Below are 144,179 nucleotides of genomic sequence, written 5' to 3'. Positions count from 1 at the left end.
AGCCCCCTTGCAGTCAGAGGAGTCTTACTTTGCAAGACAGCAGGATTTCAAAGATTATGGCTTATGTAAAGTCTTCACTTACTTTCATAAAAATGCAGCTAGCTGCATACCCATTTGCATAATGATATTATTTGCATACTGAACCCTGCAAAACCTTAAATCCACTATTGCTAATTGATGAAATTCAGTTAACTCTATTTTATACTGTAGTAGACATTGAACTATATTGAATCTTGATAACTATAGTTTGGGCTCCAAATATATATTTACATTTCCCTTATGTTCTCTTTATGATTCAGTAAACTGGGTTAGATTTGAAATAATGGAATATTTTTTCACGTCAGAAAATTTGTACTGGTATTTTCTATTATATGAATGCTGCTAGTGTATATTTTTATTGCAGTTAGTTCAGTATTGAAGTTTAGTTTGGGAAATAGGCATATTTATGTTTCCCAGTATTTTCTCAGTTAATATTTTGTGGGAGAAGTCTAACAGAGCCATAAATTGACAATCTTTTATGGCTTAGGATGCTAGGTTTTTAGGGGGTACTATTAAATCTTTGAAAAAACAATAGAAATAACAATAACATTTAACTTGTAATGTTAAAGGGCCACAGACAGTGCTTAATTTATGCCAGGGCTTGCCAGGGCTGAATCATGGCCCCTCTAGGTTTGGCAGTTCATAGCCCTGGCACTTCTGGGCTTGCTGCATCAGTTATGAATGTAAAAAAATTGCTTGAGCCCCGGCACCTCTTTCATTATAAATTAAGCACTGGCCACAGAGGCAAAACTAGCAAATTATTAACTCTTTTACTTCATTTCCTCTGGAATTCCTTTGATAGATAGGATATTACCTGAGTGTTAACAATGAGATGGTGTACTTCCCAAGCTATTCACTGTTATTATACCATGTCTGGCATCATTATGTTTTCGTGAGACATAGCAGCTTTTGCCAAATTGTGATTTATCTGATCAAAGGATTCAAAGAAAAGACTCATCCTTACACACACAGAGCAAATTTATGTCTGCACTGAGTTGCGCTCTCAGATCTTGTTCTAATTCATAGCGGGAGGAGAAGGAAGGTAAAGCGGGCTCTGAAGAGAAACTATCAACTGGGATCGAGAACAGGAAGAAGAGTGAGCCAACATGGTCCAAATGCACCCTTCCTTTCTTTTTTCTATGGACAACCCAATGCATTTGCTCTCAGTACCTACTGCAACCAACTCTCTCCTATCCACTTCTCCATCCAATCTTCCTGCAACTCCCCTCTTTAAATAAAAGCTAAACAACATTGCACTGTATTTTTTAACCTTGGATCACAGCAAGGGAGAATATAATAACCCTAAACTCAGACATGTCAGTGCTACCTCAGAACTGAATTTTCATCTCTGTTAGAGGTTTTGGGAAATGATTTGCTAACACTTTTGTTTCTGTTGTTTAGTATTAAGTAGCACTTATCAACTCCTTCAAAAGAAGCAATAGCATGATACAATTTGGCAGCACCTATAAATGTATTGGACCAGTGCTCCCTATAGTTCATATCTCTGTCTCCAAGAGTGCTCATTACCACATACTTCCGAGGAAGGTGCAAGAAACTCCATAGTGGACAATTGTCAACTAACCTTTTCAGAGAGAGAAAGCTTCTTTCTGAGGCTATGTCTAGACTGTTGGCGGCAAATTCGCCGCTGTCAGATCAATTTATCCGGATCGATTGAGCGGAAGTGGAGACCTGCTCAATCAACCCAGAAATTGATGCTATTAATCCACCTCCACCAGGTGGAGTAACGCTGCATCGATAGGAGTGCGTTTCCCATCGGCGCAGTGAACTGAAGACACTGCGGTAAGTAGGAGTTAGGAAGTCGACAGGAGATATGCAAGCTACTGTAAGTAGCTTGTGTATCTTCTGTCGATTGCCGCCAAATTTGGTGGCAAGTGTAGACATAGGCTAATCCTTGTCAGGTAGTGATTATTTTATGCCCCAAAAATTTGAATTTATATCCTTTATACATTTTTTATCCTTACTAATCAGTTTGGGTTCTCTTTATCTATATATGTCTAATCCTTTTTGAATCCTACTAAGCATGTGGGCCAAGATCCTCAAAATTATTTAGGCACCTAACTCTCTTTGAAGATCTGGGCCCAGATATCCATAATGTCTCATGTCAATGAGTTCTATAGGTTAATTATGCATTGTGTAAAAAGTATTTCCCTTCATCAATTTAAAATGTATTGCTGTTCAAGTCTTAACACATCAGATTCCATTCCTGGGCTAGGCTAGGACAGACCTGCCACTTTTCTGAGACTATTTTAAGCTTTCATTTCTTATGATGATTCCATATGTTATTAAATGGAATCATTGTTTAACAGAACAGAAGAGTGAAAATGAAATATAGGTTCTGTTCCTGCTTCTGCAACAGACCATGTGCTGTATGCATTGAGCAAATCACTAAAGTCATTTTTATAATGGAGAAATTTACTACAATAACAACAACAAATCTCCACTGGCTCTAACATGAATTCAGCTGAATTAGTGGAAGTGATAGCGGGATTCCACAGCTGGATGCCCATTTTTACCAAAGCTTCAGTTAGCATTAGCTTTCAACGGGCTTAACTAAAATGGTGGTGAAAAGATGTCTTGGTGCAGGAGCCTTGTCTATAGTAGGGTTTCACTACTGCTAATATGACTTCAGTTAAAACAAAAGGATTATTTTTTAAGTTTTCCCTGTGTAGACATAGCCTTATATTCTCTGTGCCTCAGTTTTCTCATCTGTAAAAAGAGGCAAAATACTTATGGACTTTACTAGTGTGTTGCTATTCACAGATTTCTGTAAAGTTGTTTAAGATCCTTTGATGAAAGGTATTTAGCATTCATATATATATTTTCAAGTGGAATGTTATGTGTTTTAATGGTATTTTGAATATCTGAAGGTGTCTCTCACTTGCAAAGCAACTTTTGAAATCTTGATCTACAAAATATTACTGTGACCTTTTTGTTATTGCAGTAGGAGAGGATACTGATGAAAAATTAATTACACTACTAAGCCCCACTTCAGCACTGAGAACCACATGGCTACATGGACCCAGATCCCAGCCTGGAGCTGCTCCAAATTCTGGTTCGTATGTGCTTTCCATTACAAGATTTGCAGTTTTGTTTGCTTGTGCTTATGTTTTTGCCATCTACCTGAAATGGGAGTTAAAAATTAAGGTTTGTACAATATATTAAACCAATAAAATAAGTAAGAAAAAAGTATTTCAGGTGTTTGGGCTCTAGATTTAAGGTCTATATCTTATCTAGCTATCTTACCTGTCTGTGACTCCATCATGAGTACTTCCCAATATAGAAAATAATAACAATCTTATTCTTCTTCCTTCCCAGCCTGGAAGAGAAATAGTTTGATTAGCTGCATTTTATATTATGTGAGTATGCATCTGAAGACCTTAATGAAGGAAGATAAAGTCAAATAAGTGAGCATTGCTCTTAGTTTTAAATTTGGTAAGTCCTGGGCCCATTCTATCTTTTGCATGAATGACTTGTATAGTCTGGGTCCAGCTCCTGTGAAATTTTTGTATCCTGTGTGTGACACTGTCTGAAATATGACTCATCATGTGGGGAAGGGGCGGTGCCAGGAGGGAGGAGTGGCCGCCATGGTGCCGCGCTGCTTGGGGTCAGGCCTGGTGCCAGAGTGGCTCCTGGCCAGCCGCTGAGTGTGTCAGGTGGGAGGGAGGGAGAAAGGCCAGGTCACCCTGGGCACTGGGGGCTGCTGCGCTCTGCACTTCCATGGCCGAGCCTCACTGGAGGCTCCATGGCCAGCCCCTCAGCACCACAGAAATATTGGTGGAGCCAGGCCCACCATCCTCATTGTTGGTGGAGCACGGGCACCTCGGGCCCATATAACTCACTGCCTATGTTGATAACCAGTGTAGGGAATCAGGAGCACTATTTGTGACTGGTTGGTGAATCTAACCTCAGTGTTAGCCACCAGTTTTGGGAGAATCTGCTCTCCTTTTCGCTGCCTGTCCTGCCCTTGGCATTTTCAGGTGGACTACCCTAGGCACATATGGGTCACACCTTGCTCACGTGCCTCCCTTTGTTGACTAATGGGTTCCATGGTTCCAGTGGAATGTAGCGGTCACAGGCAGTTATAGTCACATGGGAAGAGGCTGTCTCTTAAGATGCTAGATTGAATCTAACAGCTGAATATTAGAACAGAGACTTAGAACTAGATTCTATATTCAATGGTGTGCTAGTGCAGAGAAAAGCGTATTGGGGAATGTGCTCCCAGTGGTCTTATGCAGCCAGGCAGCTGCATTTTGTACTAAGGCATTTGATTCCTTTTCTAGATAGTAGTTGAGATAATCAAGCCTGGCAGCCATCAGTGCATGGAGCAATGTGGCCAAGTCTGAGTGTGATAAAATGAAGCAGGATTTTGTGGCCAGCTGTAGCGGGGCATTGGTATTTTTTTTTGCTGACGTGGCTAGTTGAGCAACAAATAACACTGAAGAGTCCAAAAGGACTGCAAGGGTGTGGTGGACTGCAAGGGTGTGCTGGACTGATTTAACAACCTGAGGGAAGATGTCACAGGGGGAATAATGTAACTTGTAGGGAAAAAACAACAGATTTTAGGAGTTGTGCAGTTTTGTTGGGCAGTGCTGTGAGGCTACATGCATTGTTGCAGAGACCACAATCAGGGAATACACCAGTCCAAGGTGTAGAAACAGGTTGCTGTCAAGATGTTAGCTGCACCATCATTTTTCCAGCAGCAGTGACTTTGCTCACTTCTATTTACAATGAAATATGTTTTTTAATGAACTTTCATATTTCTGATTATGCCTGAGACTCAACCTACAAACAAATCACGTCACCTGAGCTGTGTTTTTAAATAGATGTTTAAAAAAAACACTTAATTATTTTTTATTCTGATTAATGCATCAAGAAATGTATTCTTAATAGTTTCAATTTAACCACATTCATTACATACTATGTGGCATGTAATAGTCTGATTGTTTCTGAGGTCTATATAGGTAGCAAAATATGAGAGATTATTTTGACAAAATAGTTCTGTTAGCGATTAATTTTTGCTTAGCCAAATGTCTTTGGAACTGTATGGCCTTTTATTCTGTTTCTGTGTTTGCAAGCTAATTGATCTAGTTCAGACTGCAGATTGTGGTGCCAATTATAGACATTTGACAGGATTAAGGACTATAGGATTACATGTAGTCAATAGATGAGAATGTATAATTAAGAGGTGCCTTGGTACTTTCTGCTCAGTATTCTGCTTCTCCTTGTAACATCCACTTGGATTCTGTTCTAATTCATTAATATCAGTGAATGATACTATTTAGTTAGGGTTTCCAGGATCAGGGCCATGTACTTGTCCTCTTAAAACCCAGTATCTCTTCCTCTGAGGCCAGCCTTTTTGTAACCCTGGCACTCCTTTGAAGTCTATTGCCTAGCAAATAAGTGTCTCCCACCTTGCAGGATTTCAACAATCTGTAGATTAGAAAATCTTGAGAATGTTACCCAAGTAGAGCCTAAAGACTCAGAAACCACAGGGCAAAAAGAACGAACCCTTTCAGCCCCATTTTTCTTTTTTTAATTTAATAAATTTAAAGTCTGTCTTGATCCTCGGTAGGCTTGGCTCACAATGTGTGTGGGTTGGCAGCACATCTTTGGCATGGGTCTCCCTGAGAGTCCAAGGGGCTTTGACTTTTTAGTCAGTAAGGGTACGTCTACACTGCAATTTAAGCCTAGACTCAGCTTCAAGCTTGAAAACAGAGCCCCCTTCTGTCTATACACAGGGTATGTCTATACTGCAGTGTAAGCCCAGAGTTAGTAGAACTCAAGTCTGCAGACCCTGGTTTGTTAACCTAGGGCTTGAGCAACTATGCTGATTTGTAACCCCAGGTTAAGAATTGTTGAAGCCTGGATCCCAACCTGGGGCTCCAGCGTCTACACTGCACTATGAGAGCCTGAGTCCAACAACCCATATCTCAGACTTCCTAGTGCTCTCCCAAAATGTGGCCACTCTAGCCCTTTGTTCATGGTGCAGTGTGGGAAAACTTGACTGTCCAGACCAGGAGTGATTGCTCTCATAGCGAAGCAGTGTAAAAAGCACCCCAGATTGGACAATGAGGGGACACAGCTGTTCAATAGTCCAGACTGTACCTGGGGAATGTCACATGATCAGCTGGGATAGTGCCTTGGTGGCCTCATAATCCAGTATGTTACTGATGGGAGCCAACAGTGGGCACTGAGTGGGGACAATGAAGTCACTTGGTTGCTGAAACAGGACCCAGAGCAAGCTTTGAAGCAGAAGCAGAAGCACATTCTGGATCCATACTCAGAGGAACTATTTAATTTCCTGCAAGAGGAACAGCTTGCTGTGGAGCCTGCAGCAGACACAAAAAGGACAGAAGCTGCCTCTGAACCCTGTAAGTTTCTGGCTCCATTTTAAGATTTATTAATACAGTAACAGGAGGGATTTCTGCTCTATGAACCAATGCAAACATTATGAGAAACCACAGCTAGCAGTATGTATCCCCCAATGGTGAATTGTATGCCAGCGCCTTGGCGTCTCCCCTCTCCTTCTCCATGTGAAGCTCAAAATGGTGACCAGGAAAAGCAAACAGTAAAGAACACTTTGCAAATGTATATTTACTGGCAAGGCACATATTTTTGCTAGGGCCATTCCTGTTTCTTAAAAATAATAACCTTGCATTGCCATACCTGTAAGTATGCTGCTCAAACCCACTCAAAAGTCTACTGAGCTGCCTCGAAACAGTGAACCATGTGGGGGTGAGGAGGTAGAAATGTGTTCCATTTGCAAATCTAGTCCAATTCAGTTAGAGGTAGTCTGTGCAGTCCATAGGGCACAAAATCATTTGTGCCAAATATGACTGGGGTTTGAAATTTTGTCCAGAAATATGCTGGGGGAAAGAGGAAGGCTGTGGATTTCTGCATGTTTGCATGCACCATAACAGGGAAAGCCTTGTGGAAGCTAACGCAGCATCCTGTTGATTCTCATGAATTCTGACCCAATCCTGGGTGCTAATAGCTGCAAGCTTCCCTGAAGCAGGAACTCGAGATAGGTAGTCACTTTTTGGGGAAGGGCATATTTTCCATGGCCACATCTGTCGCTCACCAGCCTGCTCTATTCATAGCTGTGCTGTTCAGATGCAATATATTTGAATACTTCATTTTTATAAACTGCAGGTTTCCCACCAGCAGCTTGAAATAACATCTCCGTTTTCCAAGCAGGCACCACAAGAACTGTTATGTCCTCCAAAATGTGGAAGGCCTGAAATGACAGAAAAAGCTTTTGTAGCCTGGCCACTAATGTCAGTCCCCATTTCTCCTACCCCAAACCCAAGTAGTTCTACAATTTTCTAAAATAATAATAATAATAAAAAAAAAACAGCTTTGCATTTTTAACTTACTGTTGCTTCTTTTGCTGTGATTAACTAGGCTGTGTCCAGATGACTTCTGTGGTTTGAACCATCCCAGTCACAATATATTGAACTTCAGTTTGTAAAAGTATCACTTTGTGTCCTTGAAATTCCACAATTCTATGCTCCTGCACTGAGCTATTTGAGATGACAACCCTCTGTCTCTTGTCCTGTTCCAGGCCCCTTGACTTCTACTGGCTGCAGCACCTCCACAGCTTGCCCACACTGTAGCAGAAGCCTGGGCCAACATACCCTCATGGACCATCACAAGAAGAAGCATTTCCTTGATGAACTTATGGTTGAAGTTCTGGAGAGGGCTGTGACGGAGTGCCACAGGAACGATGCTCTGGAATTGCTCAGGGCTTTAGTGGAGTGGGTCTCCCCTCAGGGCCCCTCACACCAGTGCTGTCGCTTCCTGAATCTGGCCTTGGAGCGTTCAGCACCACGGTTCCACCAGGAGTTCCTGCAGTGAGTCCCCCTGGATGGGACATCTGGGGAGGTCTTGCATGGCCCCTTTGGGGTCATGCACCCCATCTTGTAATCAGAAGCGATTCACAGCGGGCATGGACATCAGAAGGGTTTATTAGTCCTCTGGAACACAGTGTGGAATAGACTTTGTTGGCAGTAGGGATGTAAAAATTAGTTCAATTTAAAATCCGTTTAAACATTCTAAAAATAGAACAGTTAAAAGCTGGGGGGAGGAGCGAATGTGCTGGGCAGCTCGCCTCCCCCCCGATCACTCGCTGAGCCCAGCTGTGGCTTGCCCCCTCTCCCCCACGCTGGGCTCCACGTCGCTTGCGGGTATCCAAGCCCAGCTGCGGCTCACCTCCGCTGGGAGCCAGGAGCTGAGCCCAACTGTGGCTCGCCTTCCCCCCTACCCCGCGCTGGGCTCCCCACCTCTTGCTGGAAGCAAAGCCCAGCTGTGGCTCCCCTCCTGCGCTGGACTCCTCACCACTTGCTGGAAGCAAAGTCCAGCTGTGGCTCCCCTCCTGTGTTGGGCTCCGCATCTCCCCCGCTCACCGGGAGCGAAGCCCAGCTGTGGCTAACCCCCGTGCTGGGCTTTGTGCTTCCCCACCAGAGAGAGCTGTCCAGCTGCTGCTCTCCTTCTCCCCCCAGTTTAAACGGTAACCAGTTGTTTAAAACATTTAAACAGCTGATTACGGTTTAAACATTTAACCTTTTGCATCCCTAGTTGGCAGATGAATCAGAAAGTTACAGCAACAACCATCTGGGGAAGTTCCAGAGCCCCATTCTTGGGCTCTGCTCTTGGGGATCCCCCATAGGGGACTGTCCCTTACCCCCGCCAGCCTCAGACACACACCCCTAACCCCTCCCATCTTTTGTCTCTTTCCCGGGCAAGGTGGTCACCTCTCCTTGTTTCTGCCTGCTGCAGCCTGTTGCAGCCGGTTGGCCCAAGGGAAGAGAAGTCCTGGCCATTGTTTGTGTATGTGTAGCTAGAAGAAGGTCCACCTGCCCTCTAGTGGTCTCTGCAATGATTGCACACCCCGATCCCATAATTGAAATACATGATTAACACAAAGGGGAAACTGAGGCACATGCACAGTATTCCAAGAAAACATTAAGAATATCTCCACTTCATCACAAGGGCCAACAAGCAGATCCAGTTCCAAAGACAGAGGGACTTATGGTGACAGGCAGGAGGAAAGGTGAGAGGCAGGCTGGCTGCACAGCTTGACAGCAGGGTTTCAGTGTGGGAGAGGGCGCTTGCTTCGCAGTTCCTGGGAAGGGAACAGTGGCTATGGAAGGAGGACAGAGATCAGCAGAAAGAACTGTTTGTGCGGCTCCTATCACTAATGACTCCAGGGGAGCGGGTCCTGCTGCATCGCCCACGCCAGGACCTGAGTCCCTGTATGCTACCCTGTGCTGCGGTCCAGAAGCAGCTTGGAAGACTCATTGGCTAGACAGCCCATCGTGGTCCCATGAGTAGCTGGGCAGGGCAACCCTGCCCCATGCAGCCCTCCATATTGACTCCTTCCTTTGTGGGTGCCTCCACCCCACCTCTCCCAGTGCCAAGGGTGTGGGAAAGAAGAAAGAGTGGCCAGGGGACATGCCAGGGTAGGGGGTTTCTGTCTTATACATGGTTTCACTGTTTGCACTTGTTCATGGATTTTGTTTTTATTTTTTCTTTTCTGTAAGGTTCTGTGACTGGTGTTTTGGGGTAGTAATGGAAGCTGGCCTGCCTGGGAATGAATGAATGTTGTACTTTTCTAATACATGGTTATAAATACAGTTTATTCCATCGAGAAAGGGTATTGCTATCACTGCTTCACATCATACAATGTGTATTCAAAATAATAAATGCAAACGTATGATCAGGACAATTAGGAATTAGTATGCAAAGATTATCCCTCAATAGTTATCTATAGCAATTTATACTTCAATCACTTCCTTATGTGAATCCATATTGTGAATAAACCTCACCCTCCTTTGGTAAGTGGTCATGTCATTCATAAATACACTGCATAGCACTAAACTCCCAACCCGTGCAAGCACTGAAACTCCCACAATCAGTGAGCCCCCACCTCTTCACAAGCACATTCATACAGGTACTATTCCCCCTTTCCATCAGGCCACACAAGTCCATAATGTGGGAGCACAAAGTATCCCTGACTTCTGTTGCCCAGCTGCATCCAGCTCCGGCTGTGGTAGGTGCACTTTCTGGCTGAGGGCACTGATTCAGTAGCTCCTTGCTGTCATAGCTCTATTTAGGGGGAAACGGCTCACCTCTGACTTCACAAAGGTTGTGAAGAGCACAGTAATGCAGACAGCATTGATGACACTGGCATTCAAACAGGTCTGTGAACATCTCCAATGGGATTTAAATCTGCCAGAAGCAAATTCAACAACCATTCTACATCTGCTGAGAGTATAATTAAACTGTCTTTCACCATGGCCTCTTAGATCAGGGTAAGGTTTCATAAGCCAGGGCAAAAGGCAGTATGTGAGGTCCCCCAGAATAACAGTCAGGACAATAACACCATTTATGACAATGTCATTTGTTGGGAATAGTATCCCAGTCTGTCCATGCATATAGTGAAAAACCCTGGCATCATGATCCTTCCCAACGCAGCCAATGTTGATGTTCAGAAATCAATCTCTGTGCTTCATGAGGGCTTGCATAAAAATGGAGCAGTACCGTTTGCAGTTTATGAATGCATGTGCTCCTTCAGGAGGGCAAACTATGGGCATGAGTCCCATCAGTGGCCCCAGCACTCAAAGCCAGCAATTACTTCAGAAGTATCTTTTATGCCGACTACTTTCAGGTAAACAACATGCCTGATTGCCTCAGAAACCTCTGCCACCACTTTCCCCCATAGTTGACTTCCCAACCCCAAACTGGTTGACAACAAAGCTGTAGCAGTCTGGGGTACCCAGCTTCCAGACAGTTCTAGCAACACACCACTGTACCAGCAAGGGGGCCTCCTGCAGGGGTCTTTACACTGGAGGGTGAAGGCAAGTTGCTCACAAAGCTCCAGAAATGTGGCTTTCTTCACGAGAAAGTTCTGGACACACTGTTAGTCATTCCAGGTCTGCATGATGATGTGATCCCACCAATCTGTGCTTGTGGACCTGCACCAGTCTACATAGGGGGCATCAGTGGCTATACCAGATATCATAAACAGCATAAGCCAGTGCTAGTTTGCCATGCCTAGGGGACAGGGTCTTCTCCTCTTGATCCATTGTAAGCTCTGTCAGTTGCCTTCAAAGGGTCAGAAAATACCCCGAAACGTCCACCAGCACATCTCAGGTGCCTCCTCCAAGTTGCTGGCTTCCGTATCAAGGAACGCACTGACCAATATGACTGCATGGCAGACGGCATTGGCAGCCATTCAAACTTCCCATCACGTGCAAGGTGAACAGTCAGGTTCTACCACAATGCATCACAGTCAAAGGGTTAGAGCAGTCACATTTCAGGAGGTCACTAGGGAGTCTGGGCTATGGCTGGTTTGACTCAAGTCTGGGTGCTGTAGTGTGGACGCCAGGCATGGGCACCGGAAGGACAACAAGAGGGGGGGAGGGCAAGTTCCCAATTGCCCGACTCTCCTGGAGCCCCAACCAAGCCCCACAGGCCCAGCCTACCAGATCTCCTGCCCCTCCCATCAGTTTCCCCTTCCCTGAGCCCCTGCTGCTCCCCTATTCTCCCTGCTGACCAGCCCTCAGACAGGCATGGGTCCTTCCTGCTTCCCACACCTGGCAGGTCCCTGGCACCAAGACAGGCGAGCGAGAGGTGAGGGCTCAGGTGCCCGCACGTGGCTCAGTGCAGAACGGGACCTGGACCAGGCCAGGTCATGGCACGCTCCCTCCCAGCCGGGTTTTAAAGGGAGGGGGTAATGGCCTTTGTAAATGGGGGCGGGGGGGGGTAGGAGTCAAGACCCAAGTGGCAGAGGAATTAATATTTAACTATCCCACAGAGAACCCACGTTTCTTGTGTTAAAACGTGGGGGAGGTGCCATGGCTCCTGGTCCAGCAGAGCCCCAGCTTGGAACATGCTTAATGGGGGTGGCCAACCAGTGTAGATGCTCCTGCGCCGGTTTCCCTAACACGGCTCAGCGGGCTCAAGCCCCACTGGCCCTGGCAGAGCCCAGGGGCTCCACCGGGCGCGCCTCCGCCTTTCTGCCGGGCAGCGCGGGGTGAGAGCCGCGCGCGCCGTGACCACAACGTCACCCCGCGGCCGAGCAGCAGCCGCCAGGCAGCGGGGGAGGGGGCGGAGCTGTGCCTGGCCCCGCCCCGCGCACCTGGCTCGTCCCGGCTCAGCCGCCCGGGCCGGGGCCTTGGGGGGGGAGGGCGCTCTCAGCGCATGCGCCTTCTGCGGAGTCCCGCCCCGCGCCAGCCACTCGCTCTGCTCCGCGCTGCTCGCTGTGGGGAAGCAGCCGCCGCCGCCGCGCGGCCGAGCCTCCCGTGGCGCCTGCGAACGGCCTGGCGGGGCTCGGGCTCGGCAGGTAAGAGGCGGGGCGGGGCGGGGCGGGAACGGAACCGCCCCCCAGCTCCCCGCCGGCATCTACAGCCCGCCCCCGCCTAGAGCCCCCCGGCACCCACCCAGCGTCCCCCACCCAGCCCCTCCCTCCCGCCCCTGCCGGATTCCCACCGCCCCCTGCATGCCGCACGGTCAGGGGGGACCAGGCCCCCTGACCCCCCCCCCAGGACCTACCATCCCTTCAGCCCCTGGCACCCCCCGGCCCCTGCATTGCCCCCCTCCCAGACACCCAGCGCCCATTTCCCCTTAGCCCCCTGCCTCCCCCAAACACCCAGCAAGGGTCAGCTCTCTCCAGGCACTGGTCACCCGCAACCCCTGGCACGACCCCCTTAGCGGACCCATAACCCTGGCTCCTGTCCAGAGTCTCTAGATTAGCCCTCCCCCCTCCAGAATGCCTCTGCAGAGCTTTGTCCATATCTCCGCTTCCCCCCCTCCCCCCCGATATTTTTTACCCCTTCTACAGAGCTTGCAGAGTCCCACTGCTCCTGTCCCAGCCGCCGGAGCCTTCTGCAGCCCCCATTAGCCTGGCCATAGCACCCTGTGCCCAGCAACAGCACTAGCACTGAAGTCTTGTACCTGTATAGATCCCCCTTACTGACCACCCCCGAGGAACTCCGGCACCTATCCAGAGTCCCTGCATACAGAGAGAACTAAGAGATTTGTATGGGTGCCCATGACTTCTCCTTAGCAGCATACATGTAACTGGGCCAAGCCTCTTTTCTGAGACCCTCTTAGGCTCATATATCTCATCTCTTCCCTGGGACCCAAACAGACCCTCTCCCCTTTTCTTCTTCCCAGCCAACCATTTGCAGACTCAGCACTCACATGACACTAGCAACAACAGTGATCTCTTTCTTCCCATGAAGACTGCTTCTATGCAGAAAACTACAATTCATACAAACACCTTTTCCACTTTCTTCAGTTGGAAAGATTTATTTATGGCTCTGCTGTGCCGTCCAATATTCAGCAAAATTTCCTACTGGAAATCTGTGGGGAATGCTCCTTAAATACCAATGGCATGATATATATAGCCCATTGGTCAGATCTTGCAATGAAATTGTGTGTGTGTGTGGATGTGTGGGGTGGAGAAAGGGGAGGGGAGAGGAGAGAGAACTATTCTCTACAGAAACATATTCTTTATTTATTTGAATCCTTCTTTGGTTTCCTTTGGGTCTTTGCTGTGAAGTTAGTTGATGAGTAAAGATAAATTGTCAACCGGAAATCCAGTTAAAAAAATACAACAAAAGTAGTTTCAGGTACCACCCCCGAAACTATGTCTGTTACGCACCTGTTGTAAAGATTCAAACAAACCGGGAAGACTCAAGCTGCTACAGAAAGAAATGTCAAATGCACAAAGTAAATAATCTGAAAAATGAATGCTTCTCTCTAATGTTAAAGTAATCATGATACATTTAACATCAAACCAAAGCAGTTTTTTTAAATCAATGGTGCTCCTTTAAATTCTTGCATATTGTTTGACATTCCAGCAGAACAACAAAATCAAGAAATTGGGGAAAATGAGTGAAATTAGGGGCTTGATTTTTGTTGTTTTAAAGGGCGATGTAGGGAGGAGATGTGCATATAGTAGTAATTATGCGGAAATTCTCAAGCATTAAGTTCCTTCACTACAGCTGGCATTAAAGCCAATGCGGAAAGAGGTTCGCAGTTATAAAAAGTGGGAGGGAAAAGGCTTGACTATGCCCTGAGTGAAAATCAGGCTTGTTAATGTTCAATTTGATACTGAAACTTTGTCCTTTAAATTTTGGTCTAAAGTGGCTCCTGGCCTGAAGTGGAAATCTTAAGGTATTTACAAAGTGCTCATCTGCTTTCTTGATATTTTCATTGTGTGTTGTGATAAAGGTTTAGAGTTGTTTATAAAATGTTTTTCTTTGCAGAAGAGAATAGCTGCATTTGATGTAGAGGTTAATACCATGTCACTGTAAATTCCCAACACTGTTAAATAGTGAGGATTTCAGTTAATTGCATTATGAAATTGAGGTTAAGTTGGAGCAAGAACAGCAAGACATGGATTTTATTTATAATTTTTGTGCAGCTGACCACTTGCAATCAAATATTACAATAAACCTTTCTAAACATTTTTCTGTGACTGTTGCAGTTTCATAAGAATTATGGCAGACATTTGTTGGCAAACAAGCACCCCAAGAGGCAAAATCCTGCACAATTCTGTAAATAAAATATGCAACTACAAGATATTTTACTCAGTTTCAAAGCATTTACATCTTGTTTCATTGCAGTTGGCACATTTATTTGTTCACTTACCTTTGCTTTATATTGTTTGATTTGTTTACTCACAGGAATGTGTCTCTTTACAGTCTTAAGTATGGTGGCCTAAATGGCTAAAATGACTCTAAAATTTGCAGTAATTATGAAATTAATAATCAGCCTCTCTTTAGAAGCAGAAGTAAGTTTTGTGGGGTTTTTAAATTTTATTTAGAAGCTTGTATTGACAGATATACTCTGCTCATTTATATCCATATTCTTTGACAAAGGGGGAGATTGGGAATATTGGGAAAAAATGAAGCTTGATTAAGCATTAATATCTTGTTAATACTATGTTGCATTTTAGTACATGAAACATACTGAAATGTAAGTATTCTGAGTGTGGCAACATCATGCCTTTCATGTTTTTGTCTCATTTAGTATGGTTACGCTTCCATTGCACTAGGTTACTGTTACCTTGTGAGCAAAAAAAGTTTAAATAATTTACTATTGTCAATATGCTTTTAATAAATAATGTGCACACACCTTGCAGCTGACACTATAATACCCAGCGCTCTTAAATGTTGTTAAAATATATTTAAAAGGAGAAAAATTTGCAGTAGAACAGTCAGAATTGTCCTTTTCAGTAAGAGGACCTATCTTTGCATACATGCAGAAGAAAGATAATTGGGAATCTTGCAGCCTATATTCATTTTATTTAAAATTCAGTTTCAGTGATTTTTAAAAGTCCAGTGAATTACTTCTTGTGTTGTCCTGCTGCAGAATTAGGTGGACCACAGGCTAAATCTGGACCATCAGATGCTCTTGAATGGACCCCAAAATCTCTTTATTTACTTTTATCATTGTTGTTGGTTTTTTTATTATTTTCTCTGGAGTCTGGACCTTGACTATACCTTGATCAAGACATTTGGACCTTGACAAAAAATAGATTACCCCTGTCCTAATGTTTATCACATGTATTTTCTTTTTAGCTTTTATATTTTTAGTTTTTTTTTCAAATTGCATGCTACAATAACATTCAAAAGTATGACATTTAAAACTAACTCCATCACAATTTCAGTAAAACCCTTACTGAATAACTCCAATCATATTGTTGTAGTTCATATGTTAATCTTGTTTTCCATAAAAACAAGAACTAGGAACAAGGAGAGAGAAATCTTTCATTAAAATGTCTCTCTGCAAACAAAATATCAAAACATTGCAATCATGCACTTTGGTTTTGTTGTTGGTTACAACGCTTCTGCTGTTAAGGTGAAAATGAAGGGACCCCTTCTGTGGAAGTCCATGGCAAAAATTCCACTTATTTCAATAACAGTGGCATCACATTTAAAATCTAGAAAGTAGTATGAAGTTAAGAGAAATAGTATATTTGGATATCTGTCACATTACTTAAAATAGATGAGCATTCACAGTAAAAATGCAGTCAGTTTAGAGAAGGAATCTTAAATCTTGGGCAGCTATATGTTAACTGAAAATAAACAAAAAAATCCATTTGTAATAAAATTTCAGTTGATTATATTGAACAAAGTATTGGCTTCCATTCTAACAAAAAGTACAATAACCGCCACACTTTAATTAATGTGACAAGTAATATTTTTATGTTTCAGAAAAGCTTCATAAGCATATAGGTGTCTGACAATGTCCTAGAATCTTGAATGTTACTTGTAACTAAAGTAGATACAACTCTTGCATATTCAAATAGGATTTTTCAAGTTGTCTTTTTCATGTCTTCTTTCTTTTTTTACTAAAAGAATTCCATTAATAAGCTTTGTAAATTCTTTTATTTTAACCAAAATCTTGTTTTGAAGGGTAAAATACACCCAGAATGTTTCTTCAAAACAATGTGAAATATTAAGTGTTCAGATGCATGATATACAAAAATTGAACATGATTATACATGCACTATGTGATACTGGTAACTATCAGAAGAAATGGCATTACTGCCCCCAAATTGAAAGTAAATTTTTTTCACTAGTCCTCTGAATAGTGTAATTTTTTCTAAAAGCTTCTGAGTGACATTTCATTGGCTACTGTTATAAATCATTCTCAAAGTAAAAATGAAGTATTTTGAAGTTGGAACACAGTTTTTCAAATCTCCCTCTCTTTCCTCACACCTTACCTTCCCAAAATCATTTCTGGGAAATATTTTGCTACTTATTTTAGGAAAAGTGTTGTGAGAGACTGAGTATTAAGGTAGCCTCTTCAAAAATTTATTGAACTGCTTTGTCTCCAGAGTATGTAGTAGCCAGGATGTTTTAATATTACAAACAGTTGGGAGATAAAATGTCACAGTAAGTGATCTGGAAAAGTCTGACTTTTTCCTAATCTATTGTGTCGTGGTATTTAAATAAAGATTTAAAATATAGCTGCAAATCTTTTTAATTCCAGCAGCAGGAAAGTATAAATATAATCTCATTATTATATTATGGAGTGGCAGTAGCTAACAAATTGCATAGGGAGACTAAAGTAATGGGAACAGAGAACTGTAATTTGGGATAAAGAGGGTTGATTATAGAGAGGTAAGAAAGCAGTGATCCAATTTGTGCTGGGACTTCTTCTATTGAATAATTCTTAACCATTTAAAAAATCTGAAGAACTTCCCATGCAGAATTTTAAACTAGATTTGTACAGAGAGCAAGTATCAGTTCTTTTGTAGGTATTAAAAAAGACATAATTAGAAAACCAGTAAATTCAGTGCTAAGTTTAAACTTAGAACCCAAGCATTTAACATATAATTAATATCACTTTCACAATCTTATTCTCTACCTCATAGTGACACCTTGAGCATTTAAAAAACAACAAAACAAGCAGACCTTGTCCGCATGAGAATTGCACCAGTTTAACTTATATCCACTTTTAAACAGACTTAAACTGTTGCAAACCCCTGTGTGGACATTATTACTTCAGTTAAGCCAAAGAAGAGAGTGCCTGGTTTAAACTGAAATGAGAATGTCCACAGGGAGGTTTGCACCAGTTTAACTAAACCTGTATAGGTTTTTCAACTAATTAAAACACCTATATAAATTAAATTGGTGCAACTTTCTTGTGTAGACAAGGCCTGAGATGTTATATTGACCTATGTTATGGACAGTCAGTGAACACAAAATCTTGAAGACCTTAATTGTATAGTACTTGCGCTTAATTAGGCCACCTTTATGACTTTCACAGTCTACAGAAAAGACAAATTCTTGATTAGCCCAGTAGAATACTGAAGACAGTCATTCTCCAGTCTTTCTTTGTGATAGAGACAAAAAGCATATTCAATTACTGATTGTGTAAAATACTGTTTCAAGCTTTACTTGTTTAGTTTACTGAAAAGAGCATGCCTGTCTACTGTAGGGCTAATTTCAGTCATGTTGAAAACTAGTTTTAGTGCAGGATCCTCTGGCAGAAATAAGTTCTACAAATTAGCTCTTTGAGACGTTATTACTTATGTGAAAGAAGAACCGTGTGGCAATAATTGTACAGTGCTTTTAAACATACACATTGGTTTGTTTTTGAAAATGCTAACTAGAGTTGACTTTCCCTCATCAAAAAGCATATGGAAATGGTAATATTTTCTTCTTTACTATATTTCTTTCAATGAAATAGGTAACAGCACAGTGTATGGTTTTTGCTGTTCTGTGGGTGCGCCTGAGTGTTGCAGCTGAAAGCTGGAATTTTTGATACATGGAATGAAGAGTGAGAATCGTGACTGTAGGGTCTTTAGGCAAGCTGTTAGTCAGACAGATCACTTCTGACTGGCTGCAAGGACTTGTGATGACAAAATTCTGAGGGATCAGGGCAAAGCTCCAAAGTCAGTGCTCGAAATTTTAAAATAAAATGACTTTTTTTTGTTCCAATTGACGATATGGCATGATTAAACAATTGCTTTGTGTGGGGCCATCCATGTTTTGGACACTTGCTGTTTTGACTCAGTCTAGCAGTTGAGCTGCTTCTAATTCACATTGTTTATATAAAATATAAGTAAGTTAAACATGCTGGCTTGTTTTGACCATTTTTGCCATTGAGATTATTCACAGCTTTAGGATAAGCTGTTAGAAAACATTTAGCAGTTTATTAAACTGCCCTTCCTTGTCGTACTGATATCTAACATTAACATAGGAGTGTAACAGTGCAAAGTAAGAAAAATCCTTATAGGAACTGGTCATATTCCAGAGTTCTAAATTTGTGTGGGAATAGCATTGGGGAAAAAGAAATTAATAGGCACAGAAGTCTGACCATTTCTATCTCTTATATTTGCTTATTAGGTGAAAGAATATGAGGTAAGCTATTTCTAAAACTGAGACAGTGTGGCTGAGTGGATGAGATTTGGGCTTTATTTCAGTCTGTGTCAAGAGTGATCTATGCAGCCTCTTATGGTATGTCTACAACTGCAACATAAGCCCAGGATTAGTGGATTCGAGTCAGCTGACCCAGGTTAGCGAATCCTGGGCTAGAGTGTGTACACTGTTTCTTAACCTTATATAAAGACTTTTTAAATCCATGCTTGAACCTTGGGCTCTGGCATCCAGACTACAGTGCACAGACCCAGGTTGAAGTAACCATATCCCAGAATCCTTTGCACCCCCCCCCCCCCCCCTGAAATGTGGCCACTCTAGTCCTAGAACCATGATGTGGTGTAGGAAAGCTTTACTCTCAACTCTGCATTTTACAGAAAGTTTGAACAGCTCATCAGCACAGCCTGCTGAACAGTCATTTTGGTCTGTGCATTCCCAGCTACTACGGCCAGCAACATGGAGGGGAGGTACCTTTTGACGAACTTTTTTTGCTTGTGCTTTCACTCCTGTGTCAGGAAACTGGCAGAGCATCTGGGAGGCACAGGTGGACATTTCAGCGGTGTTTTTTGTCCTACCAAAGGTACCTGATGGATTTCCTGATGGAGCTGCAGTAGGAGGGAAGGAGGCAGAGGAGGAGGACTCCCCTGGCATCAGAGACTCTCACTGGCACATGCTGCTTAGTATAATTGACATAACTGGTGATGCCCCCTATGTAGATTGGTGTTTCTGGCATAGGGCCATAAGCACTGACTGGTGGGACCAAATTGTCATGCAGACCTGGGATGATCATCAGTGGGTCCAGAACTTTCTCATGAAGAAAGCTACATGTCTGGAGCTTTGTGAGCAGCTTGCCCCCACCCGCCAGTGTAAAGAGTCATAGCTGAGGTCACCCTTGCTATTCCAGAGGTGTGTTGCTATAATTGTCTGGAAGTTGGTTACTCCAGACAGTTACAGGTCCGTTGCCAACCAGTTTGGGGTTGGAAAGTCAACTCTGGGTAAAGTGGTGGCAGAGATAACTGAAGCAATCAGGCATGTAGTTTACCACAAGATAGCTGGCGTAAAAGATATTCCGAAGGTAATTGCTGACTTTGAGAGAATGGGGTTTCGAAACTGTGCTGCGGCCATTGATGGGACTCGTGCCCATAGTTTGTCCTCCTCAAGGAGCATGTGAGCATGTAAACTGCAAAGGGTACTACTCTATTGCTATGCAGGCACTAGTGGACCACAGAGGCAGATTTATGAATGTCAATTTAGGCTGGACAGGAAAAGTTAACAATGCCAGAGTTCTTCACTGCTTGTGATTCTATATTCATGGATGGGCTGGGACACTATTCCCATCAAATGACATTGACATAAATGGTATTACTGTTCCCACTGGTGTTCTGTATTCACTAGTTCCCATGTACCACCTTTTGTTTTGACTTTATGAAACCATCCCCAGATTTCAGAGGCCCTGCCCCACCCCGGTCCCCAAAGGTTTAATTACACTATCAAGTGTAGAATGGTTGTTGAATGTGCTTTGGCAGATTGAAATCAAGTTGAAGGTGTCTACAAACCCAATTGAATGCCAGTGTCATCAATGCTGTCCGCATTACTGTGGCTTACTGTGCTCTTCACAAACTTTGTGAAGCCAAAGGTGAGTTGTTTCCCCCTGAATTAATATGACAGTGAGGGAATGCTGGATCAGTACCCTCAGCCAGAAAATGCAGCTACTGCTGAGGGACCTGGCTGTATCCAGGAAGCAGAAGTCAGGGATGCTTTGTGTTCTCACAATATGGACTTGCTTGGCCCAATGGAAGAGGAGGAATAGTACCTGTATGAATGTGCTTGTAGGGGAAAACTGGCTCATTTATTTTGGGGGGGGGAAGGGGGAGGAGGGAGGGCGGGCACTGGTTGGAAGGATGTTTAGCTTGATTGCTATGTGGTGTAAGTCTGAATGACGTGATGAACAATGAATTTGGTTCTGGGGGGGAGACAATAGCTGTACAGCTGAAATTTATTGAAATGTGAATTGCTGAAGCTAGCTACATAAAGGAGTACCATTTGCTTACTAATGCTTAAGTGCTCCTGAACATGTTTTTAGTTTTATTATCTCAAATCTTGATTCCATGATGTGATGCAGTGATAGTAATATACTTTCTTGACAACTTAACATGCTTTATTTGTAACAATGTGTTAAAAACAGTAAACCACTCACACAGTGGTGAGCAGGTCAGCTGCCATTGCAAAATCTCTGTCTCTCTCTCACATTTACACACACACACCACACCACACCCCACACACACAAAAGGGCATAGTGAATACTAGACAAAGGTCCCCTACCGCTAATCTCTCCTGGTCCCACATTCTCCTTTCCGTTCTTTACTTATTTTTCCCTCATTTGGTGGCAAAGGGCTGGTGGGAGGGGTGGAGGCTTTCACTGAAGAAGGAAAGCTGCATGGTGTTTAGTTGCCCTGCCCAACTGCTCATGAGTGCTGAATGCATGGGCTGCTCCGACATGGAGTTGTCTAAGCAGCTGCTGGATTGAGGGCATGTTGCAGGGTGATCATGCCATGGTTTGTGGGAGGCAACAGAAGCTGGTGCTCTTGCAGCCATTATTGGCAGGAGTTGCTGAAGCAGTTCTCCCTGTTGAGCTCTCTCTTTTTCCCTTAGCCGCTGTTTCTATTTCAGGAATTGCTTTGCAAGTGCCAACTCCCTCATTGAAACGCTGTCCTTCACCTGGGTGGTGAGCCTCAGCCTCTCCACCTGCCTGTCAGCATGCCATTGTTCCAGTCTTTTGTCCCCCTTCTTCCAGTACTGGACCTGATGGTCTGTGCTCTCAAAAGCATTGACCATAACTTCATCACAGAAATGCTTCCTCTTGGAACAGTCTGTGACGTTACATTGGGCCAGGCATGGAGGTTCTGAAGAACAACAAGCAATATAGGTTGAGGGTCCTGAAATAGGACAAGAAACTGTAAGTAGCTCAGTGGAGCAGGACAGAATTAATTATTGTGGAATCTCCAGGACATAAAATGTAACGGTTCTAAAGTGAACCAACACATATTGTGAAAGGGATGCTTCGGGCCTCACTCAGGACACAGCCTTGTTAATTGCAGTTACTCAAGTGTAGATACAATGGTAATTTTAAAATGATAATCTTTATTCTGTTTCATAAACATTTCATAACTAATTACCACATGGAGGATGCGGCGGGAGTGTATCAAGCCTGTGCTGCAAAAGGCTTTTTCTCTCATTTCAGACCTTTCATATTTTGGAAGACATAACTGTTCTTATGGTGCCCTATTGGCAGAGGGAGATGTTATTCCAAGCTGCTAGAGGGAAACCTGCAGTGTATACAGCTGAAGTATTGAAATAAAAAGTGACCAAATAGCACATTTGTGAGTGGAGAGGACTAGTCAGCTATATGGGGGCCCTGAAAAGTACATACTTTGTGACTCTCTGGAGTTCCCGCTTCAGGAAAAGTTTGCAGCTAATCAGCAGCCAGGATTGGCTCAGAACCCATGAGGGAATTAACATGATGCTGTGTTAGCTCATGCATGGCTTTTCCTGTTGTTGCTGCACACAGACATGCTGAAATCTGCAACTTTGCTCCACCCCGCACCCAGCACAGTTCTGTGAAAACACTGACACCACACTCGTACTTTGGAGAAATGATTTTGTGATCTGCAGACTGTGTGGATTACCTCTAACTGAAATGGATTAGATTTGGAAATAGAATACTGTTTCCCTAACACAGGTGCTCAGTTCGCTGATTACAAGTGGCTGCATAGACCCAGGAGGAGTGCTTGCAGAGCGGCAAATTTCTAGATAATGAAAGGAAAACACGAATGACCCTAGCAAACCTCTGTGATTGAACAGTTAAAATAACCGTTACAAGTGTTTATGAATGTTTGAAATTCCAAGTCACCATTCTGAACTCCACGTGGTGGGAGGGGGGCAGAGGGAAGGAGGACATCTAGGTGCTGTGATACAACCTGCCATTAGTGGCCAACTGCTGGTAGCCAGAGCCTTACCATTTTTGCTTGGTTTCTTACAGCAAAAATCCCTCCCATTGCTGTAACAATAAACTTTTAATTTGAGTCATACCCTTACCGGGCTCTGGGGCGGTTCTGTCTCCGCTGGGTTTGCTGCAGGCTTGGCAGTGGGCTGTTTCTCTGAGGTGGAGTGGGAGGAGGGGATCAAACAGCTCTTTCAAGTAGGAACTGAGAATTTGCTGTTGATCCTGCTCCACAGCCTGCTCAGGGACTGGTTTCGTTAAAAGAGTCACTGTATGCTCCTGACTGTGGGCCTGCCGCTAGCTTCCACCACTCCCAGTGCTGGATTCAGGGGCCAGCCGGGCAGCATCCTGGCTGAGCAAGTCATCATGAAACATGGTTTGCTCCCTGCTGGGCGCAGGGCCCAGGACCCCAGTCAAAGTAGTCATAAAATGGGCGTGTTGTCGGTGAGTTACCTGAGGTGTGGTTCTTGTCCTTGGTCTTATGATACTCACTCTTCAGCCTCTTAATATACTCCCTACGGTGATCATCTGTCCAGAAGATCTGCTGAGCTGGCAGCTTTTTAGCTATCTCCTGGTTTGTGTGGTAGCGGTTCCTTCAAATTAAAGTTTTTCATACTTGATGAAGTGGGAGTCACAGAGTAAGGGGATTCATGTGCAGAGGAACTGGCAGGATTGTTGCTCCCATTTTGCTTCCTAGGCCAGGTTCTTCGGCACTTGTCTGCCAGGTGAGAGGCATTCTCCCAGCTATTGCTGGGCAGGCAAAATGTAAGTCATTCAAGCAATCATCCTCCCTTTCAGTCATACAGAAGACTTTGCCTCCCTGATTTTCCTGCTTATTAAAGAAATTGGGTTGCAAAGGAAAAGTGAGGAGGCAGAGAGTGAGAATGTGATTGTGGAAAGTTTAGATTTGTTTATTTGGGGAAGGGGGAACAGAGCTATGAAATGGTGGGTAGGAGGAATTGAATTGACTTATGAGGGTGGGAGGCAGTAGCTTTGGGCATGATGATGTGGGCATTTTTCAACTGGTCAGTAAACGCTTTTGTGTAGACATTGGTGCAGTTTTTCAGTCCCTATATGTTTGAGTTTTTTAAACTTTAAAAAAAAAAACACTTTAAGTCTAGTAATTGCAGTAGAGAAGCTGAAAACATACTGTTGAAGTTTAACCTTGAAGAAATGGTCTGTACTTTGGTCAGTCTGCTCCTCCCCCCATCTTTTCATTTGTTAATTCAACAGGCTTTAGTCTTAAAGCACATTATTGGAATATTTGATAGTTAAGCACAGGGATAGAAAAAATAAGATTCTCTTGCCAAAGAAATTGCTTAAATGGGAACTTAAATTTAAGATGCTCATGTTTGTGTTATAGTAGAGAAGCTGTAGATTTAGAGCTTACTCTGCTCACAAAAGAAACACTATGCAAGTGGAGTGGATACTACTGTTGTAGGTAGTTCTAAATAACACATTTCTGCATAAAACATAGGGATACAAAGAGGTCCCTTTTAAACCACACAAAGTCCTTAGTGTACGTTGTGTCTGGGGTTTCCTGCCAAAGCTTTCTGTAGAGTAGCAAGGGCATACTTACCACAGAGAATTCATTGTGTTCAGGTACAGGAACATTTTATTTTATTTTATTTTATTTATTTGTTTATTTTGGAAAACTTACCTGGCAATGTATTTAAATAGCTAGTAACATTAGGAAATAATTATTGATGTACATGTATCCAGCATGAATACAGTACTGAAGGTAGAAAATAGTTTATTTTGAATGAAGTTTTAGGTTTTTCTGTGGCATGTGATACTCCCCTTTTTTAAGCCCTATTTTTATTAAATGGACCAAAAAGTGATGTGGTAACTAAATTACTTCAAACACAAATTGCTGATTTTCACCCTGGACAATGTCCCTATATTGCAATAGGTATTTTAAAAAATTCATGAACTGGCACAAATGTAACAGTAAGCATATCACATGATCTCTTGAGTGTTGTAAACCTCATTCCTCTGTACCTCCTCTTTTGCACCACCCTTTGTCATCACTTGTGGTGCTGTGTCTTTTAAATTGTAAGCTCAGGGCAGATTTTTGTCTGTAAAATGCCATACATGTCTGTTGTTTAAATGCGTTAATTCTTTTCCATGGTACTATGCAGCTACCATGAAGAGACTTACTTTATATTTATTTTGCATTTATTTATACTTATAAACCAGGGAAAAACCAGTTTGCATTGCCACCACTTTCAGAGCTGATCACTTAAGTACTTGGTACATAGTTTTCCCCCCAAGTCTCCAAATTACCTGAAATGTATAACCCTGACTTTTACAAAGGTTTTGGATGCCCAGTGAAATTTCTGTAAAATTGGGATTTACCAGGGTGTAAATGGCACATAGTCTCCCTGACTTTTTTATATTGAAAAAGAGATTGTGTTAGAACCTTTTAAATTGAAAATAGTGAATTTACACCTTGCGTTGAGTGTGAAGAAAATGCAGAGATTTATGCATGGCAGTTTTATTAGCATTTAACTACTTCATAGTATTACAATTTTGTATGTCTTTGGTTTGATACGATACACTAAAGATACAAATTTAAGGGCTATTTGTCTGAGTAGTCCCACTGACTATTTTTGCCACTTGAGTGAGCTGTTGCAGGGACAGGACTATAGTTTACCAAATCATGGAACTTAGTTTGATGGACTTATACTGATTGGAAAAACTTCAAATACTGGAATGTGGGCTTTCTTATGTGCCTTTCCAGGACTCTCTTTTATTATGATCAAAAGTAGAGTACTGGTCTAGGATAGAAGAGAGTTTTTACCTAAAACTTCCATTTTTCTCCTGTAACTTCTGTTCTCTTCTCCATTAAACACAACCATGTAACTTTACAAGACACTGGTAATCTAGTGCAAGCTGGCTGTGTTGTAGAAAATAGAACACACATTCATCACAATACACTCAGTTTCCATTAATCTGGTAAGCAGACATCTAAAACTTACTCCTAAACTTTTTGCTTCATCAGCTACGCTGTCTAGTGTTTGAGTAGAATGGATTGCTAGTATTTTAAGTTAATAATGTAATATATATAAATGTATTCTTTACTAATCATTCTAATAATTTGCTTATTTAATTCAGGGTTTCATATGATGAAGCTTTTATTATGGCCAGTGACCCATTGGAAGGCTTTCATGAAGTGAACCTAGCTTCACCCACTACACCAGATCTTCTTGGAGTGTCTGAGCCAGGGACTCAGGCACCAACTACCTCACCTAGTGTAATCTACCGGCCACATCCTTCTGCTGTGTGCTCCACACCTATTCAACCCAATGCATTAAATGTTTCTGACCTTCCCACACAACCTGTTTATTCATCTCCAAGGCACCTAAATTGTGGGGAAACATCAGGCATCAGGTAGGTTGTTGATAATGACTAACATCCGATTTATTTAAATGCAAATCTTGTTCATTTATTTAAACAATTTACATAGCATGTCTTTAGTAAAACATTATGAATATCTTTAACATCCTGTGTTAAATTATGCTTATAGTGGCACATTTAACAGCCAGACTGACATTTCTAGAAGACTTATTCCTCTTAATGTGTCTTTTTATTTAAATAAAAAATGTAATTTTCTTTCCAGCATCAATGTTACAGACACGGTCCCTTGTTCTACCTCTGTGCCCCAGAGTGGGTCATCCAAACACAATAATTCCAGAAAGGAGAGCAATAATGCAGAGAGAGAGTTTTTGCAAGGTGCTATACTAACGGATGTTTCTGAAGGGAATGAAGATATTTTTGGGCTGAGTACAGACAGTCTGTCTCACTTACGGAGTCCATCTGTATTGGAAGTAAGAGAGAAAGGCTATGAGAGATTGAAAGAAGAACTTGCAAAAGCTCAGAGGGTAAGATTTGTTTTATTGTATTCTCTAATGATCTGTGCTTGCAGACTGGAGCGAGATTTGTACTGTCATGGTCCTATAGATGGGTCAGAAGGTAAACAGCTTGGGCTTTCCCATGTTTTGTAGGATTATCACTACATCATTATTTTATGTAACTTGATCCTGGATATGTGCGGTGATAATGACTCAAACCTCCTCTGGCAGAGTTTACCAGTATTGATTCTTGTTGTGAAAATCTTCTTCTGTAATGTCGAAGTTCAAACATTTTCTTTTCTTAAACTTAGACCATTCCTCCCTTCTGAGAATAAGAATAATTTCCTTCTGCTCTAGTGTTACCTTGTAGGTATTTATAGACATTAATGATGTACCTCTTGAGGCTTCTCTCTCCTACACTACATAACTATAGCACGTGCCTTAGAGAATAGAGATATTTTAGAAAATGGGTGATCACATATTACAATAATGTATCATAGGAATGCATGTATATGAAAGAAGAAATCAACATCAATGGCAGTCTTCATAGTACCATTATGCCAGACTTCTAATAGAATGTGGTCTTTTGTCAGATAGGATAGCCTTATTGTTACAGTATGTGACTAGGAACCAGGACATCTGGTTTCCTTGTTCTTGCTGCAAATTGACATGTCAAGCCAGAGCAAGTCCCTTAAACTGCTTCCATTTCTTATCTGTAATATGGAAATGTGCAGAGGTAAATTTGTAATATTTGTAAAGCGCTTTGCCTTCTTTGGATGGAAAATGTGCTACATAAATGCAAAGCATTATTTATTGTGTTAATAAATAATAGATGTGCTGTCTTTTCCCTCTCTATACATATGACTCCCCATTTATTTGTATTTAACCTCATCTTGCCACATATTTGGATCAGTCTTCCTGTATGCTTTTCCCTCTCAGTGTTGGATGTTGTCATCAAATCTGTCATGATTGAATTTACCCTTTCATTATGATAGTTAATGTACATTTTAAATATGGTTTCTCTCATTGTTCCTGATACTGACATTTTGCCACTAAATAGTCATTCTTAGCCAACTTTTTATTCTTTGCTATGGTGTTTTATTTTATTGGAATTAGGCAAACAAAACAAAACCAAACAAACGTGTGGTTAAGTTTTGGGAGGAAGTCAATCGCTATCACAAACAAATTCTTATATCATTGTAGTTTTCTAAGTTTAAAGTTTTGCTTTACAGAAAAATCCCAAACACTTGAAAGCACACAGATGCGTAGTTAGGGTTATCTAAACAACTTCATTGTAGCCCTGGCATTATCACCATGAGAACAACCAGAAAAATCTAAGATAACCGTATTGAGTAAATTTGAAAGTGGGGTCTTAGAACAGGAAACTTACATCAACCTTAAATACCTAATGGGGTGCAATATTCATGTATATGTTTGAATATGCCTTCTCTCTCATCTTTCTGAGAACTTTGTCCAGCATGTATCAGAGGGAACAGGGCATGTACAACACTGACAGTGTTTCTGGACATAAAAAATTGGTCATACTAATGATTTGGATGGTGGTGGAAAACCCACTTCTTCCCTCCTAGAGGCCAGATATTTTGCTCACTTCTCAAGATGCCTGGCACCATCAGCAGGGTTGCAAAAAGAAATTATCCTGGAATTTCTGGGGTGTTTGAGTGACAGGTATGCATACTTTGCTTCAGTCTAAATGAGCCATCACATCCAGAGCCACACCTATTTTAAGATTGGGAGAAAATGTCTGAATTGTCCCCCTGCAAACTTAATTTTGTCTGAACTCTGTGAACCTCCTTTTGAACTTATTCCAACTGTTTCCATTTTTTCTTTCTAATCCTTAATCTCAGGGCCATGCGCAAGAGGGGAAGGGGGGCGGGTACACAGAATTCCTCCAGGGCCACAGCAGGGTAAGCGAGTTCCTCCTTCCCCTGGCTGGGGCATGAGATGGCAGTTCCTCCGGCTGCAGTGTGGGAGGGAAGTGGAGGTAGTTCCTCCAGTCCCAAGGGGCACAAAAAGTGCCCTTCAAAAGCGGCCAAATTTTTATTCCTGTGCATGCCCATTTAATCTTATTCCTAGTGACTATCTCCTGATAAGAGTGTTGGATTGGTAGGAAAGTTGATTTAAAGTTCCCTAGTTATTCATTGGAATCAGGCTGTAATCTTACTTTAGATTTAAATGTCTCTGGCACCCATTTAGTGCTGCGACTGTGCATTCCATAAATTAAAAATACATATACAAATAACACAGCATACAAAGGACTACCCATCCCACCATGACAGCTAAACAGTCACCAGCAAGTATAATAAGAATGATATAAACCCAATCCCTCAAACCCACCCTTTCCCAAAAACCTGGTTAAAATAAAATAAAATAAATAACAACTTTGCTTTTTTACATTGGTCCACCTAAGCCTGGATTGGATAACATTCTGGATATGCTGCAATCTTGTATTGAGAAATCTTTAGTTGACTCAGCTTCAGTACAAGTTGATGAGACTATCAGGGACACTGGGTCAATGAGTAGAGGCAAACTTTCACCTCAACATACATGGGTCTTTCTCATGGGCTGTTCAAGATTGTAGTTCATCAGCTGCCTTCCTTCATTAAAGAAAATACCAAGAAACTCAGGTGATGGTCACCCTAGCATGGTTATCTCCAGACTCAGTTCACTGACTCAGTACATTTGTACCTAAAGACATGAGTGGAAAAGATCTTATGCGCTTACATCACTTTATCTGCCAGGCTCAGATTGTGGTGGTTGTGAAAGTGGCTAAGAAAAGTAAACCAGCCATACTTAGGTGACATCCAGATGAATAGTGACCATGTCTTGATGTACAGCATTCTGTGTCCTTCAGGGGAGTTCCTTTTGTTTGTTCTGTATCTTAAGTAATTGACATCTTTGATGTCTTTTGTTGGGAGCTGATCTGGAATATCTGATTATGTTGTGGCATTTCAAGGAAAACCAGACTTCCCATAAACATATGAGTGCTGAGAGCAAGCCTCTTAGTCCTTAAGCAATTAAAGGTGAAGTATAGATCCTGGCAGACGCTACCAAGCTGGCATACTTTATCAGTTGTATATGATATGTGGTATTATATTAACACTTTGTTCATAAGGATCAAGTCAGATAATAAAAGCACCATCATTGCTATCTATCTGCACAGGGAGAGTATTTTTTTACTTTTGTTTTTGCATGCAAGTAAACAATTTGGGTGAAATAATTAGTAGTATTTTGTGAAGTAGTAATTTTGTGAGTTTTCAGGTTTAAAATAGTTGATTTTCTCCAATTAGCTTAACTTTTTTTTAAAAAAAATAGCCTTGTGGGGAGTGCCACTAAACCAGCTGTCTCAGCTTGTGTTTTTTATTTCTCATTGCTCACAGCTGAGTATAACTAAGTCTTCTGTAATAGGTTTAGAAATAGGACACAGCCTTAAGCATCCATCTAGTTATCTTTGCTTTTAAAGCAAGTCAACCCAAAATATTTAACTTGTTTGACAGGGTAATATATAGTATACTGTGTACCTCCTAAATATCAGCCTGGAAACTTGCCCAACAGGATTTAAGATTTGACATGTCTAGCCAAACTGCCAAGAGCAATAGGCTATGTATGGTGTCCTTCACTTTTTTTTTATGGTTCAGTAACATAGCCAAACCTGAATTCCTGCTTGGACAATTTTATTGTTTAAATAAGTTTACACCAATGGTGGTGGTTGGCACCCTACACTGTCTCTTAGAAAGGCAGTCTTTCCAATCACAAGCTAAAACAGTTTAAAAAAAAAATTTGTTTAAAAAAAAAAAAAATCATGTATCCAAACCACAGTATTTTATCTTCTAGTTCTGTAACTTTAAACTAAAGGTTTAAAAGTGCACCAACCCAGTTTTACCTTTCAATGTGATTTTAGGATAATGCTTGACCTAATAGTATTTAACTTCCTTTTGAGGCTTACTGAAGTGTGTAATGTTTCCTTTACAAACATGAAGTTGAAAACTAAGTACTGATATGTTCTCTCTCCATTGTAGAAACAAATAGGCCTGAATATTCACCAGTCCTGGATCAAAACGTGCCTTTTCTGTTCTTCAACTCCCCTATTTTTTTCCTTGAGAAATACAATTAAACAAAAAGGAATATGAGCAAATATAAACTTGCTGATCTTCAGTGTTGTCTTCTCTTGGGTTTATTTTTCTGTTTAATTCCTTTATTCTACTCTTTCTCTCCTTTTATTTCCATGGTCTTTCCTCGTCTTTTTCCCTCTTTCTTTCTTCCTTTCTGTTCTTCCATCACAAGATATGTATCTGTCTTCCTCCTTAACCTTTTTCATTTTTCTTCAGCATTCTTTTTGGGAAAGCTAGCTGCTTGTGTGGAACAATAGATATTAAATTGGGAGGTATGCCTTAATTGCTGTGCCTTTGCATGCATAGTGCATCTTGACATACAATCTATCAAAAAAGTTAAAAGGCTGCAGATAGGAAAAAGCAAAAAATGAAACCTTCATGGAAACAAACCCAAAATAAACACAACTCCCAAATTAAATAAAAAAGCAACAAATTCTAAACTAGGTGGGCCTAGAACTGTGCTCTGAGGCTTATCAAACTTTAGTTGTCCAAGATGTCCAAAAGCAGGATCTCTAGTCTAAGAACATTTTGCTGCCAGTGTTATCCTAGGATCTTGATGCTATAAGAAAAGATGTGGTTTCTCATATAACTATATTTAGGCTTTTTTAAGCTTCTGAAAACTATTGGGAACACCCGGAGTTGCACCCAAAAATGAATAGGAAGCCAATGCAGAGATTTGGACATTGTTTCTATATCTTCATAGTGATTTCCTCCCATGGGAGTGCATGAGCAGGAAGCCAGCTGAATTCTGTACCGGCTGAATGTTCTGCGTGATTTTCAAGGGAAGTTTTAAGTAGAGTGTATTAAAGTATTCTATCATGGCAGTGACAAAATTGTGAATGGCTGAGTTCTGCATCACATAGGAGTGGCTGTAGCCCTGTGCCCTGCTGCGGGGAATATAGATTGCTAAGAGCCAATGCTGTAACCTGAGAATTCAGAAACAGTGATGGATTCAAGAAGATCCTCATTTTTAAATATCTAGAAAAAACACATTACTGTGTATTGAGTTGGGTTGGAGGGAGCTGGTGTGTTGGAAGGAGGATGGGTTAGTTTGGCAGGGATGCATGCCAGGGGAATTGAGTCTGTTGGTTAATGAGTTGGTGTATGTGGGAGATGGTAGGTGAGAACTAAATTGAAAGGGGGAGAGGTGGTCACAAAGAGAACACCAAAGGGATATATGGGATATATGCTGTTTTCTTCCACCCTGTCCTTTCTTGTAAAAGGTACCAGTTTTCATTCTGAAAGGGCCAAGCAGTGAGGGAAGGAAGAAGGTGCCACTTTTTCCTCCCCCTTCATCACCAACTTCCCTTGTACCTGTCTGTCAAAACACTACAAACTCCTGTGTTCCAGTTTGTCACTTTGAAAATATGATCAAGCTGGGCATTGCAGGAGGTGGTCATCTGCAGCACTACCACTTGTTTTGGGCTCCAGCTGCTGTTCTCCCTAACTGTATGCGGCATTCTAATGTTAGGCCAAAGACTGGCCATAGTAAGACTCTTCCCAGCTGTTCTTCCATTTACGAAGTATGGTCAAGAAATCTTGGACCATATTATCATTTACACTATTACTTCTTTACATGGCTCTGCTCAGTGTTGTAATCTTACAGTGGGTGTAAATGTAATTTACGCCCACTTTACACTGTTCTGGCACTATAAAGGGGCCTGAAAGGGGTTTTAGAATAAATTATATTAAGCCTCCCCCTCTACCAAATTTTAAATGATATAGTAGACAGCTGTAAATAGCATTAAACTGATTTGATTTGACTGCATATTGTTGCCTTCACAAGGAGCAGGGATAAAACTAGAGAGCCATTTTGGAGTTAGCTTATAGCTGTACTGTAAGGAGGTTCCCTGGAGACAAAACTTTATATTAAAATATATAAAAAAAAATTTCTGAGGGAACTGGGACTCTTCTTCAGACACATGTTTTTCTTTAAATGTAAAGAAATACAACATTTCTTTAAGTGTACTTAATTAAAAATTTGAAAGGTTTATATTGGCTATGTGGTTTTATCAAGCAGTACTCATATTGTCACAATACCAAATTTATGAAATGACCAAACTTACAGAATTATTTTATATATTCTGCTTTTGGTTTCTGTATTCTGTTTCAGTGAATGTAGTCTTCTGTATTTCAAGAAAGAAGTGTTTTGTATTTCAGAAAATTTTGGAAACCTATTTTGGTTAGTTGTATTTTTAGGTCAGCCTGACAGGTTGCCATATAGAAGGAAGTGCTAGATATATGCATACAGCATTAATGTTATTGCCTCTAGTATTAAGGTTAATGTTTTTAAAGGTTTTATTTAGCAAAGGTTGTCTGTTCTACTGATTTACCTGTGGCAGAGTTTTAAAAGCCCACAAACCATTACATTAAGTTAGAATAAATAATTTTCAATTTTCCGTAGGAACTGAAGTTAAAAGATGAAGAATGTGAAAGACTTTCTAAAGTGCGAGATCAACTTGGACAGGAATTGGAAGAACTTACAGCTAGTCTGTTTGAGGTTTGTTTGAGTCATTGCTGTGATATAATTCAAGGAGACTGGGCAAGGTGTGTTATGTAGCATCAGTACATTGTACTCTGATACAGAGAAATTCAAACTTTTGTACAAGGATTTGTGTAAAAAGACTTGGGCCTGTTGAGGTGGAGACTTGAGAGCAAGAAATCGTGTGGTTTTACATGTATGAGAGAAATTTGTTAGCTTGCCTATACCCAAAATGAGAGTTGTAAGAAAAATAGACTAGAAAGCTAAAATATATATACTTCTGCTTTTCTGCATAATCATTTTCTATCAAAGCCAGCTTATCTGTTGATTGACGACAAGGTTGTATAGAAAAGAAGTAAATTTACGGCCATGAGGGGGACAGAAAAATGAATGCTCCAGATCAGAGCTGGAAGTGCAGTATAACTCTTCATGCTTCCAGCAGTTAGATTTTGGGGGCAGATGCATTCCTTCCCAAAACTTTGAAATAAACCTATTAAATCCACAGTTATTATTTACGTGCATTTGTGTAAGCAATCAATATAGAATCTGGTTGCACAATCAGAAGCATGGATATCAAAGAGGACTCTAATGTTAAGAAAAGGACTGTGGTGCCATCACAAAAAGAATGAGTTTGTGCCACCTCAGGAAACCATTCTAAAGATATATTTATACTTAAAGGAGGCAGCATTCAGGGCTAGTTGCCATTTTTGTTATGGCCAGGCTAGAAACTTTGACATAATTTTAAAAATAAATTGTGTTATGCAGAGATATTTTGGACACTTACCAAAATTTAATATTGGTTTTCAGTATCTGCAGAGTTATAACAAGATTAATTCAAGAAAACAAGTATGTAACATTGTGGACCTTTTTGGAAACAGTTATTTAAAACTATAACATAGCTGTCAACAGAGAAGGGCTGTCAAAACCTGAAATAGTTAAAAACCAAAAATAAGAATGGGTTAAAACTCAAACTACTCTGTGGGGGGCAACACTGTTTACTCCCCATTCCTTGTGGGGTGAGCAGCATCATTTTACAAAATTGAGTTAAAAGGCATATAAGTGGAAAAGAATGAATAGAAAACTAGAAAGAGGAATATGGAGGTGGTGATAGTAAGAAACAAGAGAAAGGAGAGGGGAAAATGAGATAAATTGGTCAAGTACTTCACATAAAAATAACTGTATTCCTGAAACATTAAATTGATGCTATGTTACAGTATCATGGAAAAGTGTACTACTTAATCTGTATTTGATATGCCACACATGAAATACAAGGCCTTTAGTTACTAGCCCATAATGTGTTCAAGCTTTCAGCGCTCCCAAGTGTTAACATGCCACTCAAGCTTTACTTCTGTAGTGGTTTCACCTGGGCATTGGGCCCTGATCCTGCATTGGTATCAGGATGGATTGATTTAAATTAAGGCGATTTAAATCATCAAGAAAATCATTGATTTAAATCAAGTTTCCCACTGATACTCCTTCACATATTTCTTAAACAATGGTGCAAATCCGATCACTAAAACATGTTAATTTACAACACAATACAGCATTTTACAACATCTAGGCAGGTATACTTTGTGTAATTTTTTAGATAATTAGATTTTTATTAATTTAGGAAATAGTACATAATACTCATTACCTGTGTCAAGCTGCAGATGCAGCAGCAGTACATTAGGAATGATAAGAACTAAATCTCACACACAAACACAATAGCACCTATATTTTATTAAACTAAATCTTAAATGTTACAAAATGGTTTCACATTTGCAATTACAGCAGTCTCCTGAGTTGCTGGCTTATGGCTGTCATTAAACATTTTTTTTAATTTTCAAATTTTATTAACTCTAACATATAAGTCATCACAACATTAAATGTACGATGTCCTTAAAACTTCTACAACTAGCACTCATCTTCCCCACTCCCACTGTCATTTTTATTCATAGACTGAAACAGAAATATGAGCTTTCCTGCTTTTTCAACTCCCAGTTGATTTCTTAGATTTGAGTGAATAATACCAAACAATGAAAATATTCTCTCTCTGCCTGCAGAGGAAGCTACTGCTGTGAAACGTTGGCTTAGTGACTGAAGGAACTCTGTTTCAAGGTGCCTGGTTAATGATTTCCACCAATTCAGGGGAGTGACTTTGTTCAAAACATCATCAGTAAACATGTAGTGTTTAAATGGTTCCGCTCCATCCCTGAAATGTATTATGATTGGCATAACTGAGGAGTGATTTTGAGATGCAGCATCATTTTGTTCAGAAGTTAGGCATCTACCTTTATATCTGGGGTCGAGAATGTTCGCAAGAAAATGAGGTGGAGTTAGTGCTTGATCCATTAGCTTCTTTACTGCCTGCAGTTTAACTTTTGGTGAGGTATTTTTCTCCAATGTCTCTTGAAGTGCCTTCTAAATTTCGACAGCATCAGCAGTGCAGCAACAATTTCTCTGAAGTTTAAGACTATGGATATAGGCTTCAGTATACTGAGCATATCCTCTACATTCCTCTTTAATCCAGTGTTAGATACTTTGAATGAGATGCTTCCATCTATTTTATCACCGTTTTCTTTACAAAGTTTTATGAGAATAGGCCAGTTCTTAATAGATTGTTCAAAACAGTCAACCACAGAATTCCATCGAACATCTTGAGGGAGAATTAGTTTGGATCCTCCTGCTCTTTTCAGTAAAGCTGAAGCAAAGTGGTTGTTACGGAAGTATCTTGTGACTTCAACGTTTTCTTTTATTTCTGGAGAAGACGTACTTAAGTCTTTGGCTAAAAGATGCATTAAATGGGCACTGCAGCCATGTTATTAAGAAGCAGCCTTCTGTTTCTTCTAAGTATCTTCTCATCTTTGCCACATTTGCAGCATTGAGTGAATAATACTAAATGATGAAAATATTCTCTGTGCCTTTAGGACAGTGTCTTAACTAACTCCCCTGCCTTGCTTGGCCCAGCTCCACCACCACATAGCACAGAACAATAATCCTATCCAGCCTGTGTCTTTCTTTGCACATGTGACTTTCGTCTGCTGAGAAACAGAAACTGAAACAGAAACTGAAAGCCCAGAACTTTCAAGAAGCAAGAGCTGGTAGTCATTAATTCATTTGTAAGAGACTGTAAGTGTAGGTTTAGCATGTTTGTGATGAGATTGAATAGTAACTGTTATTTTTTAAACTAGAGAGAAATGTAGTATTTTATTGATTTTTAAACCCCCCCCCCAAAAAAAAAAAAAAAAAAAAAAAAAAAAAAAAAAAAAAAAAAAAAAAAAAAAAAAAAAAAAAAACCAAACCATTGATTTTTATCCACCCTGCTTGGGATCCAGAGGCCTGGACCCTCATGTCTATGCAGAGTCTCACTGGCTTCCTTGGGTCATTGCATGGGCACAGGGGCTTGTGCTAGGGTAACCTGTGTAGCGGGGAGGTAAGTCAATCTACTGACCAGTCGCTTGCTATTGAGTTCCTCTCTCTGACTGAATGTATTTACACAGACCATAAGTTCCTATCATTGCAAGAGACTACAGCTGGATTTTCTATAGGAATCTTCTAAATACTAAAAATGGAAATTAAAATAGGATTCACTTTCTTTCTCATCCAGTACCAGTCTTTACCATAAGCTGATTATGCACACACACAATTACTAATTTCAAATTCCTTTTAAAGAATAACACCCCAAAGATAAACTGTTACAGCACAGCAGTTACAATGCACCCTAGCTAGATTAATATCACTGTTATTTTCCTTTAAATGAAGAATATAACAGTGGGCCTAAACCTGAAAATATATGTATATACAGTACCTTATAAAGTAAATAAGGGATTGGGATGTCTGACAGTTGGTGATCTTCTGCTTTCACATAGGCTTACCCTGAGGATTATATTGACAAGTATATTGGCAGCTTATTTTCTTCCTGCAGGGCTGGACTGGATCTGAGCTTTACCAATCAGGGTGCAGGGCCATGCCTTGTGTCTCAACAATATATATATATAAATATATATATTTTCACACAAATACAACTGCCCTGCTTACTTAATTTTAAGTTTGTGTCTTAGAGTAACAAAAAGAAGTCAGCAGCCCTTTCAGGCAAGTAGCAAACTTCACTATCTCAATTGTTCCAGACCAATAATGTCCAACTAACCTGTAAAATTACAAGAACTCCAACCCACAGATTCAGTCTGGGTTATCCTGGCGACTCATCTTCTCCCTGCAGGGCAGGACTGGATCTGACTGGTGCTCCAAATGGCTGCCAGTTGTGTACCTCTGACAGAACTCACTACTGATTGGCTTGCCACCTTGTCTGGGAATGTTTCCATGTCAACTCAGAGCAAGTAAAAAAAGCAGCTGTAATTACAGCAATGAGTACTTTTGGCTGAACAACATGATATAAGAAAAAGAAATTGGGGTTACACTAGCATATTCCCTATTGCAGAATCCAGACTTACTTTGTATAGTTGGGTGTGTGTTTTGCATCCCAAATACTGAAATTGTAATAATAGGACACAATTTGTTTTCCAAGATGCATCCCTGCTTGAAAACTGCATGGCCAATGTTAAATGTACCTGTACAGATTGTATAAATGTCTTTGTTTTCATTCCTGCATGTAGATGTTGTGATTTAAAGTAATTGTACAAGCCCATAATCTTCAGCTCTCTTGCAAACCAGTTGGAACTAAATCGCTTATGCTGTAATGATTTATTATTTTTTTTTATTTGTATAGCATCCAAAATTGAGCTAAGCGCTCTACAGTTATAAGATAGGTTGCTGTCCCAAATAACTTATAATTGAAATCCTTTGTGTTGACTTCCTTTGGCACCAGGGAGTCTCAGCAGTTCACCCATGTGCAATAAGTTGCTGAATCAGGGCACAAATAGACATGACGTATACGGACAAAAAGATGGGAGGAACAGAGAAAAAGAATGGATTTTTTTTTAATCTTAATGCCTTTGCTCTCTTCTATTTCCCTTTAACAGTTGAGTTTTGCTTACTTACCTGGATTGTTTTTAATATTTTTTCTATTTATTTTTTTTAATTTAATTTAATTATTAATCTCTAATCTAATATTATTTGGTTTTTACATTGCCTATTCTCCTATTAATTTATTTTTACTATTAAATATTATACTTCATATATTCATTCAATGAGCCTTCTTCATGCACGAATTAAGTTTACTGAGGTTGGTTCTGCTGACAGCAGGAAAACAGAAGCAGGCACTTTGAGTATGAAAGTGTGCCTATGTTGCGTCTCTTGCTGCTGCTTGTCTCTCTCTCAAGATAGGAAAGGGGTCTTCACTTGGCAGCCGCCAGAGCTTGACTGGAGCATGGAGTTCTTGCCAGGCATGGTACAGAGGGGTTGGCTTCACAGGGTTTCAGTTGCCCAGTGTCTGGGATTAGGACCATGGGTATAGGGGCCCGCTGATCCCCTTAGTTTTGTCATTGCAAAAGTAATAGGTTTGTAGATATTTTGAGTGTATAACTATTTTATTTAAATTCCAACAGACAACATAAATCTTACTCTTTATGTAATCTTCATGAAAAAGTGGGTATTATGTAATTTATTTTTAAAGATTTTTTTTTTTGGATTTTGTAGGGTGGCTATCTTATGTGAAACATTTACACTACATAAACATTGCTTTTACAGGAAGCACACAAAATGGTGAGAGAAGCTAATGTCAAACAAGCTACTGCAGAAAAACAATTAAAAGAAGCACAGGGTAAGGTAAGTTTTTCAAACTTATTTTCTGTATAGTTTATTACAGTGTTTAAATCCAAAACTGTTTATGGGTGAAAAATGTAAAAAGGATCTTCACTTGTGTAAACCTATGAATTGTTTAATGCCATCTTGACATACTGTCTATGAATGCTTTTGGGCTTGCCATTGGATTTTTCCAGCACAACGTTGAATAGTTGGCAGTGGACACAGCAAAAAAGCATCGCTGCAGCATATGGGTTCCAAAGGTGTACATGGGGTGGTTCTCTATGCAAATCAAGATAATTACTTTTCAAAGATGGATAATGAATTTATCGAACAGTGTTGCCAGTTAACATTTATATCATGCCATAATGTGTGTCTTGGCTGCAAGCGACTTCACTGTATTTTCTCATTTTCAAGATTGATGTCCTTCAGGCTGAAGTAGCAGCTTTGAAAACACTAGTACTGTCCACTTCACCAACATCTCCAACTAAGGAGCTTCAGAGTAGTGGAAAAGCTCCATTTAAAAAAGGACATGCAAGAAACAAAAGTACAAGCAGTGCTATGGGTGGCAGTCATCAGGACCTCACCACAATGCAGCCAATTGTGAAAGACTGCAAAGAGGTAACCCTTCAAAGATTGTGTCCTTTTTGGCTAGCAGGAGATTCATTCATGTTCACTGAATTAAAAGCAATTTTATTTTGATCCCCTATAAACTTGTGTGTGGTTATGCATATGTGTGTAATATCTTCATGTAGCACTGATTGCTTTCAGAGATTTTTCTAACTTCTCTTTCATCTTGGAGTTCCATATCAATAGCTGGTGAATTTCTGAATCTTGCTGTTTACCTTTAAATGCTTTCTTTGGATGTGAAGATGCTAAATATTTGAAATATTGTAAGATAGTTACCTCTGGCATTTCTATTATTTTCTGCAAGAGTTTTCAGACTGGCAGCTTTTTTTAATACATTTGGAAAATGGCAGAGACTTGGTTAATTTCAGGTCTTTCTGCGCTACTGGGCATAGAACTGGGAACAGTCAGACCAAGACATGGTAAAGTCCAACTATATCTCTGAAATCTAGTTAACTTTTTTCTTATTTTTTACATTAAAAGTAGTTTCCTACACCTGCTTCTTAGTTTACCTGCCAATTTTAATTGTTTTGCAATTATATTTTAAAAAATGCTTTTCTTTCCTTTGTTGCTCTGCAAGAGAGATGAACACAAATGCAACTCACTGTAGAGGAAATCAAGAAACTAATTAGATACAAAATGCTGTTATTGCGCAAGTAATTTTTTAAAAGGATATAATGTATTTCTTTAATCTTTCATTTATTAGTAATCTTAGGTGCTGTTTGTAAAGACAGGAAAAATATTCAAACAGAGGTGTAATTTAAGTTGACGGTGTTCCTTTTAAAATTTTGTTTCATTATAATTCTCTGCGGATCTAATGAGGGAAAGAGTGAGGGTAGAGGAGAGATGAGCACCCGGAAGGGAAATGAATAAGGTGCTAAAAGTAAAAAGCAGAAAGCCAGATGAAATGAACCAACTTTGAAGCAATAAATAAGGAGCTCTTGTCAAGTCAACTTTTTTTTTTTTTTAAAAACATCAGGTGAAGGGGGAAGCTGAGCAAAGCGTACGCACATGCACACGTGTGCGCGCACACATAAAGCCATGTAAATAATGATTAAATGTTAGATTTTAAAAATTTTGAGTAAATATATACAGAAATTATACTTTTTTAAAAGATTTTTTGGTATTGAAAAACCATTCATTTTCTCATGTATGAGAATTTTTCTTTTGATTGAGGCTATGGGGAATGTTTCTTTAGGGAACAGGATACACTTATTGAGTATCATTTGCACAATGAGATTGGTGGCTTAGCAACCAGAGCATTTATAACCCAGTTAATTGAGAAAGCTGACTTTGATTATACCTGGGTGAAAGTCAAGTGGATCTAATGGAAAATAAATTGGCCTGCCTAAATTATGTTGGTTTTTTTTTAAATGGATTATAGGAAAATGGTAAAGTGCTCAAAGATCAATGAAAACGCAGACACAGGGATAGACTAGAATAGTATATAGGAGGTCAATATTCATCTTTACTAATCTTTTGAGTTTAGTCAATCAGAATTGTGGTAGTGTGAATTATTTTCCTTCTGCAGTGTCTCATTTACTTAGAATATTTTAAAATAATCAGAAATTAAGGTTTAAAAATCATATTCGCTTTCTAACTGTAAAACAGGATTAATCAATTTTTTTTTCAAGATAGAATCATGGTCCAGGCTCCAGAGAAAATAATACAAATATAATAACAATAATGATAAGTAAATAAGATTTTGGGGTCTGTTTAAAAGTGCCTGGTGGTCCAGATTTGGCCTGCGTTCTGCCTATTGACTACCCCTGCTGTAAAACTGGGTGTGTCTGCTTGTCCAATGTCACCTCTCTCTAGACAACACATATATTTAAAAAAACAGCAACAAAACCCAGCCTCTTCCCCCATTCATGGTTTTTAAACTCTTGCTCCTTCCATCTCATTAAAACAACAGCTTCTTCTCTCTCATACTCCCTAGTCGTGAGGTGGCCCAGAAAGTCCTGCATTGGGCTTCTCATCTCTTTTCTCTATTTCCAGCTGTTCCTGTTTTCAGTCACCTTCAAATTTCAGTCAATGAGGTTCTTTTTTCTCTTTCCATAATTGTGATCTACCATCCCCAGATGGCCACATCTCCCCCATCTCTTACTTAAATAAATAGTTTCACCCTTCCTCACCTCACAACCCCCAACTTTCATGCTGTTGACCTACCTGTCCAACTCTTTCCCTCCTGCTTCCCTCACACATACCTCCTCATTTGACCTTTGACTGTGGATTAATTTACATACAAAATAAAGACCATTCCCTAAATCTTCATTTATTTTATGACAGTAGCCTGTGGTACTAGACACTGCACAAACCTGTAGGAAGACACAGTCCTGGCCTCAGAGAGTTTACAGTCTAATGTGATGACACAAGTGAGTGTAACAAACAGTAGGAGGGAAAGAAGATGAGGGTAATGGAAATAAAGTCATTGTTGATTTGGCTAGCTAGTGCACACCTTGATAGCTTCAAATCTGAAAGTTGAATATAAGTAAGTAGAAGGACATAATCAGTCCTCATTGGAGCTCTCCAAAGCTATTTTAATTTAATTTTTCTGTAGGCATGTGTGGGTTCCGAAGGGACTGTGAGGAGAAGATAGTAGCCTCGTGAACCAGTTCAGGGAGGGTATTCTGTGTGTTAGGGAAGACAGGCTTGTAAGACAAAAGGACAAGTGGGTGATCCATCTTCAACATCCCATTTATTTGTTTCTTTTTCTCCTGCTTCTGTCTCCCTTAGTGCTGCTGCCTATGCATAGAATGCCATTCTAATCCCACTTCATCAAGAGCACCGTCCTTTTCATTCAGAGCTCTTCTAGGCATGTGCTCCTTCTGTTCCATCAAGAAGTGAATTAATAATAAAAACTACACCAACACCCACCCTTCCCCCAAAACCCCGTCAGTTATTCCCCCCTCATGCTTTCCCGGTGCACCGTGTCTTTTCTGTCTCTTAAGTGGCATGCTCGTTAGGGAGGGTATTGTCTCTGTTTTTGTCTTGCACATTGTTGGCATTTAAATAATAAACTATGCTGGAGAAAGATAGTTTCATGAGTTACACTTTAAGACCTTGTGAAATGATATTCTTTTAAAGCAAAACTAGGTACTCAGAACTTGTAAAGCTCTTGCATACTCCTTTAATCATTACTTTAAAGATGACAGATCATGTAAAGTTCAGACCATTTGGCTGTCCTGTGCTGCTATGGCATCCAGCATGCATTAAAATATGATATCAGCAAATTCCAAAAACCCATGGGAGTACGATGTTCAAAGACATTACAGGTTTTAAAAAAATTAAGAAAAAATTAACTTTCCAACTTTTCAAAACACATCATATACCAGGGGTGGCCAAACTGGCTTGTGAGCAGCATGAGGCTTTTTTAAAGTTAAAGTGCAGCTCAGAGAGCCCCCTTTCTCCGCTCACCAGACTGGGGTGGGGTACCTATGGTACCTGTGAAATTATAGCAAAGTGGGAGAATGGAGTGTTTGGACTTTGAGACCTCAAATGAAGAATAACAGCGAGTTTAAAATAAGCTGAATTCTACTCTTGCCTTTGTTTGTGTGACTACTCCAGAGAATTGAATGTATGTTTATTTACTTTGCTTTTAAATATAATATTAGCAGATTACTTAGGTTTGGTCACCTTACAAAAATTTTCAGAATCAGCAAATAAGCAGTGCACAGACTAATAGGGTGTAACAAACGCATGGATGTAAAAGAATTAGTAACTTCTTCCAATTAAACAGTTGCTCTTGTGTTGCCAAGGCTATCCTGACTTCAGTGACTTGCCGATTTCTCCTCTTGTCTCATTTTTAATGTCTCCGTGCTCTAGTGCTGCAATAAGTCAAAGATAAACGAGTGCAAACCCCTTAAATAGCTTATTTGTGTATTCGTAGGCAAAGTAGAGAGAAAAAATAAAAGTGTGATTAATGTGCAGCTGCTAGAGCTTTAGAATAATGTATGATTCTGGTATTGGTACTAATGCTTTCTGGTTGAAATGCAGGTATTGTACATTTCAATTTTAGCACAATTACTGTAGTCCATAAAATTTGTCAGTGGAATATACCTTTTTGTTCTGGTTTAAAAAGTATCTTTCTGGGTTTGTTTGTTAGGCTGACTTATCTCTGTATAATGAATTCAGATCCTGGAAGGATGAGCCGACTATGGACAGAACATGCCCTTTCTTAGACAAAATCTATCAGGAAGATATCTTTCCATGTTTAACCTTCTCAAAAAGTGAGGTAACGTATTTATTCAGTCTAAATGTTGATACTATTTGTATATAATGTGCATAGGTACTTATGGAACATTTGTTTCCACGTGTTTACCTAAATGCTATAACTTTTATTTCTTCACATAGCTACATAATATTTATCTATTTGCCTCATTATTAAAAAAAAAAAAAAAATTGCACTAGTCAAAATGAAGGGCTGAAGCCTAACTTAGAGTGATGACGTGTTGTACGGACTCCCCTGTCTGTCTGTCACTGTATCCAGTAGTAACCTGCAGTTCTCTTACTATTCCAGACATGACCCTTTCAAATAGAGACTCTTTTTCTTCTCTCTTCCCTTCTTCAAACTCTAGTGCCCTCAAGAATTGGGGATCAGTGATGGTTGTGTGTGCTTCTCTTGTCTTACCCAGGGCCTTTTAGGAGGGACATTGTCCATTTACTATCTTTCTTACTTATGCCTTTATGTAGATGGTCATAGAGGCCACAAAGCCCTTTCCTCACCAGACACATCACCTTCTCCTCTTCTAGTCTGTCAGAGCAGCAGAGAAGGTCAGGCTTCAGAGCAGGCAACCTGGTATTTGGCGATTCTACTTCCTTTGAGGAGGGAAGCCTTAGACAGAAGGGCTAGGCCTTGGCATGGGCTCAGAGGAAGGCGAAAGAGTTGGGAATTTAATTGATTTTAGATTAAAACAGTTGTGTGAATTTTACCTTCATTGATTCCCCGCCCCCCGCATTTTGAATTTTCATTTGTTGCTGTAAATATTTTCCTGGCCTGTCGTTTTGACTACATCATCCCTTCACTGGCTCCCTCTTCTCTTTCATATCAAACCTAAGCTGAAGGGCCTATCCCCACCCTATCTATTATCATTCACTATTAAGCTGTTGATACTGACCTCTGGTTGGCCCAGGATGCCGTCCATTTAACAGCGTCACTTGTTAAATTTTCAAACAAGCATCTTTGCGTTTTCTCCCATCCTGTCCTGTAGGCTTGGGAAGTGTTCCCTGTAAACGTCTGTAAAGCCATTTTACTGTTCTCGCTCAAATCATTCCTTAAAACGCTCCATTATGATGATGCCTATACTTGGAAACAGGCTAGGCTGCTGTTGTGCTGCCAGAGCCTGCCTTGGTAACCAATATTGTCTCGTTTCCTTGCACTCTCGTGTTGGTTGGTCTGTATTCACCTATTGTCTCTTGTCTTATACCTAGTTTGTAAGCACTTTGGTAAGGGACTGTCATTTTGTACTGTGTTTTTACACATCTTAGCACAGTTGGGGTCTGGTTCATGACTGGGGCTCCTAACTACTACGATAATATAAATAAGTAGAAAAATTACCTTTTTTATTGTGTAAACCATTTTTATTTTTCATATGTCAGATTTCTGTGTAGAACTGATAGCTTGCTCCTCCCTTCTGTCAAACTGAGCTTTGCTGATCATGGCCGGATATATTTTCTCAGTGCCTTTTCTCATGTTTCTACATTCTATAACTTATTCCATCTAGAAACCCTTTATACAGCTGAGTTTAAAGTGTTGGTTGATTGTTAACTGGACAGAGGACACTGTACAATGATAAAATGTGCAATTCCCCCCTTTCCCTCAAGCCTTGCCTGTCTGTTTTATAGAAAAATAGAGATGCAAATAGTTCCAAATGAGTATGGGGGGAAAAGAATAGATTACATTTTTGTTTTTGTTCTAAATGCAGTTATTTCACAGCTTGAAGTGCAGGGTTATTTGGAGAGGAACCTGGGAGTTAGGATCTTTTGGTTTTATTTACATTGACATACATGGCAAATCCTTAACTCATCTGTTTCAGTTTGTCTGGGGAGTTGAATTTACATGTTTAGAACTTGCTTTGATTAAATTATATTTATAAAGATATAAACCTCATCCTACTTCAATGCAATGGATAATGTCAAACTACTTCTAATTGCTTTCTTTATTTTTCATTTGTAGTTGGCTTCCGCTGTTTTGGAGGCTGTTGAAAACAACACCCTGAGCATTGAACCAGTTGGCCTGCAACCTGTTCGATTTGTGAAAGCTTCTGCAGTTGAATGTGGGGGACCAAAGTATGTTAAACCAAATTCTTTAGTCAGATAAAAGAGACAGATAATATTTTTCATCTGTCATTTGGATGTTTCTTGGTTTGATTGAACTGTTGTAACTGTTACATGATCCTAGTAAAATGGGTATATCTTAACTTTTTGTATATGGCCTCTGCATCTAGAATATTAGAATGCTATGCTGAACTTTGTTAGGGGAAAAATAAATGAGGAGAGGAGGGACAGTCTTTTTGTTCTGCTTGTTCAAAGCCTAACACAATGGTGTCCTGGTCCATGATTAAGGCTCCTAGGTACTATAGTAATACAAATCTTCATCGCACATGTAAAACATAGGCAGAATAACATTGCAGAAAAAGCCTATCAGAGGAGTTACATAATCTTCTGGTTCTTCACTTAAGGCACATAATGAAGAGAGATATTTAATTCACTAAAGTGATCCAATCATTGACTTAAGGCTTCAATTTTTTCCACGCTGCTCTTTTGTCCTCTAAAGCACCGTCTATATACTTAAATAAAACCCTCACAAGGTCTTTTTCTTTAAGAGTGTTTGATCTAACATCAGATAGGCAAGTTACATGCAATAAGTTGAATTGCAAGAACATGTGAATATGGATACCATTGGAGGAGAGGCTATCCATTGAAAGGCTTAATGAAAGAAGTAGGTATGAAGAAATAGCGAGTGAGTGCTTGATGTCTGCCGGTGTTTCAAGTATAGAAAGCTATATGAAAAAGGTCTGGAGCCAAGACAAAGGGAGCAGTTGAAGGAGCTTGGGAGGAAGGCAAGGAGCAAGGCATCAAAGACAAGCAGAGATGTGAGGGTGTAGTTGAGATGTGGATGAGTTTGAAGCTGATGCAGGAAGAGATTGAGAGGAGAAGATGTGGTGTGAGTAGCAGGAGATGAAGATTGTTTTAGCAGTTTTGGGTGGAACTGCAGTGGTCTGAAGCAGTGATGTTGGGAATCTGGAGAATAGGAGACTGCAGTAATTGGACTAAGCATTGGAACAGGGATTTGGCAGAAGAAAGGAAGGATTTTAAAGAACATCTATATAGAGTGTCAGGACTGTTTAAGTAAATCTTGAGCTTACTGGCTGGAAAATCTCTTTTCTGTCAAACAATTTGTCAAATTACCATGTTCCCATAAAACATTTCAATTTTGACAAAATTGCATTTTCTGATGGAAAATTGTTCCGTCAGAAATCTTTCAGCCAGCTCTACTTTTATGTTTAAAAAATTACAAAAATAATTATGGTTTCTCACACTATATTTAATGTAGGATTTTTGCGTTTTGTTTTGCTATTCTCTCATTTTTAAAAAAATGGAAAAAGGAAAATATTTTGACCGCACTAAAAAAAAAAAAAAATTCTGAATCTTTCTTCAAAGTTGTTGTTTAAAGTCATCAACTTGCTATTTTTTAACCCTGCAAAACACCAAAATCATTAAAGGGTTTGTGTATTCTTAAACATCAACTTATTCCCTCAGCCATACCTGTATCATTACTACCATGACTCACAAGACAAGCTCACAAATCATGGGGTTCCACCATACCAGCTTAATCGCTGGTGTGATATTTATTTCAGTGCAATGTGGTATGGAGTATATGCTGCTTAGTGCTGAGAGTACCTTGCGGGAATAATTATTTGAATCCTGAGGGGGTAATCAAGCTGTCTCCCTCTTTATTGCAGCACTGGTGGGGCACATCACAGGTTCTACTCAACATCCTGTGTATGACAAGAACCTCCCTCCATTGTTGTCTTAACTCCCTCCCACTCCTTCCCTGTTCTGGGGATGTTACTCATTCTTAAGGATATGATTCTGTCATGGAGGTCACGGAAGTCACGGATTCTGAGACTTTCCAGGATCTCCAGGACATTTTCTGAGGCAAGTCTGAAACAGCTGTCAGTGCCAGAGCAGCGGCTGTTGCCAAACAGCTCTTTGGCAGTGTTGAGGGATTGAGGGCCTGGCTGCTGCTAATCAGCTGTTTGGCAGCAGCCCAGGTTGGCTCCCCCATCAGCTGTTCAGCAGTGGCTGATGGGGGGCCAGTGCAGGACTGCAACTGAACATCTGATTGGCGGGGGGCCAGCCCCCCCTCTCTGGCTACCCCCTCCAGGCCACCATGGAACAGCTGATTATAGCAGTCAGCTTCCCTTTCTAGCCGCTGCCTAACAGCTGATGGGCGTCCAGCCCCCAATCCTGTGGGACTCCAGCTGTCATTCCTTCCCCCCAAGCCCCCCCCCCTGTTGTTTTTAGTAAAAGTCATAGACAGGTCATGGGCTTTATGAATTTTTGTTTGTGGGTGACCTGTCTGTGACTTTTACTAAAAATACCTGTGACAAAATCTTAACCTTACTCATTCTATTTTGCACTTCCACCCCCTGCATGGCAGGTAGTCATAGAATAAAATGTTTCATATTGACTTCTTTTTTATTACACACTTAATATTTTATATACTTATTTTATATTTTGGGGAAAAATCAAATTTTGAAGTGTCAGAATTTCCCATGGGGTATAAATTCCATTTTCTGGCCAGTTCTGTGTTGTTAACAATTTTGACATGGAGCGCTTCCCATCAGATTATGTAATACCCTAGACTGAGGGTGTTGTCATTGTTAGACCAAAAGAAAGTGGCTTATAAGTTTGGTTGGGTTTTTTTTTTCCCCAAATAGGTCATTAAGATTTAAATAGTACGTACATGGCATTTCTGGAGAATTAATGCTGGAGAATTGTACGTTAGCCAGTCAGACTGCCTGAATATTCTGAAGATTTCATTCAGTTCATAATCTTTAGTGAAAACTTGTCCTAGATTGAAAAGGATAAAGTTAATTTTAAAGAACATCACATGAAATATTAAATAACACAAATGAGCGGTTTTTTTGGATCATTTGTTTCATTGTGTCTTTGTGTAATAACGTTAAATGACCATTTTTACTAGTTTAAAATGAATTGTAGTGATCTGCTCTTCCATCATGTTACTTGATGTGTTGTATCACCATCACAGGCTTTCTTCTGTCAATGGGATACATGTCAGTGGTTTATCTTTGTTCTAAAGCATTTCTTTGAGCAACTAAATTATTTTTAGTATACAAATATTTATATTGTAAATTGCAGTTAATGGATGCGATTAACGCCAAACAAATTAACTGTATTAAAAAAGTCATGGTTAACTGCAGTTTCAAATGCAGTGTTAAACAATAATAGAATACTAATTTATATTATAAATATTTTTGGATATTTTTCTATGTTTTCAAATATATTGATTTCAGTTACAACACAGAAGACTAAATGTACAGTGGTCACTTTATATTTTTGATTACAAATATTTCCACTGTGAAAAAGAAACAAGAAATATTTTCAGTTCACCTCATAGAAGTACTGTAGTGAAATCTCTTATTGTGAAAATGCAACTTACAAATGTAGAATTATTATTTTTTAACATAACTCTCTCAAAAACAAAACAATGTAAAATTTTAGAGCCTACACATCGAAGTATGAAGGGGCATATGAATGTTTAGCATATCTGGCACGTAAATAGCTTGCAACGCTGGCTACAATATTGCCATGTGAATGCCTGTTTTCACTTTCTGATGTCATTATAAATAAGAAGCGGGCAGCATTATTGCCTTTAAATGTAAACAGACTTATTTGTCTTAGCGATTGGCTGAACAAGAAGTAAGACCGAGTGGATTTGTATGAGCTGAATTGAAAACTGATTTTTGTTTTATCTGTTTTACAGTGCAAATATTGGTAATAAAAATAATATAAAGTGAGTACTTTGTATTCTGTGTTGTAATTGAAATCAATATACCTTGACTTTAGCAGCCCTCAGTGCTGAAAGAACAGGTACAGGACTATTTAGAAAGGCTGGACATGCACAAGTCCATGGGGCTGGATACAATGCATCCAAGGGTGCTGAGGGAGTTGCAGTGATTGCAGAGCCATTGGCCATTATCTTAGAAACTCATGGCGATTGTGGGAGGTCCTGAATGATTGGAAAAAGGCAAATATAGTGCCCATCTTCAAAAAAGGGAAGGAGGAGGATCTGGGGAACTACAAACCGGTCAGTCTCACCTCAATCCCTGGAAAAATCATGGAGCAGGTCCTCAAGGAATCCATTGTGAGGCACTTGAAATAGAGGAAGATGATCAGGAACAGTCAGCGTGGATTCATCAAGGGCAAGTCATGTCTGACCAACCTGATTGCCCTCTATGATGAGATGACTGGCTCTGTGGATGTGAGTAAGTGGTGGACGTGATATACCTTGACTTTAGCAAAGCTTTTGATACAGTCTCCCACAGTATTCTTATCAGCAAGTTAAAAAAGTATGGGTTGGATGAAGGGACTAAAAGATGGATAGAAAGCTGGCTAGATCATTGGGCAGTGATCAACGGCTCGATGTGTAGTTGGCAGCCGATAACAAGTGGTGCACCCCAGGGATCGGTGCTGGGGCCAGTTTGGTTCAACATCTTCATTAATGATCTGGAGGATGGGGTAGATTGCACCCTTATCAAGTTTGCAGATGACACTAAGCTGGGGGAAGCAGTAGATACACTGGAGGGCAGGAATAGGATACAGAGTGACTTAGACAAATTAGAGGATTGGGCCAAAAGAGATCTGATGAAGTGCAAGTGCAGAGTCCTGCACTTAGGACAGAAGAATCGCATGCACTGCTACAGACTGGGGACTGACTGGGTATGCAGCAGTTGTGCAGGAAAGGACCTATGGGTTACAGTGGACAAGAAGCTGGATATGAGTCAACTGTGTGCCCTTATTGCCAAAAAGGCTAATGGCATATTGGGCTGCATTAGTAGGAGCATTACCAGCAGATCGAGGGAAGTGATTATTTCTCTCTATTTGTCATTGGTGAGGCCTCATTTAGAGTACTGTGTCCATTTTTGTGCCCCCCACTACAGAAAGGATGTGGACAAATTGGAAAGAGTCAAATGGAGGGCAACAAAAATGATTAGGGGGCTGGAACACATGACTTATGAGGAGAGGTTGAGGGAACTAGGCTTGTTTAATCTGCAGAAGAGAAGAATGAGGGGGGATTCGATAGCAGCCTTTAACTACCTGAAAGGGGGCTCCAGGGAGAATGGAATTAGGCTGTTCTCAGTGGTAGTAGATGACAGAACTAGGAGCAATGGTCTCAAGTTGCAGTGGGGGAGGTCTAGATTGGATATTAAGAAAACGTGTTTTACTAGGAAGGTGGTGAAGCACTGGAGAATGGGTTACCTAAGGAAGTGGTGGAATCTCCATACTTAGAGGTTTTTAAGGTGCAGCTTGTCAAAGCCTTGGCTGGGATGGTTTAGTTGTGGTTGGCCCTGTTTTGAGCAGGGGGTTGGACTAGGTGACCTCCTGGGGTCCCTTCTAACCCAAATCTTCTATGATTTTATGATATTTGAAAAGATAGAAAAACATACAAAAATATTTATAATAAATTTAAATTGGTATTCAAATATTGTTTATCAGTGTGATTAAAACTGCGATTAATCACAACTATTTTTAATCTTTAAAGATCTTTAATCTTTAATTAATTGCAAATATTTTTTAAGTTTGACAGTCCTAATTTTTAGCATATTAAAAAGACTTGTATAACCATGAGAACATAACAGGAAAAAATGTCTAGCTTTTGAAGTCTTTCTTCCTCTTCATAAAAGCTTTACCAAAAGTGAGATTGACTAGTCTGATGAACACTGAATGTATACTTTTAGATAAGCATAACAGAATATTTTAACTATTGTTGCTTTTGTTTCATTTTTGAAAAGTGTAGTTCATACACTTCCTGATTTTGGGTAATGTTAGAACAGAAGGGAGAAGAGCAAAAGAATTCTTAAGTTCACTAAACACCTTGCCATAGGAACCTAATTTACCTGAGAGATGCACAGTTACTATGCTGGTGGATGCTACAGAAAATCCTAAAACACTGTTCTAGTTACATATATCAAGCTTTTATTGTAGCAACAGTTTTTTCCATCAGATAAAGCTGAAGATGAATTATTCCAAATTGTAAATACCCGCTTTTCTGCTGCTAAGGAACGTAGGTGAAAATCCCTTTAAACTTAGTGCCTTTCCATACTTGTTTATCTGGATCACCCTTGACTTACATGACCCTTCCCTGAGACTGAATGTGTTTTATCTGCCAGCATGCTTAAACTCATATGCACACAAACAGGAGGGGGGAAAAAATGGGCCTGACAGCCCAAAATATTATTGTCAAGCTTTCACTTCAATTCTTCTATTCAGGATTTTTTATAGAACCATGACTACAAAGGGCAATATAAACTTCAGCATAAAAGCAAAATTGATCTTATAAAAATACATCTTACACAAATGTTTCCAGCTTGAGCAGTATAACAGCATACCATATCAGTGCTTTAAGACAAATAAATGCAACATCAAGCACAATTCCTTAAGCGATTTTGAAATAATTGACATCAACTCAAAATATAATAGCATATTCCACAGATGAGGAGCTCTATTGGACAAATCCCTAGCTCATTGTTTTAAATTATATTCAACCAACTTGAAATGTACTGAATGAGGGAATATATGGCCAAGAATGATCCAGTTTGCTCAGCTTCTGCCTTAAGAGCCTTAAAAATATGTTAAAATCAGTAAAATTTAAGGGGCGCCAATGTAAAAACAGAATAATCATTGTAAACAAGTATCGTTGACAACAGAATAGTAATTGTAAAGTACAAATCAAGAGGCTAGAAGGGGAACTCAAGCAGCTATTACTATATATTTTTCTTTAAAGCAATTAAAATGGTATCTTATATCTTAAAACTTGCAAATGGTTGAGTTTCCAAAATGCCATCTAAAGCAAAATAAGCAAATTTTATATTTTACAGAAAATGTGCTCTCAGTGGACAAAGTAAATCATGCAAGCATAGAATCAAGTTAGGGGACTCAAGCAGTTATTACTATATTTCTCCTTTTTGCCGATACAGGGTAAGTAACTACCTTTACCTTGATTTAATTTTGAGCTCTCACTGTGTTTCCATACAGATATGTAACACATGAGAATAACCACATATATATATATTTTATTTTTTTTTACATTTGTTTAGATCACTTCTGTGTGTAACTTCTTTACATACATTCGGTATATCCAACAAGGACTTGTGAAACAGCAGGATGGTAAGTGGAGAACTATAGTTTGGTGCATCTGTGTCTAAAACATATAAAATATCCACTTATGTACAGCAATAGTGGCATGACATCACAGAAAGATCCTGTGCTGGTACCCATATACTAGTCATTTTATTAGGGGTTCATACAGTATTGACATGAATAATGGTTGCTGTGAGCTTTGCGTGTAAAAATATTCAAGAGAAGAAGATTGCAATCTCAGCCAAGTGCAGATGGAAAATATGCTTTTAGTTGCTGCTGTCAGGACATCATGAAGCAGCCTGCTTAGACCTCCAGTTTACAATATGACTGACAATGGGTAAATTCTCCAGTAAAGGGAACGGATACTGTTGCTGCAATTTCCTCAGGCTGTTTCCCCTGACCTGCCAACTTCATTCTTGTCTGGACTCATCTTTGGACAGCTAGCTCTCTATCCAAGCTCCTATCTAGGTTAGTAATTAGGAAAGCAGCTCAGCTGTATTGTTCAATTCCAGAAAAATGGATACATAGAGCCAGCTATGGAGACACTGCAGTCCACAATTTAGATTACTCAATTTATAAAATTTTAGAAAGATTTTGCAAACTTACTGCTTTTTGGGGTATGCTTTGAGCTTCATTTTTAAGTGCACTAGCCTAGCAGAGTTACATGGATTTTTTTTTAAAGTCAGTAGGGACAATTATGATTATCTAATCTGACTTGCATAGCACAGGTGTCACAAAATATTACCCAGCAATGTTTGCCTTCAGATCAATAATTTGTGATTGAATTAGAGCATATCTCTTAGAAAGACATCCAGACTTTATTTAAATACTTCAGGTGATGGAGAATGTATTATAATCTCTTAGTAAATTCCAATGATTGATTATCCTCACTTTAAAAAGTGCTCTCACTGTTAAGTTTTGCTAACATGTTCAAGGCAAATTACATTTCTGATAGAAGAATAAAACATTATTGTCACGGTTCAGGACTTTCTGCATTTTTGAACTCCCTCGGTCTCGGAGTGCACCTTTTCAGGTGACCAGCTTCATGCCTCACCTCTCTCAGGGTGGAATCCTGCAATTCTCCCACCTTCAGACTGGTTCTTGGGGCACAGTGCCCTATATACCAGCTGTGATTTCTCAGGAGCCTGGCTGGGTTTGAGCCCTAGTGATCTTCCCTTTGAGAGCTATGACTAGTGTGAGAATACACAAAAGAGCTTGTTTGAAACGAAGTACTGTTTAATTTTAACAGCAGGACCAAAGCATAACAAAAAAAAAAAAAGGGGGGGGGGGGGATTTTCAAGACAAATCTACATGTATCTGGCTTATCTAAATTTTAGGTAGGCCTAACTTATCCAGACACCCTCACCATTGGTCTGCACATCTGCAGTCTGTCTCCCTCTCTCCTGAACTTCAGGCGCTCCCAAGTTCTTTGTTTTTGCTTCTCACTTGGAGTGTCCCTGAGGTTACAAGCTGAAACCTTCCCCACCAGTCAGACTGCTGATCCCAGCATGGTGGAAGTAAAACTTCAGAGGAATTGACACCTGCACTGTCCTTTTAAGTATCAGAAATAGAGGGCTATCAAAAATGTTTGTCTGCTTTTCTGTCTAGGTACAAACCCATACCTTAATTAACTCTTAGTAATCATATAGCAAACATAATAGCAATCAAATCAGTAGATGAAATGTATAATAATAAAATATTAGAGTTTCCACATTCTACACAATTCATTAATTTTCTTTGTTATCGGAGTAAAGTTTGTCTGGTGCTTCAGCTGCTAAATTTTCATAGCTAATAACATAGTAGTTTTTCAAGAAATTCCCAATAATTGCTTGTTTCTGTTCTTATCACTAGAACTGTGAAAATGGTGATTGTCACTTCAGCATAGTGGCAATAATGTGTGTTGGATGTGTCAGTTGTGTCTTCTGCATAGGAATCTTAATTTTTTTGTTTTCTTTACTTTTTTAATTGCTTTCTGAGATGAAGACTTTCTTTTGCAAGTCCTTCAGATGAGTGCATTTAAAAAAAATAGTGAAAGCCATGGAAGTGGATTTTGAGTCTAAGGCCTGGTCCACACCATCACACTGGGTCGATGTGAGATATGCTAGCTATGTAACGTATGTAGCGTATCTCATGTACATCCAAGCGTGGTGTCTTCACGACACTACGTCAAAGGGAGAGCATCTTCCATGGACACTACCTTCTGCTTTTCGTGGAGGTGGACTGATTCAGTTGATGGGAGAGTGCTTTGGGAGATTGATTGGGTCTACACAGACCTGCTCAATTGATGCCGCTGCATTGATGCCTGCCGCCACAGCAGTGTAGACATGCCCTAACTCAGTGTTCCGCAAGTAAATTAAAGTTTTCTAATCTCTGTCTGGCAAATGGAATTATTTTTAGTAAATTTACATGAAGACAATCTACTTCTGAGTATTGAGCAAGTTCAGTGCAAATATATGTAATGCTTATGTTACAGGTTTCTGCTAATAATAATTTAAGGAAATTGCCAGAAGTACACTTTGGAAAATGACTGCCCTTAATTTTAAAGCAATTGAGTTTAAGAGGAGGGTATTGTTCTGACCAAAAAAACTTATATTTATCCCAGTGTGTGATATAATGCTTGCCACAATACTGTGTAGATTAAAAAGCTGAGAACTATTTGAAGGGCAGAGATGTTCATAGGTAACATTGGAAACATTTTCCTGTTTGCCAGAATTGTTTGTTTAACAACGTTTTGCTGAACTTGATATTTTGGTTTGGTGTTTCAGCTGCATTATACTTTTAGGAAAAATTATTTTTTTAATATAAATTGTTCTTGTTTGTTTTATGGAAATATTTTCTTTGATAAATTATGCTATGAGTTAGGGGAATGTAGGCTTTAATGATGTTCATCCACATGCCATATTATGTGCTTGTTTGCATTGGTGCTATCTTCTTTGATTTTTAGATACACATCTATCTTAGATTTCTTCATAAAATTTCTGAAAGATGGTGGGGAAAACATTTTACTTAATTTTTAGTCTTAATTTGAGTAATACCTTTGAATTCACTTAGAGCCAGGACTGTGATCCTAAAGAAAATGTATGATATAAGAGTGATATCTCTGTCATCTTAATTGTTTAACTATGTAATTCATTATGATTATAATTTGTATTACCGTAGCACTTAGGAGCCCTAGTCATTTGCCCAGACTGTCTTGTGCTAGGAGCTGTACAAACACAGAACAAAGACTCTCTCATTTGCTAATATTTTTCATACATAAAATCATGAATTTTTGATGTTACTAGATTACATGGTGGTTGTTTTGTGATGTTACTGTTTACATCCAATAGAACTGGTTGAAAAAGTGTGCATGGTGGGGTGGGGGGGAAGAGTGTGAAAAAATTAGTTTAGTTTTCATTCCCAGGTTTTGAAAAGGAACACTTTTTTCATTATCCAAAAACTTTTTTTTTCCTCCCCCCCTTCTGCTTCTCTACTCTCCTGGGAGGCAGAAGAAATGGGAGGGATGAAAATTGATAAACTGAAAAAAGCAGCTCAATTTTTATCCCACAATTTCTTAAACTGAATTGTGCTTTTAAAAAAAAAAATAAATAAAAAAAAATAAAATAAAAGGTGGGTCAGGGGCAAGAAACTCCCACAATTTTTATGGAAATTTCTGATTTTAAAGGGCATTTTTATTGTAAAATATTTTCATATGGAAATTTTCAATTCTAATATCCAGTAAAGTGAGAAAAATAATATGGGTGAGAGATCTTTTATTGGACTAACTTTTGTTGGTGGAAGAGGGAGACAAGCTTTCGAGCTACCCAGAGTTCTTCTTCAACTCAGTGTAGCTCAAAATCTTGTGTCTGTCTCTTTCACCTTTGTCTCTGTCATATCCGGGGACCAACATGGCTACAACAATATTGCAAACAATATCCAGTAAAGTCACTAACAAGACTGCCATATTTCCATGTTTGTATTGGTCTGGTTAGGTACAGTGACATCAGCAAGGTTGCTATGAGACTTTATTTTAAAACTGTTCATAAGGATTTCCCAAGAGGAAACTCATATCTGGCAACAGGCACACTAGCAATCAAGGATGCAGAGGGGTTAATATAAGCCCTTAATGCGCGGATTCAAAGTTTCCTTAATGTTTGTACTGCACATAATGGCAGGACCTCTGGACTAGATATTGCCAGCAGATGTTCTTTTAAATATTTGTATTTTTTACATCTCAGACTCCCAAAGGTCATTTAAAAGAGCTCTAAAAATGTCTTGTTTTCAGACTGATAGTGCATCTCAGATGTGCAATTATAAAGTGAATAGAAAGCCCATTCTTGACTGGGAGGACTTCTGTCTGGGGAAGGGATGTTTTAAAAAAAAAAAAAAGTCATGAAAAGCATTGCATGTTCCTTTGTGCAAAAAAAAAAAACAAAAAACAACACACCCCAGGATTTTGAAATTGGTGAAATTAGTTTTGAAATCATACCATTTTGTAAAATTTTCCTAAAGGTGAAACTTACACAAATGAGAGAGCCTACATATCTCAGTTAAAAACCTTGAATAAATTGGAGATTTTGTTTCGGTAACCTTTCTGCACTTTTTCTATTTTGTACAGTGGATCAGATGTTTTGGGAAGTTATGCAGCTGAGAAAAGAGATGTCACTGGCAAAACTTGGATATTACAAGGAAGAACTCTAATTCTCTGCCCTCTGGCGCATGTGTGAACTTCGATATAGATAACTCTAAAATGGCTGAAATTTTTTGTCACTTGATATTTATTTCCAACAAGTGGGTCCAAGATCTTTTCTCCTTTTTGCAAATTGCACTAAGAAGTACTGTGATTGTTTTAAACTCTCCTATGCTGTGTGTGCTTAGATACAATACTTTAGTTGAACAAAATGTGGCAAGCCCTTACAGGTGTACTAGTTATTGTAATTTACAGTTGAAAACAAAACCTGATTAAATAAATGTTAAATTGAAGATGTGTTTTTATTCTCTGTTCTGTATAATTTATAATACAGAATGTCATGTGATTTTGCCACCCTCCACCCCACCACCACCATCAAAAGTCATGCTAACTGTGATCTGTGTGGTACTGACCTGTAGAGAAGAGTTGGTTTGAAGTACTTCTAAGAATTTTATGAATATGTGGGAGTAAATGTCTCTCTTACGCACTTCTAATGTTCCCTTCACTGCAGTATCTGGGCACTTGATCATCAGTACAGAAGAAAATATCTAGGAGGATTTGGGGTTCTCTGAAATATTTTTTAGATGTTGCTGTCTGCCTACATTCCTTGTTTATAGATTTGTAGAGTTTAAGGCCAGAAAAGACCATTAGATTATCTACTCTAACTTGTGTCTAACAGGCCCTTAGATTTCACCCAGTTCCCTTTTTACTGAGCCAAGTAACTTGTTGACTAAATCCTAACTTGTATTTTTGCTGAAGCATATCTTCCAGAAAGACATTGTCTTGATTTGAAGACATAAGAAAGAGATTATGCTTTCTCTCCTAGACTAAAGAGACCTTTGTTACCCAATATTTTCTCTTTGAGTAGATCTTAGACACTATAATCAAGTCACCTCTTTTTGATAAAAACTAAACAGATTGTGCTCTTTAAGTCTCTCCCTATAAATCTTTTAGTCCAGTCCTCAGATAATTTTTGTGGCTCCTTTCTGCACCCTCTTCAATTTTTCACCTTCTTTTAAAAATGTGGATACCAGAACTGTAAGCAGTATTCTATTGTCTGTCTCCCCAATGCTGTGTACAAAGGTAAAATCAACTCCCTTCAACTCACTACTCCCCTGCTCCTCACTACTTCCTGCTTATACATCCAAGTATCAGATTACCCTCTTTGCCACAGCATCGCACTGGGAGCTCAGACATGTTGAGTTGCAAAAACAATTGTACTATGTAGTATTCTCATGGGGTATATGTTCAGGCAACTCACCTCTAAACTTTGGTGTACCATACAATTCTGCTTGAAGAGACTGCTATGGTTATCAGTGTTAGAACACTGCTTTGATTTCTAACCTTCGTCCTAGTCATAGCCTCCGGTTATGCATTCCCTCCACCCCCCCCCCCCCAAAAAAAAAAGCAGATATTGATCTAATTATAATAAAAGCACTTAAGCAGTAATAGGTGTTTTATTTATTATTCTGAAAGATTCCAATCAAATGTTGTTTCCAAGTGATTTATTTTAACCGCTAAATATATATTTGCAAAAGGTAGATACTTCACTTTTGCACAGAAATAAATCGAATGGGCTGCAAGATTTAATGGAATAAATAAGTGTAACACAGTATTTCCGGAAAGGTGTGTGTGTGGGGGGGATTTGACATACTCATTCCAAGAGTAAAATACCATTTTTTCTTCAATCATTCTCCGTTGCCAGCAACATATTCATTGAAACCACTGGTGAAAGGATTTTTATATCCTATCGCTGGTTCAATGGCTTTCACTGTAGAAAGCTGGGTGAATTTTAACATCCAATGTCAAAATATGATTAAAATCCTGTTAAGGCAATATAGTGTAAAGATCTGTTTTATTCAGTTACTGTTTTCAGTAGAAAACAAAGAAAACCATTATCTTTTTGTGCTATACACAGAAATGTTTGCTAAAGAACTTAAATGATCAATATTCCTTATTTTGAGCACTTGAAAATTAAACTTTTCTATTGTTGAAATCAAACCATTTTCAGAGTTACTATATTCTGTAACTGAATGATACCTAATATTCTACAATTTAAAAACTCATTACAAGCAGAAAAGCTAAGTTTTGGTATCTGGTACTGTGTAGGCACTAAAGGTATTGCTTTTTTTAATATCTGAAAGTTTATCGTGCACACTTTTTTTTTTTTTTGCGCAGCCAAGGACTACAGAGATACACCCAATGGGCTCTGACTTCCATGAGGCAGTGACCCTGGCTATTATTCTGGTCTCAATAAATCACACCCTTTGACACTGATCTGCTATTCCCTTGTCTTTTTCTCTCTCCCTGCCCCTTACATCCTATTTCCTCTCTATGCAGCTGTTATACTATAGTATATAAACTTTATGGCTAAGAAACCAGCCTCTTAGGAGGAACTATGCAGCTCTGTGACTGGATGTAAAGCGGTACATAACAGCAATACAGTTGCTGCTTCTGCAGTGACCTTAACTTCTCCACATCTGGCTTTCTTGCAGGTTTCTTGAGTTTGCATTCAAACCTCGATATTCCAAGCCAAATGGCTCTTGGAGGTACCCACCATATATAGATATGGTAGATTTCCATTGTAGTCTTTGGGGTGAGTGAGAGAAAAATACTTGGGATGCATAGAATGTTTTTCTATGTAGATCAAATAAATGAAGAAAGGTGGATTGGTTATAATGCACTGGATCAAGAGATCTTGGGTCAATTCCCAGCTCTGCTGCAGACTTCATCTGACCTTGGGCACATTGCTTAATTTCTGTGCCTTAGCTTCATATCTGTAAAACGGGGATACTACTTCCCACAGGCATGTTGTGAGGTTAAATTAATGTTTATGAAACACTCAGGTACGGTGCAGCGAGCCATAATGAAAATCTGGATAATGCACAATTAATCAGTGGTATTTTTCTGTTACATTTGATCATCCATATCAATTTTCATTTATAGTACCTACTCATTTACACATAAAAACACTAGTGTGGAAGGACAAATACAAGATAAGTAATTTTTATTGCTGCCTCTCATGCGCATGTGTAGCTAAAGGCATTACTGGGGGGCAAAGGTTCTTGAAACAAGGAAGAAATTAGACACATTTTACATAGTTTGCTACATGAAGTGAGGAAAATATCTACAATTTTCCTCCTGAAGTCTTATCAAGTTCTTCAGTGCATGCAGTAGAAACTTTACGAATACATTGCTTGGCATTAGTTTTGAAAGAATCAACTTACCTGGGGCAAAGACAATCAAGCAGTGAGGGACATTCTCTTCAGCGGCGGAATGACGTGATTATGAAGATGTTAAAAAATACATCAGCTGGAAAAGAGAGGACCACGCAACTGTTTCACAGGCCAATATCCCTAAATTTGTGAAGAAAAATACAGCTTCTACCTGCTTGTCATGGATGTGGTGGGAGAAAATGAGGCCCTGCAGCAGTTCTTTGAAGGTAAGAGTACAGTTTCTAAAGCAGCTCTACAGTTTCTGAAAGAGAAACAATTTCAGATGGCACGTGCATCTTAATAAAACACTTCTTTTAATTTGAAATTTTAGTTTGGGGAAGAAAATATGTGGAAACACTAAATATTCTGCTGTTGACACAGAAGTTCCACGTAACATGAGGCAAGAGGAAATGAGAAGTAATGACATAAGAGCACGGGAAGGATTCCTTTATGCTCTTTTTTATACAGCAGAGATAGCAATAAAGGAAACCATATCCCCAGGAGTTCCCAGTGATGAATGGCAGGAAGGAAAGTACCAGAGAATGGCTGGACCTAGTAAATGCCCAGAGCTCTTTAAGGAAATCCTTAGGATCTGGCAGTGTCCATGGAGCTTGAGAACCATTCCTCTTCACCACAGAGTGGGAGGCAAACCTTGCTCAGCATGACATTATTCTATTGAAGCTGACTGAACATCATTTTCTTGGTGTCTTTAGTTCTCTCCCTTGGACTTTTTGGGAGGCTGTAATCTGCCCTTCAACCTTGTCTAAACTTCTTGCCCAATGTCACACTGATTTCATCAACAGCCAGACCTCACTACAGTCTCTACCTTTCCTCTTCTCTGTCACTATTAATGTGTGTTTTAATGTGGCCAAATGTAAAAGTATACGTCGAGGAACAAACAACGTAGGCCATATGTACAGAATGGGGGACTCTAGCATGGGATGCAGTGATCCTGAAAAAGATTTGGGGTCGTGGATAGATAATCAGCGAAACATGAACTCCCAGTGCAAAGCTGTGGCCAGAGAGCTAATGTGATCCTTGGATGTATAAATGGGAATTTCGAGTGGGAATAGAGAGGTAATTTTACCTCTGTGTTTGGCAGAGATGTGACTGCAACTTTATACTGTGTCCGGTTCTAAGGATGAGCCATGAGAATGATTAAAGGATTAGAACACATGCCTTATAGTGATGGGCTCCATCTATGTATCTTAACGAAAAGTACTTATATGGGGAGCAAATATTTGGAAATGGACTATTCAATCTAGCAGAGAAAGGTATAACATGATCCAATGGCTGGAAGCTGAAGCTAGGCAAATTCAGACTAGAAATAAGGTGTAAATTTTTAACAGAGTAATTAACCATTGGCACAATTTACCAAGGGTCATTGTGAAATTTCTATCCCTGACAATTTCTAAATCCGGTTTGGATGTGTTTTCTAAAAGAGACACTCTAGGAATTATTTGGGGGAAGTTTTATGGCCTATGTTATACAGAAGATGAGACTAGATGATCACTGTGATTCCTTCTGGCCTTGGAATCTATGAATATTTCCATTGTTTTGTTTCTGTAATCAAATAAACCTCATTTCTCAAGCCTCCTAGCACTGAATGCAATCTGTTCAAAATGGCTGTTCAAATTTAGATGATAGACAAAAAACATGCTACTTGCTTTTTTTTCCTCACCTTGTCAATGTTTCTACTTTTAAAATGGTATGTTTTTTTAATTTGAATTGGCTGGGATTTTTTTCTCACTCCCATTACTCAGATGTAAATATTCTTGATGTGAAATGGAACCTCAATGTAACATAAAAAGCTTCATTCAACATATTAACTTACTTCTGTGTTCCCTTTTTAAGCTAAGTGGTTCATACTGTTAATGTGAATCTGAGGAAAAATATACTGAAACAGAAAGTTAACCTCTTCCTTGTCTTTGCTTTCAGAAGGATTTAATTTTGCATTAAACAAACTGGTGGGTTTCTAACAAACCTTGTACTGTACTGAATAACTGTTAGATACTTTAGCAAAATCAGGACATTAATCTGGGAAGTCTGATCTAAACTATGTCTAAGCAAGCCGAAAGTACCTTCAGATACCCTGGAAAGGTCACGTCCAAAGCAAGGATTTAGGAGAACTACAAAGCATTCACTGGCAATCATTCTGTGGCAATGATAATGCAGCAGTGGAATCTCACCCTGTGCGAATTCCAGCAGCTCTCTTAACGGGTCACACTTCTCTAACTGTAATCACTAGGAGTTTTAATCCTTTCAGTACACTGGTTGTATAGCAAGGTTTCTGGGAACTTAATGAAAGCTTTGTCTTAAAATTAACGTCGAGTAACAAAACAAAGTTTGAGAAGATGTTTCCTACACAATATTAAGTTTTGTTCTTTTAAGTAGAGTGAGTTAATAGCATACCAGTGTAATAGAAGTCTGACACACCGCAGTGCTAAGAAAAGACTGCATTTCATTTCCTGGCCATAGTCGCTTAGTATGCGTCAGGGTTACAAACAGCTTAATAACCTTGTCATATGACCAGAGTTGGTGTTCAAAGGCCACTGGCTACTTTTAAAACCACAGTTAAGGCACTGAAAGGAGCAAGTATGTTTGAAGCAGGCTGCTGGATTTTGCTTCAGTTTAGGGCAGTGTCACTTTCACTACACATGATGTCAAGCTGCTCTTCTATTCTTCATAGGTTTTCATACTGCTCACGTCACCACAGTATTTGAGATCTTTGTAGGAGTGCAGGGAGGCTACACAACTGTCACATGTTGTTTGTTCTCTCTTGCTCTCCCCAAAGGGAGAAGTGTAGGGAGTAGAGCGTCTTGTTTTGGTAGGTGTTTTTTTTTAATGGTTAAACCTACCAGTTGCTATGTATGTTAGAGAAGGCAAGGTCAAAGAAATGCACCTTGCATTTGACATGGTTTGTGATGGTCCTTAATTCCTGGGGAGTTCATTACACAGTCTGAGGCCACCCTCTGAGAAAGTCCCATCTCCATCAGACAACTTTACTTTTACTGTTGAGAGTTCTGTTGTGCCAGATGAGCTGAGTTGTTGACCACAATCTATGTCCCGGAGCTTTCGGTGATGTTTTCAATATCCTGGGCCCAGGCCGAGAAGCACTTTGAAGATAAGGACCAAGACCTTCAACTTGATTCAAAATTCTGTGGAAAGCTGGTATAGTGAGCGAAGGACAAGTCTGATGTGCTCACAGTGGCCTGTGCTGTGTTGTGTTGCTGAGGAAATGTGCTGCGGCATTTTGACTAGTTGCAGTTTCCTAAGTGCTTGAAGGTTTCATGCCCAAGCATTTCACATTGCTGTTGTCCATCCAAAAGGTGAAGAAGGCATGAATAATAGAAGTCATCTCTTCATCTGCCAGAATGGGCCAGAGGCTCCCAACCAGCCAGAGATGGAAGAAAGCATTACTCACGATGCAAAGCTGTGTCAGCGAGGAATCCAGGAGTACATGCCCCCAATCACCATTCAGGCATGTGGCCTAAAATGATGAAATCCTGAGAGGCCACACAAGGAAGCACTTAACTTTGCAGATTGTAATCACTTTCTTTGGTTTGTATGCTGCCAGCCTTGTATGGTGGTCTCTGCAGTTAGTCATAGCAACATCAGAATACTCATTTAAAAGGCTACAAAACGGCCTCTTGTGTTCAAAAGATGTGAATGCTGCATACTTCAGTGTTGATGTCTGGGATGGACTAGCAACTGAATGGATGTTTGCAGGGTTATTGCAATTCATGGGCACAAAGAAAACGGAGGTAGGAAGTTTCCTACTGCCTTAGTGTTTCTCTAAGTGTATACTGATGTTCACCGGTAGGGAAGCCAGAGTCCACTACCTTGGGAGGCGATTGCTCATGAGCAGCAGAAAAATGTATTCATATAAAAATTATAAAATAGCAATGTAACAGAAAATTATAAATAGACTATATATTCCAGTCTCCTCTTTTTGCTGTTGCCAGGGCAGACAGACTACTTGCTCTGGTCTCTCCTGGAATGTTAGGTCCGGTCTCCAAACCCTTTGTTTTTTTTATCTAAAGAAGTTCTTTTCTTGGTAGTTGGATGGCAACCTGCCCACTATCCCAGTGTTGGCTCCTGAATATGACTGAGTGCAAATCAAGGCCTTTAGTATCTGAATTAAATCACATAATTAATGGATGTTATTAAATGTGAAGCACATTCAAAACTAGCAAATGATGCAGCTATCTTATACTATTCTAATGAACAGAGATAGAAACAAGAGTAAAAATAAATTGTGTGACCTCTCTAACTACCATGGGGATTACAATAATCCTTAGTTTCTTATCAGTGCATCAGGGAAAGATGACAACTACCTTGACCCAAATTTCAACAGCTCCTTTTGTAATTTAACCTCTTTAAAAACTCCTTAGCATGGGATGCTACTCCCATGGCTCCAGATTGCCCCTGGAGGATATCTGGGAGGTAAGTGTCTACAATGACAAGCAGCCTTGCCTGTAGTTTATTCAGTGCACTCCTGCTTTGTTCCAGGTGAGAGTCTAGTAAAAATGTTTGAAATATTGTAGAAAATGTGCTACTTTTGTGCGTAATACTAGAGAAAAATTCACATAACTTTCAAATGGTTTTCAAAGAACGTTGTCAGTATATATCTAGCAGCAGCACTGATTTGCAAAAGCTGTATATGCAAATTTTGTGACTCCTGATCTTTCCATCACAATTTTTATAGTGTGATCATACTCTTAAAAGTGACACTGTGGTAATACAATTGGGGAGACGCCATGAATTATAGAACCATAGGTTAGAAAGGACCACAAGGGTCATCTAGTCTAACCTCCTGCCAAGATGAAGGATTTGTTGTATCTAAAACATTCAAGACAGCTGGCTATCCAGTCTCTCTTTGAACACCTCCAATGAAGGAAATTCCACTAGGTAGTTTGTTCCATTGTCCTACTGTTTTCACAGTTAGGAAGTTTTTCTTGGGATTTAATCTAAATCTGCTATCCTGTAATTCGAACCCATTGCCTCTTATCTTGCTCTCTGTGGTGAGAACAATTTTCTCCATCTTTTTTTGACCGTCTTTCTAGTATTTGAAGACCACTATCATGTCCCCTCCCTTTAATCTCCTTGTTTCTGAACTAAACATAGCCAGTTCCTTTTTAGCCTTTGCTCATATGGTTTGCATTCCATCCCTTTGATCATTTTTGTCTCGCCTCTGGATCCTTTCCAGTTTTTCTACATCCTTTCTACACGATGGTGACTAAAATTGGACACAGTACTTCAGCAGAGGCCTAATCCAGAGCTGAGTAGAGTGGTACTATCACCTCCCATGACTTGCATGTTGTGCCTGTGTTAATGCAACCAACATTTAATTTGCTTTTTTTGCAACAACATCGCATTGTTGACTCATGTTGAGGTTGTGAGCCGCCACCACAACTCCCAGATCCTTCTCAGCACTGCTGCTGCCAAGCCAGTTTTCCCCCATTCTGTATTTGTGTATTTAGTTTTTCTTCCCTAAGTATGCACCTTGTATTTGTCTTTGTTGAATTTCATTTTGTTGTCTATAGTCTGGTTCTCCTATTTATCAAGATCCCTTTGAATTTTAGTTCTATCCTCCAAAGTGTTTTTAGAATGTTTTTCATACCGAATTGGAATAAAAAGCCCAAAACTCAAACTTTTGCAGAACTGCCATCCTACAGTTTTTCATTTCAGAAACAAACAGGCTCCCAAATCACCTCAGCTGCCTGCATGGTAGGCAATCAGAGAACCAGGGACCTTGGAAGTCCTGGCAGCCCTACATGAAATTGACTTGATTTGTGTCCATTTCACCTTGCCCACTATTGAATAGCAGCAGTGAAACTGACCAGACTCCTGTTGTCAAGCTAAAATGAGTCAGATGAGTTTCACTGCTGCTATTAAATAGTGGGCAGTGGTGAAATGGACAAGAATTAGGTCAATTATCAGTCAGCAGGCATCTAGGGATCTTGGGTAGCTTGGAAGATTGGAAAGCCCTGAGTCCTCAGTAGCCTGCCCAGCGACACTGGCTCCACAGCTCCAAGGCTTCTGATTCAGAGAGGGCGTGGCTCCCCTTCAGTCCACAAGGGAGCTGAGTGGGGACCACTGGCTGTGCTGCAGCCCATTTGGTGGACTGTCTGGGAACTTGGGAGCTAGGGCTCCCATGGCTCCTCAGCTCCCAGGCCAGTGGTCTCCCTGGGCTGGCTGGCTCCTGAGCTGCCTTTAATTCCCAGGAACTGGGGAGTTAGCTGCCTGGGAGTCTGGAAGTCCTGGGGTCCCTGGCTCTAGGGCACTTCACATGATGGGTCTGTCCCAGAGCCATGGACCCTGGAACTCTGGCTACTGAGGAGCGAGGCAAACGAACTGGCAGGAAACAATTCAGGGATCTGTTGGCAGCCTGCCTGAGTTCCATCTGAAGTTAATCAAAACCAAACTGTTTCCACCAAACATGCCAGTTCTGATTAACTGGCAAATTCCAATGAGAAAACATTCAAATGGAATTTTCCCCACCAACTCTTGGTAATGTCCAGATCTACTTTTCTCAGTGTACAAATAAAACCGATGGCTTTTCTAAATTTAATCAGCAGTGCAAGTTCAGGGCTAGATCCTCAGCTGCTGTAAATCAGCATCGTTCCATTGGACCTGGTTCTCAACCAAGAATCTGAAGGTCAGGTTGCATTCTGGCTTACACAAAGTAAGTAGTAAAGATTCTGCAGTTGAAACTTGGTTAGGAATTCTTGAGAAGAATCCAGCTTCTTGTCCTACAGTTGTATTGGCTTCTCACTGAGTTAAAAAGTAGTACTGTGACATACTGGGCCACAATCCAGATTAGTGAGGGATTGTCACCCTGGCCTTGCAACTTTGGGTGCTTTACAGTGCTTAGTTGTAGGAGCGCCTATTAGAAATGCTCAAAAGCAACCTTCCAGCACGGAAGCCACACACTGAGTGTCTGTATATAACTGCAGTCTGCCATCTACACCCTGGCTCTCACCAGCCTTGGTTATACCACAGGGTGACCCCCAATACACACCCAGTCCTGGATCTTCCCCCAGAAATGTATGTCCTATACTGCCCAGCCCTCTTTTGGACAGTACAAATACATTAAATCTGTTGTTCCCTTAAGGGAATAATATGCCATCTTATTATATTAAAGAGTTATCCAGATACTTCAATTTAAACACACTGGAATAGAGTAAGCAGTAAAACAAGTTCATTAACTACAAAGAGAGATTTTGAGTGGGTATAAGTAATGAGGCATATAAAAGTAAGAAATGGTTACAAGAAAAATCAAGATAAAATGTTTTCTTGTATCTAATTAAGAAACTAACTTAGTTGCAAAGCAAACTTTCTCACCACACGTTTCCAGCAAGGTTACTGACCAAGCTCTTCAGGTCAGGAACCCTCCCCTAGAGTCCAATGGCTGTTTCCTTTTGTCTTCTCAGGAGCAGAGAATTAAGCGAGCAGGGAGAGAGAGTGGGGTCTCTTGGGAGTGTTTGTCCCTAGTTTCAGTTCCCCCTCTTGAAACCCATTTCCAGCTGAGACCCAGGAGACAGAGTCTATATGGAAGGGTAGTCCCTCTTGGTTTTTTTTCCACCTATTTGAATTGCCTTTGTTTTCCCTCCCTGCTTAATGACTCTGTTTACTGCTTAAATGCAATTATGGCAAGCACACATTCCTTCCTTTGTTTAGGACAGAGCTGACTTCTGCCTGGGCAGGACTGTGGAGTTTGGAATATGTGTTAACATCATACAGGAGAATCTTATAACTTCACATACAGTGTTGCCCCACAGATTTTACTGAGACAATACTGACCAGCAAATTGAGTTTTCAAATACCTTACAAGGCATACTTTATACAAAGATTATTACAATGGCATGTAGGGTCTGAACACGGGTATATTCCATCAAGTACAAACTTGGTTTTTGTCATTAACGTAAAATGATATTCCAAGCACCTATGGAGTGTGTTCCAGAGGGGTAGCCATGTTAGTCTGTATACAACTAAAACAACGAGAGTCCTGTAGCACTTTAAAGACTAACAAATTTAATTTCTGCAGGCATAAGCTTTTGTGAGCTGTAACCCACTTCGTCAGATGTAAGGAATAGAAATCACATAGGAGGTGTGTATATATATACATATCCAAGGGTAAGTAACAACAATGGGGAAGGTAGATAAAAGCAAAGTCCATTCAGTTAGAATAGTTGAGGCCTATTCACAACCATTGATTAGGAGGTGAGAATGTGTGAACAGTGACAATTACTTCTTGTAATGAGATAACCATTCCAAGTCCCAATTCAGACCCCGTTTGATTTTTTGCAGATGATTTCTAGCTCAGCAGTTTCTCGCTGAAGTCTGGTTTTGAAGTTTTTTTGTAGAAGTATGACAACTTTCAAGTCAGTGACAGAGTGTCCAGGGAGATTGAAGTGCTCTCCGACTGGTTTATGGATGTTATTTTTATGTCTGATTTATGTCCATTTATTCTTTTGCGTAATGACAGTCTGGTTTGGCCAATGTACACGGCAGAGGGGCATTGCTGGCACATGATGGCATATATTACATTAGTAGATGTGCAGGTGAATATGGAGTGTATGTGTGCGCATGCGCGCTCCATTTTTAGGTCTCTCCAGATCCATGCTATGTTTCTAGATTGCTGCAAGGGTGGAGAGTTACAGACATTTTAACACACGTTTTGCTAGGCACAATATTTCAGTCTTCACAGATGGAAATAAAGTGCAATTTCTACTTGGATGAGAGATTGGAAAATGAAAAAAACAGAAGGATGAATGAGACAAATCTTTCCTCTAAATAGGAAAGTCTTATTTGGGGAGATTAGAAAAGGGAGATACCAAGTTCGCTTGGTGTTAAAATACATCAAGGGTAAAGTAAGTCCGGGAACAGGCACCATCAAGACTTTTGACTGTCCATTTAAATGTTCGTGTTTAACCTGTGTGCTGAAGTGGTTTTAAAAGTGTTTTGCTGTGTGTGTTAATGATGCCCACTAGGTTTTGCTTTTTAAAATTTTACTGAGGTGAAAGAGGGAATGTTGATCACACCCCTTCAACGACTCAATCTCTTCCCTTATTGCCTGTTGTACTGAGGACAGTGAAGCTGGGGTTCTGTAGCAAAGAGCGGTAGCTCCATTTTGATGATGAGTGCATGATCCCTAAATGCACATTTCTTAAATTGCTCTGTGATCACAGAACATAGGTGTAGTGGGAAGTTGTGCTGCAGGTAGGTGCTGACAGTCACATAGAAGGAAGATGCAGATTTGAGTGCTGTTTGCAGTTAAATGATGTCCAAAGTTAGTAGCAGAGAGTTATCTCAGACTGAGCAGACAAAAAATAGAGCAAAATGGAATTTACTGGCATAGCCATTTACACATGCAGATGTCTAAGGGTGTTGTCTATGCAGTCTTACTTATAGTATATTATGAAACCAGAGAGGCCACAAAGTACTTTAAAAAGCAAGACTGTTTATCTTTCTAGGGAGTTTCAGCTGACTTTTGAAAAAGTCCTCATTAATGCTATAGACTTTATCATCATAAAATCCATTTATAGTCTTCAGTTACCAAGCAACGAAGGACAAAGTACTGAACCTTCCCCCTCGTTACTAAATTCTGGGTGTTAGTGTTCAGATCTTGTAAGGAAGTAACCGGAAGACAGCACCTAACATCAGATTTCTAATATTTTGTTTCTGTTCTTTTAAGAAGTTTAAACCAACTGAAAGGAAAATGGATTTTACGATCAGTGTTTCAAAACCAGTTTGACAGCCCGAATGTAGTAAGTGGAGCAGCATATTAGAACACCTGACTTCCCACGTAGTTCCTTTATACCGATCCCAGCAAGCAGAAGACTATGAAATTAAATAGTCTTCAATAACTGCATTTTTCAGGGTGCAAAGTATGGACCTACATATGCCTACCTCACATTTATGTTTCATTGAATGATATATGTATGGCTGGTTCTCAAAGCGTGATGTGAAGAAAACTTTTCATGTCTAGAGCTGCTCTGTCACATCTCACTACTGCTTCCACTCTGCTCACTGCTTTCTACATTTCCCATCCCTTCTCTCATACTGTGGCAAGATTTGCACATGAAAGTGAGGCCCTTTTATCATCGGCAGGAGGGTTTTGTCTGAAGGCATGGGTGATGTGGTTGTGGGCCACAGCATTCTGCATGTGCTGGACACTGGAGTATTAGGGTTTGGGGACTGAATGCCAAGCTTTCTTTATTTTTAATTGAAGGGCAAGATGTGCATGGAGCCCTGGAGAATGCTATGGTGGATACAAGTATGTTGGAAGAATTAATTGGCAGTGACTTGGAATTTGGAGCCTTGTAAGTATTAGCAACAATGAGCACGGAACTTGTTAGGACATTTTTCCATTGCTACAAACTGAATACAGCAATCACACCTGAAGTCCAATTCAAATCTGTGTTCTACAGAAAGTAACTTGATTAAACAGGAGCCCATATCCTTTCTTGAAACTATATAAAATGGCTTGAAAAAAGAGCAGGAGATGCTAATTGAAATATGATTGTCTAAAAAGGTACAGTAGGGTTAAAGGAGTGGACAATACTGAAGGATAGGCTCATTGATAACTTTCACATTAGTTGTTGTGGTAAAACTTAAAGGTGTCAAGCAAAGTATTACTCTCCCTTTTTTGTGGATCAGAACTGATGCTTCCATGCTAATGTCCCTTTCAGAACTAAGAAACTATTGTTTGATCTCTTTAAAAAATAACTTGTAAATTACAATGATAACTGTCCAACGGGGCATAATCAAGGACGACTTACTTACACGAATCCATCAGCCCTTAAAACACAGATAATTCACCCTAACTGCTAGATTGTCATTAAATACAAAATGTTGTTATTAAAAGCCTGAAACCTGCCAACACCGGGATAAAGAATGTTGGGGTTGGGGTGGAAGTAAAACCCCACGCCATTTCTCATTCTGGACATATGCATCCACTGCACAGATTTACAGTGAGCTAACTAGGCTATTACTGACCCATTTTCATTCATAAATTATGGCTAAACTTCATCTCAGTTCACAGGCATAGAAAAAATAAGAATATAACGAATGCTTTACTTAAATACCTGTGATCTTAGTTTTTAGTATCACTAAACATATAGAAAGAACCAGATTATTAAACCTCCTTTAAAACAACTTTAAAAGGAGACTTCACTTCTCATGGTCATATTGTCTTGCCAGTTAACAGGTTAAACAGAAAAAATATACTACTATATATCTACTACTACTATGTATTATATGTATATAGTATTATACATATGTAGATAACTATTGTATAATTATGTAATTCTAAGATATATATGTATGTGCAAGAAGAGATAATTTGTTAAAATTAAAATGTATTTTTGAGGTTTAACTGATTTTTAACTATAATGAGGTGTAGTAACATTTTATTAATTATTGGATTAATATTTTAATAATTGTAAAATTTCTATAGCTAAAATCACAATTCTCTGCACTGCAGCATACAAAACAGAAAAGAATAAAATCTTATGGAGAAATCCATATAAATCCACATAAAGAGCCCTGTATTTTAAAATATAGGTAAAAAAAAATGTATATAGTTCTGTTAAAAAGAAAAGTATATTAATAGAACTTTCCGTGATTATTATTATTTTTTTTTAAATTAAGGTACTCATATAATTAAGAAGGAGCAAGGATGCAACACTAATACAACAGACATGCATGGTGTAGTGAATATACAAAATAGCCCAAATAAGTTTTTGGAATTACATTTTTAAATGACCCTTTGGAACAATTCATACTGTACTTCAGGCACAAATGCAGCATAGAATCTCATTGATTTGCTATTAATGCCTCATATGTTTTTTAAATTGTAAGTGCTACGGAATACATCAGCTGCATGAAATACATTGTCTGCTATGGAATAAATTTTTCTCTCCTCTTGCACAGTGAAGCTGAAGAAATATGTGGTTCCTCCCCACCTTTTTTCATAGTAAAGGCTAAAAGTGAAGGGTGAATGAAAGTAAAATGTTGAATTTTTGTTTCCCAAGTGGGCACTTACTGAATGTACCAAGTTTGTGATTCAAATTCATTTTAAACATTTTTTTCTTAAAACACAAAATAATTAAAACAATAATACCTTTTTCATTAGATCATATCTGACTTCATGGTATTTTTCCAGCATGCCTCTAAGTTTCCTTTAAATTTCAGAGACCTAACACTTTCTCTAGTAGTGTATAAAAATACATTGTAGGACTTTCATTGGAAATATTTTAATTTAAAACAGATACCAGGTGGGTACCTGAGGCAGTGTTTGAAACCAGGAAACATGCATACAGTATTTGGAAGGGAAGTTGAGGGCTTTTATAGATTCAATTCAAATTTTACAAGGCAAATCAGTTTCCTAACACTAGTTTGTTAAGAGTTAGAAAACAACGTTTAAAACAGTAGACAGTGTTTGAAAACTCTAGAAATGTCTCCTTACTCTGAAGAAAACCTCACACGTTATTCATATACTAAATCCTCAAATGACATTCACCAAGTCAAATTGGCCCCAAATGTAAGTTTTATAAATGTTACATTTTACAAAACCAAGAGCAATAGAATGGTGAAATGGACTGCAAACAAAAGTGAAACTGACTTGTCTTTCACATGGTGCAAACTAAGACATACAAAATTAAACAGTATAAATAGTAGAAAGTCAAGTATGTCACTGAAACTCTATTGTAATCACCAGAAGTGTTTGCAGCGTAAGGAAGGGCATTTTTGTTTTAATATTTTTAACTTGATAGCATCCCTTTTAATAATTGCTTTTTATTTAACCTCATAGCAGGGCAGCATGTGTTGTACAAGCAAACAGTGCTCCCCAAAAAAGTTCTTTTGTCATTAGCTTTCTTTGATTATTCTTTTAATCTGTCTGTTATAAATCCTAAGCATCAATCTCTCAGGCAGTGTTTCAAAGCAGACCTTGAAGCTGAAATTTATAAAAGAGCCTAAGGGAGTTAAGCACCCAACTCGGACTCTATTTCCATTTCCATCTGGATTTAACAATTCCTACCTTTAACTGAGAGCTTCTACCAGTATTAGGGTAAGGATCGGATTATTACATAAGAAATTCCCTGACTTGGGCTCCTTTCAAAGTCCCAGCTTGAGTATATGTGTGAGGGCTGCCTCTTGGCCAATACCAGGAATTGAACCAAGCTACCTCCAGTCTCTGCAGCTTGAAATGAAGAGCCAACCTCTCAAGCTGAGAGCTGTAACAGACCGATACCCACTATTGACTGGGCACGCAGGAGAAACTGGTTTTGCAAGTGCGCTATGAGACTGGCAAACTGCATTGAGATGGGTGGCTTCTTTCCTAAAATCTGACACAGAGCCAGCTATCCCTAAGGGAAGCAGTCCCCCGCAACCTGTTATGTAGCAGTCCCTTGAAAACTGTTATGAACTTGAAATAAAACTATGAGGAAACCAAAAAACAACTTCAATAAAATAAAAGCTTATGTGACTAAAAGGAAACGCTCCCTCAGTGGTAACCTTTAAAATCACAAAGCTCAGCGAAGAACTCATCAGACATTAGACTTTCTGGCAGTGCTCTACAAATGGAGATGTTAAAACATAATTCCCTTCTGCTTATCTACGGTGTCCGTCTAGGAGGAGGTTATAGATCCCAGGGCACTCTTTTTCGTTCCAAGCCAGCGTTTCTCTATCAAGGCTGTGATGTCCAAGACGTTCTGAGTCCTTGCCGAGTGCATAATTGTTTCTTTGTTTCCCTACAGTCATTGTGCTTAACTCATCACTTTCGTAAAGCACTCTTACTGGGAAACCTGGAGTTTAAAAGGTGCTGCACCAAACAGAATTAGAGCAGAAATTGACTCTCGTATTGAGTGTTAGTGATTGTTGGAGGTCAAGGTTATCTGTGGAGAGAGAGGGGCACCTAATTATCTATTAACAGAACATTTACTGTGAGATTAGCCATTTATTTATATAGCTTTGTGTCAGGCCAGGAAGATGTGAACATTGTGACCCTGGCAACAGTGGTGTTACTTTATAGGCTATTTTAGTGGAGTGGGATGCCAGAGACTGGCCTAACAAAAACACAATTTGTAATTTATTTTAGTTGTTGTTTATTCAGATTTCTAAAATGCAACCATAGGCACCAAGACTGCTCTGGGCAGCTACCACATCCATTAAACAAAGTGGGAGTGGGGTTTAACACATGGTATGAATAGCTTGTCTTAAATGAAAAAAAGCCTTTTGTGGTTTTGCCTCAGCAGGGCTGTGTGTATTAAATTTTTTTTTTTTTTTTTAAACTAGCAATCTGCTGTACTCCCAGTCATTTTGGGATTTAGCTGTGAAAAATAGAAATCTTGGACCCCTGGTAAGGTCTTCCAAACTGAGCTGGAAAATTACATGAGGATGAAAAATGAGTCAAAATAGACTGCCCAAGTCTTGCCTGGAAACCCTAGCCTGAACTCCTCCTTTCCAATTCTAATTTCAATTTTAATCAGACAAATGCAAATTAATCCCCCTCCATTGTGTCCCATGTCCCCTCTGCTCCACTATTCACTCCTTGCGTCTCTTAATTTCCACAGTGCTGAAGTTCTGGAGGCAAAACAAAGGCCAAAACAAATTGTCTATAGCTGATACATCCTACTGATGAAGATATTGGTCATCTCCCATCCAGAGTCAAGAGAGAATGGGAGTTTTAAAGGCTTTGGGTCCATGTGGGTCCTTTAAGGCTACTGGGTCCATGTGTTGTGAATTACTCATGTGGTTGGAGGTACTTAAAGAGATTGGCTTATGGTCATTTTACATTTCTTTTCAGAATGCGCTATAAATATCTTTTTCATCTCCAGGCAAAGCCAGTTACCAGAGTCCCCACCAGATTCGGGATCAGAACCTTGTTCGCCACCACAGCTGAAGGGTGGGTTGCGCGAGTTCCAATCTTACTGTCCTATTAGGGTTCTTTCTATTCTCTATGTGATTGAAATGTTTCATGTTATTTCTTGCAGTTTTACATTATGATACTTCAGGGTCCAGTGGATTGCGGCCTTCTCTTTCATTCCCTTCTGCGGGGGCACCTGATAAATTTCCTTGTCGGTACCCTGAGAGTTTTTCCGACATGAGCACCAATGGACATCTCTGCAGTGTTCTCCAAGACTGTTGTCTGAAGTCAGATAGTGCCGTGCCTCCCTGGAATACTTCTACATCCTCCAGCTGTTTGGGTTTAAATTATTCCTACCTTCAGCCAAGAACTTGTCATAGTTCTGGGTAAGGTATAATTCTATTACACAGGAAGTAAGGCAGATACAGAAAAGGGAACGTGGCAGCTGCCCTTAAGAGCAATATGATTTAAGACTGGAAAGAACCACGTGTAGAAAAATAACTGTGAGTGCAAGTTTCTCCACATGGTGGCTCTCTTTAGACATTTTTGGGATACTTATCGGCTATTGTTCTTTGAGCACCGTATTTTAAAGATTAAAAGTCAGATTAAAACCAAAAGCGATTAAAGTCAATAAAAAGCCACAAGATTAGAAAGATATTGTAAGCTAATGAGTAGCTGGGATGGCCCAAAATATCTGTGGTATTTTACAATATACACGAGGGATTTTATTTTAGTGCGTTAACATTCTGACATAAGGCATGAGAAAAATGAGCTTCTCTTGCTCATGTGATAAAACAGAATACTTCACTTATTTACTTAATATAGTCTTCAGCCACCAAACTGTGGTGGATGCTTACTAATAAAACCAATAGAGATTAAGGCAAAACACCTTGCCCCCAGTGCCTAATCAGACTATTTTGTCAGGCAAAGGGAAAAGCTAACCATCGCTCTGGTTGTGGAGTGGAACCTATTTTGGCCTAAAACACTCTCCCCTGCACACACGTTTTGGTGGAAAATAAAATGTCTCAAGGATCCATATAGTGGCAGATCCTCCAGCCCTATCTCTTTCGCCCTGTGGAACTAGACTCCATGCTGCACAAGAGATGCAAACACCCTGCAAGGGCTCTCCATCATATCCCCTCCTCCATATATAGCAGAACCACTGCAAATGGCTTTTTTCCTTATCTATGGAGGAGGAAACGGAGTTTGCCCCTGACTGACTAAAACCATTCAAGAATAAGGCTGGAATTTTAGTACAATTGGTCCGAAACTAATACAATCTCTGGTGTGCTGTATGTGTAAACACCTTCCTTTAAGAAAGGCAAATTCCTTAGTCACATGGACGCCAGTATTTACGACTCAAAAGCACTAGCCACTTAATTCAGTGAAAATAGAATCAGAACACAAGTGAAAATTCTGTTAGAAATGAGGTACTTGGGTGTTATCTTATAGCTTTAGTTACTCTGTTGTATTCAGGTATAACATCAAATGAATAATGTAAGATGTATTTTTTTAAAGTATTTCCCTGGTATCTGCTAAAAAGAGAAAGCACTCACAGTTGTTGGAAGATGCCACTGATTCTCCACCATGGACTAACAACTCCAGGCAGGGTAAGTATATCACACTACTGACCGCTAGGAAATTTGGCAGTCTGGTTATTGCTGGCTCAGAAAAGATAACAGTATTAAACCTGATAGCGCGGGACAGGCTCCTTGAAGCCATTTTCTTCACTCTGAGTTCCTCACTTCTGAAAAATCTATTTTGAAGGTTATGGATGAACTTTAAATTTTCAGATTTGCTGAGCACGCTCTTCAGCCAATAGGCTCTGTCTTTCTTTCATGGATGAGCCTATGGAACATAGGGATTCTGTACTCTGTTCACCTATTCGACACAAAGTTGACTAGGGCATGGAAACCATTTTGGGTCATCTTAACAGGGGATTAATGTGGAGGTCAGAGAATGCATTTCAGCTTCACTCACCATCTGATTTGACAGTTCCTTTTCTTCTGTAAAATGTATCCATATCTGGGTTTGATAAAAGAGCTTTATTGGGTATTTCCCCCTCCCCCCCCAACATTAATGCAGTTCAGGGTTTTATCAAGATAAAAATGCTGAGTCTATACTTGGTCACATGTACCAAAAGATTTGTTGGGCTTCGACAAGAATGGATCAGTTTTGGCATGGGAGGTTGTATGTGACTGAATGGTTAGCTCATAATGAACAATTTATCTGATGAATTCAAGCCTCTTTTTCTGCTAACAGAATATCAGTGAGAAGCTTGTATTTGGCTGTGACACTCTTCATACATTTCCCAGACCTGAAGAAGACCTCTGTATAGCTTGAAAGCATATCTCTCTCACCAGCAGAAGTTGGTCTGATAAAAGATATTACGTCACCCACCTTGTGTCTTTGATATCCTAGGACTGACATGGCTACAACAACAGTGCATAATGAGAAGCTTGTCACTTCTTCAGACTTATAAGTTATTTGAAAGTATTAGATCAATTTTTGTAGGGTTTCTTTTCTCAGCTGGTATGTGGATTGATCAGAAACCTTTCTCTAAGGGCTGGTTCACACTGACCGCATGATTCGGTGGCAGTCGACGGGAGTTATGCAAACTACACAGAGTAGTTTGCGTAACTGACATCGACTGCTCAGCTTCCCTTCTGCGCGCTGTTCACACTGCGCTGAGTCGACGGGCACAGCATTCCTGTTGACTCAGCGCTACACTACTTGAGGGGGTGGCCTTACTTCCTGATCAATTGAGCGGGTCTCACTCACCGCTCAATCAATCCTGAAAGATCGATCTGGCGACGGCGATTCAGTATCTGTTGTTTGAGCTGTGTTGGTTAATTGTGATTGGTCAGATGGGTCACATGGTATTGCTACTGTTCCTGATGGAATGGATAAACAAGCAGCTGGCTGTGGATGCTTGCATGTGTGAATTTAAAACGCTGGGTTTTAATAATGGTTATACAGCTTTGAAATTTGCTCTGTGTGAACATTTATGTCTGTAAAATGCAGTGGCCCAACATTAGTGGAATGTGAACACACAAGGGGCTCAAACATGGCAGAAGGAAATTAGTTTAAAAATCGAAATGAGTAACCAGAGAACATTGTTTGCAGTATTCACCCAGCTGTCTGTCAGAAACACAGTTATTACAGCTAGGGGCTCTGAGCTGCAATTATTTCAACGGTGCTGTGCTCTTTTTATCACACCATGCTGCCTCAGGCCACATAAGGATTCTCAGATTGCTTGCTCGCTATAGTGTACTCTATATTCCTGACTGCACTCCATTTATTTGTCTCCTGCATGAAGTGCTCCACATCCTTCATGAAATGTGTAGTATCTCAAGCATCAGCGCTGACCCTGATATAATCAGCAGTCTGGGATGTTTCTCATTATAAAGGATTAAACAGTGATTGGCCAACCGGCTTGAATGACTGAACGTTGCTATTTTTGAAAGGGTGCTTCATGCTATTGAATTAAATACTTGTTAGTTTGGACTGGGGTGGATTGTTTTATTTTAAGCTCATCACAGGGGAGCAGTAATTGATAATTCTGGTATTCTTTCTTTGTTAGATCTTGTCGCAAAATGATCATTTCAAATAGTAAAATGCTTAGCTGGCGCATGATTTTTTTTGCCATGTAAAAGTTGTGTATCTTTTTTGGTAGAAGACTTAACAACAGTGCTACCCGAGTGATATTTTGCAGGGTGTGAAAGATTAAAAAACCCAAACTGCTCTGTGACAGTAAAATAAGGCAGCAAAATATTTTTTGAATAGCTACAAAAGAAAAAAAACATTTTTTCATATACGGGTCCCTTCTGCAGTGTTGCTGGCTAACTAGCCCTGGCATGTAGCAAATGAACTGTCGCTTTTGTCTCTTTACAGTGACAGTAAAAGACTCTGCCACTGAAGTGCAAGACTATGACAGTGATGAACAGAATGTGGTTGCTGTGGACAAATGTTACCAGGCTCCAACGTGGCAGCCGTATCAAACTTCTCACTGGAGTGGCTTATTTAACTGTAATTACGAAAAACTGTAAGCACAGATGTTCACACTTGGATTTCTTTATTTTTGTTTGTTTGCACTGAGCGGCAGAAATAAATGGTACGTGTAGGATTCAGAATGAAATTGGATGGGGTGAAATGTGACAGTCAGAGGTGAGGATGAAATTGCAGAGAGATCTGATGACCAGATTTTAAGGAATCACTGAATGTTCATGCCAAACATTCTGCCGTTCTTTCAAAACAACAGATGGACTCTAAATCAGGTGGATTCAGGCATGAGGGCACTTCCAAGCTAACTTAAATCTATTTGATTTTTTTCTCCTTTAGACAAAATAGATTGGAACAAGTAACTATTGTACATACTGCACATTGCCTTCCGATGGCTTAAAAAGACCCTCTTAAAATAGTTACCTTTATTACTTTGTCATTGCTGTATGGGCTTTCATAACCTATGCTACAAGGTTTTAATATTGTGCACCTCCCTTATGTTTGCCTGTATATAGACACAGTTGTGAAACAGAAGTTTGCAGCAGCAACAACAAAAGGAAGAAAAACAACCCTCCCAACGTTAACACACCACTGTGGGAAAAGTCATTCCAAGTACAATCCCACTCTCCATCCCCCGATTTTCTGTGTTCTAGTATTTGTCCAGAGAACTTTTTTAACAGAGATCCTTCCATTTTGGCTTGTTTATCCCCCAGGGTTGAAGTAAGCAATTAGTTACTGGGTGCAGAAGAGAAGCCTTTTAAGTAATAGAGTTTATTTTGTACATTCCTCCAGCTCAAGCCTCCTACACCCTCTAACCAGTCAACCAACCAACCAAACAAAACACCACTTGGCAAAAAGCACACTCTCCAAAAAAAGGTTAAGGTGCACCATTTTCAGCCCTGAACACAGTCTCCTATCTATGCATGGACAGCACAGTAGCAGCAGTACAATTTTTTTTATGCAGTCCCGCACGACCCCACCCTGAAGAGACTGTCTTAAGGGTGAGCCATTAGTGCAATGTCTCTGCCTTTCAAACTTTGGTGCCTTTGCTGAGAAAGCCAACAAGCCTCCCAGTTGGCTTGGAGAGATGTTTGTGATCTGGATACCTCTCTGACAAAGTGGCCTGCCACATCCAATATATTTTGGTCAATGGCTATGTTTCAGCGGTGAATTAGAGGTGACGGGCTCTGTATCCAGGTACCAGCCATATCACCCATTCAATCCCCCATATGTTCAAAACATAAAACTGATGTTCTCGATGTACTTTTTGGTGAATTATATCAAGAAATGGATATTATGGTGATTACCATAAAAGCATCTCAATAGATCAATTCTGACTATTATTTGGAAAATGGATTATAGAATCACTTAGAGGATCATCATCTTTTTTTTTGAATATGGGTCCGTGTTAGAAGTCTTTGTTCCAAGATGCATTGTAGTTATGGTCAGTGTGCAGCTTTTCTCTGCTTCATGATGATATATCCCGTTTGTGTCAAAAGAACATTAGTATTATCACTGCTAAGTATAGCTACATTGTTTATTGATCCTTAAAAAAAAAATTACTGTGACCTCTCTTTTAGAATGCTATAATTTTGTTTCTAAGAATTCCCCCCCCACACCTCCCCAATTTTCTTCTTTTTTTTAATCTTTTGGTATTTTCATCGACGCAATTTACAGCAGGTGAGACAACATGTTTCAGAATGGAATCCCAAGTGCCAATTTGTTCTAGTTATAAAAGCCAGGAGGAGTTGAAGCTAAGATTCTAGATCTGAAAATTTCCACATTTTGGGAAAGTTCGCATCTGAGCTGTGTTGCTTTGTCCTGTTTCTATTTAGAAACATCTCAAATTTCAGCTAATCCCAAAGTCCTGGGTAAAGGTTTTCAAAAGTAACTGCTGATTCTGGGGGGGCGCCCTCGGTTTTAATAAATCTTACCTTAAAGAGGCCTGAATTTTCAATGGGTGGATTCTTAGCACTTTCAGAAAAGAAGGCCTCTTTATGGGTCTCCGTTTAGATACCCAAAATTACTAGTTTTTCTGAAAATTCTGGCTGAGTTAGTTTTTCAGCCTTCAGCAGTCAGAACCTAAATGCTAATTAAAATAAAATCAGGCTGTGATCCTGAAAACACTCGGGCAAATGCTTAACTTTATACACATTAGTGGTTACATTAAGTTCAGTGGAGCTACTCGTGTGCGTAACGTTAAGCACGTGCATACATTTTTCCAGCAAAAAAGTAAATACGATTACAATTTATTTAGAATTACATATTTATAAAAATAAATGAATCTGTGTAAAAATGTTTAAAATTCCTTTTAAACATTTAAATCCAAACTCTCCCCCACTTGCCCTGGATCTATTGAATTTGCTGCTGCTGCTCAAGGATTTACCTGCAATTACATTTTAAGGAGATGTGCACTGATTAATAATGCCTCACACTAGAAATGGCCTCATGTCATTGCTGGCTGCTTTCATAACACACACACACAGGGCCTGAACCTCAAAGGTTTTATGCATGAGATTATCCTTTCTCATGTGAGCAACTTTACTGATGTCAGTTGGACCACTTGTATGCATAAACCTTTGGATGGCCTGAGCCTGGAGCCCCTCTGGCTGTGGAACCGACATTGACCTTCAGTAGCAGCTCCGTGTGTGGAGGGCTTGAAGGATTGGGGCTCTCGGTCTCCAATTTAACTGTGTGGATCAGATTACACTAGGGTGACCAGGTGTCCCAATTTTATAGGGACAGTCCTGATATTTGGAGCTTTTTTTTATATAGGCGCCTATTTACCCTCTCGCCCCCCACTTCCGCCCGGTCCTGATTTTTCACACTTGCAGTCAGCTCACCCTAGATTATACCTCCCCCTATTTAGGTAGAAGAGAGGTGTGAGAAGGCTTGTCTCTTCTCCTCTTATACATCTTGGGCTGCTGCACTGGGTCCAGACACAAAGTGTCTCCCAGTGCTGTGAAAGAAATACTGTTGGGTTTGCTAGCAGGCCCGGCAGAGGTGTGCAGATGTCAAGTGGGAGAGCAGGGCCATGGCCCAGACCCCTCCCCAGCTCCCCTCTTCTTCTATACTCCAGGAGACTTGTGCTGGAGCAGCACTGTCAACATTACACAGGCATAGACAAGTGAATCAAGCTGTCTTCTCACGCCAGCGCTCCAGCAGCATGCCTCCTCCCAACTACTCCATGGCTCAGATGCATAAAAAGCATCAATGAGCCTTAGCTGGTCTAGTAGCATTAGCTAGGCAAATGAAAAGTCTGAGCACCCTCAACTTCCAGTGAAATTCCTCCCAAAATCAGGTCTAGATACTCCATGTGTTTCTTAACTGCATTGTGAAGAGGTACCTAGGTACAGTAGGTAAGAATACAAACACGAAAGAGTTCTTCAGAATAACCTTTGATCTCAGTTGTTCCCCTTTGGGGAAAAGCGAGCTGTGCTTCTTTTTCTTGACCTGTGTCTGCATTTAAACAAACGTTGTGAAATTGCTTTAAGAACATCAGCTTATACATTGACTTTGACCTTACATAGAAGAAATTTCTAAATTTGTAATGAGGCTTAAAGAGTTTCTTCAGCAATGATGCTTTTAAGACCTCATACACTCATTTATTATGACTTACTTTAAAAAAATAAGTGAATTCAGAAGCAATATGGTAGTTTATGAAGCCTTTTCTGCTTTACTCCCTCTGCCAGAAAATCAATGATTAAAGTTTGTTCAAAAGATAATAGTCTTTATAAATCTTTTGTAAAATCTTTATATTAAATCCTTTCAACCCATAATGAGCAAATGAATGGATTGGTCTTGAAAAGCTGTCATTAATGGCTGTGCTAATGAGGGGTTCCATAGTGGCTTCGGAGTAGAGATCATTATAATCAAATCTGCCATTAGTCAGGAAAGTCATTCTTCATATCAGGAAGATTTGCTATGTAGTTCTGTTACTTCAGGATTATCAATTACTTTAATCATCAGACTGCAACCAGGGTCTGGATGGCTAATTCACCAACTTTTTCTGGAAGATCTTTTGACCCCTTTGTCCGATGTGCACTGAATCAGGGAAAATAAGGACAGATAACTTGTCTCTTTCTAGCTGATAAATTATCCCTTCCAATAAGTAGAATAGGTAGGGTTCCATTACTTTGTAGATAAGGAACAGCGCTATAAAACAGTTCTTTATAGTGATCTTTCCAGAGTGTGTGTGTGTCAACAATTGTACATTTGGCCTGAGTAAAACCCTACTCCACTTCAAAAGCTACTGTGGAAGTGCTTGGTTGCAGGAATTCAGGAACAAAGCAAGATGTCTACTTGGCTCATTCACACATCAATAAATACAATGCATTTTCAGCTCAGTTATTTACACTCGTAGTGTTTGAGCTCAGGAATAAATTGATACAGTTTGGGGGGGGGGTGCTTTTCTATATGATTTGTAAGTGAGAATTGTGTAAGATTCCCCCATTCTTAATCTTCAGATATGTAAGATACCAGAGAAGAATTGCAAGTAAATTTTTAAAGAATTCCTGTTCCCACCCTTATGAAGATAAAAACAGAACACATGTAGATCTGTTGCTTGAGATTACATATAATCTCCCTTTCATTTAATCAGTAGGAATCAGATTTATTTAGCTTCACCCAAAGGAATATGAGCAGGATTTGTCACCGAGATGTATGTTTGCTTTACTGCAGCTGTTCTTTATTCCTGTTTTCATAGTCCCGATGTAGGATACCACATTGTCACAGACAAAGGATTTAATTTATCAACAACAGATGATGCTTTTGTATGCCAGAAGAAGAACCATTTCCAGATCACAGTCCACATTAGAGTTGTTGGGAATCCAAAATATGTCAAAACCCAGATGGGGTTAAAATCTATAGAACAGTTTTACTTGAAAGCTTTTGGAATTAAGGTAAGTCTGTCTGTGCTTTAAATTCTGTTCATTATAAGTATGTGATTATCAACAGAGCAGGAGGAATAGTGCAAAAAGCATTTGCGAACATTTATTTGAATAAAAACTGAATTCATTTAATTACTGATGACCATATTTGTTAGTTTTTTGGTGACTGATAGAATGAGCAACTTTTATTGTTCTCCAGGATGTGTGCAGATAGTGAGATTTTTGTGCATGCGTGTGCTGAAGGATGTAATGTTTGCATGGTTATCATGATAACATGATATCCCTCCTATTAAAGTTTGTCATCCAATAGGGGAATGCAGCTGGTACCAGGAGACTTAAGTGGTCAATCACATACCATGAATAAGGACTAGTAGAAACAAGTAGTTCACAAAAATCATAAAAATCAAATTCTAGTCTCGAACAATCCACAAACAGAAAAAGGGCTAAATTTGCCTTTATGAATAATGGCAAATAACTTGATTAATCAGGCTTACTATATACATAAACAGTGTGGAGGAGGTTACATGGTTTGGATGTGGAATGATATTTTAGAGGGGAATTTCTGCAAAACAAAAGTGGAGGTCATTTTTGGATTATGGCAAATGCCTTAATCTATGAAATTTAATCAAGCTCTCTCCAGCCAATAGCAGCCGAAAATTTAATCTCTCATCCTCAGATGCCTGTTGTGTATAGCAGTGCTCTTATGTTCAGGTTACCTTCTGTCTGAAAGATTTGCCCTAGGTTTTATTTACCAGAAGAGCGTAATGGTTTAAAATATTTGTATAGTTTTTTTTTACAGCATAGTTAATAACTTTGCTTTGATTTATGTTTCTTAGAACTTTAATGCATAGTTAACTGGTGGAACTCACTTTCACGTGATAATATTGAAAAAAGAGCTTAACCGAATTGGAAAAAGGTTTAGGCATGTTGTGACATTCCCCCCTGCAATCTGGATGGGTGTGTAGCTCTCACCCCGATCCCTCACTCCTGGGCCCCAACTTCATCTGCTTTGCTATGTGAACCACCCACTCCTGAGTCAGCCCACGCCCAGCCTTCTGCAAGTAATTGGTCCCTGACCTAGTGAAGGTGTGCTTCTGGCCAGCCGTTCATGGAATTGACCCTCAGCAAACACCCCCAGTCCCAGATGCAAGGCCCAGGAACTGTCGTCTTACAGGGTTCAGTGCTGTACACTGCAACCTGCAAGCTCATTTACAATAGTCCGTCAATTTATGAAAGAAATTGATATGCACCAGCTCTGTAATTCTAAGTGAAGTCTCTATACACACTCAACCCACATGCACTGCTTTAGACAAAACAAACACATAAGTTTACTGACTACAGCAAGGTTTTAAGTGATTATAAGACAAAAATATGAATCACAATTAATTAAAAGGCAAATCACATTCTAAACTTAACTCAACACTTTAGTGGTCTTTCAGTCTGTGGTGTTGTTTACCACACAGGCTGGTTGACTCTTCCCATGGGCAGTCAGTCACTTGTTGTTGCTTCGTGGATGGATTCCAAGGGAGAGCTCCAGAGACACACCTCTGCCTTTAACATGTTTTCTCGTTACCCCCTGGGGTCAGGTGATCGGCCATGTCCAGCAATGGGCATGGTTTCCTCCACTTGAGTCAAACATGTCGCCTTATCAGGTGCTCAGGCAGTCTATTGTTCCTGTATGTATGCGAGGCCTGGATCCTCAGCTTTGTGTTTGTCTGCATCTATTCAAGCCACGTGAGACACATGTTTGGGTATATGATACAGCAGAGTTTCATATCTATACATATGTGACACTGCAGGAAACATGCCACCATAACAATAAAGTTCAGTATGTCATGAACATTCCAAAAACACCTTATATGATCTACTTTGCAATAGACAATACATAGTTACACTATAAGGGTGAACATGAATGATACACAAATCCCACATAAGGGTGTACATGGGGTAAGACATATCACACACATGTATAAAGAGAATGTCTGGAATTCCCTGATTAGGATAAATATTCATAAAAGATATCCACACTCATGCTTCAGGACATAAACCAACCATTAACAACTTGGGATCAGGAAGAAACTTTCCCCTTGACACATTATTGCATCGTTGTCTGTGATAGAGTCGTTACATCTTCCTTTGAAGTGTCTGTTACTTACTGGCCACAGTGAGATCCATGAGTCTGGACTGGTGAAACACTGCTCTGGGTTAGGTGGCAATTCCTATGTTACTATGTTTGGTTACACAGTAATTGAGAGAGTTTGGTTTTCTAAATAATCTGCATATTGCCTTTCAGTCTTTTCTCACTACAATACTTCACATTTATTTGTGAGAAAATTAACTTTTTAAAAGTTTAATTTATCATGCTTTCAAATTTGTACTTGAAAAATATATTTCCTTTTAATTATAGGCAGACGCCCCAAATCAGATAATCGCCATTGAACAGTCTCAGTCGGACCGAAGCAAAAAATCTTTCAATCCTGTTAAGTAAGAAAAAAAAAATTTCCTTCCTTTCCCCTCCTCAGGTATTGTTGTTTCATGGCAAATAGATAGTAATTCTAGGCCTGGCTGTACAGGCCTTATTCAAACACAACTTAATTGACTTCATTAAATCACAAAGTGAGGTGTGGAGGTCTAGGGGCTCCATTGGGGAACAATTGCAGTCGCAGCACATAATGTTATTTGCAGTCAATACATCTGTAGATTATTTGGTCAATTTGTAATGAATGGTCAATGGTTTTTTGATGAAACTGTATTTTGTTGGGAAAATGCTGATTTTCAAAACTGAAACTGGTGGGTGAGGTGAGAGAAATGGGGGAGGTTGAGTGAGAGAGAGACTCCCGCCATTACAGAGCCAATTCCTTGTGATTAGGGAATTCACTTGGGATGACCTGAGTTCAAGTCACCACTCTGCCTGATTCAGAGCAAGGACCTGGTCTCCCACATTCCCCAGTGAGTGCTCTGTCCATTGGGCAGTTGGTTATTCCAGGGTGGTGTGCGTCTCTACTCCTTCATGGAAAACCTGGAAAGGTCTTTTTTTCCCCTTCCCCCTGCATGAGAACGAAAATGAAGTGTGAAAAGGAAGCATGGTTTTCCAACCTGCCCTAATAATTAACTGGTGCCAATGTTATGTGGAAAATATGGAGTACGGTGTGCAGAGATTTATCCATGGCATTCACATAAATGTTGAGGGACTACGTGCATTTTTGCTCTGCTGAATCTGCATGTACCATTAGCATTACGGTTTCCACGGCTTTAAAAGACCACATGCATTCTAAGTCAAACTAATTGAAAGCCTTTTGTACTTTTTTCTCACTGCTGATTGTTGGGTTATTTGTGTCAATAACAGGCACCCCCGTTCTAAACCTTCTTCCCCTGATTTATTGCCTGATGTCATAATCCAGTGTTGCGACATCATAACAATTCTCCTGAATGGTTAATGTCTCAGTTGGTTTATGTAAAAAGGCCCTTACTTCTCCCAAACAGAAATATATTTTTTTTTTTTGCTCTGTTTTTGGTAGAACGTGTTGGCTAGAGAATTCCTTGAATTTTGATGACATATATGCCTTTATTGTAGCTGGTGTTCTATGGTTGCACTGAGGTGCACATTCCCCTTCACCTCAGCAACCAATCCAACAAAAAGCAAAGAGATATGGAGACTTTATTAATTAATGTGCAGTGCTCCACACCACTTAGGAGTTATGCCAGAGCGACAGTGCTTAGAGGAGTCCTGGCAGCATGGCTCCATTAGAACTCCACAACACTAGAGAGCCAGAAGCAGAAAAGGGGGCACTGGAGCTGATTTGGAGATATAGGGCACAGATGGCCCTGAAATCTCCAGGGATCTACAAGATCTGTATGTTCCAAGCACTCGGAACTGCCTGTTCCATCTGAAGTGCAGGGGGGATGGTTAAGGAAAAGAGCTAGGGGAAGTGTGTGTCAAACCTTAGTCCTGATGCAGAAGTTCTGCAAGGATTTCCTTTCTTCTGGCTCCCTCCTGGGTGTCCAGTTATTTTTTTATAATGAAAGGCAGGGAGATCTTGTCCCATAGTATTCATCTAATAATGTGTAGGCCTTGTGGATACAGTGTCTAATTTATATTTCAGTTCAAATCCTGTTGTTTGAGTTGATTTAAAATCTGTCTTTCTTTCTCTGTCAAACGGATCACTAATGTACATTTTTGAAAAAGTAAAAACAAAACAAAAAAGCCCCTTTAACTGCAGAAGCAAAATATAATGTACAGCAGAACAAAATCTCTGTAAGGGAGTAGTTTCTGTCTAGAGACCATTGCCCAAGGATCAGTGTGTTTTTATCACGAGTACCTTAGTAGTTGACCTCTGTAAAATGCTTCCCTTTTGTTATCAGTATAAATATTTCAATTGCAATCATGGATTGGAATTGACTGTGTCTCATAACTCAACATTTTCTATTATGTTTGTATGTGGTAGTAGAAATTTTAATGAAAACATCTATTTAACCCATCAGAGTGATTTATAGATACATTTTTTACCACTTTTCTACACAGAAAGAAACATCTGATCAAAAACATTTTATAAATACAAAATGCCAAGAGAAAAGGACCAAAATTTCATAATATAGAAGAGCACTGTGTAGCTCAAAAGCTTCCCTCTCTTACGAAAAGACGTAGGTCCAAAAAAAGATATTACCTCCTCTCTGTCTCTAATATCCCAGGACCCACTTGGCTACAACTATATATATAATGCATATAATAAAGATATGACATATAGAAAAATCACTACATTGTTTCAGAAAAAATTATATCTCCTGTTCAAAAATCCACACGAGTGAACTCCGAATTGGGAAGGGGAGACAGATTAGCCCAAAGCCTTTTCTGCCGTGGTTCTTTTTCTAGATACCAAGGGATAGATTCTCAACCAGTGTAAATTGATGTAGTTCCATTGACACCAAAGGAGTAACATTGATTTACACCAGAAGAAAAATGAATAGCTGAACTGCTTTTTCCATGAAAGAATGTGTTTGATCAGCTAGTCATTGCATGTAATAGTGGACATGAAAATGCAAATTAGATATCGGTAAATACAAAAACAAACAGGAGAGAAATTAAGGTTTAGTTAATGTATTAAATGCAGGGTGAATGATGTATGGTAGTGCCCTAAATTAGCAATGAATCCCCATGCATATCACTGGGCCTACCATGTGCAGCTATGTATGGGTCATGGTGTGGAGATACTTAGTAGGTGGATATTACTAAGAACCCAATATTCCTGCTCATGGTTGATACAATATATGACTGACTACATTCACCCCCTTATTTAACTACCTGACATGAATGTCGTGATCAATTGGTTAATGTGAGGCTGAAATACTTTGGTGTCTTTGGTTGAAAGTTGCCGTAAAAGAAGAAAATGTGACATTTTTATATGTGGAGAGCATTCCACATGTCTTGAGGCACCTCTGCTGTCAGCTCAATATATAACACCAGAAAAATGAAACATGTTAATCAGTTTGAGGAGACCTGGAGGAAAATGAGAAGTGGTCCAGGTGAAGGATGGTTGTTTGCCCCTTAACAGTCTTTTCTGTTTTAGACTTGATCTACCAGGAGACCAGGTAACCAAAGTGACACTGGGACGGTTACATTTCAGTGAAACAACAGCAAATAACATGAGAAAAAAAGGGAAACCTAATCCCGACCAAAGGTATCGTATAGGTCCTCTGGGGGTAAGGATGCGAAGGGGCAGTGACTTGGGTTACACTGATGCTGATACACTGACGTCAGTGGACGTCTGTGTTGCCAACTCTCATGATTTTATTCTGAGTTTTATGATATTTGATGTGTTTCTTAAAGACCCAACTCCTGGAGTTTTAAAATTATGTGAGAGTCTGTTTTCATTTTACAAAAAGGAAAAAAAAAAGAAAAGAAAAGAAAAATGTTTCTAGCCCTCATTTTTGCAGCACAAAGCTGGAAAACATGACCCAAGTTATACCTTAAAGGCTCAGAAACCAGAATGCAAATAAAAAGAAACGTGTGTGTGTGTGTGTGTGTGTGTGTGTGTGTGTGTGTGTGTGTGTGTGTGTGTGTGTGTGTGTGTGTGTGTGAAGTATAACTTTGTAGCCAATCCCATGATTTGCGGGGGAGGGGCAGGGGCCTGACTCCTGATTTCCTGAATGGTTGGAGTTGCATTACTGAAGTCTTTCTATTGAATTCGATGGACTTTGGGTCCAAAGAGCATTTAATAGAGAGTGAGCAAAACAGAGTAAGAAATGTTAATTTACCTCCCCTACTGCGAAATAAGTAATGTTTAAAATATGAGATTTAAAATAGAAAATCTATTATTGATATGGCTGAATAATATGACCAGAACGATAGTGTGACAATCAGAGTCCAGGCCCGCCAGGGGAAGGAAAAACCTGGGACTGGAAGGGCTGTGGGAGTAATTGGGCTGTGGAAACCAGGGTGAGACCTTTATGTTTGTGGGCTGGCTCCTGGTGTCAGCACTCTGAGCCACCTCAGCGTAGTATTAAAGCACCCAAAATTACAAGGCAAGCAGTGACACAAGCCCTTACTGGTCTGGGGGTCCCCCAAAGTATCATAGATACATTATGACTGTGAGGAGATTTCAGTTTAATTGTTAAATCATTGAAATCAATTTCATATTAGGTACTTCATGCTGGTGGTTGGACTATATGCTGTCAGTCAGGACCAGTCCTATTTACTGTCTGCACAAGTCTCTGAAAGGATCATTGTGAGGGTAGGTACAAGTTCATATTGCTTTCATTTGAACCAAAAGAATGTTTTCTTTTCAAAAAGGTAACTTTTTGGTCATTGTTGGACAGTGTGCATTTTATAATTGTTTGTAGCACACATGGTGATTTAGGGATCTTAATATTTTGGAGGGCTTATTATAAAGCTTGAAATAGTTCTGTATATCCGTGTGCGTGCATGTGTGAAGGGTGGACACATTTTAAGAGGAGCACCTGTTGAGAAAGGGTACAAAAATATAATAGGACACAAAAATATGGGGAATTTTAAAAAGCTCTTGAATTGTTTTTAAATTATGCACAACTTGTAATGAAAAGTATCAGGTGCCTATTGTAGAACAATTCATTTTGAAAAAGTGTGTGTGTGTGTGTGTGTGTGTGTGTGTGTGTGTGTGTGTGTGTGTGTGTGTGTGTGTGTGTGTGTGTGTGTGTGTGTGTGTGTGTGTGTGTGTGTGTGTGTGTGTGAGAGAGAGAGATAGAGAGAGACGTTTAGGAAAAGGACTTTAGAAAACAGGACGTCTTTTGCTCTGTCCTTTGAATACAACATTTTGGAGAGACTGAATTGGACCCAGTTCTGCTAATTTTTACACATGCAAAGAATCCCTCCAAAGAGGACTACCCATGCGAGACATGTTTACAGGATTGGGCCCATAAAGGGTAGTCTCCTCATGATTTTTAGAGTGCAGTTCTATTTTCTGAAAAGTAACTCAAAATGGCATCCTGAAGTTCCATATTTACTATCTCTTGATTTTTTTTATCAGTTGTGCTCAGTTTACAAATAAGAAGTTCTAACTACCAGGCCGGAAAACTGTCTGAGCTTGGGTGTCAAAAACTTCCCAGCTCACCCATGTCAAAGATCCTGCAGGCTAATTTATGCCCTTCATGCTACCTGTGCAGTCCTAGGGCTTAGTACTGAACTCAGTGAAAAGCTGTGTTGATGAGTTACAAGGTACGATAGAACCCACAGCTCATGCTGTCGTAATTTTGTTGACTCTGCAGGGCTATGAGGAGTAAAAAACAGTGAACTTTTATTTTTCTCGTTATAGTAAAATACATTTGACTCTGAATACACACAAAGAATAGATATACTAAATAAAAAGAAGCGATTTTTTATAATCACAGCAGAACTGCACTTTAAAAGAAAAAGTTCATGTTCTTTTTTGTAAAAATACTGAGTTAAATAAGGTAAAATAGAATGAACATACAGAGCTGGGCAAATAGCAGATTTTGTAGTTCACTGGCAATGCCAAAAGAAAAAATTGTTTTGAGTTGAACTGGAAATTAAAAAAAAAAAAAAAATTTGGTGAATTGAAAGAAAGTCTGGTTGAACAAAACATTTTGTTTTGATTTTGAGCATTTGAAAACATTTTTACAAATTGTAAAATAAAATTAAAGGAAATTTCAAACCAAAGTCATTTCAGACAGAAAAATGTCAAAATTAAATATTGATTTTTTTCCTTTTTTTTTTTTTTTTTCCCAAAATGGACAACTTACAAACATTTAACGAATTCACATCAGTTTTGCTATCACTGAATTTGTATTTTTCACCGGAAAAAGTTTTCATTGAAAAATGTCACCCCCCTCTAATTACAAACACCACTGACCTATTAGTGGAAACATTTCAAGTTTTGCTTTTTCATAACAATACCTAGTTCTTATATAGTGCTTTTCATCAGTAGATCTCAAAGAACTGTAGAAATGAGGCTATATACACAGCTACTATTGTCTTGCAATATTTTTGCTGTGTGGTACATGTACTTCATAACAGTTTAATAGTTTGGAATAATTAGGCTTATATCATCCCCACTACCCTTTCGTTTAGTGTGGGGGTAATTACTGGAGTCTGTTCATTTTTTGTTATAGATATTTTTTAAAATTTGTCCAGGGGCCCAGACCTTGAGTTGGTGCTCATTTGGTGGTGGTTGTAGTAACATTTCTATAAATCAATTAATGAGGTCCCTGCTTCTTTACTTCTCCCCCAGCCTCCATTTTCAGTCTCCTGCTCCCCTGAATAACTCCAGCGCCTGCCTCTCCTACAGCTCATAGTTATTCCAAGCAGCAGCAGTAAGAAATTGATCTGAGGTCTGGTCTACACTGATGCACTGGGTCGACAGAAGATACGTAAGCTACATACTGTAGAATGCGTATCTTCCATCGACTTACTTTAGTTCCCTGTCTGTGGCATCTTCACTGCACTGCGCTGACGGGAAATGCCCTCCGGTCGATGCAGCTTTACTCTTTTCTGGGGAGTGGAGTTACTGCGATGAACGGAGAGCACTTCTGGAATCGACTGAGCAGATCTCCACTGGCCACTCAGTCGATCTCGCTGCGTCGATGTGTGGAGGCCAATGCAGCAGAATCAGTATAGACATATCCTGAGTCATGGCAGTTTTTCTGGTGTCCAGAGGGTTTTGAATAGCAGCAGTAAAAGTGACCCCAGTACTGTAATTTCATTTTGCTGCTGCTTGGTAAAGCAGAGTTTGTTGGAGCTGTCTGCAGATTCAGGGAGACAACTGCGTTTTTACATCCAATTCACATTTGGATTGTTATCTTATGAACCATAAGGGCTAGTATCTTAATGTGTGCTTTAAATGAAAGCTTAGATTCTGCAGAAGTTTCATGATTTAGGCTTCCACACCCACCAGGGGAAGCTAATCAGATGCCATTAGTGAGTGAGAGTAGATTTTTTAGCACTTGCGCTTATGGTGCCATTCAAATAAATAAATGATTGAGTGGACAAAAGTAGAGGACTGAGAATCTAAACAGTGGCAATATCAGCAGAAAGGACAACAGCTGTGGTGTTCTACTAGTCTGATATGTTTGAATGGGAGGTAGGGTCATGTATATAAAGACATTGCTTACTGCAGTGTGGCAAAACTTACAGAATGCCTTGTGAATGGAAAAGCATGCACTCTGCTCTGCCATACTGTAGAGTTAAAGATTAAAGAACTACAAACTGAGTAGTGGTTAACAGGCATATCAGATCATGCTCTAATTGTGACAGCTAGAAAAGCACAATTCTGTGTATCGCAGATGGTGTAGCCTTGCAAAAACACAAAGCCTTATAAATGAGTGATGAGTTATTGGCACACTATTTTCCTTAGACCCACATTTTAATGCCTGAATTCCGTGTTAATTTTTTAAAATTTTTAATAAAAGATTTAACAAAAAAGGCATTAGGATTTGTGTTTATTAAGTTTTTTCCTCTGAGAGCCAGATTACTTTTAATTGATGTGTCTAATGTAAAGTAACAGAGTTCAGACAAGGAGTAGTACTTTGTAGAATGGGTGGACATGCTTATTTTGGGACTTGTCATTAAAAATGACAGCTGACTTAACTTGAGAGTGCAAAAGTTATTTGTAATACAGATGGTGACTTCTCCAGGAACTGCTGTTTTTAAACTTTGCACATCTCCGCACCTATGCAAATATGTTAACAGCTTTTCAGGTCTAACTAGCAAATATGCTAAGACCTTTTCAGTCATAAAAGAAAGCTGAGTCTCCATCACAAAGACTTTATATTCTAAAACACACACACAGGCAAAAGGAAGAGGAAATTGGTACAATGTAGTTATTAATTATTTGCATTAAAGTAGCACCTTGCAGCCGCAGACATGGATCAGAACCCCATTGTGCAGGGTGCTGTACAAACACAGAACAAAAAAATAGTCCTTGCCCCAAACAACTTACAATAAAAAGTGGTAATTGGGCACTTCAAGTAATACAGATGTGGAATAGTTTTGTAAATATAAAAGTTATTCCTAGGTACCCATGATGTGGGCACAATGTACCTTCACTCTGATGTATAGTCTGGAGTGTGTGCATGTTGAGGGTGCAGCATGCATGAATTCAAGACCAAACTCATCTGTTATCTGTTCAGCATGGATCTCAGGGACAAAATACAAGGAGAGTCTCTGAAAACCAGTAAAAAAGGAAATAAATCTCTATGTTCAATGTGTTTCAAATAAAAACCTTTCATCAATCATCATCATCATCAATTATTTAGATAATGGCACAGAGAGTATACTTATTAAGTTTGTGGACGATATCAAGCTGGGAGGGGTTGCAAGTGCTTTGTAGGATAGGATTATAATTCAGAATGATCTGAACAAACTGGTGAATTGGTTTGAGGTAAATAGGATGAAATTCAATAAGGACAAATGCAAAGTACTCCACTTAGGAAGGAACAATCAGTTGCTCATGTACAAAATGGGAAGTGACTGCCTAGGAAGGAGTACTGTGGAAAGGGATCTGAGGGTCATAGTGGACCACAAGCTAAATATGAGTCGTCAGTGTAATGCTATTGCAAAAAAAGTGAATCATGATTCTGGGATATATTAGCAGGAGTATTGTAAATAAGACACAAGTAGTAATTCTTCCACTCTACTCTGCACTGATTAGGCCTCAGCTGGAGTATTGTGTCCAGTTCTGGGCACCACATTTCAGGAAAGATGTGGACAAATTGGAGAAAGTCCAGAGAAGAGCAACAAAAATGATTAAAGGTCTAGAAAATATGACCTATGAGGCAAGACTGAAATAACTGGGTTTGTTTAGCCCGTAGAAGAGAAGACGGAGGGGACGTGATGATAGCTTTCAAGTACATAAAAGGTTGTTACAAGGAGGAGGGAGAAAAATTGTTGTTCTTAACCTCTGAGGACAGGATAAGAAGCAATGAGCTTAAACTGCAGCAAGGGAGGTTTAGGTTGGACATTAGGAAAAACTTCCTAACTGTCAGGGTGGTTAATCACTGGAATAAATTGCCTAAGGAGGTTGTAGAATCTCCATCATGGGAGATTTTTAAGAGCAGGTTAGACAAACACCTGTCAGGGATGGTCTAGATATTACTTAGTCCTGCCATGAGTGCAGGGGACTGGACTAGATGACCTCTCGAGGTCCCTTCCAGCCCTATGATTCTATGAAAGCAGATACATTAAAATTTGCCCTTCTTTCTCTTTTCTAATTTCCAGTCCTTAGTGAGCAACTAGGCCAGAAGAAAATTTGTTGGCAAATCAGAAATTATTCTGAGGTTTGATTGCAAACCTAATAACCTGAAAAGCTTTGAAGTTGACTATCTATCTTAACAGCATAGTAAAATATAATACAAGAGAAGGCTTTACGGGCACGGAAAATGTCCAAGCTGGGAAATGTTTCTTTGGAGGGCATCCGTTTTGATGTGTCAAAAAAGTTCAAACGTGTAGTTTAAATGTGGAGGATTTGTATGGCATTTCATAGTCCTTTGGTAAACTGGATAAAGCAATGGTAAATCTGTGCTACTGTGTCTTTGACTGTAAAACATTTTTCAGGCATCTAACCCTGGGCAGTTTGAGAATGACAGTGATGCATTGTGGCAGCGAGGACATGTTCCAGAAACCATAGTGTGTCATGGTCGAGTAGGAATTAACACAGATGCACCAGATGAAGCACTGGTTGTCTGTGGAAATGTGAAAGTGATGGGAACGGTCATGCATCCATCTGACAGTCGAGCAAAACAGAATATCCAGGAGGTGAGTGCGATGCAGCTTTTATTGCATTTAAATTCATACCACCGTGCATGTATGAATGATCATTCTGACGCGCATGAAGTAAATTCTGTTGTCCTAGTCACGCTGGAATGTTGGCCTTGGGCAAACTAATTTACGGCTGTGAGTTGTGGAGCCATCCTGTTTGAACTCGGGGGAACTTTGAACTTGGATGGGGATGTGTGTCTTTAAATGAAGTGGTTTGACTGAAATGTAACTGAGAATACAAGTAAAAATAACAGCTCGTTAATGATGAATAGGGAGAAGTTTGATCGTGCCTGGCTTCTCAATATTCTAGTTAAACTCTTGACATGACTCTGATCCTTAATATTGGCGTGTGTGAAACCTGGTCTTTATGCAATTAGGTTGATACAACTGAGCAGCTGAGAAGAATAGCACAAATGAGGCTGGTTGAATATGACTACAAGCCTGAATTTGCATCTGTAATGGGAATAAACAGTACCCATGAAACAGGTATTCAATCAACTCTTCTGTTCTAGTGTCTGTCATTTCATATTTGTATGTTGTGTCATAGTGATTCATTCCCTGGCATTTCAACCTCATTTTTAGGATTCTAAGGCCTTTTGCAGTGTTTTTCTTTTAAAACTGATGCGTATGAGAATATGTGGGTATCCGATTGTGTCTATATGTCTCCATTTTTAGTAGGTGCAATCAGCTGACATTTGCCATGCTTGGTCTCAGCCCAGCAGTGATGTTTCTTTTTTAAAGCTTTAGCCAAATTGGTTCAACCATTTTTTGTGCATTTGAGCATTTAAAGCATAAATCCGTATTATTATTCATCTGTATTGTTCCAAGAAGCCCTCATCATGGACCATGATCCCATTGTGCTAGATGCTGCCTTAAACATGTGGGCTGAAAATTTGTGCTTAAAACAAAACAAAAACCTAATAAGACTTGGCTTCCTTTGTAAATCTTGTGGAGGTTTAAGGTCTAAGACAGGTTGGATACCTTTGTATCTCTTTTTTCTTTTGTCTATATCATTATCTGGTTTTTACTTGGTTAATTTTTCTGTAGTGTTTGTAATTGTTTTCTCTCTCTCCTTCCTCTTTCTTCCCATGTTGTTTTCTCCCTTCTTCCCCAATGTTGGCTTTGACTGTTTAACTTATATTTTTATCCCATAACCTCTATGTTTTTGCTATTCCTTTCTTCCTTCTTTCCCTTCCACTCTGTGCATCTGGCTCTCTCCACTTCCCACACGATATGGAGCCAAATGGGAAGAGAAGTGTTTCACATCACTGTCTTCTCCCTGTCCTTTGCCTGCTCTTCAACCTAGATGTAGGGGTATACACAAAATAACAAATTACAAAGAACAGATAACTTGTCATTGTTGTTTTTATTACAGGAGCACATGAAGATCTCAAACAGAATCAGGACCCATTTGCTAGGGACTGTCCAAAACATACAGTAAATTACAGCCCTTGCTCCAAAGAGCTTACAGATCTAACTGAAAAGAAAGAAACAAGTTGAAGCAGAAGGATTTTCCTCAGAGCTAGAAGGGTGTTACTATTACCCCTTCTCATGATACAAAAACCAGGAGGAAGTTAATGAATTGGAAGGGCAGCAAATTTGCATAAACATCTGGTGGTGATGAGTTCCATAGGCTATTGTAAAGGCCAAGAGTTTGGCGATTTTAAAAAGGATTCAATGTCTATGTGGACGACTAAACATAACATTGGATGAGATTTTAAAAATTAAGGATAAAAGCTCTCTTGTTCAGGGAATAAGACAGCCTCTAACTGAAGGGAAGTTTAGGAAGAAACTTCTTTTAAGAGCTGGTTATTCTATAATTGTCAATTCTGGGGTTTCTTGTACTTCCCCTAAAGCATCTGATGATACCCAATGTCAGAAACGCAGGATGCTGGGTTGGGGGGGAGCCTGGTCTGGGCCCTATACAGCAAATTCTATATTCCTAATTGAGCCATCTAGTAAATTAATTTGATATATAAATGTATATTAAAAAATTTACTGGATGGCTCAATTAAGAATGTAGAATTTGCTCTATAGGGCCCAAACCGTGTGTGTGTGTGTGTAAGTAAGTAAGTAAGTAAAAGCAAAAGCAGATTGTAGTCCTAGATAAGGAAGTGGGTGATTTAGAATGGTGAATTCTAAAATCAAAAAACCCTGTAATTAGAGCTGCTTCAATTTTCTGGGAGAATGTCTCCCCATCAGAAAATGCTATTTTGTCAAAGTTGAAACATTTTGTGGAAACATGTCTAGATGGGGGAAAAACCAAAACAAAACAGAATGAAGCACTCTGATAAAGGTTCTGACTTTTTCTTTCAATTTTTAAAATATTATAATTATGTAATATAAATAAAAAGTCAAAACTGGAATGGAATCTTTATATTTTATCAAATTAAATGTTTTGCTTGACTTGCAATAATAATAAAAATAGTTATTATTATTTTGAATTTTGGTTTGCAAGTAAATATCTTTTTTGTTTTGTTTACTTCTATTTTGGAATGGAAAAAATTCCTACAAAATGGAAAATCTGGTTTCTGCACAGCTCTCCTTGTAATCTTTAGGATGGCTACATGAAGGAGAATACAAATTACAATCTATGAGTAAATGATGTTGGTTTTCCTTACACTGGTTTTCATAATTTTGCAAACAGGAATAATCGCCCAGGAAGTAAAAGAACTTTTACCTACAGCTGTAAAAGAAGTTGGAGATATTACCTGTGATAATGGAGAAAAAGTAGAGAACTTCCTCATGGTTGATAAGGTATATTATTTGTTTACTGTTACTCATATATGCAGTGCCATGGTACTTGACCTGAAACAAAGACTTTAAGACAATGCATTTTTGAAAAATTTTAGTAGCAAATGCAAGTGCTTTTTTACCCCAGATCAACCACACATGTTTTGGCATTCAAAACAAATTTGCTTTTTTCCTTTGGGGAAGAGTAGCTGTGCTCTTGAACCATATTCTATTTTACTAGTTCAGCTGTAGGACTTGGTGAAGATCCTGAGTGTCTAGTAATTCAGTTTGTCTAATTTTTTGCTGACCAACAAAAAATAATTTATTTGTATTTCATAATTTGGTAATGTACGGGGATGCAGGAACAATTTTTATAGTGAGGGTGCTGCTGATGAAAAACATAGATTTGGTGTTTGTCATTACTACTTCAAGCCAGGGGGCACAATAGCACCCCTAGCTTCCCTAGTTCCAGCACCACTGGTAATGTACTGCAGAAACATTTTAAGGGGCTTGAGACAAAATCATTAAAACTAAAAATGTTTATTAAAGCTAATGTTAAAATTATCTAACACACAGGTTAAAAAAAGTTTCTATAATCTGGGTATAATGCTTAAAATAAATTAACCAAAAATGCAAAGTTTGGTTTAAAGATCATAAAATACATGTAGTACATAATCTGCAATATCCCAAATTAAGGATAATAAATTTCAGTTTAAAATATTAGCATCCAAATATTCGGATACGTCGCTCATAAAAAGTTATACTAAGAGTAGCTAATGGAAAACAAATATAGCAATGAGTGTAGGTTGTCTCTCAGTAACTGAGAATTTAGGATAGGTTGTCCCTCAGTAAATACAATCCATCAGAGAAGTATTTCAGTTACTTTCTCGATTTCGCTTCTCAATGGCACTCTAGCTCATTTCTCCTGATATGGCCAATGTCCGGTGATATGTTTTAACGGGTGTCCCTTGACTCCTTGATGGTATCTGACACCATAAATCGCCGCATCAACCAAGTATAGCAATGACCGATTCTGCATTCCTGCAACACTTGCTTGTTTCTGGGATTCCATGCGCCCAAGGTTCCCACAATCAGCGTGTGTGTTTGAGCCTCGTAACCCCTAGCTCTCAAGGCATCGGCCGGAGGGGTGTATTTCTCCACCTTCCGAGCTCGAGCATCATGGAAGGCCGGGGTCCTGTTCTCAAAAGAAACTATGATGTGCACTATGAGGATCCTCTTCTGTTCCTAATGTTACATAATAAACTAGTATTACAATTAAAGCTAGTCACCAGGAAATAGTTCTTTTGGATTCTTTAAATACATTGCTGCCTTCAGCTCTAAATAAGGAGCCATGTGACGAAGCCTCTATGGAGAGTTTTATGAACTATATGGGACTCAACATAGGCACAAGAGTCTGCCCACATGGAGCTAATTTTCAGACCAGAGCCTAATATTCTCCTGCCAGTCAGGTATATCTTAGTCAGCTAAGAGAATGAAATCTCTTCACACTAACTTGATCACTAATTATTAAGGCCCAAAACATGTAAGATAACTTCAGATGGACCACATTGTTTGTTTTAAGATGCAAAGTCAGTGTTTCACATTTTAATTGATCTCCCATGTGTAAGTATTTGACTAAAAGTTTTTTAATAATGAAAGGATTCCCATTCTTTTCTCAATATAGTAGTATTTTAACATACAACTAATTGAGGGATGCTTAAAATGAAGTGTTGCTGAATAAAATTTGGACAGAGATTTCTTAAGATTGATTGCTCCAGCTTAAGTCTTTTGCCGCTGAATGTTTGAATTAATTTAACACTTCTCGAGAAGAATTAAGCTCTTGTGGTAATTTACTTCACAAACTGGAAACTTTCTTGTTCTAATCCTGTTGCTTTACACAAAGTCTAATGTGTGTGATGTATGAAATCTCTCTATCTTAGACCTTTATCGTAGCTTCAAGATCCTACAATATGAAATGTTTTTGATACACAGAGAAATTAACATGCTTTAATGATGAAGGTAATGTCTTTAGGTTTGTACTACACAGTCTCCTGCTATGTTTTGATTTGTTGTGTTTCATAAATGTGTAGTAATAAGCTGAACATTTTAATGGTCACAGATCAGTCACATCACAGAAATCAAGGAGCTGTGTTTTCTAGCCTCCAGAGTGCAAATATCAAAAAGCAGATCTCACTGTGGAAAGTGGTTGTTGTCATAGATAAAGATTATAGATTTATTGTATAAGCCTGGGATTTGAGCAAAACTTGATTTAATAGGAAAAAGTCTGCCAAAGTTAAATGAAAATTAATAGGGGGAAGAGAATGTTTATACAACAGGAAAAAAAGCTTATACATACCGGAGATAGTTACGTTTGGTCTGAATGACAGTGTGACTATTATCCCATATTCATTGTAATTGTTATTTCAACTGATATTTTGTTCTATATTTTACTGAAACCTTAGATTGTGTGTATGGATTCCTACCTACCATTAATCTAACACACCCAGTTCAGATGAAAGATCCATTAGAAGTATGAATATTCAGTATTACACTTCACCTATATGTATTGTATTAAGAAATAAGTTTACAAAGATATACTTGAAAACCAGCTCTTTCTTGCCTATGCTGTAGTCCATATAAATGATTGACGCATCAAACTAGTAGAATAAAACTGTTGTGATAGTGGTCCCTGTATGCTCTTTACCTATATTGATTAATAATGCTGGGCAAAATTGTTCAGCCGAAACACTTTTTCAGTGAAAAATGCAGATTCAAGGACACTGAAACATTTAGTGAATTTGTGTCAGTTTTACAAAATTCCTTGTATCTATTCATGAGCTACCTCAGCTTTCAAAAGGCCCAGGGAAAGAGGAGACAAGCAGCAGAAAACTCTCTGAATCCTATTAATTGTGGCTTAGAGTTCTCATGTTCCTTCCCCATGATGGCAATGGAAGCTGTAAGAACTTTCATTCCTGTACGTCACTGTATTTGTGAAGTTCAGGCCCGGGATGCTAGTCTGCGTAAAGGGAAGCTGGCAAATTCAGACCACTAATAGTCTCCCCTCCATAACAGGCTAGAGCATTTTCCACTCTTCCATTCCATTTGCCACTTGAAGAGCGTTCAATTTATTTTGCAAAATAAGATTGGATCTGAACTTACCTGCTACTGTGGAAGCAACATCAGAAAGGAGAAGATGAACATACCATGCTCATTGGTGGAGTTTTGCCTAGTTTGGTGTTCAGGTGAAGCAGTGGGTTATGACCTCATACCTGGTAACTAGGAAGAGAAATTCTAAGTTTACTATTGAAAGGAATTGTTAATGCATTTGCTCTATTAGTTCAAGATGCCAATGACTGATGAGTGATTGCTAGGCCTTTGGTCAAAAGCCATCATTTAATGCTAGTGACAGCATCTGTGTAATTACTGCCCTATATCTGGATCCTGAAGGAGAATTAGGCGCATGAGACACCAGGGTATTTTCCACATCAATATTTTCTGTTTAAAACTGAAAATTTTCAGCTTTCAATATTTTTTCCAAAAAGTAAAAATTTTCCATGACAAATTTGGACAAAAATGATTTTTTGTCAGAATTTTCCCTGGGAGGAACCCATTTTCTGACCAACTCTAATTTTGTTGGAGACATGAGTATGTACAGAGGCTGCATGGTTGGTGATCTTCTAGTAATTGTCAAAGTTAATTTTATTAGCTTTATCATCTGTCTTTGTTACCACTGACCATGCAATGTAGTGATATCGGGGTGAACTCTATTTCCCAAGTGTTCAGCCAGCTCAATAATGCAATTTGGTAGATCTTCTCATTAGATGGTAAAATAAATGTAGATTTTTCATTGTCTTCATTGCTTCTAAATCCCTTGTTCCTGGCTGAATCTCTGCAGTCTCCCTTGTCTAGTCTTTTCTCATTTCTAGCCCCATCTCTTTCTCTCTGGTCCCTACACTATCACTCTCCTTTGTCTTCCCCATTCTTCTACCCTTTCAGCAAATCTCTTGAATGTCGAACTGTTTTCCTTCTTGGTCTACTTTTCTCTTTGGGTTTTTCCTCTCCTTAATATTTCCTCTCTGGCCTTCACCCTTTCCACCATCCTACTTATTTCCCTCACTACTCATTTACCTCCTGTGACTCTCTTTGAGTTCTTATCTTCTATCCTAGGAGCACCCCTAAAACTTTTCCTTTCCCCTATTTTCTCAGGGTTACTCTTCCTATACTACCCTCTTCCAGCCCCTCAGTTCCATATTCACTATTCTCTTTCATTCCAAATCATCTCCTTACCAGGTCCTCCACAAACCCCAGTCTGTTCTCTGCTCCCTACTCATAGGATTCCCCCTCCTGTATATCCAGCCCCGCACACTTTCTTCTGTCTCCCCTTCTAACTAAGTCATGACTGGAGCTGAGAGAATGCTTCAGAAGTGTTCACAACATTTGTTCAAATAAAAGTAACAACTTTTCCTCCAGTGGTATCCATGACTCCTTATATTTTCTTTCTGCAAACATTAATAGGAACTTCAGTGAAAATATATTTGTACAGTGCTCAGTGACTTTAATACAAGATGTGGATTTAAAAATGCAATGTAACATTTTCAATAAGAGCTTTGGGGTTTTTTGTGGGGCCTTGAGACTCAGTATCTCATCTTCAGTGAGGAGCTAAAACTCTAATCTGCCCTTTCTTCCAAAGAAAACATTCCTTTATTTTGCCAGGCGAGTCATTTTTCTCACTTCTTGAAGCTACCTGGGAGAAAGTCATGCTTGATTTGAAGAGAATAGAAAAAGCAGCAGCTTCATATCACTGATATATGGACAAGTGACCATATAATTAATTTCATGGTTCCTAACACATGAGGGTGTTTTGAAGTCACTTGTCAATAAACATATTATAGTAGTAGTTCAGTATGTGACTTATCACCTCTACCCTAGCTTTGGCACATGGTATTTTCAATGAAAAAGATGAATCTATGCATGTGTCCCATTTCTGCACTGCTGGAGCAACTCATCAACCTTTGGCAGAATAATTGCTTCATCCAAGTCTTAATGGGAACATTCAGGTTGCATATTGGCATGGGATGGGAAAGCAGTTTTTGAGCATAGCAACAAAAAACATGCTGTCATCCTGCCCTTAGCACTGATCAATACAAATTTTAGCTTAGAAATAGAAATTAGGTAGTGAAATATGTATTACCCAGATGAAGGTGGCACTAACCTTCCCAACAGAACTTTGGTACTGGTGATGATGTATTCCTGGTGCTGGGTGAAATAGTTCAGGGAAAATAAACAGGTTTCAGAGCTGCTGGGTTGGACAATGAGTTGGTTGAAAGGTATGGGAGCTTACAAGAAGATCGTGAGAGGCCTGTGCTGGCAGAGTCTTTCCATGTAGTGCCATTTATACCATTATAGCTAAATATTTTCCTAGCCCTGGTGCTAGAAATAGCACAAGGGACCCTCTTCCCCATCTCTCTCTCTCTCTCTCTTTCTGATTCCCTTGGAAGTTCATGTTTGGTTCACATGATAGACAAAAATTCTGGCTTATCTGAGCTAGTTAGCCCATCCCATAGCTAAACAATCCAATGAGTACATAAATCCTGGAGATGCCATTGCAACTGAATGCTATAAATAAAAACGAAGATGCCTGCCATGACACTTCTGGTGCTTAAAATTCAGCACAGTGTTAATTCAAGACAAATTTTAGACTCTGGTCTACACAGTTCTCCAGCTCATTCACTATCTTTCTTATACAAGCACTCATTTCCATTTACCGCAAATCGGACATTAGCACTTTCTCAACATAGCTAGCAGTCCAGCAAAAAAAATAGTCCCAGGTGGCATCACTTATTTTGAATTAACTTGTGTTTGTATCTTAAATGCACAAACCATCTTTGGATGGGTGAATTCTGTGTATAACTTTGGTTGTCACATCTCATTGATTAATACAGTACATGTGTGTCTCTTTTTTTCCTTTCACTCTCAGGATCAGATCTTTATGGAGAATGTTGGAGCAGTTAAGCAGCTCTGTAAACTAACTAACAACCTTGAAGTCAGGATAGAAGAATTGGAAGTGTGGAATAGAAAACTGGCCAAGCTCAAAAGGATAAGCAGTTCAAAATCCACAGTCAGTGAAAAGAGCACACTCAGGTATCCCAGGATCAATTCAGGAGAATTGTCTGATGGTTCTGATACAAGAGATGATAAAACAGCCTGGGTGATAAAAGTTAAAACTAATGTAGTCTGGTGGGGTTTCAGTTCATTTCCAGGTACTCTTGCTTCTGAATTTTGTAAATATTTTTTAGTTCAAATCATGTGCAAAAAATGCAAAGTTTATGAATTTCTTAAGTCACTTCTTTTTTCAAAATTTAGTATCTCCATGTTTGAAAAATGTCAGCTCAGTAGAAATCACCTGTGGGAGCTCTGCAACTTAATAAAATAAGGCCTGAATGACTCTGGTTACAGCCCTGTAACAGCAATTTCCAAGTTAAGGGAGATCCACAAAAACCTCTTTGAAGAAGAAAATCTTCTTTACAACTTCTGTGGGAAATTGATGTGCATTTCATATTTCTAAATCTCCTTTTCAAATTTTCTTTGAAAATAAATGTAGCATTTAATAGCATTTACCTGAGCAAATTGACTAGCGCCCTTTGTTCTTGAAAATGAAGCTATGGCTGCTTTGACTTTTTTTGTTCTTTTTAAATGTTGCTATCACAAATGCATATAGCATTAAAATCCTACTCAGAAAGCATCCTTTTCCATTTATGACTGCTGAAACATTTGAATGGTAATGAGTTCTTTGTATTTTATAGCAAATTTAGTCAAGCTGCTAGTCTTCTAACATCAAGAAAACCAGTCCCTATTCAACACAGTAAGGTGAGTGAAATTTAAATATGAGAAGTGTATGTGTATGTATGAGGGTGAGAGAGAGAGTTCATTCATTATGAGGCTTAGGCCTGGTCTACACCACAGAGTGAGGTGACTTAACTCTATAAGTGTCCACACTAAAATGTAGCTTCCACTGATGTAACTTGCCCACTACATTGACTTAATAATTCCACCTCTATGAGAGTCATAGCAGTTAAGTCAATGTAGTTAGGTCAACTCAGCGTCAGTGTAGATACTGCATTGCTTACATTGACTGTTGCTGCCTTTCAGAAACCATCCCACAATGCACCACACCGCCCATTAAATCAGTTAAACTGGCGCTTCTGGTGAGGATGCACACTGCCAACACAAGTAGCGTAGTGTGGACGTGTAAAACCGATTCAATTACTGTGGTGGCTGTATCATGACGTAACTTTGTTCGACTTAAATTTGTAGTGTAGACTTGCCCTTGGACATAACTGCTATAACATTTGGTGGAAATGTTTTTTTAGACATGTTAAACCCTGCTGAAATACATTTTTTCAGATTGCATGAAAAATGGTATTCATGCCTCTAAAATCGAATTACGTGAAATCAGAATTCCACAACCATGTTTGTTTAGTGCAATATGAATTGCTTATAACCAGGACAAAGTGCAGCAAAACAGCAAGAGAATAAATGTAAGTGAATGTATGTATGAATGTAACAAAACAGTGGTTAAGTTTTGGAGGGGGAAAAACTGTACCCCTTGAAAATCAGAAATAGTTCACCAGTGTGAGAAAGACATAAGGGAAGTTCCTCTTGGGATCTGAATTTGTGGTTCTTGTAAGAAGGAAGTCTTGTGTCTGAAGTCTTGTAATACATCCTGCAAATATATTTGAGCCTTAGTCTATCATTTTTGTTTATGCAATGCCTATTTGCCATTTCTCTATGGCTCAGTGATTGCACCCCCTGAATTCTACTGTGTTTCCTCCTTCGGATTCCAAAACTATTGTGGTGGGAAAGATTAGAACATGCAAAGTGTGCAACAGGAAGTCTCAGATATGGCCAGTGGGACTCACTTTGTAACAGCAGTGTTCACGGTATTCTGATATTAGGAGGATGGTGCAGTGGCATATCGAGGGAGGGGGTGGGAGGAGCCATGTCCCGGGTGCTGGCCTGTGTAGGGAGGCGCTGGGTCAGCCCTTCAGGAGCACAGGAGGCGGGGGACGCAGGAGGCTCTGAGGGTGCCCCTCAGCGCCTCCCCCCACGCATCATGAAGGGACAGCCCAGCGCCCCCGCATGCCGGGAGGGTGAGGCCATCCCATCCAACCAAGCACCGGGCTGCGGGGCTGGAGCAGTGGGTAAGTGCGGGGGCACAGCGTGCTGAGCTGGCCCTTCACAATGGGCAGGAGGCTCTGTGGGACATGCACCCTCCTGCGCCCCTCTGTGTGTCATGAAGGGTGACCTGGCACCCCTCCCAGGCTGGGGGAAGTGAGGCCACCCCCTCTGAGTTGGCACCAGGCTGGCCCTTTAAGATGGGCAGGAGGCGCAGGAAGCTATGAGGGCGCCGGACTGTGGGGTTGCAGTGGGAGAGGCGAGTGCCACACAGTGGGATGGGTGGCAGGGCCACGCCTGCATTTGCGCCCTCCCAAGCCTCACACCTCCCCTGTGGAAGTACAGGTCCCCCTCCCCGGGGCAGCTGGGTGAGTGGTGCCGGGATCCCTCCTGCCCTGTGTGGGAGAAGGGGCGCAAATGTCGGCTTGGCCCCTGGATGCTGGAGACTCTCAGTATGCCACTGGGGTGGTGAAGCACGTGACTGGGTTCCCTAGGGAGGTGGTGGAATCTCCATTCTTAGAGGTTTTTAAACTGCAGCTTGACAAAAGCCCTGGCTGGGATGATTTAGTTGGATTTGGTCCTGCTTTGAGCAGGGAGGTTGGACTAGATCAGTGTTTCTCAACGTTTTTGATACCAGGGATCGGCTTCCTATACCATGTCAGGGAGATCTCAGGGACCGATGCCGGTCCATGGACCAATTGTTTAGAGACACTGCACTAGATGACCTCCTGAGGTCCCTTTCAACCCTAATCATCTATGATACAAAAAATAAATTTCCATTGCACAGGCGCTTAAGGGAGGAAAGGACATTTGTTGAACTACTTTGGCATGTTCTTCCCAGTCTGATACCTCTGATCCTGCCATTTCATATCACTCATTGCTATTGCTGGCACCAGTGTGCACTCATGGTTGATAGGGCAAAGCACTCTGTATCCAGTAATGATGATCCTCAATCTCTCCATATTCTGAGACCATTTTAACTCTTGCCCCACATGTACTTTTTTTCTGTATTTATATCAGATTCAGTTAAGCCTAATCTTGGCCACATACTGGAGGTTCCTCTTCTCTTAGATGTGTTCACCACCAATTCATTCCTTTGGTTTAAACAAAGGGATTATATAGGAGTTTCCTCCAGGCATGAAGATAGCAGCCAAAGAAAGCAGCATTTTCTGTGATTATTGCCAATGCTAATCATTTTGGGGACAGTATTATTCTCCCTTTCTCTATCTTTCCTTTTCCCTAAGCTAGTGACTTCTGGGATATTCATGCCACCAGTCCATCAGGAGACATGTGACACCATTTTACCATGTGACACAAAATTAGCTTTATTAGTTATTTATCAACCTGCAATTAGTCAGCTACATATTACTGGATATTATATATCAACTGAATGCTTTTTCTAGGTTTGTTTTTCTGAGAAAAAACAATCATGGCCCAATAGGATTTTCCAGCTCACCGTAATAGCATTGGTGGTTGTTATGGCACTATGGTAAGAAATATATTATCAACACATTTTGTTTCTTCTCTTACCTTCACTTCTTACCCCTTCAGAAATCAGATTCTGGTTGTCATAAACATTGGTTTGAAAGAAATGTTTTAAATTAGAATTTAGAGCTTCTTGCAGTAGCAGTTGCAAAACATGTATAGTCCTTTCTCTTCACTACTAATACTTAGTGTGTGGAATACGCTCAGTTTAATAACTTGATGATACATGTGCCTGTAAATATGGCACAATCCGAATATTTGTCCCTTGTAAAAGGGTTGCCTGTTCTGCTTCATTATTCTAAGGCCTAGTCTACACTACTACGATAAGTTGACCTATGGTAGGTTGACTTACAGCCACTGCATTAATTACTGCGGTGGCCGATGTCCACGCTACCCTCCTTGGGTCAGTGGAGTGCATCCTCACCAGGAGAGCTTCTGCTGACCTAAGAGGGGCACTATGGGGAGCTGAGAGCCCAGTTTCTCAACTCCACTGGCAGCTTCCTGCCGGGAGCCCAGTTGCCCCACAGGTTACTGGGCTCCTGGCAAGCTGCCCCCCACCCCACTCCCCCAGGGCTTCTCCCCTCTCCCTTCCCCACTGAGAGCTGGGGGAAACTGCCTGGGGCTTCTCACTTCTGGGGAGCGGGGTCCAGCTGCCCCAGCTTTTCTCCCTCCCTCGCCAGCTCCCGGCTCAGGTGTGAAATTGACAAGGCTCCTGGCAGCAGGAAAGGGGAGGAGAAATGGCCCAGGGCTTCTCCTTTCCCTAATCCCTGCTGGGGGCAGCTGGGCTCTAGCTACCTGGTTTTCTTGTCAGTTTCATGGCTTCAGCTGAGCCCTAAAAGTATTGAGTGTACAATCCTTAGAAAAGGAACAAGAATACTGTTACTTCAGTGTCCTCCGCTAATGCTATAGTACTTTTGCTAAGGTGAAATTGAGCACTTTTTCTACTGTATTTATAAATGTGCTGTTGCTATTACCTCAGAGGCGCTCTCTTCCCACAATATAATAATTCAAACCATACTCAGAAAGGAACTCAACAAAAACTGTTGGGTCTCTTATGCCAACTAAAGGCCTGATCTAAAGTTCATTGAGTCAATGAGAATCTTTCCATTAACTTCAACGGGCTTTGGAACAGGTCACGCTTGCTATTGAGATCCTATTAATGCTATGTGTGTTTCAGATGATGGGTATCAATCTACCGACTAATTATCTTTTTACAGTGTCTTGACAATAGCCACCTTTTACGTACTTAGCATAGAAGAGCGAGACCTTAGTCAAAATCCCATTCACAGGCAAGTAGTTAAACTATTATAACTTCTGTTTCAATAGACAACTTCTGTAGACATTTGCAACTAATCATTTTTCTTCTCCTTCACCAGCAATACTACAAGTTCCATTACACACCTTCCCTACACCACCATGGCAGGTACTGTATCGGTTACTCTTACATACAATATGACTGCAATTTCTGTGCTGCTATAAAAAAGTGAAGAGACAAGCAGCACTGCTGAGGAGTTTGTTGTTCTTTGTAGCACTCAGTGACAGCACAGCTTCTCCAAGCGTGACACCCGTCACTACGATCCCCGAAGTGAATTTCTGTGACATCTTGCCTTGTGACAAAACCTACTGCTGTGCAATTCATCACATAGAAGGAGAAACTCCAAGATATAAGATAATGAAGACAAAGGAGAAGAGTGAGTTGAAACATGAATTCTTATTACTGTTAGTGGGGGCAAGAAATTATTTTTTCCTCCCTGCAACATTTTTTGAGATTTCAAAATTGGTTTCCTGTTCTGTATCAGGACAAAACTGAGACCTATTGAAAGTTTTCATGAAAAATCACTGAGAGAGACAGACACCCCAGAATAGCCAAATAACCGAGTTGCACTCATCTGGGATACAGGAGAAGCAGGTACAAGTCCTTGCTCTGAATCAAACAGAGCAAGCACTTGAACTTAGGTACCCCACATCCTAGGTGATTGCCCTATCCACCAGGCTGTTCTGTGCTGGATAAAAAGTTGTATTGAGAATAAGCACTTAGGTTCAAATTTTTAAAGATATTTAGACAACTAAAGAGGCCGACAGGTGTCTAGTGGAATTTTTAAATGTGATTAGGTGCTTTGAAAATCCCACTGGTCATGTATTTGCATCTTTAGGCACTTGTCTATAGCATCAAGCTGGGAGCACTTCTTACTAGCCAATTATACTTAATGACCCCAGGTGAAGCTGAGGTCAGCTAACTCCTTTAATAAACCTTTAGATACTTTTGACAATGAATTGGCTGGCTGTGGTGGAGGGTTAAAAACTGATCAACTTGATACAGTTGCAATGTGATATTTTCTGAGGGCATGTGTAGTAATTTCACTGCCACAAAAGTGAAATTTAAAGTAATAAAAACGAACACCTTGCTCACCAGGTAGGGTTTTCCCAGCACTCTGATCTAAGAGATGGTGTTCTGAGACATTGCACTGGATAATACTTTTTACTCAAATAAATTTCTTCATATTCTCTGTTTATATAAAATAAAAACTGATAGCATAGGTGGTAGCAGAAAGTGGCATTTGGTAGCTGATGGTGCTGTAACATTAAGTGAGGCCCCAGCCTGACACAGGTTTGAGACTTGACTTTCTCTTTACTTCTAGATCTTAAAATCATCAACACTTAAAACTGAATGTTGGCATTCTTACTCCCAACAGTCGTTCTCCTCTCTTCCCCTTTTGTTGACCTGAAGATTGGGCATTAACCAGTCAGGCTGCCATGAACGCTTCTAATGACTACTGTAGTGTAGCCGCAGCCAGTTGTTCCCATGGCCTGAGTGGGAACAGCATGACTTTTGCAGTGTCAAGATGGGCCTAGTGCTGCATCTTATACTGGCCCTCAGAGATCGTTCCAATACTTTCCAAAGGAATTCAGTCAGGGGAAAAGAAGATTCTGAGCCCTGAAGTAAGGAGAGTCTTGTATTGGTAATGATCTGAAAGGAACAGCCGGTACTGAAGTCCACGACCCAGATCTGAAAAGGCAGATCCCTGGGTAGGCAGCAGGCCTTGACTTTTTTTGGGACCTGACAGAGTGATCTGATAAAGGGACATTTAGGATGCCTATAGTGGTCATGATCCTGGCTCAGCATTTATGGATGGGCTATGAAAATGTTACAACTCTACATACAATGGTTAGTCCATGACCAGTATTTGTTTTGTAAAGTGCTGTCCCTTACTGTTTTCAAATCATCACTGTTAGTAAGCAGGAATTGGTTCTTATGACTCCAGTTGAACTAAGCCCTGTAAAAGTTCAACACACTACCTTAAAAAAGACAGTCCTGAATGACTTGTATTACTCTGAAGCTTGAATGAGTATCAAGATTTTCTTAATTAAAAATACATTAATCTAATTTAAAAATGAGAAAATTTGGGGAAAACTAAAAAGCTGTCATCCCCATCTGAGTATCTTTCCTATTAAGGAAATATGAAAGGAGGAGAGCATGTTCCTATTGCAGGGGGAAAAAAGATAAACACAGCAATACCTACTGTTAGAATCTCATGGTCTAAATAGCATGATGTGGATCCAGGATTGAAATCTGCTCAGCACACAAGCTACTGAAATATTTAAAATCTACAGCAAGCTTAATGAGGTTGAATGGATCTCCCAAACAGATGGTAACAATGTCAATAATCAGTCTAAATGGAGAGAAAATCAACAAGCAGCTTAATGTAGCTGTAACCAAAACAAATGAGAAGGAAGAGTTTGAAGGGACCAAAAATCTGAAAGCTGAACGAGGGGAAATAATCAGGACAAACATTGTATATTTTAAGAAGCCAGTTCACCAGTCTGAGAAAATAGTCACTGAAGCCAAAGGCTGCAGCTGTTTGCAAATACAGTGGAGCTGAATGCAAAATCTGAAGTGCATTTCAGTGGGGCCTTTCCCTGATCCCAAGGTATACCCATGCTTTGTAGGTATACACATCAGTGCATACACTTGCTGCATGCACAAGTGCTTTCAGCACTGACACTATCTGTGCTCCTCTCAGACGTGCTTGAAATGAACAGTTGTGCCAGTGAGACTCAAGTGCTTGAATACTCATGGAAAGCAGAAACAAAAGCATGTTCAAGCAAGGCCAAAGCAATTCATAAACAATGTCAGCAGATGTTCACAATTTATGCTTTATAGTAGTTGCCTCACTCTAGTTGAACATGGTCTATTTTTTCCATGCATTATTTGCATGAATAGGGCTGAAGTTCTTTGTTTCCAGTCTAGCAGGCACTATGGCATATCTGTTCATGCTAACTGTCCCTAAGGAAGAGGGACTGCCCTTATTTTTAACAGAATGTTGTCATTTCCTCTGTGCGCTTCCCCCCAAAATAATAGTTCCTCACAGAGCTCAATAAGTGCTAAAGATTCATGTCCCTATTAGTTGCCTTCAAATGTTGTCATTTATAGATTCTTAGCAACGTGCAGTCATTAGATCAACATAATAACTTTTTTCATGCTCTGAGATTAATTTAATGCATTTCCCAGAAAATTCAAAAGTCAGAGTCCAGGAGTGTGGATTAATAGCGGACAGGAATGAAGGGAGAGGCCACCAGATTTGTTGGTTCCTTGCCTGAATCTTACATGAAGAAGAGTAGAATGAGTTCTTTTAGAACCCTCACTCCCTTTCATTTCCATCCATATTATACATGTACAAACATTATACATGTCAGTCAGTAAACTGGGTCAGAACACGCAACATGGCTTTAAAAAACCAAAAAGTTATTGCATGTAAGAGAACATGAGGTTGTTACCATATTCAGTATCATCTTCAAGATGGACAATGTAGTAATTATGCTGTAACCACTGTAAATTTCAAATGTTTCATTATTAGAAAGCAGAGACAAACAGTAAGCAAAACATACCTAGAATTCCTTAGTCTGGTGCTGATAGAGTCAAACCCTTGAACTTACAGTAAATAGAATGATCACACTTCTAGAATTCTCCATCAGTTTCTCTAGGCTGCAGTCTTGGGCCTGGTTTACACTACAGACTTAAGTTGACGTAAGGCAGTGCACATTGACCTAACTCTGTAAGCGTCTATACTAAAATGTAGCTCCCACCGATGAAACTCACCCACTACACTGACTTAATAACTCCACCTTGGTGAGAGGTGTAACACATAAGTTGATATAGTTAAGTGGACGCAAGGTCAGCATAGACGCTACATTGCTTACATCAACTGTTACTGCCTTTCAGAAGCCATCCCACAATGCCCCAACTGGCAGTTAAATTGGTGCAAGTGTTCCTGGTGAGGACGTGCACTGCTGACACAAGGATCACGGTGTGGATGTGTAAAACGGATTCAATTACTGCGGTGGCTGTGTGTTGACATAAGTTAGGTCGACTTAATTTTGTAGTGTAGACTTGCCTTTATCCCTCTGCCCCTGACATACTGCATCTTAGGTCAGTCCTTGTTGTCCTATTCTTTATGTTCAGAGGCCTTAGATAGTCTCCTTGCATATTCTTATGTAGCCAGGTATCCATTTAGTCATTGCCATACTAGCCAGGAGGGCATCCTTGTTAATCACATCTTTACAGTCAGATGTATGCAGGTGCATTATGCTGGGAAGTGAATTAATATCTACTTTTTTGGTACAACCGCCAAATAGATTCCATGTTTACCATGGAAAATCCTTTTTATTTGGATATGTTTAATTTAAAAAAAATATATCTTAGCATTTCAAAAGCTCATTTGATTCTGTTGTCTACAATTACCTTTTCTTTGTATATACCTTGGTCTGCATGAAGTTGGTTTGCGTTTAGAAATGAGACTGTCGTTCGTCGTACATGTTCCTTGGGTGTCTGTCATTTGTGAGAGAACATTTTACTATCTGTCTTGTGTTTATGGTTTGCAGTCCATTTTTAACATTAGAATAGTTTTTACAGGGAGATCAATAATTACTGTCCCCTCCCACAGGAAACAAAAATAAAGTGCTGCTACAGACAAGTTTGATGGGAAAACCTGACCTTGGAATTGACTGTAAGTCCTCCATTTGAAAGAAATACTTTAAATACATAATTTAACAAATTTTAGACTACTTTTGTTTGAATTCCTGATGGCCTGGTTGGGGAAATTGCATTTATAACTGGTTATTATAGGAAATCGGAGCTCAGGAATCTGTTAAATACCTGTGGTCCACTGGAATTTTCTTGTAGAATTAAATTGCATAGAAGTGGTGTTAGACTTTTTTACAGATCTGCCTGCAACCCTCTCTGATTTCTTTATCTTAGTCCTGGGGAGGACTTTCATAAAAGTAGGACCTCATGTGATAAACTCATCTCAGCTGAACTTTTCTAGCGTTTGTTTTTTAAGTCTACTTCTTGAAGCAAAGGACTTGACTTCAAATCAAATTAATGAAAGGTGTGTTATGCACAGTTGTTTTTCCCTCCCCCCAAGATAAAAGACAGCTCTCAATAGAGGCTAGATCCTGTAAGATGCTGAGCACTCTGGCTCCAGTCCAGCAAAAGCACTTAAGCATCTGAGTAGGCTCATTTGCTGCAAAAGGACCCCTCATGCTTAAAGTTAAACATATGCTGAAACACAGGTGAGCTGAATTGTTTGCAGCTGGTGGCCCATCTGCTCTAGGGATTCCAACAGTGGTGGAGACTGACTGGTGTTAGAAACAAGTGGGAATTTTTGCAAAACTTTCTGATGTAGACAAGGCTCTGAGCTCTTAAGTGAAGGCTCCCCTTTAATGGTTGCACAACACTAACAGATCGATTCTGGACGAAGGAATCACTGTGCTTGCGGTCGATGACTGCGGATAATATGAGTGAGCACTCTGGCATTCCTGAAGCAAAAAAGGATCAACGCTTCTGTTTTGTTTCCAGCAGCAGCTTGTTGAAATAGGAGCCAGTGTGGTCCGCTGGATAGGGCACTGGAATTCAGTTCAGGAGATCTGGGTTCTATTTCCTTGTCTGCCCTGGACTAGCTGTGTGGCCTTGGCAGACCTCTCACCTCTCTGAGTCTGTTCCTTGCCCGTCCAATGTCTTGTCTATTTAGATAGCAAGTTCTTTGGGGGTACAGACAGTCTCTTATGTGTATGTGAAATGCCTAGCACAGTGGGGCCTCCAGTATAACTGTCATACAAAACATAATAAAGTAGATGAGTTCCAGAGGGGTAGCCGTGTTAGTTTGTTTTTAGCAAAACAACGAGAGTTCTGTGGCACCTTAAAGACTAACAAATTTATTTGAGCACAAGCTTTTGTGGGCAGAAACTCACGAAAGCTTATGCCCAAATAAATGTTTGTCTTTAAGGTGCCACAGAACTCTTGCTGTTATAATAAAGCAGTGTTGTCATGAAGGGAAGGCTACTCCTGTACTAGTTCTTTAAGGGACAAACATGGTCAATCTATCTAAGTTACTTATACCATCTATTGCCATAGTAACAAAGCACCTCATGATCTCTAATCCTCGTGACATCCTTGTGAGGTAGGGATGTACTGTACAGATGGGGAGCTGAGGTATGACGACACTAAATGACTAGCCTAATGTCTCATAGGAACCCTGTGGTGGCAAAGGAATTGGGCCCAAGCCTCCCAAGTTCCAAGCTAGTAGCCTAACCACTGGACCTTCCTTCCAGTCTGGTGACAACTTCCTTCCTCGTTCTTTCAGGTAGCCGCTACTGTCACAGTTCAGAGCAACTGCACCTGTGCTCCCCCTTCTCCATGGCCCTGCAAGGGCACCCACTCTAGGCTCCAGGCTCCTCAGCCGTTGCCTCTCTTGGGTGGAGACCTGCATGTCTCTCCCTCCTGATTGGGGTATTTTCAGGCTTCCCAGCTTCCTGCCTATACTTGACCTTCCCAGCACAGTCAGGTTGACTAAGCCGGCCTGCTTTTCTTTTCTCCTGAGAGACAGTAAACAGTGTGATTGCCACAGTTATCAGTTACCCCCTGCTCTTTCTAAGCAAGCACTTTATTCTTATAGTAAAAGCATTATAGAGAAAACATATTAAAAAACAATAAAAGAACCTACTCACATGCTAATAAGCTTACCAGAGATCACCCCCTGACTTAAACAAAGGCTCTGGTTGATGATTTGTCCTTCAAAGCCCACACGGGTTTTTCCTGTGGTCACCAGTTCGTGAGAACTTTTGCTCAGGACTAGCTTCCCCATGAGTTGGTGAGTGCCTCCTTTATCCAGCTTGGGCCTTTGAAGAGACCATGAATAGGTAATCCACCAGACAACTGGTTTTCTTCAAGGTGCAGCTTCAAAAATATGGCCCTGAAGGTGAATAATTCGTTTGCCCCTCTTCCCAAGTATTTCCTAGGAAACCCACTCAACTAAAAATTTGGACTTATCCATTGTTTTAAAAGAGTTCTTTGAAGCACATAACACTTCCCAGTGTTTGTGTTAGTCCTGTCACATGGAAGTTACATACCATCCCACAATAAAACATAAACACTTGCATTTTTATTACAATGATCTCCTGAAATACTTTAACTTAATTCAGTAAGATTTGTCCAGGATAGTGCAAGTTATTGTCATCTCTGTCATAGCAATGTGAGCTAAATTTTGAAGTTTGTTCAATGAATATTTTACCTTAATACTTTCTCAATGTCCTACGACGTTGCTGTCACCCCAAAGATATGAAATTCAGATCCAGAATTTGAACCAAGTTCAAACTTCCACAAAGTCTGGGGAGGTGGGTTTGATCTGGTTTTTCAGTTCAACGCGTTCTACAGAGAAGGAAGAGTCACAAAGCTGAGATTTGAATTTCCACAAATCTCAAGAGCTAGAAATGGAGAGGGGCTTGATCTAGTGTTCTGGTATGATTCTAGCAGATCTATTTCTAGAACCACAGTTTAATTGGCATGTAAGTGCATGTGTACCCATAACATATAGGTTAAATATAGAATCAAATACTTCTACAGAATAGAACATTTTCTGCAGAGATTCTTAGAAAAGTGATTCCATTCTATTCTAAATTATTTCTCTAGGAAAAGGCAATGATTTTCAAATGAAGGGCTGGTATCACTTGAGTGTATCTGTGCATGAGCAGCTCCCATTAAAGAAAATAAATATGCACACACAAACACTTCCTTATTACTTGTACTGCCTCAGGGACTCTCCCTTAGATGCTCTGTTCTAGTAAAATGCTTTAATATGAGTTGCCCAATGTGTTGCCCATGGAATTCTGACATGTGACTTTTCGTGTCCATCTCCCTTTTAGCTGCAGAATGAGGATAAAGCTCACCAGCTGAAGGTTTCTATTGCTGGTGAATTTAGCCCTGCAGCAACTTCTACCATGGATACTAAGGGACTGGAAACTACTGTATTAACTGCTTTATTATTACTGTTTTATCCCCAACTCCTGAAATAATCCAGAAAAAAATTGTTCCTACTGTTTTTAGGGATTGATACCACAATCAGTTCTATGCAGATTTTGGAAACGCAGCAAAAAATTGACCGTCGCTATTGTAGTAAAAGTCTACAGTGCAGGTGGGTGAAGTATTTTGTTACATTTTATTAGTGTGATGACGTATGAATGTCATTAAGGTGACACGGGTGCTTTGCCTGTCTTCTCACGTTTTGATAAATATCCATTCCATTTTTTTCAAAGTTAATTGCAAATATTATATTTAGATGAGACTTTTTACAGTGTAATCTATTAATTTTTTTTTCTTAATCCATATATATAATTTTCATACTCATGCAGCCAAACTTAATTAACTCTTTGTTGTTAATATTGTCTCTTTATTGTTTCCAACATTTAGGTCTGGAAATTACAGCTATGTTATTCCTGTTAACAAATACACACCCATTAATGTAAAACTCTCATTGGAAATAAAGTAAGTACAGTCAATGCAAGTGTGTCTATAGAAAAAACATGCTCTGTGTTTTATAATGAAATTGCTTCTGCCTGATTTTTCTGTACCCCAGATGAAACTCATTCCTGTGCAGAGGGCCAGGACAAAGTCTAGGCATAACTTAAGTCTGTAAAACAATGCTGCACTGGGATATAATGCATCAGGTTGATGCTGGCACTCTGCACAAGAATTAATTTCACCCACTGAGATAGATGTTAAAATGTAATAGTCTTGGACTCAAATCCTATAGATATTTAAGCACATGTGTAACTTTACTCACTGTGTGTAAGCATTTGAAAGATTGGGGCCTTCATTTATTGTGATTTTTTTAATATAGACATTTTAATTGAGAGTGGAAAATAGTTCCTGTCCTCACTTATGCCATAGGGCAGAACTAACTAACAGCAAACCTCTTAGTCAGCAAAGGCTTCTTGTCTTGAACATAGATCTAGTTCCATTCTGTTCTCTCAGAAGTAACGAGTTCATCTGTTCTTTTTTTCCTACAGTGGAGGCTGATACTACTAAAACAGTTGAATTGGGAATGTTTAGTTCTGCCTCATGACATTTCATTACTCTGATCTCTCAGAATTCAAAGGCAGAGTTTTATGAAAGCTAATGTACTATTCTTTAAAGGCAATCTACTGACCTCACATATTAACATTCTTGTTTTAAGATGTGTGAACATAAAAAGACTCCTACTGAAATGGCTGTGAGTTATCTGAAGCAGTAGACATAAACCTTTAATTTAAGTTCCAGAGGGGTAGCCGTGTTAGTCTGTATACAGCAAAAACAACTAGAGTCCTGTAGCACTTTAATGACTAACAAATTTAATTTCTGCAGGCATAAGCTTTCGTGGGCTGCAGCCCACTTCGTCAGATGCAAGAAATAGAAATCAGATAAGGGGTGTATATATATACATCCCAGGGTAAGGAACAACAATGGGGAGGGTAGGTGTTAGTAAAGTCCATTCAGGTAGAGTAGATGAGGCCTATTCACAACCATTGATTAGAAGGTGAGAATGTGTGAACAATGACAATTACTTCTTGTAATGAGATAACCATTCCAAGTCCCTATTCAGACCCAGTCTGATTGTGTCAAGTTTGCATATCAGTTCTAGCTCTGCAGTTTCTCGCTGAAGTCGGTTTTTGAAGTTTTTTTGTTGAAGTATGGCAACTTTCAAGTCAGCTACAGAGTGTCCTGGGAGATTGAAGTGCTCTCCGACTGGCTTATGGATGTTATCATTTTTCATGTCTGATTTGTGTCCATTTTTTCTTTTGCGTAGTGACTGTTCGGTTTGACCAATGTACATGGCAGAGGGGCATTGCTGGCACATGATGGCATATGTTACATTAGTAGATATGCAGGTGAATGAGCTCCTGATGGTGTGGCTGATGTGGTTAGCACCTGTGATGGTGTCACTAGAGTCAATGTGCAGGCAGATCTGGCAATGGGGTTTGTTGCAGGGATAGGTTCCTGGGTTAGTGTTCTTGTTGCATGGTGTACGGTTGCTGGTGAGTATTTGCTTCGGGTTGGGGGGCTGTCTTTAAGCAAGGATAGGTCTGCCTCCCAGGGCTTGAGTGAGTGAGGGATCATCTGCTAGGATAGTTTGTAGATCCTTAATGTTGTGTTGGAGAGATTTTAGTTGGGGACTGTAGGTGATGGCCAGTAGTATTCTGTTGTTTTCTTTGTTGGGTCTGTCCTGTAGTAGGTAACTTCTGGGTACCCATCTGGCTCTGTCAATTTGTTTCTTCACCTCTCCATGTGGGTATTGTAGTTTTAAGAACATTCTATGGAGATCCTGTAGATGTTTGTCTCTGTCTGAGGGATCGGAGCAAATCCGATTGTATCTTAGGGCTTGGCTGTAGACAATGAATCGTGTAATGTGTCTAGGGTGGAAGCTGGAGGCATGAAGATATGTCCTGCGATCAGTTGGTTTTTGGTATAGGGTGGTATTAATGTGACCATCCTTTATTTGTATTGTAGTGTCCAAGAAGTGGATTTCTTGTGTAGATTGGTCCAGGCTGAGGTTGATGATGGGATGGAAATTATTGAAATCCCAGTGGATATGGAATCCATATGGAAACTTGACACAATCAAACTGGGTCTGAATAGGGACTTGGAATGGTTATCTCATTACAAGAAGTAATTGTCACTGTTCACACATTCTCACCTTCTAATCAATGGTTGTGAATAGGCCTCATCTACTCTAACTGAATGGACTTTGCTAACACCTACCCTCCCCATTGTTGTTCCTTACCCTTGGATGTATATATATACCCCTTATCTGATTTCTATTTCTTGCATCTGACGAAGTGGGTTGCAGCCCACGAAAGCTTATGCCTACAGAAATTAAATTTGTTAGTCTTTAAAGTGCTACAGGACTCTCATTGTTTTCAATTTAAGTGTGTACCTTTATAAACTAAAGTCTCAGCATTTGTGAATGGAATGAATGTATTGCACTCACAGCTTCAGAAAATAGGATGCTGAATTTATTTTAGATGCTCCAACTGTGTCCTCAGGTTCTTTTGCTATAAATTTATTTCCATGAACTTTCACTTAAAAAACGCCCCAGAAATCCTCTCTCAATCCACATGTAACTGTGTTTATTGATATATCCAAATACTATAAATAAATGGTAAGCTTTTATGTCTGCTAAATAAAATCAAGTGAATCCAACGTACACCATTGCAACCTATCTAGGACACAGTATGTGGCATGAATATCCTACACGTGTACAATTGCTGTGTTGTACGAATGTCTAATTAAAGCTGTAAAACCATGTTTGCCAGGCAAGCTCTTTTCCTTCTCCCAGAAAAAGATCCCTAAATGTTCATGTCACTTTGCTGCTTCCACTGTTCTGCTGCCTATAGCCTCATCCAGCCTCTTGTGGGCTTTTGATTTTTTCTTCTGACCCTTGAGTTGTATCCCAGAAGCCCAGGTTGGCAGGACTAGAACTGCATGACCATCTCTAGATACTGTTGAAAGAGGAGAGAGGCAGAGGCTCTTCTGTTGAAGGATTGACGGAGTTTTCTTCCTCGGCCAATGTTGATCTGTGTTCTCAATCAGGGCAAAGCGCAGGAAGTGCTTGTTTCCTTTTTAATTGTGTGTATGTTTGTGCACCGTGGGGTTGTGATTGTTTGTGAAAGTTCCTGTTCTAGCATCTGTTTTGGCCTTGTCTTCTATAAAATTTTGTTTACTGTCTTGGTTTTCTGGCACTGGGAATGATGAACTAAAGCATGAGGCTGGTGTTATTTTGGAGAGGTGGGCATACACTATAGCCTTAGATAGGAACATCCTTAAGTGTTGGGAAGTTTGTATCCAGACATGGATTTGACTTTGAATCCAGATAGGCTGAACCAAAACTTTAGATGCAAACTCCCCTGCAAGAAAGGGTCCAGATCATGATTAGAGTTTCTGAGGCCTACCTCCTTTATTTTGGCCACCAGGAGCATATCTAAATTGCAGTGGGGGGTGTCAATGGCGGCTTGCGCAGCCAGACCCATGCTAGCTGTACTCTAGTGAGCTCACTAAAAATAAAAGTGAGGTCGCCATGGCGTGGGCAGCACAAGTGCGTGTATGCTCAGGGGAGTCAGGTGGACTTTTGCAGTTTCTGCTGTGCCGTGTCCTGGCCTTTAAAAGCAGCAGAATAGAACTTTGCTTATTTTTCTTTTTCTTGAAGCACCACGGAGCCATTAATTGTCTTTCAATGCAAAGTCACTCTTGGAAATCTTTGTTCCTCTCACGCACGAAACAGAAACAAAAGGGAGGCTTTCCAGGAAACCACACAGGTAAGGCTTTTTTGTTGTTTTGTTGCTTCCGCAGGGATTATTTTTCTATGCTTGCCTCCAAAATAGATTTGTTTTTATCCTCTCTCCCCTTAAAGGTGAATTACAAAGCTAAAATGAAAATCGAGGCAAGCCCAGGAATAGATGTTCAATGTCCCCATGAACTTGGCCATCGGAGGCATTAAGCAAAGAAATAATTTGTAACTTGTCTCCCCCGCTGTCAAATAATTTCACTTCTTAAAGACATTCCAGTATATGTCTTTCTGAGACATCCCTGATACCTAAATTGCATGGGACTGTTGTGCTCCGTGATGTCACAGAGTTGCATTTTGGGATGTCTTTAGGACATGCCAGTATATGATAGATGAGAAGATAAAACTTTGAAAAGATTAGTCGCAACTCACGTATCTTCTGACCAACCCTCTCCAGTGGGGACATTTGAGTTGTAATTCTGTGAAGCAGTTGGCATTTACCTCCTTTCCCCAGAAGAAGGACATCCTTGGTCCTTGATCAAAGGGGGGAGATATGTGTCAGAAGTAGGGGACAAAAGAGCTTACATTCAGGAACTCCAACTCCAGAGTGTGATAAAGAGAGTAGCAATTGCAAGCCAACAAATCTCTGGGCTCAGTCAATTCTGCCCTTGGTGCTTGAAAAAGAGCAATGGAAAACTGATAAAAGCTTAACACGCTTGCATTATTTTGGCAGACACATTGGGCTGATTATTGGTCACAGTTTAATGGCAGAAATCCAGACTAAAATCCAAATAGAACAGAGCTAGTCTGCATTTCCACTTGTGTAAATGGGAGTAGAACTTAACCCTTTAGTGCAAATCAGTTTGCTGCTGCATATTGCAAAAACCAAACTAATGCTGCTTTAAGGCTCCCACTGGCCTCTTCATATCTTCATTTCACTGCTGGCCTCTGTAGACTCACTCAGATATACAGTGCTAGTGAATTATAGCTTTAAGATGAAGTCCTGGCTCTACTGAAAACAAAGGTAAAACTGCCATTTACTTTAATGGAGCCAGGATTTCACCTATAAAGCAGTATAGAGAGAAACTTAAAACTGTGTGTAGGTGAGAATTATTTTCATGTATTCTCTGGGATGTCTTGAGGCGGTGGGGGGATGGACAGAAGTTGTCCAAAACACCGGAGCTTTTCCCACCATCCAAGCCAGTTGAAGGTCTGATTCTGCAAGATGCTGGGCATTCACCTGCAGCAGAGAGGTGAGTGCCCTGGACTCCCATTAACTTCAGTGAGAACTGAGGGAGCTGAACATCTAGCAGGAATGGGGTTCTTTAGTAGGGCTGTCAAACAATTAAAATATTAATTGTGATTAACTGCAGTTTTCATCACACTGTTAAACAATAAAAAATATCATTTATTTAAATATTTTTGGACGTTTTCTACATTTTAAAATATATTGATTTCAATTACAACAGAGAATACAAAGTGTTCAGTGCTCACTTTGTTGTTTTTTATTATGAATATTTACACTGTAAAAAAGATTAAAAAATAGTATTTTTCAATTCACCTCATACAAGTACTGTAGTGCAATCTCTTTATCGGGAAAGTGCAACTTACAAATGCAGGGTGGGGGTTTATATATAACTGCACTAAAAACAAAACAGTGTAAAACTTTAGAGCCTACAAGTGCACTCAGTCCTACTTCTTGTTCAGCCAATCGCTAAGACAAACAAATTTGTTTACATTTACAGGAGAGAATGCTGCCTGTTTCTTATTTACAGTGTCACCTGAAAGTAAGAACAGGAGTTCGCATGGCACTTTTGTAGCTGGCATTGCAAGGTATTTACGTGACAGATATGCTAAACATTCATATGCCCCTTCATGCTTCAGCCATCACTTTAGAGGACATGCTTCCATGCTGATGAAGGTCGTTAAAAAATAATACATTAATTAAATTTGTGAACTCCTTGGAGGAGAATTGTGTGTCTCCTGCTCTGTGGTTTTACCTGCATTCTGCCATATATTTTGTGTTATGGCAGTCTTGCATGATGACCCAACACATGTTGTTCATTTTAAGAGCACTTTCATTGCAGATTTGACAAAACGCAAAGAAGGTACGAATGTGAAATTTCTAAAGATAACTACAACACTTGACCCAAGGTTTAAGAATCTGAAGTGCCCGCCCTCCAAAATCTGAAAGGGATGAAGTATGGAACATGCTGTCAGAAGCCTTAAAAGAGCCAACTCTCCAATGCAGAAACTACAGAATCCAAATCACAAAAAAAAGTAAAAATAAAATAAAAACCTTTCTGTTGGCGGCATCTGACTCAGATGATGGAAATGAACGTGCGTCAGTCTGCACTGCTTTGGATCATTATGAAGCAGAACCTGTCATCAGCATGGAAGCATGTCCTCTGGAATGGTGGTCAAAGTATGAAAGGCTGTACGAATGTTTAGCATATCTAACACGTAAATACCTTGCAACACTGGCTACAAAAGTGTCATGTGAACACCTGTTCTCATTTTCAGGTGACATTCTAAATAAGAAGTGGGCAGTATTATCTCCCATAAATGTAAGTAAACCTGTTTTACTTAGTGATTGGCTGAACAAGAGGTAGGACTGAGTGGACTTATCTGTAGGCTTTAAAGATTTACATTGTTTTGTTTTTGAGTGCAGTTATGTAACGCAAACAAATTCTATATTTGCAAGTTGCACTTTCCCAATAAAGAGATTGCACTTCAGTACTTGTAGGAGGTGAATTGAAAAATAGTACTTTTTAAAATGTTTTTATAGTGCAAATATTAGTAATAAAAAGTGAGCATTGTACACTTTGTATTCTGTGTTGTAATTGAAATCAATATATATGTGGTGGAACGTTACATCACAGGTAAAACCAAACCTTGTGTGCGCACATCTTCTTGCAATAGGCTTAGAGTGAAGACACTGCCTTATTCCTTGGAATATGTAGAGGCCTGTGCACACCCTGTTTGTTAATCAGCCGAATTACAATTTTTACCACTATTGTACTTGAAACTTTACAAAGTACTTTGGGACATCTAGAACAATTCTATCTCCCTAAAGAAGTCTAGAGGAAGCTCAGTTATTCACGGCCAGCTGAGAATGCAGGGAGCCAGATGTCTGTCAATTCCTGTACTGAGTTGATCAGAACTAACCCATTCAGAACATTTCAAGTCAGCACTTTCCTTTTGTCTTTAAAGTGTGCTGACTTCTCTCACTGTAGCTATCAAGTCTTGTTATCACAGTGACTTGTACTGCATTTGGCAGCAAAATGCTTTCACAGCCTATCCTTCTCTTCAATTGAATGTAAAATGAGGTTATCAAATTTCTTTCTTTCTATAATTCATTATCTAGGGATGTCAGCATATTTGGATTCTCCCCGTAACTTGGTGGTATGACAGCGCATACCATTTCCGTGTAGCTGCACCGGTAAGCTTTTTTCAAATGGGAAATAGACCAAAAGAAAAATGACATTTTAGCTGCGATTAGTTTCTCCATTAATCTCCTTTATTTTTTCCTGCAGGACCTTGCAGACTGTTCAACAGATCCACATTATGCTGGCATATTTTTTACTGATTACTATTTCTACTTCTATCGACAATGTAACTAAAATATTGCGGATCATTCTGTTGGTTGGAGGGAAAAAAAGATACTACTCAGGGTACTGAAAAGACTGTCTTAGTACAAATTTGCAGATGAAATGAGATGTGCAGAATGTTTCCTAGTTTTTGTTTAACCCATTAACTTTTAGAGACAAGTGGGCAAAAATAAAATATTTGACTGTAATCCAGGCTCTGCATTTCCAAGCATTACTTGTAAAAGGATATGATTTCTGAAAATCAATGGAGAGCTTGATGTGTAGATATTAAAGAGTTCCACTGCTCTTAGTAAAGCCATAAGATCTAGTAGATGGAGAATAAAGAGTGGCATTTTAATATGCTTCAGACCTTTCAGAAGACTTGGAAATAATAAAAATATCAATTGCAATTGAGAGCCTTGTTTTGTCCTATAAGCATATACCTTCCATTATTTATTCTTCTTTTATAGTGTATGTAATTTCCCCCAAACAAAAGCTTTGTTAGCGTGGAGGTTGTGCAAGTGCAAAATCCCATTGAAAAAATAGTGACAAGTTTAGAAAATCATCAGTTCAATCCTTTCCTCCTCATTTCACAGTGCATGTAATTATTTCTGTGTGGCAGCTGGGCCAAAACACTCCTGCTAACATCACACTCAGCAACAAATGTGCAACTTTAACACCCGTGATGTTGATGTGGAAATGAAGTGTATGTTTTAGATGCGATCTTTTGTTTTTTGCTATGCAGAAGAATGAAATATCCTTGGATATGTGATCTGTGCTATGCCCCAGCTTTTAAACAGTATCTTGGATGTGTCAGACCCCCAAGAGTTTCCTCTCTTTCACCAGGGCAGGCCACATGGCCTCAGTGCCTCTGAGACTGAGCTGGTAGGCTCACACCGTGAGCTCTGGCTAGAGAATCCAACTGAGACAGACTCCTGTTCAGAGACTTTTTGCTCTCTTCAGGAATCAATGAATGTCAGCAAGTATTTGCAGTGATACCAGGCAGCCTTTTCAAAACAGAGTAGGGTTTATTAGACAACTGGAATACAGCATCGGGAAGTCTTTAGGTTAGCATGGAGAAGCGGAGGTTAAGACATAGTCCATACTGGCTAAAGTCAGGGTCCCTTGAGTCATGCTGCCGTAGGAACCATCTTAGATTCCTTTCTCTCTGTCTATGTCCTTTTGTCTTTCCGTCCCAGGTCACACCAGCTGTGTATCTCCAAAAGGCCCATTGCTGATCCCCTGCTGAGTTCACATATTTCTGCCTGCCAAAGCTTCCCATTGTTAGATATTAATTGTTCAGTCCTCGGAGTTACCATTGTCTTTCCTCCATTGATATGGGTCTGTTTCAGCTAGTCCTTAATGACTCATTCATATAATCTATTTAACCCTTCTGTACCCAGTGGATAGCAATCCCTAGTCAAGTAAGTCACTTCCATGCATTATCTTATATATGTATTCATTAAAAAGTTATAGAAAATTCCCACTCTGTTACAATGTGTTAGGACTCTGTGTCAGTGTGCTGGAAGAGTGGGAGAGTAAGAAAATGATGATGGGATGCTGTGCATAGTTTTGTAAGATAGACATGTATACTTGGGATATCTACATTGTTCAGTGTTTAGAAAAATTGTTTTTTAAAGATGTTTGGGTGACTGCCACTTAAGTTGCACATTTGGTGTTGAAATAGAGATAGAAGACATATGCATTATGAGCAGTGGATGCTGTCAGTCTGTGTGTCTAAGGAAAATCATTTGTATTGGGGAGGGAGGAGAAAAAGGAATATAATGGTGATATTTTAGATTTTGAGAGATTGATGACATGTACGTGTGAACAATCTTAACCCTAAATTAAATCTTTTGTTTGTTTGTTTTGGGAAATTTCCCTGGTTTCCAAAATAAACATGACAATGTTGATGTATATTTAGATGTTTAGCCAGAAGGGGAAAAGCTATGAAGAAAATCTTGTCTCTAAAAACCAGTTTACTTTAATCTTTGACCACTGACACTAAAATGTCTTAATCACAATTGTATGGTTACTGCATGACATCATGGTAGGGCAGAGTTAAGGTTGTCTGAGTGCCTTAAGTTTGTATTTCTTTAGCATGTGTCCTTAACTCTGAATTTCTTAGGTGCATAAAGGTTTGGGGATAATTGCAACTTCCCAGTTGTTTTTTTTTATCCCCAAAGTGACTGGTACATACTCTCAACTTTGACTTTATCTTAACATAGTTTTTTGCCTGGGAATGTGTCATATAGATGACATCTTCTATAATAGCCTGGAAATGGACTTGATCTGGAAGCCTGGATCCTAAAGAATTCAGAATTTGGACATAGTCAATTTCTGTTTTTACACTTCAGAGGAGAATGTCCTACATCAGTAGCTGTCTCTTAAAAATTACATGTGCATGCCATCAAATCACAATACATGATAATCCATGTGTATTTTTAACAAATCAGTAGGCCCATCTGCTTTTCGTTGCATATTGCACTTGGTACATATATTGTTCTCACTGACCTGTAGCACTGCAGTGGGAGAATCCACAGATTTTCCACAATTAATTTCATAAAAATAAAGCCCATGGCTGGAGCTTGTGGAAAACCTCCAACATTTTTGTGCAAAATTTTCATGGTGTATTTTGTACAAATTGAATTTTTGACAAATTAATTGAAAATTCTGTAAGTTTCAACCGGCTCTACCCACGGCACATTTATCTAGCAACTCACATTTTAGGACTTCATGCAGGTTCAAATGAATGGCTGTTGTGCAGAGGCCCACATTATAAGTTGTCCAAGGTAAGAAAAGTCTAGCTTTTATATAAGATTATTTATAAAGATAGCAAAAGTTGGAGACTGACTAGTACAAACTGGATTGTTAAAAGACTTGTAATAATAGGGTCTTCATATCTCTTGGGAAAGACACAGATTGGTGTGGCAATGAGCTGAGATTCTAGAGATGGGAGGAAATGTTTATAGTTAAATAACCATGTCTTTTGGTTGGTTACTTTTAAATGGGATCAGGCTGTCACTCATCCCTTCTTGGACATTGTTTATCTACACTGCAGTGTAACCTTAGGCTCAGGTTCAAGTTCAACCCTCTCCCCACTCTTTCCGTCAATGTCAGACATGGGCCAGTCAGCATTTAAGACCCAGACCCGTGGATCTGGTGGGAGGTAGGTCTGAGCCTAAGTGCCTCTGGAATTGGGTCCAACTTTATCATTTTGCAGCGTGGATGCAGCTTGGGCCTGGGTTCTCAAGACTTGCGTCCTTAGAGTTCACCAACACTATCCCATAATCCTCTGGGCTGATATTCCTAACCTTTCTATCCCAAAGTAGCCTATTGACTTCCACAAAATGGAAGCAACTCCTCTGCTTCAAGTACAGCTGCTCAGCATTTAACCCTTCCATTTGACTCCGATCACTGAGCTGCGGCCAGAGTTAACTGTCTCCTGCATTAGCTATGGACACTGACAAGAAGTTGTCCTTTGCCAAGTGTGCTGCTACCTGGTTACTGGTTACAAAATCAGCTACTGGTAAATCTCATCAAGACATTCGACTGCAAGAAATAGTGGATATGTTGGCAGTGTTGGGGATTCACTGGACCAATGCCGGGAGCGGACTGAGTGACTCAAGAAAGAATGCTGGAAAATCAGATGTGAGAACAGCAATTCTAGTAACTCACCATCATCCCGTCTGATTTACGAGGACTTTGACTGGGTTCTGGGTATTATGCCAAGCACTGATCCTGCAGAAGGTGATCCCACAGCAGCCTGGCCAGTCAAGATGGCGAGCTTCTGACCCCCAAGTCCAATATAGCACTGGAGGAGAGCCAGCAAATGGTGGATCAGGCTAATGAAATGACTGGTGCTAACACCAGTCCCCAAGGAGGCTTTGCCAATGAAACAGCTGCAGCACATCCAGAGGGAGCAGCTGGCCACAGAACAGGCAGCAGAAACAGAAGAGGCAGAAGTAGATGTGAAGCCTGGTAATTTTCTGGCTCTGTTTATTGTTGTTAATGTGCAAATGGGACAGATTTCCAGTTTGAGTCAATGCAATTTTTATTACAAGTCCTGGATAGCAGTATGTATTTGCTAATAGAGAAGTCTGCACACTAATGATATGGCATCACCACACTCACACCACCACATGGAGTTCAAAATGGAGACGGGGAAGAAAAGAAAACAGGTCAACAAGCATTTCATGTTCAATTTTTACTAGCTATGCACCCATTCTTACAAGGATGTGCTGGAGAGATCAAAGTTCAACGTAAGAACCTTATGGTGCCTTTCTTCTTTGAGCACACTGCAGTTTTGGGCCTTGAGATTCCCAAGGCACTTTTCTCTGAGGATGCACTGAACCTTTTTTGATGTACTGAGACAATAATGTACTGTCTGATATCTGCTTTCAAGCCCTTCCATTTCTGTAACTCAGCCTCAATCCGGCAGCAGCCTGACTGTCACAGAGCGGGCCAAGAGGAAGCGTTTCCTCAGTGACCTTATTGTTGACATCCTGGACAGGGCCAACAAGTAGGTACAATACCAAATGGGGAAAGGATTCATAACAAATGAAAAGACACAGACAGGAGGTAGAGCATGAGGAGAAAACTGCAGTGCATGGTGAGAGACTTGCAGTGCAGTGTCTGGAGCAGGAACATCACCCGAGGGAGGAAGATAGCCTCTCAAACAGGTCTTGCTGCTGTGCTCTGCTTGCTCTAATGACCATGAGAGTTCAGGCTCCTGCTCCAACTGCACCATGTCCTGAGTCATCTCCATGGTACCGTGTCCTGCAGACCAGACAATACCATGGTTGGGTGGCCCATACAACCACAACTGAACCGTAGTTAGACTGCAAATGTATTCCCTGCAGTCCTTCACTCCCTGGCAATGGCACCAAGTATGTGCTAAACATGGTATGGGGTGTAGAAGAGTGGAGGGGGTAAATCCCTTCGTGCCTCTGCCAAACCCACCCCCTTGGATGCCTGGGCCGGAGTAAGCCGGACCAGCAGAACCCCGACAGCAGGGAAAAGGGTAACAGCTGATTACCCCATTAAGCCTGGTCCTGGTGTGGGTTAAGTGGGAACAGCTGTTCCCCTAGCTGGAGGGAACATTATAAACAAGCCAGGGAGAAACCAGAGGGAAAAGTGTGGCCAGGGAGGAAGGTAGGAGCTTGGCTCCTTAGTTTACCTCCTGACCAGAACGGGTGAGCAGCCCAGAACTATGAGCCAAGCAGGTCTGATTCGGGAGTGTGAACTGTGTCAGCGCACTGTAAATAAACAAGCACGGGTGATTACACTGGGTGATACCTATGAGTCCAGTTATTGCGGAGGGGGAGAGACCACCCAGATGACCCAGAAGGGCCGGGAGCCTGTGGGAATCCACTACAAGGGGACACACACAAGTAGAGGATTAAATTATTTGCACTGGTCTCACAATTTTGCACAGTTCAACATTTGTTATGCACTTTATTTTATTACTGGTTTTGGTGTTTTCATGGCAGTTGGCCTCTCTGTGAATTCTTCAGTTTTTTTTGTAATTAAGCCATGTTAACAAATTTCATTAAGAATGCGTACCACCATCACTGCATTACATTGTGTATTTTCAAGAAATAGGGATAAAGACATGAGAAGGTGTAACTGGGAAGTTGTATCCAGACACAATTCCTCAATACATCTTTCAGATTAATCCACACACAATGAAAATCCATGTTCATGTCACACAACCCACTGCCCCACACACCATTGTATAAGCAGTCATCTCATCCAAACTTAAAAATTCATGACAATCCCTCCATACAATGACAGAACTACATTTACTGTTAACATTACTGTGCCAATACATTCATAAAAGTATTTTTCCCTCTTCCAATGGTCCATGCAAATCTGTAATATGAGCACCCAAAGCATCCCATAGGCCCCCGGCTTACATTGCAGTGTAGACATACCCTGAAGGAGCTAGGGGAGAAGTGAGATTGGGAGGAACAAGCTTCAGTTTCATGTCTTTCTGCCCCTACAGCATATGTCTACATTGCACAGTAAACCCAGCTCTGACTCGGGTTTGAGCCCAAGCCCCATCCTTGCTTCCATCCACACACAACTCAGCCTGACTTGGGTCAGCAAACATTCAGGATCTGAGTCCGAGGAGTTTCCCGCTAGGGTAGTCAGTCAGGGTGCGTCTACACTGTAGTGTAAGCCCAGGGTTCAAACTGAGGCTCAAGCCTAATCCCCCTCCATCTATACACAAATCATGTTAACCCAGGGCTCAGACCTAGGGTCCCAGGACCGCACAAAGGTGGAAGGTCTGAGCCTGAATCAAGCTGCAACCCAGGGTTCAAGCCTTATTACTTTGCAGTGTAGATGCAATCCCACTGGACTCGTGCTCTGGGAGTTCACCAAAAATAATCCCACAATCCCATGGGCTGACTTTTTGTCCTCTGGACAGTCAAGTTTTCCCTCACGGCATCATGTAGAGCTAGAGTGGGCACATTTTGGGAGGAGGGGCTAGGAAATCTGGGATATGAGTGGTTGGATTCAGCCCCTCATGATGTAGTGTAGACGCTGGAACCCAAGATTGGGACCCATGAGTCAACAATTCCTAATGTGGGGTTACAAAAGATATAGTTGCTCAAGTGCTAAGTTAACAAATCAGGGTCTGCTGACTTGAGTTCTACTAACCCTGGGCCTACACTGTAGTGTAGACACCCTTTCAGAGCCCAAGTCCTGCTGTGACTCACGTCCAAGCCCTGTCATTTTGCAGTATGGATACAGCTCTAGCCACAGACCTGAGGTAGAAGGTCTGGGTAATGTAGTATAGACAAGTTAGCACAACTGTGACACCTGGGTCAGCAATTGTAAGATCAGGTTTCAATGCAGTATCGACACTCAAGCACAGGCTTGGGCACATCAGATCCACAAGCCCAGGTCCCGCGGAGTTGGGGTTACAATGCAGAGTAGATGTACCTGCAGTTTTCTGGAACCCTGGAATACACCTTGATACCACTGGACCTTCATCATCCTGATCAGAGCTGTATTCTCTCCTTTGCTATCTTTTTCCCCTTTGTGTGAGTTTGTCTTGTCTTGACTTAAAGGAAACCGGACTGGACTTCAACAACTACAACAGCAGCAAGTCAAGACTAGGTAAACGAACGATTTTTTTATTTCTTTTCTCCCCAAAAGGAGAGTTAACACCAGTTTCAATACCATCTAAAAAACTGTCAAGCAGGGCTTTTCCCCAGTGACTCCTCGCAGCACCAAGGAGAGTATTACGATGAAAGCCGGAACCCTTTAAATTCCAAAGGCTTTAGCTGTATTCCTTCTTTATCTGTGTGTTTAATAAATGCTTAAAACACTAATGCAGTTTATTGTGCTTTTTAATGTCTGCTGTAAAGCTGCTTCCAGACTATTGTGGAAAAATGTATTTTCAAAACATTTCGAAGGCAGACCCCAGCAGCCCATTTGCTCAGGCCTTTCTCCTCTGCTTGTTCAAATCACCAGGAATAGCCACACGTTGCTTGACACCAGCCAAAATAAGCCAGTCCTGAGTGATCTATTCCAGCGTCTACACAAGACCCAGGGCCATCTCAGATAGGGTATTTGAGGCAGGTTTAGTCTGGGCTATGCACGTATGCAGCCAGGATGGATGGTTTAAATTAAAAAAAGCTTAAAACTCTTATCTTAAGTGGTAAGTGTGTGTGAGAATGAGTCGTGGGGCTGCCAGTGCTCAGCCCTTATAAAAATCAATCCCTCCTAGTTGGTGGCCTATACGTGAATTTAGGTGCCTGTCTTTTGACCCCAGGTTTGAATATTTTGGTCTTAACTCAAGGTGCTCATTACTCTGGGACCTCAGCTGTCTTCTACATAAACACACATTGAGAATATGTGCAGTAAAAAATCTTTATGAAGAATAGTTATTGTGCAGTTGAAAGAGCCACTTTTCACTGCTAAATACCTCAGTCGGTTAACACCCCTCTCTTTCTGTTCATCTGTCTCTCTCCTGCATGTGCACACAGTCAGCAAATCATGCCCATGTTATGGATTTGTTTCTAGATCATTTTAAAGCTGATATTAGTGGTTTTGAGTTCTAAGTGGATTACTTGTTAAACTGATACATTTATAAAGATCCCAGTCTACTCGCATATAGTTGCAGCAATGCGGTGGTTCTCAACCTTTCCAGACTATTGTACCTCTTTCAGAAGTCTGATTTGCCTTGTGTACTCCAAGTTTCTCCTCACTTAAAATCTATTTTCTTACAAAATCAGACCTAAAAATACAAAAGTGGCACAGCACATTATTACTGAAAAATTGCTTGCTTTTTCATTTTTACCATATAATTATTAAATAGATTGATTGGAATATAAATATTGTACTTACATTTCATTGTATAACATATGGAGCAGTATAAACAAGTCCTTGTCTATGAAACTTTAGTGTGTACTGACTTCACTAGTGTTTTTATGTAGCCTATTGTAAAACTAGGCAAATATCTAGATGAGTTGATGTATCCCCCCAGAAGACCTTTGTGTTCTCCCAGGGGTACGCGTACCCCTGGTTGAGAAACACTGCAGTAATGGAATAAACTCATGTGCACTAAAATCAATCTACCAAAGCACCTGTGCTTCTTAAGACCTGGATACAACATAAGGCATCCACACAGTAGGTTCGTACTTTATGTTTAAACACACACACAAATGTTGCTGCTGCCTCTAAAACCAAGCAACAGGGAATTCCAAAAAGCTTTCATTATTAGCATTCAGCCTATTGGCTGCCTGCCTAATTACATACAAAACACTCGAGGAGTCATGGTCCCTGCCTTGATGAGCTTACACTCTAAACATACTGACACAAATTGTACTACTGGGTGACCAAAAGATGGGTCTTTCATAGATGACAGAAGATGTCAGCTGGACATTGGATAAAGTGTGACCAAATTGGCATAAGTTTAAAAATATCAACAAGGCACTATCGTATATAATGAGTACATTTAGTATGGATTCAATGTAGACACAAACATTTTTAATGCTCTCCCATAGCTTAAAATAGTCAAACTGTCTTTTACAAATGTACTGCCTCTCCCCCCTGGTTCCCAAATATCTTATTTTACTGGCCTTAGATTAATTTGCCCGAATTTCATACAAATGGACATTTTCAGTCAAAGTACAAGCTGCTGATTTAAAATAATAGGTTTTATAATGGAAATCCTGATCCAGTTTTAACCTTGTTTGCTATAGCACTGGACCAGGCTGGGTAGTCTACACAGGGCCAGCCAGTGTGGTAGTGGAACATAAGCCTTTTATTACTATGTGGCCTGAATTCAGAGAGCCTGTGTCCCCTAAGAGCTGGCCACAGCCACAGTGCTAGAGAGGAGCAGAAGGGAGATTGCAGCCTGACTTGGCTCTTCAAGAAGGTCAGCTCCTCAGTTCAAGCATCTTTATTTGGCTTCTCTAGTCCACTCAGCCCTATTCTCTTAAAACCCACCTCTCTCTTTTTTTGATTAGTTATGTCTTTACGTAGGACAGGCCCCCCCACCTGCTGGCCTCCTATATCAGGGCCTTAACTGATTATACTTTCACTGGCCTGTCAGCTTCTTTCCTAGTAAACCTTGGCTCCTGCTTTATCCCTTCCAAAGAAGGGAATTCTAAATGCTGCCATTTAAAATAGATCATCTTAGTAATGGGAATAAGGGAAGCTGCTTTTTATGAATGGAATTTGGGCCAAAACTCATTTTTATTAAGGGACAGATCTTTTAATTTCCAGTTGATGTAAAATATATTGCATCACTGTTGGCGCACAGTGCTACAAGCACAGAATGTACAAATTCAAGTTTCATGTCAATTTAAGTTGCAGGAATACTCGGCTGGGTGAACCACGGCTTTGCATTTCTCATCCACTCTTAATGTTACATTTTCCTCTCCACAACATAATCTAAATGATAGACCAGCTGGCTGTGTTGATTAAAATCTTTATTCTGCTTTTTTATTAATCTTCATGGTCCTGGCCTAGAATTACGAGGTGGTTATGGTCTATCTGAAAAGAAATCTGTTGGACCAAAAGACACTATTTACAAATCAAGGCTGCTACCTAAAACATATTGCAGATTCCTAAAATAAGTTGATCTGTGAACACTCTGTTGTATCCACAAAGCATTATACATGTCTGGAATAAAGCTCTTTCAGACTAGATTACTTTGAAATGATGTGCATGTACTTGCTGACACACGGGTTGGCATTTTCCTCCATATTCATTAGTGAGACCATAGATTAAGAAACACCAATCAGAGCTAGACAAAATCCCATGCTCTGGACTATGTGCCAAATCCTGCCCTTCTTACTCAGGGGGACTGGTCATGCAAGTCCTCTGCATGGATTCCCATCATCTTAAACACTGTTAGTGTCAGCATAGAAGGGATCACAATGTTGGGCAGATTCAGATGCCCCACAATGCCCATCCTGATCCCTCTGGTCAGCAATTGGAACTCTGCTGCCCTGCACCTACATACACAGGCATAAGCCCTTCCCCCTTTAAAGACCTGCTTTACACTTCCTGTTTGCTCGGCATGGAGGGCTCATATCCAGTTGACCATGGCAGCTCCACACAGAAAAGATGCTCCTGCTTGGAGCGCACTGGAGCTGTTGGATCTGCTGAGTATATGGGGAGAGGAGGCTGTGCAGTCCCAGCTCTGCTCCAGCCATAGGAACTTCAATACCTATGGGTCAGATTTTTCGTGGCATGTTGGCGAAGGGCTACAAATAGGGAACACATCAGTGCCATGTGAAGATAAAGAAGCTGAAGCAGGTGTGCCAGAAAGCTAGGGAATCAAACCATCACTCTGGTGCTGCGTCAAAGACCTGCCACTTCTGTAAGGAGCTGGATGCCATCCTTGGTGGTGACCTCACCGCCACAAGCTCCATGGATACTTCGGTGGGACTTAAGACATTGGACAACAGGCTCAATCCCAAGGACAGAGTTGGAGGATGAGATGGGACAGATGACAGGGTCATCTGCTACCAAGATGAGCCAGGACCCCTTCTCAACCCAGGAGGGTTCAGGCTAGTCCCAGCACTCCATCTCTGGTGCACATGCTGCAGGAAAGGGGCGCTCTGGTAAGTGGTCTTTTTGAGTTGATGCTGCTCAGTTATCTGAGGTAGAGCCGCCCTTTGCTTTGTTATTGTCTAGAAGTTGGTGAAGGGATAGAAATATACAACACTAGCTGTGTTACTTGCTTACCCTCAGGAATGAGACATCGGCTTCAATGACCCCCACCTATGGAAAATGGTGGTATAATTTATAATTTTGTCCCTACTTGCCTGCAGTGCTCCCCTTAAAAAAAACCACCTAGACCCTTTGCCCTATCTTGAGTGCCCCCTCCGCCCGCAGGCTTAACTCACCATGTTTAGGGCATTCGCCGAGCTGTGTGCTTGCCAAGGGACAGTGAGACACTGATTTGTATTTAAAAAGGAGGTGTATTTATTATAATGAGTCGATGCTGTGAGTGCACTAACAATCATGCTTCTCTTTATTGTTTCTTGTGCTTCTGCAGATCTGGCCTTCAGGGGAACCCCCTACACACCAGCGGAGAGCTTCCGCCAGATAAAGAAGTGACCAAGGAAGAGCAAGGAGGACATGTTGTAAGGGTTGTTCTAATCCTCAGCGGCCGAAAAACAAGACTGCAGGCGGTGAGAGAGACTAAATGAAAATTATAAAGTAGACAGGCAGGCCAGAAAGAAGATCCAGGAGTGAGTTTTAATGGGCCAGGAGTGGATGATAAAAGTGATGGAGGACCAAATGGAGAAGTTTAAGTCCCTAAGCATGCTGAAAGCAGAATATATGTGTGCTTGCTCGCTCCCCACAGCCGATACAGAACTGCTTGTTATGCCCTCCCCAAACTCCTCGCAAACATTCCTTGCACCCTCCCGGCCTGTCTCAGTACCCAATTCACTCCACCCTTTCAGATAGTTTCCAAAATGATATCTGGACTTACACAGAGCTATGGGAGCCTACACAGCCCTTCACTGTTATCTCCCTTCCCACCGAGCATTTTATGTGTGCTGTTAATGGTATTTAATAAAAACATACTCTCTGAAACATAATCAATCTTTATATGTCTCCCACAAACTGTGGTTGCTGCTGCAATTAATACACATTGGCAGTTGGATCATTTGCAGACTACAACTCACGAATCATTCAAATTTTCATGCAAGGCAGTGAGTTGACAAAGCATGGCAGAGTGCTATATAGAAAGATGCATTATTGGTGCTCTGTGTCAAAATGGTGCCTCAAGGCCTCCCTGATTTGAATAGCCCCCCATTGTGCCCCTATAATAGCTCTGGTATCTGGCTGTTTAAAATCAGCCGCCAGGCGATCTGCCTCTGCACTCCATCCCTGGAGAAACTTTTTACCATTAGCCACACAAATGTCATGGAGCACAAGGAAGGATGCTATGACCATGGGAATATTTTCCTCATTTAGGTCTGACCTGCCATAAAGGCAGTGCCAGAGTACTTTTAATCTGCCAAACGCACATTCTACACTCACTTGGCACCTGCTCAGCCTATTGTTAAAACACTCCTTGCTGCTGTCCAGATTTCCTGTATGAAACTTCATGAGCCATGGGAGTAAGGGGTATGCTGGGTCTCCCAGGGTCACGATGGGAATTTCAACTTCCCCATTAGAATCTTCTGGTCTGGAAAGAAAGTCCCTGCTTGCAGCTTTCTGTACAGGCCAGTGTTCCTGAAGACGCGTGGGTCATGCACCTCCCCTATGTCAGTGAAACACCCGCAGTGATCCACAAGAAGTACCCCCTTTATATTGATGTACTTTGTCACATGATTTGGGACAGAAATTGGGATATGCGTGCTGTCTTTCACCCCGCCACAGTTAGGGAATCCCATTGCTGCAAAGCCATCCACTATTTCACGCACATTTCCAAGAGAGTCAGTCCTACGTAGCAGGATGTGATTAATGGTTCTACACACTTGCATTAATGCAACCCCTATGGTGGACTTCCTGACTCCAAACCAATTCACTACTGATTGGTAGCAGCCTGAAGTTACCAGCTCCCACACAGCGATTGCCTCACACTTCACCACCAAGAGGGCAGCTCTCATTTTGGTGTTCTTGCACCGCAATGCTGGGGCGAGCTCTGCACAGTTTCAGGCTATCTGCGGCCGAAAATTCTGCAGCCACTGCTTGTCATCCCAGACTTGCATAATGATGCGATCCCATCATTCACTGCTTGTTTCCTGAACCAAAAAGCTGCTCCGTGAATGCCAAAAGTAATCTGGCATTGTTTCTTTCCATGGCACACAGTAGGTCAGGCACCTCTGATTTCTGTTCGGATTGAGAGCTCATGATATACTGCGTGACTATCTGCAATGTATTCATAACACTGACCACAAAAGTGGTGAGCAGTGATGGCGGATGCATAGTAAACGGGCCATTGAAAAATGCCACAGAATTCAGTTGGAAACACATGGAATGATGGGACAGAAAAAACCGAATCACACCTTCCCACAATTCCTGCTGCAGAAGGTGGCAAGTTGCACAATGGGATAAGTACCAACAATGCACTGCTGTCACTATTGATGCTAGAGTACCAGCTGCGGACACGCGCCACCAAGAGAAGGAGCATTGTGTGAACATGCACAAGGCAATGTAATTGTGCTTTTTGATCACTGGCGTAACTTGGGTCGACAAAACGCTGTAGTGTAAACGAGGCTTATTTAAGACAAGACACTTTGAAACAGGTACTGTGCTAGGTGCTATACACATGTACACTATGGGTCCACGATTATAATCGGGACCTTGGGTACTCCCACAATATTGATATTAATAAATAATAGTAATGGAAGTTTGGGAGAAAGCGCTGGTCCTTCTTTTTTTCTCAATTATTGTATTAAACTGAAGTATCTGTTTCCTCTATTTCATTAGTCAAAATAAATTGCTGTACTGATTCTAGATCATTGGAGACTGTTTGCAAGAGTAACTCTGAGTTTCGTGAAACGTCCTGGGCCTTAGTTTTTTTCTGGAAGTTTTCCCTTATTGCCTGGAACTTGGTAGTTTGAGGTGTCTTTCAGCAGTTTGGTCGCAATAGCGTTTAGTCTTTTCCTGGCAAGGTCACGGTGGAGTAGAGATGGGCCATGGGTATGTGCTGCTTGTAAAACTTGAACGCTACCATGTTTAGAACTGAATTTCTTGTCAAATGCATGTTTTGGCAACTTGGAAATGCAAACTTCTGGAAATTGGATTTACTTCATGGCCGTCTCCTTCCAGAACCCGTGTTGTAGGCTGCTGCAGTGTATTCTGTTCTCTAGGTCAGTGTTTCTCAAACTTTTTGATACTAGGGACCAGTTTGCTGCCTTCTTAAACTGTCAGAGAGATCTCAGGGACTGGCACTGGTCCATGGACCAGTCATTGAGAAACACTGCTCTAGATTGTGTCTCATTTTCTAGAAAGGTCTGGAGTCTGCTACATCTTAGTTATTCCACCCATGTTATCTTCCAAACTCCCCATTCTTTCATCCATTTCAGGAGGTCTTGGACCTAGAGAACTCATTTTTGGCTTCTTTTTCCCAGTTCTTTTATTTCAGCTATAGAAGTATCCATAATAATTTTGAAAGATTTAATTTCTTTAGGCTCAGAAGCCTGCATTAGCTGGGTTGCCATGGTAACCATCTCACTGGCTGGTGAGTGTTGATTGTATAGATCCCACAGGAGCACGACTACCCCCTTTCACAAAAAACGTTGCTAGTTATCGAGTTTTAATTTGTGCCTCACTGTTTTTGCTCAGGCTTTCAGATAGCTCTTGGACTATACATCCTTTCCTTTAAATGGTTATGGCACATCTCCGCTGATTTACGTATGCACCAGCACACACTCTATATCTGGGATCATAATTTGGCCCATGGTACACAAAGTTACACAGAACTGCGTGCAAATCAGAATCCCCATGTGGTCCTCTTCATTCCCATCTTGTTTCCCTCTAGTCCATCAAGAGCATGGCAATTCAAACCATATTCTGTGCTATCGGTCCTACAGAATCTATTTGAAATGTGTTCACACACCAGTTTGAATCTCTCCTCTAGCTCCTCATCTCTCAAACCAAGTTCAAGAATTTTGTCCTCTTCAAGACTGTACAGTTGTGTCCCTGCCTGTATCTCTGCTCTTGTCTCATCACATCCTTCCTCGCCCTCATTAGCAGCTCCTGTTAGCCCCTTTGCTCACTTTATTTGTGCTTTTTTTCAAGCCACCATGCTCCATGTGGCAATAGGGTCCTCCTTGAATATTTAATTGCAAGATCTGGGCCTTAAGCTTATAAGATCCAGATCTTCAAACGTTTTTAGGTGCCTAACTTGCATTGATTTCAATTTCAATGGAAGTTAGATGCTTAAATATCTTTGAGGATGTGGGCCAAAATTTCTCAGGGTTAAATCTGTCCTTACTTGGCTATTATCCAGCACCAACAACACCTCTAACACTCAGCAAATAATATGAGTGTACTGGGACAGGTTAAGGCAAAGGATTCAGACCTAACACTGAATTTCTGGGCAAAGGCTTTTGCCAGTTTATAGCATAATGTATTTTAATGTCTTTTTTTGCATTTATAAAAAAATAATTGGAAGCACTCACCACAACTACAAAAACATTTGGGTTCTGTAGACCTCTCTTAATTCCTCATTCTAGGAGACAGGGATCATTTGGTTTAATAATAAGTTGCACCTTTAAGCATCTCACTACTGCACTGCTTCTGTCTGTGTAGGTTCCAAGAGTCATTTCCTCTTTGTTTTAATTATCTGAATTGGTTTAGATAAGCTTGTTCTACAGGTCAGGACAGAAGCTGCATGTATACGTGTGCAAAGGATGATTGATTGTCAGTCCAGGTTAAATGCATCTATAAAATTGTTCCAGCCCACAGGATTAGCAAAAAAGCATTTCAAAGTCAATTGCATCAAACTAGATGGCTCAGACCCACAGACTGTACATAGCACATTGCTTCCTTCCTCTTCTTTGTCTGTCCTCCAGAAGATGAAAAATTATAAGGCCTGAAGCCGAAAGCATCATTAAATGTTAATCTGCTGAGGCTTCCTTACTGCTACTGAGGTCAGTTTCTGTTTCTGAATATAGTGACAGATGGAGTGTCCTCTGTGAAATAACACAGCTTTGCCAAAAGACATCAGGACACGAGCTGTCTGTCATCCTGCACGTGCGCTCACCATGCGCCTCATTGACAATGAATGTGAGCTGTGTGTTTGTTTGTTATAGATGGAAATGTTCAGAAGGGAGTATAGGGGGATTTGAATTCTCACTAAGAATGAATCAGCAGAAACATACAGGCATGGGTGCTAAGTATTGACAATAAATGAGGGAGGGTAGGTTTTAAAGAAGAGCCAAAAATGAGCTTTTGGCTTCTGTAGGTACGTCTGTTTTGTGTTTTAAAACCCCCCAGCAGCGAGTCTCAGAGCCCAGCGTGTGGAGTGTGCGCTATGGCACTAGAAAGAGTTATATAGACCTTCAGACTCGGGCTTTGAATCTCTCCCATCCTGCAGTGTTTAAGTACATTTTTTAAAAATGGTTTGTGCAGAAACAAATTGGCGTCTTTAAATTATTTCTTAGGACAATCTCCTTCCACCTGGAGGGAACCATGATTTTGTCACTTTTGATTCAGGAATCAAACCTTGGAGGTTAACCCATTAGTACAAAATGATATCTGAGGTCACTAACTGACAGTCTTTGGGGTTTCACCTTGAGAGGAGCATTACATTGCTGTTTAGTAGGCTGAAATGTAGGAAAAGTGAATGGTCTTGCTTGGGTCTAGATACATCTGTTTTTTAGTGTCTGTCTGGATTGCTATAGCTTTAGCAGCATCGCTTTGTGATGTACTAGGGAAGCGGCAATGTGAAAACAAACCAATATAGGTCCTCTCCAAAGCTTTTGCCCCGCACTGCCTATTATTAGCGCACATGGGAGTGATTACTATTTCAGCTGCCACAACTCACTTGGTGACACTTGCCGTTTTCCACACAGAGTCGGTTATGGCTGACGAGCTAAGTGGTATTGCTCAGCAACTCCAGGCAGAGTTGCTAACACTGTGACCTAAAGTCTGCCTCTTGGCAGAGATGATGGAGAAATGAGTACTGTTAAAGCACTATGTGACTTCACAGGCTGAAAGAAGTCCTGCTATTTCACACAATTATGGTGGATAGCCTGCAAATCTGCAGATTTCAGTATGGCAGGGGTGTCCCTATGGAGTGCAGACAAACTGCTCTTATGCTTTAGTGGGTTAGGAGATTTCCTTCACTTCCTGTCTCTAAACTCTGGTGTAGCAATGCCAATGCTGTTGTAATGGCTGTCCCAATCCAGGCTTGAGGTGGCTGCTTTTTTGATGTTGGGTGAAGGGTTACATAGATGGTTCTACAGAGCACTCTGAGACTTGTGAAAGGGACTATATACAGATCAGTACATAATAAAATTCCTTGAATTTACCACCCCTAGAGGACAGGCACACTCTGTTGAACTGATGCTAGTGATAAGTCCATCTTTTTCAACTCTGCCTGACCTTACTTACCTTCACCATCCCCTAGAGTATGCAATTTAAAGGA

At 40.1% G+C, this 144,179-nt stretch overlaps 2 protein-coding genes across 3 annotated transcripts; both read left to right on the top strand.

Annotated features, from left to right (window-relative positions):
* The first annotated feature begins 12,269 nt into the window (after positions 1-12,269).
* Positions 12,270-58,088, top strand: RAB3IP (RAB3A interacting protein). 2 transcript variants are annotated; one of them, XM_067564037.1, is made up of 11 exons: positions 12,270-12,406; positions 26,080-26,355; positions 26,585-26,846; positions 33,351-33,446; positions 39,057-39,134; positions 39,528-39,731; positions 43,843-43,971; positions 45,913-46,025; positions 52,865-52,964; positions 53,084-53,153; positions 57,724-58,088. In XM_067564037.1, the coding sequence occupies exons 2-11, from the start codon at positions 26,105-26,107 to the stop codon at positions 57,804-57,806; spliced, it is 1,386 nt and encodes a 461-aa protein (XP_067420138.1). In that variant the 5' UTR covers positions 12,270-12,406; positions 26,080-26,104; the 3' UTR covers positions 57,807-58,088. The 2 variants fall into 2 exon arrangements, with proteins under 2 accessions (XP_067420138.1, XP_067420137.1); XM_067564036.1 differs by lacking the exons at positions 52,865-52,964; positions 53,084-53,153 and having other exon boundaries at positions 12,293-12,406.
* Positions 58,089-61,191: 3,103 nt separating this feature from the next.
* MYRFL (myelin regulatory factor like) lies at positions 61,192-126,924 on the top strand. Its single transcript, XM_067564031.1, has 25 exons — positions 61,192-61,237; positions 71,248-71,338; positions 75,857-75,924; positions 76,013-76,271; positions 77,404-77,495; positions 79,780-79,930; positions 84,593-84,788; positions 87,184-87,260; positions 90,341-90,451; positions 91,414-91,504; positions 96,817-97,017; positions 97,398-97,506; positions 99,668-99,777; positions 105,731-105,894; positions 106,557-106,620; positions 109,332-109,417; positions 110,631-110,702; positions 110,790-110,836; positions 110,943-111,104; positions 115,356-115,418; positions 118,793-118,880; positions 119,156-119,230; positions 122,928-123,036; positions 126,373-126,447; positions 126,542-126,924. The coding sequence occupies exons 1-25, from the start codon at positions 61,192-61,194 to the stop codon at positions 126,626-126,628; spliced, it is 2,694 nt and encodes an 897-aa protein (XP_067420132.1). The 3' UTR covers positions 126,629-126,924.
* Positions 126,925-144,179: the final 17,255 nt, after the last annotated feature.

Source organism: Emydura macquarii, unplaced genomic scaffold (assembly GCF_026122565.2).
Source record: "Emydura macquarii macquarii isolate MOO-44397 ecotype Brisbane River unplaced genomic scaffold, CSIRO-AGI_Emac_v2 contig_2636, whole genome shotgun sequence".
Classification (NCBI taxonomy): domain Eukaryota; kingdom Metazoa; phylum Chordata; order Testudines; family Chelidae; genus Emydura; species Emydura macquarii.
The sequence above is the reverse complement of the archived record's forward strand: the minus strand, read 5'-3'. Positions and strand labels throughout refer to the sequence as shown.

Coding starts and splice junctions, on each gene's coding strand:
- MYRFL (XM_067564031.1), top strand. CDS start 61,192: ATGGATGTGGTGGGAGAAAATGAGGCCCTGCAGCAGTTCTTTGAAG. Junction 91,505..96,816: donor CTGAAAGGATCATTGTGAGG/GTAGGTACAAGT, acceptor AACATTTTTCAG/GCATCTAACCCTGGGCAGTT. Junction 97,018..97,397: donor CAAAACAGAATATCCAGGAG/GTGAGTGCGATG, acceptor TTATGCAATTAG/GTTGATACAACTGAGCAGCT.
- RAB3IP (XM_067564037.1), top strand. CDS start 26,105: ATGGCCAGTGACCCATTGGAAGGCTTTCATGAAGTGAACCTAGCTTCA. Junction 26,356..26,584: donor GGGGAAACATCAGGCATCAG/GTAGGTTGTTGA, acceptor TTTTCTTTCCAG/CATCAATGTTACAGACACGG. Junction 26,847..33,350: donor AACTTGCAAAAGCTCAGAGG/GTAAGATTTGTT, acceptor AATTTTCCGTAG/GAACTGAAGTTAAAAGATGA.